Source organism: Amblyomma americanum, chromosome 9 (genome assembly GCF_052857255.1).
Source record: "Amblyomma americanum isolate KBUSLIRL-KWMA chromosome 9, ASM5285725v1, whole genome shotgun sequence".
In the NCBI taxonomy this organism is placed as follows: domain Eukaryota; kingdom Metazoa; phylum Arthropoda; class Arachnida; order Ixodida; family Ixodidae; genus Amblyomma; species Amblyomma americanum.
In genome coordinates this window covers 47,851,104-47,976,717 of record NC_135505.1, presented here as the reverse complement: position 1 = coordinate 47,976,717, position 125,614 = coordinate 47,851,104, and the positions used below count along the sequence as shown (strand labels likewise).

At 46.5% G+C, this 125,614-nt stretch overlaps 2 long non-coding RNA genes and 1 pseudogene across 2 annotated transcripts; all 3 read right to left on the bottom strand.

The window, feature by feature from the left end:
• Positions 1-62,952: 62,952 nt before the first annotated feature.
• Positions 62,953-83,732, bottom strand: LOC144104590 (uncharacterized). The gene is made up of 4 exons (XR_013308585.1): positions 83,679-83,732; positions 76,917-77,025; positions 73,103-73,267; positions 62,953-63,091 (listed from the first exon to the last, which is right to left on the bottom strand). It is a non-coding gene; the product is annotated as an uncharacterized LOC144104590 (long non-coding RNA).
• Positions 83,733-86,948: 3,216 nt separating this feature from the next.
• LOC144104766 (uncharacterized) lies at positions 86,949-102,822 on the bottom strand. Its single transcript, XR_013308629.1, has 4 exons — positions 102,737-102,822; positions 100,292-100,410; positions 91,533-91,610; positions 86,949-87,063 (listed from the first exon to the last, which is right to left on the bottom strand). It is a non-coding gene; the product is annotated as an uncharacterized LOC144104766 (long non-coding RNA).
• On the bottom strand, positions 87,805-89,004 carry LOC144105078 (uncharacterized; annotated as a pseudogene).
• Positions 102,823-125,614: the final 22,792 nt, after the last annotated feature.

Genomic DNA, 125,614 nt, shown 5'->3' with positions numbered 1-125,614 from the left:
CTTTTTCTATTGCTATTGAGTAATCAAAGCATTGTTGGCTATAATGTCTGGAATGACACATAGGTTATAAGAGACATAGCCGTAATTGGCTTCAGGATATTCCGGCATGCCTGAGATTCTTTTCCCCGCACTGACATCATAGAACCAAAGAAGGGCTTTATAAATTATATAAGAAGCCGCACTGTGATTAAAAAGTGTCGTGCGTGTGGCGGCATATTGTTCTAAACAGTTAAGACCTGCCACGGTAGGCAGGTGGCGAAACAGAGAGTCAGAGAGAAATGTATCTGTATTCTAGTTCGGGAGAGAACCAAAGGCCGGAATGTGAAGAAAAACTTGTCGGCTTTTAGAGGCGTAGCGCTGTGTGCACCTGCCACCGCCACAGCTGGTGCATGGAAGATCCACTTACTAGTCTCTACGAGAATAAATTAATTTCACAGAGAAGGCATAACGCTAACGCATTGTGACATTATAATGGTAACTAGGCGCTCCATCATATTTTATATTTCACCTCCTTAAAAATAACGCAACCACTGCCGAGGTTGACCCGTAGCCTAGCGATTTCGCAGCCGAACACCTAGTAATACACAATGAAGGACTAACTAGTGCATTGCTTCATAAAAAGACAAAGCGCTAAAGAGAAAACACACTAGGATGTAAGACGAGACATGCGCAGCCAAAACGCGACAGCCACTAAGCCATCTCTGCGGGATTTGTATTAGCGGTACTTGTAATATATCGGTTACTTTTAACAACATTATTCGCGTACACCAATTTGTCAGCATAAAGGTTCTTTAAGGTTTCAAAATAAATAAAAACAAACTGATTCCAAAAGAGCATCTTAAGCGCTTACCTATATAAACAGCCACCGGTGATTTAATTGTCCTTAAATTCTCGGCCTTTAACCGCTCTGTTTCTCCTTACTTGTTTCCAGCGTAATTTATAACGCAGCCTTACTTCCGGTCGTTTCTTTTATTTTCAACAGATATTTTGCCACTCACGGGACGATAAATAAAAATTCTCACCTCGTAATATTTCTAGCCCTGCTTAGTGCTAATCATACACCCCAATTTTTTCACATTAAATTATGAAGCAAAAAACAATAACGCGGCTACTAACAAGCCGTGAGGCTATGACAACTAGAGTATTTTCTTACTGCACAAGAGAGAATGCGATACTGAATTCTTTAGCAGTTGCTTCACTTACCTGCTCAAGTCCAGTTTTGGTAAGGGTTCTGTGACGGACAATGTACTGCATTCACTTCCTCCTACTGCAAGAGCAAGAAGAAAAGTGTCATTGCACGGCAGCGCGTACATGGCGCAGTGTTTGTACAGCCGGGTGATTCGTTGCTGGTATATCTTTGATATATTCTTTACAATATGCCTAATGAGCTTCAGATGCAGGAGCCACTGCATTTTTTTGTTTTCCCCTTTTGTGAAGAAATTTGACATCAAAACCAAGTTTGGTTCATTATTATTGTTCAAAACAGTACAAGGCACCGAAAGTTGAAGTTCTCTGCCTGCTCAGCGCGATCTTAACTAGCCATGGTTTCCAGAATGTAAACACAATCATGCATATCGGTTATCATCGGGAGTTGTGGCTAACCAAGGATTAAGCAAGACAATGGTGTGTGGCCTGAAATGGTTAAACGATTTCGGTAAAATTTATTTACCATATTTATTCATTTTTATTCACAGTTATGTACGATGTTATGAACTTATTTCGTTATGCTGCAAAAACGTTATTCCAGATTGCTTCATTGTGCAGCTCTTCACTTATTTGAATTAGAGTGCTTGTTTCGATCCAGAAGCAGCAATTTTTGAGTACATGGGCATCCGTGCAAGCAACGCTACCACTCTACATCTACATTAGCCTTTATACGACGGGTCGCACATTTCACTGACTGCATAAATTCGACCGCTACAACATAAGCCGCTATGAACGGTCCTTCTCTTTAAAAACACGCTTCAGATATTGCGCACGATAATGTATTGAGCGAAGCGGCTGTGTCGTGCTTCTGCGAGACCTGGATACCCGCGACTGAAGCTTTGGAAATCAGCGACTACACGTTTGCTTGTGGACAACACCGAAGCGAGGCCGACTGGCTAGGACGGCATATATGCACACAAGGGCACTTATGCTTTGTACGACGCAGCTCCGTAGAATCTTCAAGGTGATGTCGACATCGGCATTGGTGAAATGTGTACCATGCCTTTACTTGAAAGTACGGTACTTGTTTCTATTTTGTTCCTACTGCACCGATAAGCGATGCCATTTGGCATGTTTTTATGTCCCTGAAGCCGGATATAAAATATTCTGTTGTGCTTCTTGAAGATTTCAACATTCCTGTGTTGTGCACTGCATTCATCGAAGCCATGAAAAAATCTAGGCAGCTTTTGGCGTCAGATCCGTGACAGGCAACTACGAATGTCAGCTACACTATAGACTTCCAGATCCGTGACAGACATCAACGGATGGGAGCGTCTCTTTCACCTTGGTCTTCGAGATCAAGTCATTTTTCGTTTAGCACGTGACGTTGTTTCCAGGGACTACAACTGTCACAAAGCTCACTTACTCTGTCGCTTGAACAAATGAGCTTTTCAGAAAAACATTTGATGCTAAATGGCTAAGCCGAAGCTATAACATCCTTTGCTCACTACTACACTAACCGGATCACTTAACTCCACAGACTTTTTTTTTCCCCAATTTTTCCACGGCTCCTACTAAAATGACTTGTGACACGATGGAAAAATTAGCAGTGCATTAAGGCACTTTTCGCGGGCTTGAAAATTTAATTATCAGTCTATTAATGAGCAATTATTATTCGGAACATTTCATTGTTTTCCCTCAGCGAATTCGCTTAGCTGAAGAGGGAAAAAGATGTACTAGTAATTCAAAGCGTTCTTCTCTGACTTCAACAGTTTTTTGTTTGGATTATAATTTTCTTTCTGCGCTCCAAATTTCCAATGAAATATTGCTGCACGGTGGATTTGCACCAGCTATTCCTTTTTCTATAATTCTTACCTAAAGCACTTCTACATCTTGATTCCGCAATTGTTGTTTCACTTCTTTAGTTTTGATTGACTCAAATACATTCTTTTAATCTATAAAGACTAGATATAGGGTTGGTTACACTCTGCTCATTTCCCAATTACCTGAATGACGGCGTGAATGTGGTCTATTGCCGAACACGCTTTACCAAAGCCTGCCTGATCATAACCATGGTTCATGATTCTCCCCCACCTGAAGAAATAATCATTACGCATACATTGCAACCGCCTTTCAAATTCTAGCATCATACTTTCGCAGGAGTTCAGCACACCGGTATTTATTTGATGTCACGGTGGTTTGCTCTCAGAATCGGTGCTGAACTTCGCTCAGGTTCTCATGGAAAGCAAATAGGAACCATGTATTTTACCGATTCACTTCTAATTGGTCATCTGTCTAACGTCTCTGCGCCCAGGGAGGTATGCCGTGGCGGAGGTCACCACGCTTAAAAACACTCATGATTCACCCAGCTGTAGAACGCATCCTGCGCCCAAGTATCACTGGCGTCCAACGCGGATGCCGTCGAATAACGGAGCACTACAACGCGCTTACCATGGCACAGCAGATTTACCACTGCGAATATCTCCTAGCAAAATAAACAGGGCGGCGTTTTTGCGATGCACTTATTTAGAGGGCTCCGTGTGCCTGAAGTAAACGCGATTCCTCGGTAACAAGTTGGCTAGCAGCAGACCTGTAGGATCTGTCAGCGACTGGTTGCTTCACAGTTGCTGTTGTAGCACCCTCTCTTGGGCGGCGCCGACAACCCGGCTAGCGCGCGCCACCCTGCGAAGAGAATAAAGACGGCACCTGGTCGTGGCTCGTGCAGCCACGGCTGGCAGTTCTGTTCTGCTGTCGGCTCGTAGCAGTGGTCTCGTTTCCTTCGCTCCTGAGGCGTTAAGCCTGCATTGGTGACCAAGGACGAGCAATGACCGATCCCGCAACATCCACGCAGCAGGATTCGCGTACGCAGGACATCTCGTCGCTGCAGGTTCGCCTTCTACCTTTCTGGCCCCAGAACCCGCAAGTTTGGTTCCACCAGGTTGAGGCGCAATTTTGCCTAGCCCGCATCACGTCGGAGACGACGCGCTACTACCATGTTGCCTCAAGCCTGCCTCCTGACGTTGCCGGTTAGCTCTCCGACGTTCTCTCCGCCCCCATGGGTGCTACACCATATCAGCACCTGAAAACCAAGGTGCTGGAGAGATTTATGCCGTCGGACCGCACCCGCCTCCAGCTGCTCCTTACCGGGGAAGACCTTGGCGACCGGCGCCCCTCCCAGCTTCTGCGCCGCATGCAACAGCTTCTCGGGAAGCGCGACATACCCAACCACTCAGCGTTGCTTCGAGAGCTTTTCCCCCAACGCCTTCCGCAGCCCATCCGCCTCGTCCTTGCGGCGGCCGGTGACGTCACCCTCGACCGCCTGGCTGAGCTCGCAGATAACGTTCATGCGGCCACCTCCCCGTCCGTCACTGCTGTTTTGCCGCCAAGAGACCCAGCGATTTCGCGCCTTGAGGCCCGTCTCGAGGAGCTTACCGCCTCAGTCGCCGCACACCGGAGCCCACCTCTGGAGACCAGTCCGCCTCGTCTTGATCATCGCGCTCTTTTGCGCTCTCGTCAAGCTCGTAGTCCCAGCCCTACATCTCTCTGCTGGTACCACAGGCGTTTTCTCCACCGGGCCACGAAGTGTACACCGCCTTGTTCGTGGCCGGGAAACGCCCGCCGGGATCACTAACGGCGGCGTGTGGTTCCCCCAGTCATTCGAGCCGCCTGTTCATGGTCACTGACAAGTTCTCCGGCACCCGGTTTCGTATCGACACGGGAGCGGAAATCAGCGTGGTTCCCCCGACTAAGGCAGATCGTTCCAAGCCATCAGGACTGTCGCTCCGTGCTGCCAACGCCTCGTCTATACCTACGTATGGGCTACGATCTCTCACCCTAGACTTCGGCCTACGCCGCACTTTTCGATGGGTCTTCGTCATCGCAGACGTGGTTCGCCCGATCATCGGCTCGGACTTCCTCTCCTTCTTCGACTTAGACGTCAGCGTACGGCATCGTCGCCTTACCGACGGTCTTACTCATCTCTCCATCTCGGGAGTCTGGTCCGACCTTGCTCCCATGGGCATTCGCACGCTGATACCTTCCTCTCAGTTCGAAAAAGTGTTGGCGGATTTCCCGGAGCTTACTAAGCCATGCAACCTCACTCAGGCGCCTAAACATACTGTGACACACCACATCGTCACCCGGGGTCCACCCGCAGCTGCTCGACCGCGCCGCTTGTTTGGAAACCGTCTAGCTATCGCCAAACGTGATTTTAACCACATTCTGGAGCTCGGCATTATACGCCCGTCGTCCAGCGCGTGGGCGTCTCCGCTGCATCTAGTGCCCAAGCGTGATCCCGGTGACTGGCGTCCCTGCGGCGACTATCGGGCGTTGAATGCCAACACTGTCCCCGACAGCTATCCGCTGCCCCACATCCAGGACTTTACATCGCGCCTCACCAGCTGCGCCATTTTTAGCAAAGTTGACCTGGTTAAGGAGTATCACCAAATTCCCATTGAACCCGCCGACATACCTAAGACCGCCATCACGACGTCCTTTGGTTTGTTTGAGTACGTCCGGATGCCTTTGGACTACGAAATTCGGCTCAAACCTTCCAGCTGTTCATGGCTGAGGTGACGCGGGGCCTACCGAGTGTATTCGCGTACCTTGACGATGTCCTTGTCGCCAGCCCTACACCTCATGATCATGAGCAAGACCTACGTGCTTTGTTCAAGCGTCTACAGCACTACGGCCTGGTTGTGAATGCCTCCAAGTGTGTTTTCGGTGCTTCTGAGCTCGAGTTTTTGGATCATCACATATCCGCAGTGGGTATCCGCCCTCTCGCGTCCCACGTCCAGACCATCGAGAATGTTCCCCTGCCCACAACCCTGCGCCTCCTGCGACAATTCCTGGGGCTGGTGAACTTCTCCCGCCGCTTTATCCCGCACTGTGCAGAGCTACTTCGCCCGCTCACCGACCTCCACCGGTCAACCGCTGGCCCGTCCTCCGCAATCTCTTGGTCATCAGAAGCCCAGGCCGCCTTTACTGCCGCGAAGCAAGCAGTCGCTAACGCTGTGCTTCTAGTCCATCCGCGCAACGACGCCCCTACGAGATTGATGGTGGACGCCTCCAGTGTGGCCATCGGAGCCGTCTTACAGCAGTACATTAACTCCGAGTGGAGACCATTGTCTTTTTACTCTCGGAAGCTACTTCCTGCTGAGACCCGCTACAGCGTCTTCGGTCGAGGGCTCCTAGCCATCTACTTCGCTATCCAGCACTTTCGGCATTTTGTAGAAGGATGCAAGTTTCACGTGCTAACCGATCATAAACCGCTGGCATATGTGTTCCGGACCAACTCATCGAAGTACGTGTCACGTGAACTCCGTCAGCTCACTTATATCTCGGAGTTTACTACCGACATCCGGCATGTGAAAGGTGCAGCCAACACCGCCGCTGACGCCCTCTCGTATAGTCGCGGTAGACGCTCCATCTTCCACCGTCGACTGGGCCGCATTCTCTTCTGCTCAGCAGAATGACGATGAGCTCGCCGCTTTTCGAGCGAACCCTCATTCTCTCCGATTACGGCTTGTGCCCCATCCTTGCTCGCCTGAGCCCTTGTGCGATGTTTCAACGGACTTTCCTCGCCCTTTTGTTCCGGCTTCACTACGTCGCCCTATCTTCCATTCTCTCCATGACATATGCCATCCAGGCATTCGGGCTACTCAGCGCCTTCTCACCCAGCGCTATGTTTGGCCCGGAATCAACGCTGATATGCGTGCTTGGACGCGCCGGTGCCTACCCTGTCAGTCGACCAAGATCTGTCGACATAACAAGACACCTTCCCAAGCATTTCTACCCCCTGGCCGTCGTTTCGACCATGTTCATCTCGACATCGTGGGCCCTCTACCCATCTCTCGAGGCTACCGCTATATCTTGACCATAGTCGACCGCTTCACTCGATGGCCGGAGGCAGTCCCCATTCCTGAGATCACCGCAGAGACTGTTTCGCGCGCCTTCATTTCTGCGTGGGTATCTCGATTTGGTTGTCCTGGCACTGTGACAACCGACCGTGGACGCCATTTTGAGTCCTCCCTGTTTGTTTCCCTTAATAATATTCTCGGCGCCAGGCATTGCCGTACCACTGCATATCACCCGTGTGCTAACGGCATGGTGGAACGCCTTCACCGCCAATTGAAGGCCGCCCTCGCTGCCCGCCTCAATTGCGCCTCCTGGGTCGACTCCTTGCCCCTTGTGCTACTTGGTCTAAGAGCCGTCATCCGAGAAGACTTACAGTGCTCAGCTGCAGAGCTCGTGTATGGAAGTGCTTTGCGTCTTCCAGGCGACTTCTTTACATCCCAGCAGCTTCCAGCCCAGCCCCAAGAATTCCTCCAACGCCTGCTGGACTGCGTTAAAGACCTCCGGCCTACTCCCCCACGTCCGTCCCGCCACCATACCATTTTCGTACACCCCGATCTGGCCACTTCGACCCACGTTTTTGTGCGCCGCGACGCTGTCCGAGCTCCACACACACCGGCTTACGACGGACCTTTCCGCGTTCTCCGCCGCACCCCGAAAACCGCCACCATCCTCCAAAACGGCCGCGAAGAGACCGTCAGTCTAGACCGCCTTAAACCGGCTTACATGGAGACCGCCCTGGAACGACTCCCAGCACCGCCTTACCTAGTGCTCGAGTGCCATCGCCGGCCCTCCGTCCGTTTCGACTTCCAGTCTAGGCGGGGGGCCCTGTAGCACCCTCTCTTGGTCGGCGCCGACAACCCGGCTAGCGCGCGCCACCCTGCGAAGAGAATAAAGACGGCAACTGGTCGTGGCTCGTGCAGCCACGGCTGGCAGTTCTGTTCTGGTGTCGGCTCGTAGCAGTGGTATCGTTTCCTTCGCTCCTGAAGCGTTAAGCCTACATTGTTAATGTCAGCCCGATTCACATTACTGCCGAGCGAACCGAAAGGAAATGAAACAAAATAAGCATAGGCATATTCTTCGACAGACAGGAGCACTTTATTTGGAGAAGGATAGAGAGGTGATGCAAACATGAGAATCATACGCCGACTACATTCTGTTTAGATCCGTTGTCGCGATTTCATTTACACTCCACAAGTTCCAGGCGTGTTACTTTCCCTTGTCAGCCAACTAGCAAACGTGGTACAGAAACTGTAGCGAACTTAAAACCCCATAGGAAACCGAAAATGCTGCATAAACAATGTGAAACATCTGAACACTTTTCACGCTAATGGTTTTGAGCAGAAAAAATAGTTTACCCCGATACCGCCACGTGCGAAATTCAAACTGGAAGTGGTCAAAACAAATCAGTGTTGTAAACATGGAAGCGCAAAAAACCGGACGACGGACAGAGTATGGGAACACAAAAAACAGGTTCACGTTTCCAAGTTTACAACATGCATCACCAACTAGCCCTGCAGCTTGCTCTCCTGAAATCAGTGTTGATTCCCACTATCATAAATTATTGGGTCATTATCGGGTCATATCGCGCGATATAATCTAAGTCGCAGCTGCTTGCACTGTATTTGAAATTGAGCTATTTTTTATTTCTGATTCGTTCCGTACATAGATTACCAACTTGTCCGCACCCTTGCCCTAGTGAGAGCGACCATGGCGTCCACATTCATCCACATTAGAAGGAGCTAAAATAATTCTGAGTGGCGCCAGCGCTTTAATAACCTCAAGATTTTTTCTAGTGAAGACCTGGAAACGGGGTCATTGGCACAGATGAGAAAAAATAGGCGTTCTATTCGCAAAAAAGTTCTGTGTGCTGGTGGGACCTATTTTTATATGACAAGCCTCAGAATGTTTGCTCTCTGAGGCGAAATTTCCTTAATGTGTAGTGTAAACTTTAAGGTTTCCTATCCTGACACCAAATGCATACTTGTGCAAAATTACTTTCATGCACGTTTTGTTTTCATCTGAGTCCAGAAAAACGTGTAAGTCGCCTAGTGTAGATTTCAATTTTCAATTTCAATTTATTTCCCATATACACATGGTGAGGGTCGAGCGAAAAAAGCCAGAATTTGTGGCTTGACATGCCCCTCGGCCCCTACATTGCAGGGCAGCAGGCAACATACATCCACAAAAATCATCAGAAAAGACAATGAGGAAATGAAGCGTACACAAAAAATGATAACAAAGAAAGCAACAGAAAAATATACTGCACAGAAAAACATGCCCTTGATTTTTCAAATCAGGTCAACACTTTATGCAACGAAAGAGATAAGGAAGTAGTGAAAGCATAATGAAATCTAAAAAGTTGCACGTACATCCTGTATATTTTTGCGGCATGCTCGTGATACATCAACTTGTGCGGCATGAAACTTATTTAAAAGACGGGGCAGCGTGTTTGCTAGGCTATATGTACCATATATTGTGCGGCATGTTGGAATATGCCATAGTTCGCTTTGTCTGCCAGGGTAAACTTGTACATTTAGCGAAAAGTGTGCCGTGTCAGGCAAGTAATTCACATTTTGTCTTATGGCCTTGTATCTTTCAGCCAGCCTAACATTAAACATATCAGATACTTTTACGGCCTTGAACTGGCGGAATAAGTCGCATGTGTTTATATATGAACCGACGTTGAGTAGTGAACGTAGAGCCTAAAACGTAAATCTTATTTCATTGGTAACTGTAGTTGTTCCCCAAACTTAGTGCGCATAGTTTACTTGGGACATAAAGAGCGAATTATACAGGGGAAGTTTAACTTTGCATGGAAGTAAGTAATGATGCCGATTAATGATACCTGTGACACGAGAAAGCTTACTGATGACAGCGTTAAAGTGATTATCCCAGCTTAACTGGCTGCGGAAATATACCCCTAATATTTTAATATTGTCTACAATTTCTATCGTTTCCAGACCTAGCTTAAGATCGCATGGTAGAATAATGTTTTTTTTTATTTTTTCGTTTGAATATAATAGCCTTAGTTCTAGTTACATTAATTTTCAACTGGTTATTAAGGGACCATTGATGGAGTGCACTTAGTGTCCTGTTTGCCTCGTTTATATCTCCACATACGCTTGATGAGAACAGTGAGACGTCATCCGCATACATAACACACTTCGCATGCTGGCATTGATTAACGATATCATTTATATATAGGTTAAAAAGAAGCGGTCCAAGGATACTTCCCTGAGGTACGCCAGCAGTTACTTTTTGTACTGAAGACTGACAGCTATTATTACTTACCAACTGAAAGTGGTGTGCAAGATATGACGAAAGAAGCGCATTAACACGACCCCTAAATCCGTAGTCGAAAAGTTTTGCCAAAAGTATATTATAACTGACGTAGTCGGAAGCCTGCGAAAAATCTATGAAAACACCAAGGGCAAGTTTTCTTTCCTCGAAACACCGTAAGATATACTCTTTTTGGCTTAGTAATGCTGTCTCGGTAGATTTGTGTTTGATAAAACCAAACTGCGAATCTGTTATTATTTGGTGTTTGTCACAAAAGCATGACATTCGCGTGTGGATAATTTTTTCCAGTCCTTGGGCAGCACAGAAACTCGCCTTTAATTTGAAACACAAAGCTTATCTACTTTCTTATACAAAGCAGTCACTTTAGCAATTTGCATGCGCCGTGGAAACACTCCGCATTCAAAATTTAAATTAAATATATGTGCTAAAATTGGAGCTAGAATATCTAACACATGCTTCACAGGTCGTATCTGTAGATCATCCGCATCATGGCATCTGCTGTTCTTCATGCTAAAAAATGCAGTGAATACTTCAGAACATGTAGTTGGACTTAAATACATAGAATCGCTGCTTTGCCTGATTAGAGCATCATATGACATGCTTGACGAACTTTGGTATTCTCGGGTAACGAAATATTGATTGAACGCCTGTGCTAGTTCCTGCCTATTTACACTTCGACCTTGAATAAGTACTCCTTGAGGAGAGATAGGCTGCGGTGTAAGTAAAACAAGGTTGTTAATCTGGTTTCATAACTTTCGGGAATCACCGTCGCATGATTCGAATTTTCCGTAGTAATACAATGCCCTAGTACGCCTTAACTTTTTGTTTAGCTTATTTCTGAGGACTTTATATCTTGCTAATAGTTCGGGATCACGTGTTTTAATGAAGTCTTGGTACATTTTTGCTTTAGATTATATCTCTTTGAGCATTTGTGACGTCATTCACTCCTTGCGGCCTTTTCGAGGTGCTACGTGCGCCTTGTATGGAAAATGTTTGGTGTAAAGCACTTTAAATTTATCAAGAAAGCTATCATAAGCGGCGTCGACGTCTGCCATAGCGAGCACGTCAGACCAGGTTATATCTGAAACAGCCTGTCTGAAAGAAGCAAGGTTTTTCTCAGTTGTCGCTTGATGAAAGCAAGCACGTGCTGGTTTTTTCTTCATGCCTGATTTCACCCCTAGCTGTATTGGGAAATGGTCACTAATGTCATGATAAAAGGCAGCGGACACAATGCTCTTTTCATCAAAATTAGTAATAAAAAGTTCAATAAGTGGTTTTGTATGCATAGTAACTCTAGTAGGTGTATCAATTGTGTTAATGCAGGCATTTGCGGAAAGCAGCAGAATCAAATCTTTTGATGTGCTGCTATCGGAAAGCAGATTTACTATAAAATCGCCGCCTAGAATGACACTGAAGTTGTTAGAGTTCACAACACTCAAAAATATGTCAGCTAAAGAAAATAATTCTGCAAATCGGCCATCAGGAGGGCGGTAACAAACTGTAGTAATAGTGCGATCACAATTTAAGCAAACCATTTCGTAGTCACAAGGGACACAACAAAATCTTGATACTAGGTCACAATTTATACACTCTTTTACTAAAGCACAAACACCGCCACCACGATTTAACGATCTCTTCATGAAGAACGAGTTGTACCCGGGCATATTAATCACTTCTTCATCACAGGAGTGCCAGGTTTCCGTAATCATAAACAACTCAAATGTATCTAGTTTATTAAACCGGTACTCAAGATCAGCAGTTTTATTTACGGCAGACCGCGCATTCACACGGAGACAACGAAAAAAGTGTTAATATTTTATTACATTTTACTTCATTCATGATGATTTGATAAGGCTGCACACTTCTACATTGATGAATCTATGCGGCGCCCTGACCGAGGAAGGAAGGAAGGCCTCAGACGTTGCTGGCACATACCCACTACGGGGGAGTGGCCAAGACACAGGCGGTTAATTACTGGATACAGGAAAGTTTTGACGGGAAAAGGAGTGGCAATTGTATGTAGTCTGATAGATTGGAAGAGGGAAGGAAAGGGGTCCAGTCAAGTTGGAGATCGAAGACGGGACAATTGCTTAATGTGCGTAATAGTATACAGTGCCTGTAATGTTGCAATGTCGTACTGACTGAGCGCGGGAAAAAGAAATTAGAATGGGAGGCGCTGCGTTTCTTGAAGAAAATTTTGCACAGCAGAGCGCACACTCCTGTCGCTTCGTCCAAGCAAAGAAGCGCCAATGGAAACAACAACCGCGGAAGACACAGACAAGCCCAGTTGATGAAATGGAATTTGCAAAAGACGCTTCCTCAAATGAGAAAAGCGGCGGCAGAACAGCAGGAAGTGATCTATTGTCTCAGATTCGGAACAAAAAGGGCACAGTGGGGAAGCTGCCAGGCCAGATCTGTGAAGGTAGAAATTTAGAAGGGGAACCCGGCAACGCAAGCGCGTGAAAGAGACCTCTAGTCGGTGTGAGCGCCAGTCTTTGCTACTCCAAGGATGCAGAAGATGCTGATATTCGGGAGATGATGTAAGAGCCGAGGCAGCAAATTCCTGAAATATTGTGTAGCTGCGAAACCTCACCGCAGCTGTATATTGATACGGGAATAAAAGAAGAGGCGGAGAGCGAGCGCGAGCGGCGAGCGCGCGGCTCTAGCACGAGGGAGTTAGAACGAGAAAGCTTGGCCGCCGCCGGTCGTGCTTCGCCGGCTCTCCTCCGTACTGCTGCTATATTTCTCTGGGCGGGCCCGTGGCCACCCCGTGGCATCCCACACCGTAACATTTTGGTGGCAGCGGTGGGATCTTGCGTTTGTGCAGTCCTCAGGTCCGTCAAAGCCGTCACGGAACAAGGGTGGCGAGAAAGGAAATCGGCATCTTGATGGGCAGAGCCGCGCCGATGCACTATTGTGAAATTGTACTCTTGAAGTTGCAGGGACCAGCGTGCAATCTTGGCATTCAAATGTTTGGCGGACTGCAGCCAAGTGAGAGCGCTATTGTCCGTGACTATGGTGAAGTGACGGCCGTACAGGTAGGGACGGAACTTCTCGACGGCCCAGACAACGGCGAGGCACTCGAGTTCTGAAGAGTGGCGGCGGCGCTCAACGTCGGAAAGCTGGCGGCTGGCATAAGCTAGGACTTTGTGGTCACCAGACTCGTCTTCTTGCAGGAGGACAGCGCCGAGCCCATCTTGGCTGGCATCCGTGTGGAGGACGATGGGGGCCGATTCGTCGTAATGGGCCAATGTAGGAGGCTCGAGGAGGGCGTGCTTGACGTCAAGAAACGCGAGCTGTTGGGCCTGCGTCCAACTCCACGGTGCATTCTTCTTCAGCAGGGCGGTCAATGGAGCGCTGCGCTTGGCAAAGTCCGGAATGAAACGACAGAAATACGAAGCAAATCCAAGGAAACTTTTGAGCTCCTTGGCGGTGGTGGGAGCTTCGTAAGCTGTAAGCGCTTTTAGCTTTTCAGGGTCGGGACGGATGCCATGCCGGCTCACAACGTGACCCAAGTACGTCACCTCCGCGAAACCGAAGAAACATTTTTTTGGTTTTAAGCGAAGCCCAGCAGAGGTAAGGGCTTCAAGGACGAGTTTGAGGCGTCTCTGGTGTTCTTCAAATGTAGCCGCGTAGACAATTACGTCATCCAGGTAGACCAACGCCATAGTCCACTTCAAATGGCCTAAGACTCGGTCCATGAGACGCTGGAAGGTGGCTGGAGCGTTCGAGAGACCGAAGGGCATACGGTTGAACTGGTAAAGGCCGTCGGGAGTCACGAAAGCCGTCTTTTCCGCATCATCGGGGTGAACAGGCACCTGCCAGTAGCCCGAGAGCAGATCTAGCGTGGAAAAATAACGGGCCCCCTTCAGGCGGTCAAGCGCATCGTCGAGGCGAGGCAGCGGGTACACGTCGCAATTAGTAATAGCATTTAGCTTCCGATAGTCAACGCAGAAGCGGAGTGTTCCATCCTTCTTGCGCACAAGGACGACAGGGGAGGACCAAGGGCTACAAGAAGGGGCAATGATTCCCTGGTCAAGCATGTCGCACACGTGCTGCTGGATGACTCTCCGTTCGGCTGGCGCTACACGGCGAGGTTCGTGATGAACGGGCCCGCGGTTTTCGGTGTTGATCCGGTGTTGAGCCCAGGAAGTGCACCCGAGTTCACCGGCGCTGAGAGCAAGGCAACTGCGATGCTCGAGCAGCAAGGTCTTCAGAGAGGCGAGCTCCGCGCAGGTCAGGCTGGGTCCAAAGTTAAATTCTTCCCATGATAGGATCGCCGGCGCTGGAGGGTGGCGAGGCGGGGCTTCAGGTTGCAGAGACGCCACTGGTGACCCGGGGTCCAAAACTGAGGCTGCACCCAATTGCGTGCCGGGAGTCAGCGCGAGAGGTACGCTGCTGATGTTGAGTATAAATACGTGTGCCTCTCCTTTGAGCACAGGCAGAAGGCTTCGAGGGGAGGTCATCTGACGGGCTGGAGCTGAACACCGGATGGGTTCGAACAGCACGTCTGCTGTGACCGGACTGTCAAGCTTGGCATACACCCACGTTGCCGCACCCGGTGGCAGGGTCACGGCGGACGCCACAGTCACGGTAGTGACGTCGAACGGCTTGACTCGACACGGCCACTTCGTCGCGAGGTCACGCAGAGATGCTGAGGCACGCTTGGTCGCCGACACCAGGGACTGCCACAGGGCGACACCGAGGCTGGAAACCCGGCTAAGCCAGCCCGGCCCACAGAGAGTTCGGCTCGCCAGTGGTTTGGTTCTAGTAAAATTAAGGACGACTCCGGCTTGCTGGCACCACCCGCACCCGAGGACCACTGGCCAAATAGGGCTGTCTGCGACAACAAACTCGGTGGAGATGGTATTTCCGAGTGCTGTCAGGTTGACGACGACACGTCCGACTTGCTCCACAGGGGTGCCGTTAAAAGCTAAGAGCCGGGTTTTGGCGGCTGGCAGAAGCAGGTGGGGCGCGTTAGCAACAAACGATTTGTGCAGTACATTGACAGCCGCTCCAGTGTCAACCAAGGCCTTTACGTGCCGGTCAAGCAGGGCGACGTCGACGAGCACGTAAGGAGCATCAGTGGTAATCGGAGCCGACGAAAGGAGGGGACGCGGAGAACGAAGGAGTGCGGGGACGGAACTCCGGGGGCACCGTTCCGCCTAATCGTTTCCCGACGTTGGAGGGCGGCACAGTCCCTCGCGTAGTGTCCCCGCAGGCCGCAGCGGAAGCAGGTCATGCGGACGTCGTTACGCAGGCGTCGGATAGAGGCCGCAGTTGGGGCTGCGGACCGAGGAGCCTGCACCCGGACGCTGCGCTCGGCAGACGGTGGCGACCCCCGCGTGGCCAGCAAAGTCAATTCCGCCTCGATGGCGAGCGCCATGGCGGCGCGGACGGAATCAGGACGGCCAGAGCGGACCAAGCGCTGCACCTCGGGGAGTCGGATGGCGTCGACAAACGCCTCGGTGCCGACCAGGGCCACGGCGTTCTGAGGCGCTCCCAGCAGCGACAGCAGAGCCAGGCGCTCAATGGCGGCGGCGAGGTCCTGGTACGTCTCCCCGGGCTCTTGACGGCGGGCTCGCAGGCGGCGGTACTGCACACGGGGTTGACCTGAGGCACCATAGTGGTCGGCGAGGAGGCCCGCCAGAACAGTGTAAGAGCCCAGCTGGTCGGGCGGCACGTTCTGCAGCAGCTCGGTGGCGCGGCCCCTCAGTTTTGCAACGAGCATCCATGCCTTCATTTGCTCGTCCCAGCCTCTCGCCGCCGCAATACCGTCCAGCTGGATGCGGTAAGCATCCCACGAGATGGTGCCGTCAAATGTGGGCAATTCCACAACATCCAACGAACACTGCGGCGAGGACGCACCCGCGCCGAGCACGCCATTGGCGGCCATGACCGCAGGCCCAGCGACGGCAGAGCCGTAAACAGCGGCGGCGGGGACGCCCAAAGGCACCTGACCTGTGCTCGGCTCGGCTGGCACCAGTCGACGGAGTTCGCGCCGGAGAGCTTCCATCTCCCCAGCCAGGGCAGTCAGACGGGCCTCCCATGCGTCCATCCGTTGGGTGACTGTATCCAGGAGGCGCTCAACACCGGCGTCCGGCTGCTGCGAAGAGCCGAGCCTCTCCGAGCGCCTAGGTCTAGCGGCGCCGGCCGCCGCGTCGTCGGCGCTATCGGCTGGTGGTGGACTCCTGTCGTCTGGCACGTCGGGTGCTTGATTCTGGGAGCGGGTGAGCGGCATGATCCCACCGCTTCACACGATGGCAGGACAGCAACGATTGGGCCGCTGAGAGAGGCTCTTGCTAGGGAATCTGCAAGCTCAATTAAGTGAAAGCCCATGTGACCTGGTACCCAAAGCAACCTTACCGAATTTAGATGGAGCGGAATCAGAAACTTAAAGAGGCGTAATGGCCGAGAGTCAGTGGGTGAGGATAAGAAAGAGCAAATGGACAGAGAGTCTGTCATAACCACGACCTGGGATACGGTAGATTGTAATTTTAGTAAGGCTAAGATTACTGCTAATAATTCAGCCAGAAAAATTGGAGTGAAGTCAGGAAGACGGAGAGAAAAAGACCAATCCAGTGCACGCGAAAAAATTCCCACACCTGCCTTTTCGCGATCCTGCGAGGCATCGGTAGCAATAAGAACATGAGATGGAAAGGACCTTAGGTGGTCCTGCAATAGACCCTGAAGAAGCGGGAAGGGCTCCAGCTTTGCATTCGATGCGAAAATGTCATCGAATTCAATCTGGACAGATGAGGAGTTGTTATATATTTGGCGGAAATCTGTGAAATCAAGGAGGGACTGCACGTAACATATCTTCGGGGTATGAAATCGAGACCAGGCAGCACTAAAAATGGCAGAAGGTTGACTAAGAAATATTATACTGGAAGCGTGAAGAGGTGAGTCGCATAATTTTAAAAATTTTTCTACTGTTAAAAGGCGAAACCTAGCTGATAACGAAGGCATTCGTGCCTCAAGGTGCAGAACAGCATTGACGACATATTTTGGAAGCCTCAAAGGCACAACGCATCACGCTCCAAAAGCACAAGAGGGCGAAGTTTATACGCAAAAGCTCCTGAGAATAAAACACACCCGAACTCTAAAATTGGGCGGACGTACATTTTATAAATCACCAGAAGCGTACGCCTTCTCATGCCTGACCTAGCACTACAAAGCCTGCGCAGGATGCCAATGGCCCGAACTCCTTTTGCAGAAACTTGCTCAATGTGTGGCCCCCAGGAGAGAGTAGAGTCGTGTATTACACCGAGATACTTCACCGTCTGAACTTGAGGTATTATGTTATTTCTATAGACCAGGCAGATATTTACAGGAACAGAAACTGGAAATACTAACAATGCGCTTTTCTTCACATTAAGGGACAGATGAATTCTTCCTAGCCAGTTGTCAAGAACATTGAGGTTATTTTGCAGGGTTCGATAAAGAGTGTGAATGTCACCTGCTGATGCAAAAAATGCAATATCGTCGGCGTACACATAAGCTGTCACATATTGAATGCATGGAATTGAGCTTAAGAAAATGTTAAAAAGAACAGGTGAGAGAACTGATCCTTGCGGAACACCTCTTGTCTGTGGAAATCTCCTTGAGGAAACACCATTTTGGCAGCTGTAAAATTATCTATTTTCCAAAAAAACAGAAGTCCAGGCTACAAATTAGCTTGCGAAGTTGAGTTCCTGTAATCTTAGTAATAGAGTCGAGTGCTCCACGCTGTCGTATGCTTTACTGACATCCAACGTGACAAGCGCAGTAAACTTTTTTCTATTCCGAGCTAATTTAATACGACTCTCAAGGTCAGTATGAGCACACCAAATTGAACAACCCGGCCTGAAACCAATTTTACATGGATTCAATACAGCATTTTCTGAAATGAATGACATGACACGGCTGAGAAGGACGCTTTCCACTAATTTCACTATGTTCGATGTTAATGAAATTGGGCGTATATTGTCTAAAGTTAAGCCTTCCCCTTGCTTTTTAAGCAATGGAACTATTTCAGCAAGACGCCACTCATGAGGTATCCAAGGACGTTTAATAGAATGGTTAATTAAAGCCAACAGGTCTGCAGGAAATTCATTGAACAAAATTTTGATCATAGAATAAGTGACCTTATCGGGGCCAGGAGCCGCTGGGGATAAGCGCAGAACAATTTGCGACAGCTCAGGTATAGAGACCTCAGTGAAATCACTTGACGTGCATGTGAATATAGTAGGAGAAGGTAAAGCAGATGTAAAGCGAAGCTCTAGGCCACACACAATAACCTCTAAGGCCTTTGCGATGTGAGCAGGGAACTGAACGAGGGATTCAATGTTGGCAGCCGGAGGAATCACCTTGTTGCGCCTCATGAAATTAGACAAAGCTCGTTTATTTCCTGATTGGGAAAGGAAATCATAATTATTTGTATTATACTCCTCTTTTGCACGGGCGACAGTGCGCTTAAATTTTGCTGCAACATACTTATAATCCAGCCAATTTTTTGGGCATTGATTGATGAGAAGTTTCTTCCAAGCTGCTTTCCGTCGTCTATATGCACGCGTGCACTCAGCATTCCACCAATTGTTCGCGACTGTACCTTTGTTCTTTTAACCAAAAATTCACACTTTTGCCTTGCATGGTTCAGTACTGAACATAGATGTGCAGCCTTGCTTTCGGCACTTCTCTGAGCGCGAGTGTCTGAAGTGATTTGGAGGGCTGATTTTAGTGTGTCTTTAAAGCAATTGTAATTTATTAACGTGCTCTGATGTCGCCCAGGAAGAGTTAATTTACACGCAAACTTGAACCTAATCGGTAGATGATCATTGTTTGTTGCACAGTCAACAGGCGCCCAAGACATAACAGAGACTCCTGGGGAGGAAAAAGTTAAATCCAAGGCAGAGCGGCATTGACTGCGAACAAACGAAGGCAATCCGGAATTGTTGCAGATAAGGTTGTTGTCAGAAGCCCAATGAAATAGTCTAGAACCAAAGCTGTCTGTTTTAAACCCCCAAGTCACATGGTGTGAATTGAAGTCGCCAAGTAATAGAACCTGAGATCGGCTACTAGACATGAGTGAGTCAAGGGGCCGAGTGTCACGCACACCAGACGGGAAATATGCATTAGCTACCGTAAAGGGCTGTTGACCTGGGACACTGAGGTCAACCGCAAGGATTTCACGTTCATTGTCCGCATATTGAAAAGAAATGAATACCCTGTGGCAAAACTTTGTAGATATGAGCACTAACAACCCTCCCCCTCGTGATGACCGGCCAAGCCGGAACGGATGGTAATCCTTGATATGATAATTGAAATTTGAAGTTAGCCATGTTTCCTGTAAAGCAAATAAATCTGGTAGAAGCTGATTGCATGGGCAATTTAAATCTGTTGAAGCTGAGAATATAGATCGACAATTCCACTGGAGTACACTTAAGAACCCTATCTTGGCGGAAGTGCCGCAGCCGCGACTGCCTTTTCTAGAATCCTGGTCTTAGCGTTTTGACTGGCGTTACTTTTCTTTGTCATTGACTGGGGGCAAGATGGACCTGCAATATTCAGAGGAGACCCACTTCGTTTCTGGGCGCGGAGATCAGACTCCATATCCATACAATCCATAGAGGATGCGTCCACACTGTGCTCTACTTCGTTTTCTTCGTTTTTTGATCCTAGTTCAACGATGTCGCTGCTATCATTGCCCCAGGTGAAAAGACAACCATTTATTAAGACTTTATCATACGTCAGCCTCACTTTTTCTTTCCTGTCACGATTTTCTTTGGTTCGATTCCACAGCTTTTTCCTTACCTCTCGAACACTTTGTGAAAAATCTTTGCTGATTGAATAGGTGGACCCTTTAGGTTTAGAACACTGCTTTAAAATGTTCACTTTATCCCGGTAGTCTAGTAACCTAAAGATAACAGGTATATCTTTGCCTCCATTGTCTGCCTTTCGTCTATCGAGCCGATGTATCCTTTCAATACCTGAAATTGTCAAGTTAAGCTTATCTTCAATAATATCTTGTTATGATAGTATGAAGTTGTTTGTCTGACTCTTCTTCTTGTTCCACTATGCCAAAAACAATCAGGTTTGATCGTCGGCTTCTATTTTCTAAATCATCAATTTTTTTGTCATTAAGGACAGGTGTTGATCCAATTCAGTTACTTTTTTTCACATTCCATGACTCTTTCCTTAAGGCTTCCTATCTCTTCCAGCTTCTTTCCAATAACGTTGAGCTTCTGGTTCGTTACATTTTTCCTTTCTTTATTTCCTGTATGTCTGCTGCAATCAACTTCAATTGCTCCGAAATCGAATTGTCTGGTCCGGGGTTTGCCTTGATATCGCCCCCCAGGAACAACAAGAATCGCAGTGAAACACTTAAACTACACATCAAGTCAAGCACGGGCCGTGGGCATGGCAGCAAAAGAAGGCAAACATTGTTGCTACGAAAGAATTTTCCATAGCGTTTGCTCACCTGGGTAAAGAAGACAAAAGGGTTTGAATCCCTCATCCTGGTATTGCCGTCGCACCCACTGCCGCGTGCTTCGTGGCACCCCTCTTTTATACACTCCGGTGATGCTGCTGCCGATGCTTCTGCCGCTTCCGTCGACGAAGCAGTGGCGCCGCTGGGAAGGCTGTGGTAGAAATCTTGGATTACGGCCTCTTCTTGGAATCTTGAAATACTCGAAGTGATGACGGGATCGATGCAAGCAGCCGTACTGCCCGATAACGATGCGCAGTGTAACGTCGGTTGCTGCCCCACCAGTAGAGGAAGCAATCCGAGAAAAACCTGGGTAAAGAAGACAAAAGGGTTTGAAGCCCTCATCCTGGTATTGCTGCCGCGCCCACTGTAGGTCACATTCGCCATAGGTTTTCCACGTATAAACTTAACATTATTCCAATTTGCATATAGCTGAGCGGTCTAAATTACTTTCAACCACTTGGTTTCTTTTACCACAATCCCGTAACCAGAGCATGTAAACATTTCTTGTTTGGTCTCAATCCAAATTGGGCATTGCACCTGAACCAGATACAATTAACTCTTGCACAGCAGTAGAATTCCGCCGCTGCTGACTCACCTTGGAGGAGGCACATGATCAGCTGCCAACTGAAAATCGCTCATGAATGGCCTAAATTCAAAACATTGGCACAGCCTCCACAAAGCTTAAGATATCTTAATGTTGCGCAAGTTTATTTCTGTTCGTACTTGATTTTGAAGGCACAAATCAGAACAAAACACGAAAGTAGACAGCACGTGTTCCGTCCCTCTGTCTACCTTCGTGTTTGTTCCCGTTTTCGGGCGTTAACAACCAAGTATGAACCTTCATATAGATCCTGTTTAGCACTTTTAAGGATTATACGACGTTGTTCAGCTGTGTTAGATACCTTTAAACGGGCCGTGTCCAGTATTGTAACAAAGTATCAGAATGCTATCACGTGTTTCATAAAATTGCTTTAACATACATGTGCCTAAAGGTGAGCTTCTCTTTTCGGTCATGAATGATAGCGCCTATACATTGAACAATTTTTTGAGGATAACCCACCAGCTTACAGCAAAGTAGAGCCATTTAACCCATCGCGAATCGGAGTATTGTAGTTTTACGCCAAAGAAAGCAGCCAAAACAAGCGTAATAGCATTGAAAAATTTATATCAACATGACAGATAATTGCAACACAAAATGTTTCGCGATGACAGAGAGGTCGAGCCGCGGCGCGCATCAAGTGGTCGTCGACGCCTGCAAGATGCGCCTCCAGTCCTGGCTAATGGAAACGTGTTCGTCGCCATAACACCCAAAGGCGGCGGCGAAGTCGGGGCTCAGCTTCAAAAGTCTGTTCGCCAAGGGTCTCGAATTTTTATAAACACTGCACCTGACGTAGACGTAGCGCAGGTAGAAGAACTTTGCGTTGGATATCCTCTCGATGCTTCATGCAATTTTTGGTGCCTACCAAAAACACGCCAGTGCGCTAAGTTTAAAGGTTAATTTGGCATGCTAATTTGAAGGAAGCTACAGCTTACTATTTTCACTGCCACAATGAGTATTTGTTCTGTACAGCCGAAGCTTTCATAGGTATGTTAGAAGGATTAGAGCCTTTGATTATAACCGGTGTTATATCCATGCAATTAAACTCAAATATTTGCCAAGTGCACACAAAAAAATGGAGGAAAGGAATCGAGAAAGGTCTGGGAAGAACGAAAAACTGGTTTAAATAAAAAGAGGTATTTAAGTAGGGGTGCGACTTTTCGGTTTAGACCGATATAATAGCGCCGAACTCATTTTTTCAAATTCGGTTCTTACCAAAAATTGTCAGTATTTCTTGCATGCCTATCACAACTTACTGGCTATTCAGTACTAGTTACATTCCCAGAGCAGAAAATTAGAAAAAGTCTGGAAGCAGGAACGCGGTGAGAGAAAGGTTTTTAGGAATGCATTACATTGACTGTGAGTTATGATGCGTTAATCCATGAACTCAGACATACCGTTGACGACAGGAACTTCAGTAAAACACTCTCCGGGGCATGTTGGTTCATAGCTAACAAGAATAAAAGCGCAACAACACGACACAAAGAAGGAGGAAACCGACAGGATAGGCGCTAACTTGCAACACTTCACTGTCTTCATAAACCACCGCGTATATATCAACCACAGGGGGGGGGGGGGGGGGGGGGGGTAAAGACAGATAGGGGGGAACACAGTTGAAAGCACGTGCGTAGAAAACTCGAATGGCACAACAAGTACAGGAGATTCCGCAGAAGGCATGTGGAGCGAAACTTCTGGAAACAAGTGTAATCTGCAAAAGTAAAGACACGATCGCACGCGAATTGATAGAAGCGCACAGAATATGTAAGAGTGGGAGTGCATGTGTTAGCACCCCGTCGATCGTGATGTATAAAAAAGAATGTCAGTTTTTAGATATGGCATAGTATCTGCGGAATCTCCTGTACTTGTTGTGCCATTCGAGTTTTCTACGCACGTGCTTTCAACTGTGTTCCCCCTATCTGTCTTTACCCCCCCCCCTGTGGTTGATGTATACGCGGTGGTTTATGAAGACAGTAAAGTGTTGCAAGTTAGCGCCTGTCCTGTCGATTTCCTCCTTCTTTGTGTCGTGTTGTTGCGCTTTTATTCTTGTTAACGACAGGAACGCTCGACCAGTGGGCTAAGCGTTACTGGCTATCGTAGTGGCGTCTGCTCACACTTGTCGCAGACTTGGAACCGTAGCTTTAAGTGGATTCTCCCACTGCATGTAAGGGTCTTGAAAAGTTTTGGACCCGTGATAAACAACCGTCAATATCAGAGTATCCTTAAACGGCGCGAATCTATCGTGTTCCGACTTCAGCGGCGGTTAAGCAGCCGTTCCGTCACTACCTCAGCACGCGAAATAGAGCGCACGGGTCTTTGGTTTAACACATTATGCAGCCAGAATGTGATACCGCCCAATCATTTAACTTCGGCATACTTACTTTTTGATACGACTGCACGACTTTCCACTGCGACAGCTCTTCAGAAGACCATTTTATGTGGCATATGCCGCTGTATAAGCGGCTGGTTTAAAAAAAGGTTAATATAAATTCTATGTAACTTTTGCCAGCACAGGAACTTCATATATTTTACAAATAAAAACAATAACTTTCATATAAAAATAGTAGACGTTGCAAAAAAACGGGAAAAGGCGCTCTGAAATACAGACGAAAAAAATACGCTCAATTTTTGTGAAATAAAAAACTAAAATTCCGGCCCCTATATTTAGGGCTGGTGAGCGTGTAATATCAGTTGTTAGAATCAAAATTTCATATAACCTTCAAATCTCTCTCTCGCACATGGTGCATCAGCAATTAGCCCTTTTTTCACAATTGTTGTACGTAGGCATTGAAGCTCCAGCATACGCGGAAAACACTGGACAAGTAGCCGATGAGGGAAGAAAAGTTCCGTCGCCATTTGCTATTGTGGCAGCCAGGCCGTTCAGATTCTTTAATATTAATGTTTACTAACTCATCTGAGTAGCACTCTGGCTGTGATTAAAGAAGAAGCGAAGTATGCACACCACTGTTGCGAAATTCTGCCGCAATGTTGACAGCAACACGACAATCAAGATCATGCCTGGCAGTGTGAGTTGCGTTATTTATAGGGGAGCATCCCGTTCTGGAACGCGAGGCTTGTACTGAAGGTGTAAATTGGTGATGCACAGTCAACGCTATTTGCCCATGGTCGCAAGCCAGCCTCTTCAGATTGGTTCTTAGCTAGCTCTACCACCAATACTTATGGCGCGACTGTAGCAAGGTCTGCCGACCGCGATTGCTTTTTCTGCATGTATTGAGCGCAGAAAGACAAATATTGCGAAAGAGGGACGACATACGCGCTCGAAACCGGCTGAATCAGTACCATGGTGCAGCTATCCGTTTTACTGGAATTTTTATGGTGAAATTTTTGGTCAGCCTGCGGCCAGAGAACACAGCAGTTAATATAGAAATATAAAACTACTAAGAGTGAGCAAATTCATATTGAAGAGCTTCAGACTAAAGTGGCACACGGCGCCAGAGGACAGATTTGTGAGAAGTCGAACCCTGATTAAGAGTTTTGCTATCAAGGCACACTGGAAGAGCACGCAGCTTTGTCTGTAGTGTCAAATTTGCATGAACATACCAAACAGTTCTGGACAAAATCATGTTTGAGCGGGGAGAATTTATGGACGTAATTTTTTCATAAAATGTAAGATTTCACTATGACAACCAATATATCCGCAGATCACCTTACGGCAGTCTTGTATTTTTTTATATTGACGTTTTTGCGGTCATCAAAAGTGGTCCCCATTGGTCTTCTAAGCAGTCGTAACTCGATGGAAACACTTTACAAGAAAAATTCTGCTAAAGACCAGAAGAGCGAACCATTACCTTGGATATTTTTATGACAGTGTCTTACAATTTTCCGAATTTCAAAACCTCCGGCTGACAACGCAGCACATGTAAACCAGCAGGTCCGATGTGGCGAAACGCCCATAACAGCCTAATTTTTCCTGGAGCAGGTCTGCATAGTTTGCTTTATATACTAACTGAAAGGTTCATTTTACCTCCTTATTATCCGCTACTCCCTCAGAAGGGGACTCTTGCCAGTAGAATAGCAGTTGAATTACCTGTACATCTCGATGGCATGTTGCGTCTGGGGAGATCCAATATTTTGCCGGCAAGTAGGAGCAGCAATGCAGCTGCCATGCAGTTCTCGATTACGGTGGCATTGACCAGCATGAGATCTGTGCCTTTGGTGTCTACGGCGGCTAACGCAGCCGCTGGGATGTACAAGGCTGTCTCGTTTCTGAATCTCATCATATCCTTCTTTGTACCGATCATATGTTCTTCACTGAAGGGCAGGTCACGGCACGTGCTTAGTGTGGTCGCCTCGAACACGAAGCTGACTGCCCGGAAAAAGTTCCGCACAAAAACTTTGGCGTACAAGTTGGGTGCGGCACCGTCTCTAATAATGAGAACAGTGGGCAGCAGGAGAGTGTTGTTCCTGAAGAAAGCCTCGAACTTCGCTCTGTCGTTTCCAGCCTCCATGATTTTGTTAGGTGGTGCGTAGGCCAAAACTGCATACCACGTCGCTTCAAAAACGTTTCTCAGCTGGGCGTATTCTCCCGGCTAGTGAGCGCGGTGACATACGTTCTGCGCCACAGTTCTCTGAATCTCCGTGTGTGAAGGCTGCACAACCTAGAGGCATGCTGTGTGGCGGAGTCTAGCCCATTCACCAGCTGAACCTGGACGACGGCTTCAAGCGTGACACACATCATCATTTGAGACAGGGACAATGGCTGCCTTGAGTTGTTCCAAAAGTGATGAATTTTATTTAGGAGGAGCCGTTTGGACCGTGCGTGTAGAGGCTTTCCTTCATCTAAATATATGGAGTACTCTTGAAGGATTTCTTTCAGCTGCGAGGAATAGACGAAATTGAACTAGTCGTTCAGCTCATGAACTGTCACCTAAACATAGGTGCGAGTACCGGAACTCAATGGAAGGAGGCTCTCCCACTTGATTATCTCTTGAATAGTGCAGCTGGTTTAAAAAAAACCACTGATTCTCGAGAGAAAAATTGCATAAACAATTATCATTGCAGGAAGACCTGTAACGTTTAAGGCGTAGGGAATTCGTGGAGAATGTGACGCCCTTTACATGTTTGTGCAAGACAGTAAAGAAGATACAGTACGTCAATGGCAAATCGAAGGATGTCTGTGGAGCTCATGAGAGTTTTTTTGTTGGAGATTTCCAGCACTGCCGCCACCGCGTCTATGAGATCCAGTTCCGGCTGCCATATCTCCTTCAGGCATGATGTGTAGAAGAGGTGAAGGGCAGAAGCCGTGGCGCAGCATATAGGCCTGTGCCTCTGGCGATATCTCCCATTATACTCGTCTGTGGTGAAGAAAAATTTGGAAGACAGTCCGCATTAGCTGCAAAAACGTCGTCATTAAGCGCAGCTCTCCTGCATACCACAAGGTACCGGGAGTCGGTAGCTGTCAATTGGAAGCTATTTATAAAGAATATTTTCGCTTGTAAATTGTGAGATAAATATACAGTGAGCTAAAGTCCTTCGCTAACATGCTGGCAGTTAAGATCTCCTCTTCCTTGACTCTACGAGACCTCACTTGCAAAATTGCTAATGCGTTCTAGTTTTCAGACACAATTCATCAATGAAGCGTCTTTTTTCCCGTCAAAAACCCCTTCCAGCCAATTCCGTCGGTCGATAGCCACGAGTCTGCTCGCGTGATAATTCAATAAAGAGAGGAAGAAGAGAAAACATTTATAATTTCATCGTACTGATTTGGGAATGGGAAGTGGGGATGGTTGTTGTGCTAGGTGGCAATCCCTATTCCGGGACGCGATTGGCCGCCGCTACTGCCTGTGCTCTCTGGCCCGCTCCGCCTCCAGGTCAGAGCTAGACAGGGCCACCTCCCAGCTCTCCCTCGTTGGCTGACTTATAGCGGTTGTATGTGTATTGCACTGGCAGGCCCAAACAATGTGGTATAGGTCAGCATACTGCACACAGAATTTCCACCTGTCCGTGAATGTAGGGTTCACGGGTTTTAGTACGGCGGGATTTAAGAAAGACCCGGTTTGGAGCCGTCCAAGGTGGGACTCCTCGGTTCTGTCGACACCCTTGGCGGGTCCCGGAAGTGCCCTCCTTCAGAGGCGTAGATGATTTGTAATATCGGCGTAAGAGATTAGCGGAATTGGTGTGATTGCCGCGGCAGGACCGGAGAATTAAGTGGAACCCGGGGCAAGCAACTCTCGGGAAGCCGTTTGAGCGGCCTCGTTTCCCTGAACTCCCTGAGTGGCCGAATCCGAATTGGCATCACGGCCAATAGTATTCGATGGGCGAGTGGCGCTATTCTGCCCTGCACGTAATTTCTACAAGCCTGCTGAGTCCAACATTATGCACGCTGCGTCGGAGTGGGCGGCGGCCAGTGCAATCGCCACGTCCTCCAACTTTACAGTGTCGCTAGTTTTGACTGAGAGCCCGTTTACCTGTTTTCCCTCGTGGCACACCGCAATGTTGAAAGTGCCCTCCTCGGCTGGACCCGATACATCCCTTAGTATATGCCTGTCTTATTCCTTATTAATTTTGAATGAATTTTGCTCTCGCTTTACACCTCCCATGATTATACTCCGAATTCACATTTGTGGGGAGCAGCTTAACTACCACAGTATTTCTCTATGCCTCGAGGATGTCGACTGTGCGTTCGATGGTGAGGAGCAGCGCGAGATTGAGGTCCCGGAGGGCTCGTCTGCCGACGCTGGCCATCGACAGCCTCTCAAATTGGCTTGTTCTGTGGGCCTCAGTCAGCTCCTGCATCGAGTTGTGGACACCAAGTTGGAGCAGAGGCAAGGGCAGTTACCGACCATGGAAGGAGCGGACTATCCCCTTTCACCGGCCGCTCCCTGAATTGTCTCGCTAGCAGGCAGGTAGAAACGTTAGACGCCATTGGCTCCAGAAGGGGGTCGCTTTACGGGGAAACGGCGCTTTGTTCTTTAGTTGTATATGACTCTAGGAGCTTTAACGGCCTCACAAAATCATTTCTGCCTATAGTAGACCCAAAATTACCACTTAAAAAGTGAAAATTGATAAGAGTGACTTGCTAAGAGTTTCTGGATGGAAAATCTTAAAAAAGGTAGTGAACAAAAACTTACGGACGGCACTTGAGAATACTTATGTGATTTGAAGGCGAAAACAAATAATTTTTAACTTGTATTTTTCTACATTTCGATGGCACACTTACTCATTAACACACAGTCGCGCACAACGCATAGAGATGTTCAAATTTATTCCTCGAGAAGAAAATTGGCTTTTGAGAAAAGGAAATGGCGCAGTAACTGTCTCACATATCTTGGTAGACACCCAAGCCAAGCCGTAAGGGAAGGCAGGAAGGAGAAAATGAAGGAAGAAAGGAAAGGAAGAAAGAGGTGCCGTAGTAGCGCGACCATCTGGGTATCTATAACGTGCACTGACATCGTACCACACACGGGCGTCTTTTGTGTTTCGCCTCCATGGAAACGCGTCCGCCGAACCACGGCAGCCAAACCCGACCGCGGCGGCCGCGTTTGTATCGAGGAGAAACGTTATTTTTTTTATATTCAACATCAAAAGCACTCGGAAGTACTCGCACGAACAAAACGTTGTGTCCAGGAACGTTGGGGCCTAGAAACAGCAGCTCTTCATAGGCAAAATGGCACTTCTCTGCTTTTAAAGGTCAGAGTGGACAACTTTATTGCCTCTAGTACTGTTCGAAACCTTTTTAGGTGCTCTTCAAAGTTCGAGGCGAACACAACAACGTCATTTAATAGAGCAGAAAAATTTGTCACTTTAGGCCTACCAGCAGTGTATCCATTACTCGCTGAAAGGTCCCTGGTGTGGAACAGCGACCGAATGACATCACCTTAAACTCTAAGAGGCAATCTGGTGTAATCAGTGGTCTTCTCGCGATGTGCTTCACCGACCTCAATTTTCCAGTAGCCGCTCTTGAGGTCCATTGATGAGAAATACTTGACATTGCAGAGCCAGTTCAGTGTGTCGTATGTGCAGAGAAAGGGGTGTGCGTCCTTTTCCGTTATATTGTTCAAGCGGCGGCCACCCGCGCAGATTGAAGTGCACCGTCCTTGATCCTAACTAGAACAACTGGTACCGCCGAGGGGCTCTTCGATGGCTGGAGGACGTCGCAGCGAAGCATATCTTTAACTTTGTTCTGATTTGCTTGTCGTTCTCACTGAGACACACGTTAGGGCTTTGCCGTAGAGGTCCGGCGTGCTGATGGCTTATATGCAACGCTTGGCAATCCCCGTTTGTCGGAACTTCGGCGATCACGACAAGCACTCGCTGTAGGTTCGAAGAAGGTTGCGGACCTGGACACGTTTGCTTCGTGCAGGGCTGGGTTTATATTGAAAGACGTGCTTATGGTCTTCCTAAGGTGAATCTTCTGGGGCTCGATCGAAGAAGAGGAAGGCGTCGCGAACGTCGGATAGTTCGTCGAAGAAAGGAACCGTTGTTCCTTTATTAACGTGTCCGTATTCTTCGCTGAAGTTCGTCAGCAGCTCTTCAGCTCGGTCATTGCTGAAACGTTCAATGCCTCTTGCGATGCCAATTCTATTCTCTAGAAGCAACTCCATGTTCCCCTCGATGAGAGCTTGCATGTTTTTGGCATCCGTAGCACCTACGGTGACTATGATCCTTGATCTGAGTGGGACGCACATTTGTTCATCCGGGACACTTAGGGTGACATGCTGCTCCATGGATGCCATTGAAGGGATGGCTTCGTCCGTCGAATGCGTGATGAGCTCGAAAGAAACTCGATGATCACCTAATGTTCTTGTAGAAAATCCATGCCCAATAGGACGTGACGAGAACATTGCTGCAACACTACGTTGTTCGCAGGACAGGTATGATCCTTGGCAGTCAGTCGCGCTATGCATCATCCCGATGGCGTGCTGAGCTGGCTTCCTACGGTGCCAATTCTGGGGGCCTTGCCAAGCGGTCTTTACTTGCCTCAGCTGCGCACCAAATGTTCCATTAATCACAGAATGATTGGCTCCTGTGTTCACTACCGCGGTAACTTTCCCGCCATCGGTAACCAGTTCGAGGCAAGATTTCCTGGCTCTTGAATTGCACATCGTCGTCGGTGTCGAGTCGCGGCTTCATTGAGTTTGTGCATCGTGGGTAGGCCGCGTCCTCGGGGCTTTTCTGGGAGGCCGCGTCCTTCTGAAGTCTCGTCGCATAGTGGTCTGGCTGCTCTTTATATGAGGCATTGGCGTCGTGGTTGCTGCGCCTTCATGCAGCGTGGTCGCTGGAGGATCTTCGTCGATTCGTCGGGATCAAGCCTGACTTCCACAGGTCGCTTTCTTTAGTTTCCGCTGTTGGGGCTAGATTACCTTCCGTGAAGTGCCGCAGCGTATCTGCGGCCAGCGTATCAGCAAAACATGGCATGGACGCTGGTGGTGGCAGACATCCCGACGACTGCAATCGTCTCGGCGCAGTTACCTGTTGTTGTCTTAAGTTCGTTGAACGAGGTAGGGTACTGAGGCATGAATTTAAATGCCACGCAGTGTCATTCGTCTGTAGGGGCAGTGGCGTGGAATGCTGCCGGACTTGTCCTAATGGAAGAAGAGTGAAGGGGCTGATATCAGGTTCTCCATAAGTCGGCTTTTCTTGGCTGAGCTTGCAGTATACGTGGGCGGCCGGGCGATTGATGTGTTTGGGGCGCGCCACAGGGCTGCTTGCTCACTTTCTTGTTATGGGGTGGGAGGGGGCGGGGGAGGGGGGGGGGGGCTGGCCGCTGCTTTTACTATCTTCGAGGCTGTCTACTTAACCTTTAATTTAACTTCAATAGCTAACCATGAAACCTGCGAGGTCAAAATGGGTCTGCTACCAAAGGCTTTGGGCCAAGGCTCACACATTTCGGATCTAGCAACAATGGCATTCTTCAGGAGCGGCCATGCTCACTCTAGATAACCTTTATTTTACATGAGGCAATACGTAATTTTCTTGCAGGATGCACTTGGGTGGGCACCGCGGCAGCGTAGGGAATGTCCTGGGGGTCCTGTGGTTGTAGGAATTGGGGTTCTTCCCGTACCAATTCAATGAAGTCGCTGCTCGCAACTGTGGGGTGAATAGCAGCAGTCGCGGCTATTCACGGGTTCTGCCACGGATGAAGTCCCGTAGGCTGTTATTACTGGTCGCTGAGGTGTCCCACAGCTCATGCAGATGGCTGGTGGTGTCCGGTCATAATGCCGAGCCCAGATGTCGAGGGCCTTCTTGATTGAAGGCGCTTCGGTTGTGAACTCGGCAACGGTATTGAGTGGGTTTCGGATCAATCCGGCAAAAAATTATCTGATTCCCCGCATCAAATATAGCACCTTCTTCTCCTCTGTTATGTGATGGTCAGCGCGTCCGAATGTAGGGCACGTCTCTTTGGTGTACGCACGGACGGTCTCATTTGGAAGTTAGATGCACGTCTCAGGCAATAGTTCGGCTTTTTTTTCACCAGTACTTTCCTGAATTCCTTCTATGTTCTTATGGAAGTCTTTCAATTTCCATACTATGTTTAAGTTGGGCCATTCATGAAGAAAGCACGTCGTCCTATTTATCCTTCGTTCATCCATCCATCTCGTTCCATTCGTTGAATGTCGCCACAAGCTCAAATTGGTCCAGCTATTCCTCGGCATCTTGGGGTAGACGCCTAAATACGGGAGGATCACGTGGCTGCTGATGAATTATACGTGATGATGCAATGCTGCCCTCCATCTTCTGAGCACTGCAGGTTCAATGGTGCCCAACACTTCACCAGATATCAAGTATCTGTGACGGGAGTTCTAGGAGTGCCGAAGACAACCAGAATTTCTAAAAGAAGAATGCTAGACGAAGAAACTTGTTTATTGCGCTGACCTGCATCACAACGGGCTGAATGACTCGGCGATGGCGAAAGCAACAAAATTGCTCGGCAGTCGTTGAACAGAATGCCCGCCGCGTTCGGCAGTGCTCCATTTAAAACTCATAGCGAGCTTTCTAGATACGGCGTGCAAAGTTACCACAACAGTGAGGAACAATGTAGAATCGACTCCAGCATGATGCGATCAATCTAGATAAATCTAGATGAAATCGGGCCGATTCTTGCCTCACAAACAAAACGATAAAACCGCGTGCCGGCAGGCCTAAAGAATAACCAAACAGTACAAAAATTTGCGGTAATATTGGATGGAATGGTTCAGTTTTGCGATGTGTAGCAAAATCTTTCTTTAGATTGTTTCCGTTGCTCGTGTCGATCAGTTAAGATTACCTCAGAAACCCATTGGGTACGGCTTCTGACGACAGCGAAAAGATTAATCGTAAAAAATTTGAGCCTGTCAATGAGAGAGCTGCGTATGTATTGATTGTTATAGTGAAATTTTTCAATATATTGTCACGGAAGACAGAGCTGCAAAATTCACAGACAGAAGACAGGCAGAGCTCGGCAGCTAGCCAGCGCGATGCACTTCGTCGTCACTTTAGTCACTTTAGTCACTTTAGTTGTTTTTGGCTTACAGCGCCACCTGAAAACCCCAGGTGGCATTACTCCCCTTCCGTCGCAAAAAAAATATAACACAGGGGTGGGACACGAGTGATGGAATGGAAACAAAAAGATTAGCGCAAGAGCAGACAGACAGACAGAAAAACTTTATTCAGAAAGTGAGTTTTAGACCCAGCTGGGTCCCTGGGCCACTGCGCGGTCCCGCACTGCATCAAGTAGGTCATGCCGGGACATGACGTCGGCAGCCCGAGTCACCGCAGCAAGCTGCGATGTCGGGTCTGCAGACATAAGCAGGACCTCCCAGTCCTCCCAGCTCGAGATGGCGTGCTGTCCCCGCGGAGGAGGGTCAGCAGGGCAGCCGAAAAGGATATGGGAGAGTGTGGCGTGGGGGTTACCGCATAGGGAGCATGCAGGCGATGTGCCGCAATAGTGGAATAAAAGCTGAGGGGATGACAGAGAGCGGGTCTGGAGGCGTCTGAAGAGGATCTGTTGGGAGTGCGTAAGAGAGGGGTGGGGAGGAGGGTAAGTCCGACAGTCCAAACGGGATATTTGGTGAGCTCCGCAAAGGTGTGCGCCCGCTCCCTCGAGAATCCTGGATCGAGACTGTCCTGAGCCCGGCAAATCAGACCGCGGGCCAATTTATCGGCAGCCACGTTTCCAGGGTTGCCAGAGTGAGCCGGCACCCACTGAAGCTCTACCCTGCGCGGTAAATTTTGAGTAGGGGTGTTCAACAATTGCCAGGCAGGGGCGTGCATCCTGCCCCTGGCAAAGGTGGACAGAGCCGTTTTGGAGTCGCTGAAGATGTATTGAGCGTCCGAATGTGCAAGGGCTAGGGCGATGGCAGTCTCCTCTGCCTCCTCAGGCGTAGAGCCCGAGGGAAGACGGTGAGTTAGGGGGTGAGGTAGTGTTGGATTGTAGGCAACTGCTACCGCTTCATGCGCTGTACATGCGGCTTCTACCCAAAGGGCATCGTGTGCTTGCCCATAATACTTATGGAGGGCATTAGCGCGAGCTACGCGGCGAGGGATGTGATATTGGGGATAGACGTTTCGAGGAAGGGGTTTCACAACGAGAGGTGTATGGATGTGTCGAGGGATGGCTATAAGGGTTGACTGCAAAAGCAGAATGGTCAAGGGAGGCGGGAGAAGGTGTCCCACGCGACAATTAGACGAACGCAAAGCGTACTGCCCATTACCGCGTGAAGTACGGTTTGAAGCGGACTACGTGCAAGACCTCAGGGCAGGGTGGGTGACGCTGAGGCTGCACAGTCCCGTTGGGAATAACATCGTAGGTCACTTCCGGGACATGGCGCACAACTCTGTAAGGTCCGAAATAACGGCACACCAGTAGACGTCCTTTAGGGACGTTGTTTAGCTTTCGATGATCAACACAGCAGCGGAGGGTCTTATCCTTTTTCTTCACCAGCATGACAGGTGACGACCACGGGCTGCTCGAAGGTTGAATGATTCCATGAGAAAGGATCTCCTACCCCTGCGTTTGGATCGTGTCACATTAAGTCGGTGAGATATGGTGCGGCTGCTGGCGGATAGGGCAGGCATCGTCGGGAGTTATGATGCGGTGCTTAAGAAGATCGACAATTTAAGTGGTTGGGCGAGTTGGTTTGTATATTCTCTAACTACAGCGCAGTGAACGGGGCGTAGAAGGACTCAGCGCAACGCAGCGCTGACTCAAAATTGAAATCTTTATTAGCTGCCAGCCGCAATAATTACCCGATTGGCGGCCAGAACTGGAAGGCAATGCACACAGGTCACCAATATATATAAAAAACTCAAGACAATGCAGTCAATTTAACGGGTATCTTTTTCTGATAGCGATTAGGAGGGTGCGCTTATACAAACTTCTGCGAGCCTTGCTATCATGTGTGTTTCTAAAATTTCTCTTGTCAGCGAGTCGCGGTTTCTATCTATCACAACGCACTCGTTGTACAGTGGCTTGCAGCTATCGATGTCATCTTCCTCATCATCTACATCACTTTTGCAGTTTCTGCAGTGTTTGGCTATGTGGCCTACATGGGGCCACGTGAGAGATTATAGTCATGCTCCTTTAATTTTTCGTTGACACATCGGCCGGTTTGACACATCGACGTCCCCGGCTTGGGGCACACCACTGCACCGTCTTCCGCTGGGTGATCGCCGATTGTCGTTGCACGTTTCGGGGTTCGCAGAAAGCAGTGAGCTGTCATTGGACGAAAGGAACGGGGCCGAAGATGGCGCACGACGTCGCAAGCCTTCAGCATACGTTGGCCGATGGCACTCCGTGGTAAAGGACAGTGAGTCAGCGCACGAGGATGAAGGCCTAAGCGCTTGGACCTCTTCGCAGACGAGGCTAGCGAGAGAGCTTTTCGTCGGGTGGGGAGCACCGAAAAGCGTCTGGAGCTCTTCGCGCACAACGGAGCGGATCAGGTCGCGGAGAAGTTCAGGGTTAGCCCCGAAGGCTGGAAGCGGCACCGTAACCGAATCGGCGAGTACCGGCCTGTTGTAGCTCGTAGACCGCCGCAGAAGCACTATCTCTATTGTGACCGATTCCGTAAAAAACTCAGCAACAGTCCCTGGTGGACTGCGCAAGAGGCCAGAGAACAGTTGCTCTTTAATACCGCTCGTGAGGTGACGCACCTTTTTCTCTTCGGGCATGGCCGGATCAGCTCGCCGGAAGAGCTGGGTCATGCCCTGCACGTGCATCGTTACAGTATCGTTCTGCATCTGAACGCGAGGCTGGAAAGCTCGTTCAGCCCGTTGTCGACGATCAGTGCTGCAGGCATCGGCGGAACTCGTGCCATGATGTTAAGACGTCTTCTCGGTTCTCGTACTAGGTACGAGTGCCATCGTCCAGGCTGAAGAAGACGTCGCAAAGCTTCGCGGTGGCGTCCCGCTGGTTAAACGAGGCGAGGGAGTCTTCTACCAAGGCAGTCTTCTACGTCTTCTGACTGCCGTGGAATGGCTTGGGCAAGAGCGGATTCTGTAGAGTGTAGTAGGCCGCAGCTTGCATGACAGATCGATGTGTGTGGGCCTTGGTGAACGCCAAAGGCTTGTGCTCGGGAGGTAGGCCTTGGTTTCTCCAGCTAGCACGGTGCACCGGAGTGTCAACTAGCAAATAACTGGAGCCCAGGGTATCCGGAAGAGTATAGGACATATACAGAGATTTTTACCCAGCGCCTACACCAAAACATGTCACGGAAGTAAGAGCGGCAAAATTCATATACAGAAGACAGAGTTCGGCACCTAGCCAGCGTGATACACTTTGTCGCCGTCAGCTTCCAGCGCCACCTGAGAACACGAGGCGGGAATATGAAGAAACTGGGTTCGTAAACCCGTTGTCGTTCTAAAACGCTTTTGTTCAGAATTTTTGGATGTGATCGGATGCGACGCCAAATCTTGCAAGGACGTACGGGCCATTCCAATGTGGGAGCTCATCGTCAAATGTGTTCGAAGGTTTTTTTTTTTTCGTCGTCTTGAAACATGAACCACTGACAAGTGCATGGTATCATTTGGATTTTTTAGCTTCTGTGGATGAACAACAGAGTTTATCACAGCCAGATTTCACATACATTACCTCAACGCCTTAACCACCCCTTTGCGCAAATCAGAGTGTCTAAGCTCAATTTTGTCGTAATAGTTCTTACTAAGCTTCTCCAAGAATAAAAAAAGTGTACTTCGTGATGAAGCGAGAGGTAGTATTTTTACTTTTGTGTTTTCATTTGACAGAATTTATTAGAACTCGATTTTTCACGTGGTCTTCGAGAATATACGTATTGTACTCAATTTTTGTTTGGTTGATGATGGTTTAACGTCGCAAAGCGACTCAAAGCGAAATTCGACCTCCGCGTCCGGGATCAGGCCCGGGTCTTTCGGGTCAACAGCAGAGCGCCATAGCCACTGAACCACCGCGGCGGCCGTACTCATTTTTGCGGTAAAAATTATTAAATGATACCAAGATATTAAACGAAAAGCCGGTTTTCTATAGAGATAATAAGAAGTTCGTGAGCGTGAAAGAAGCAAGGTTTGATTTGTTTGAAGAGCCGGAAGGAGCTGATGTCATGAGCGGATGTTGCGTGTTAATGGCGCGACTAGACAGGGCTGAGGAATGAAAAGCCACACTGACGTAGCGTGTTCGTGCACTGGAAAGGAAGCGCCGTTTTCATAATGCGGGAAACTAAAACGTAGAGAAAGGTTGGCACAAATGCAGTGAATAAAGCTGCCATCCCCATTGTATGAAACAATGGCAGACACGCCAGCGCAGAAGATGTGGATGTTAACTGGATGTGCGTGGGCAAGATAGGAAAATAGGTCACAAAAGCCTGGATCTCGAGCAGCTGTGCAGGAGTGACTCCGAAAGACTGCAGGAATAGCAAGGAGACGCAGAATGAAAAGTCAAGAAAGGAAGTGAGTATGACCACCAGTACTAGGAAAGGACAATGCAGATAGTAGTGTTAACAGCAAGCACTTGAGAGCAAGCACAAGAGAGGGAGAGAGTACACACGCGACTATCGCTGCCGGGTAAAACATAAGAGGGAAGACGGAACTATGATGGAGCAGGTAAAGGAACAATGATGGAGAAGAAACAGGGAGGTTTTGTTATGCTGAAACAGCAAGGAATAAATTGCAAAGTATAAAATCAGTTGTCAAATGAACATGTCTGGATGTCACGACCAATTGTGGACAAGAGGACATTGCTAAGGGTATTAATGTTAGTTCTTGAGGTTCTAAGCTTGACGAGAAAGGCTAAGTGGAAGGTTGTTGGCGAGAAAAGGGGGACTGTACAGCCCTAACTGTCTCCTGTTATAAAGGTACCGCCGCGGCGAGGCAGCGCAAAGGAAGGGAAGTAAAAAAAAAATAGATGCCAGCAGATGGATCCGGCTGGAAAAGAGGTCGAGGTAGCAAAGTCACATCTCGCCTCAAAAACAAAACAAGAAAGTCGCGTGCCGGCGCCATCGATGTTAAACAAACGAACCCTGGAAAGATTGTGTGAAGTGTAAACATACTAATTTTTTTGGTATGATGCATCTTTGAGTATTTCCCGCCATCGTAAGTTTATGCTGTGTACATTTCTGTCGGGAAAGTAGATAATTGGGCAAATACTTTCATAGTCGAGGGCAATCAAAACATAACTTCGCTGAATTTTAGTAGTCGGTGTGTGTTTCTGGCGTTATGAATATTTTTCGCTTCATTGTCTTTTGCGGCATTGCACTTTCATCTTAAGCTTTGTATGTGCACAGTTACGCATGATTACAAATTGCGCTGATTTTATTACAGCCTCTTTTTTTACTTTGTTAATACTTTCTACCTAGCGGACATATATTTAAGTAAATGCCGGGAAGGAGAAAATGAAAAAACATTGGATTGAAAGGCAGGACTCGTGATTGTAGTGTGTACTATGTTTAGAGCATCACGAAGGAGGACAGTAATGGCAAAATATTTCATACTCCCCCTACGAATTGAAAAATGCACCGCCAATTTTTTTTCCCCTTTCTCTGTAAAGCTAGCCCAAAGACCGCGGGCTATCTTGGCGTAGTTTTTTGTGTTCGAAAAAACTTGCCGTAAAAAAAGCGGTCATGAACCGATTTTCAAAGACTAAAACGTGGGTGCACTCTCTCTCTCATGTGACAACGTCTCACACAGCCGAAAAGCGTCAATTTGGGGACACATTCTGTCTCTGAAAGGTCATTAGAAATGCGTTTGGAGCGGAACATAAATCTCCTAAAAGGTTTCTCATGTGACTACTTTTCGCGCGTTTAAACCGCTAATGCACAGTACATATCCAGATGCATCTCTTCTATATAAATCTTGATCCTTCGGTTGCGCCCAGCAGGAACCAAGAACGTAATCCACAGCAGCTGTTCATAAAACATGCGACACATGTTGTTTTTCATCGCGCTACTCTTCAGGATTTCAGCAAAAGTAAGCGACGCAATTTTCATTTACTCGGCAGACAATGCTATTTTGTTACCATTTTTTGTTGTATTAAAAGGCCTCTGCGCAATGAGCTGTGTCTTGTGAGCTAAGCCAAGAAACAGTTTCTCTCCACTTAAACGAACGTTCCACCGCTGTTTCCTTCAGAATTAAGCTCCGCTCAAATTATATTTATTACGTCTCTATCTTATGTCATTGTGATTACTTATGGTGGCCCCCCTTCCAACTACGAACAAAATAACCGCATCCGTTACAGGTTTCACACAAAACAAGAGATTGTATGTCCCTTTTAGCAGTCGATGTGAAGAGGATTGCATTAGTGCAATGAACTGCGCATACGAAGAAACGAAAAACACACCACACAATGCATACCGGACAAGCCGAGCACTGTACTCAGAATCAAAGCCTCCATGTGGCTTCAATTCATGTAGAGGTAATTATACCGTGTACCAAGTTTTCTCCCCTTAAATTTAAGCACCTTAATCGTACAACAATACTAATAGCAAGCTGTATTGATGTACATTAATCTGTAAAAATCGTGCCTTGTGTTCGGTATATATTGTACATAACGTATGTTCGCATAGATTGTATTTGAAGCCATGAATGAGTTTCAATGTTGAAAAAAAAATTGTCTCACTCAGGTGGACGCATGACAGGAGTGGAACATCAACCACGAATGTAAGTCCCTTCCGCGCCCACCCCTTACACTATGCGGGTCCAAGGACGCAATGTTTTTCTTCACATATCTTACAGGTGAAAACTGAGCTTATCGAACAAAAAGATGCCACGCTAAACGCATGCCACGTCACTCTTCGAATCGTTGGAGATCTCAGCCGAAAAAGATGCAGCTCCTTCTGATTGGAACCTCGAGTTAGGCACTGTTAAAACCGAACAATTGCCGCTGGGGCGCATAAAGCCCGAGAACACGCACACAGTACCGAAGACGCATTGTAGTTCCGGTTACTATACTATAGCTTCCTCGGAGGACTTAAAACGTGGTAAATCCGAAATTTTCAAAAGCCCTGAAATCAAAGGAAAAGGTGTAAATGCAGCAGAAGGAACTTGAAGGAAGTTCGGCCTTCAAAAAATATTCAGCACCACGCTTAATGACCAAAACTGGGGCTACACACAAATCGAGGGTGTGTCCCCGGGCTGCAGTGCTTAGCGCACTGCGATACGCACCCTCGTCTGCAAGTCTGTCTTCTAATCTGCCTATATTTTGGTTCAGTGACTCGTCTAGAGCGCTGAAGGCCCTAAAAACCAAATAAATTTCAATTCAGGTTTTGGTGAGAAGCAATGCGCTTGCACAACATACATAAAGATACCTTGTCGTAGATGACCGTTTAATTTCCAATGAGTAGAAATAAGCAAGGGAAGAGGTTTTCGTGATGAGACATGTTAGAAAACAGATCTTGTACTTCTTTCAGTACTTTCAATCAAGAACTTTCAAGCGTACGCAACTTAACATACCCAACAATATTGGACAAATAATTTTGTGCGGATACAGCTTACAAAAGAAATTTCTTTCAAATAATGTAAGAATTCACTATAACAGTCAATATATATGCAGACCACCTGATGGTGGTCTTGTATATTTTTTTGTATTAATGTTCTTGCATAACGTCGAAGCGTGCCCCCTGGATTTCTATGCCAGTCTTAATTGCTCGACACGATCGATGGAAACAGTTTAAAAGAAAGATTTTGCTAGATTTGAGTAGAATGGACCCCCATTCTCTTCAATGTCTGCTAAAAATTAAAATTGTTCAATTTTCAAAGTGTTTCTCACATTCGATTGTAAATGACATAATGCGTTCACAAGAAAATAAATTCATTCCTTCAAGCAGGTGCTATGTATTTTATCCGACCAAAAACATCACTCTGGAGTGTGCGTTGCCGTTCAATACGTTGGTAATCTATCTCGCCATCTACTTATTAATTAATGTCATTATGTGCCGAAGTTAATGTCCATCTCCGTTAATGTTCTTTTTAACACAAATATGCTTTCTTTATGAGGTATTATTGATGGAATAACTATCCTTATGTTATTAAGACCACCGCGAACTTTTTCTCATGGCCCACCCAAAATACATGCTACATGTATTTCGGCTGCGGCTTTTAAATTCTAGAAGATGTTCTTGTAAGGCAATGTATCTTTCCAGCAGCTTCCCGCACGGTAATCAGCCGTTTTACAAGTCCTCGCATTTATGAGAGAGTTTATTACTCCATGCTTAACTTTTTTTTCTATCTCCTTGGCTTTTTGCATGTCGCAAAATTTTGGGCTACTTGAGAATGGAGCTTAAAAGCGTGTTTATTTGGGCCTCTGTTTATCCCAGTCACTACTGTTGTTCGTCTAGCCTCATGTGTACTTACCGAATTTGTTTCGGGCCAAAATTAAATTTTTTCGTAACAAGTTTTTGTTAGAAGCGACGATAACTTACAACAACTGTGCATAACTGAAACGAATTTTAGCCCGCTCAGCCGCCTGCGAAGCTCCTCCGGTTTATGCTCCTCAATAGCATTTGCCTAAGTGTGTTGTTACCTGATAGTGCGAGTAAAGCAAGCAGTTTTCGTTTTGCATATTTGCAGTCTGTGGGTACAGGAGTACCGATCCTTCAGCCAGAATTATTAAGGGAGTTCAAGCGAACAGGACATCGATGTCACAGATTTTAGGCCTTTTCTTATGCGTTGTCAATGTTGTTTATTTTGTTATACAAGTTTATTGGTACTGAGGCCAATCAGCTGGGCATCGAAAAGGCCTTTTTAAAACATTTGATGCAGTAAAAACTTTACACAAAGCACACTGCCCACTTTGAACCGCTATACAGTCAACGATGTGGGTAGACGAGCTAAATATTACACCACAAAGTGTGTCTAGTTTATGAGAGTTCCACGTAACTGCCTAGACAATGCCTCCTCAATGCTAAGCTTTCATTTCAATAATATCTTTAAGTTGCTTGTCATTATTTTGAGCCTAAGCCGAAACGAACAGATGGTTAAGACAGCATACAAATGAACGGAATTATTGCAAGGTGGCGCCCTTTCATGCATAAAATTATTTTCCAGCCATTTCTTCACAACGTTCAGCCGTGCTTACGCGCTATTAACGTAGCTGTGCGAGGGACTTCATCTCAACTAAATGCGTTAAGCATATGGTTTGAAATAAAGCAATTCGATAATTCAATTCTAACCTATCAAGGCAGTGAGTAATTGTTAGTTGACCACAGCTTCCTTTGTGCAATTTTTTTCAAGCCAGCTCATCAAGAACGTTTTTGTCTGCCCCTTTAGCGCTACTCTCCTAGATAAAATCCAACGAGTTTATATGTAATATGTATCAATATGTGTACCACAGCTGCGAACATATTCGGTCTCTTTCCCACTGTTGCCGCTAAACCAAAGCCATGCACACGCCAACACTGCGATGAATTGTACAACCAGTCTTCATTCTGCGTACAAATGCTGCCGGACATACGTGACATTGTGCGAAACGGCGCCAATACTGATAGCTCTTTCTTTCTTGGATGCAGGTACAGCTCACTATAGAGGGCAAATATAAAAATCTGTTTTTTTTTGCAGCGAAAACATTATTACAAACCGTGTGATCATAACAGCTGCTCACTGCTTTAGAATGAGTTACCGAAACTTTCTCACCAAGCCAGAGCATTTATTTCTCTTTCTGCCTCTTTTCAATAAATATTTTACCCTGTGCTCTGAACTGGCTGTGACGATATTTTAGGGAAGAGATCCTTAGCCTCCATCCTCAGCCTTCTCAAGCAAGCAAGCTCCCAAAATTGTTCTGAAGGTCATGTCGAATCAAAAACAAATTCTTATCCCAAAGGAACACATACGCGAGATAAAGAAAGCATACTTAAATGCCCTGAGCGGAATTTGAACCAAACGCACGAATCATGCAGCTGGCTAAACCAGGGCCCTAAACCAATCGACCATGGCCTCAATGCTCACACTTACGATTGTAAAAGGTACTATCTACGGAGAAACCGCAAGTTGGTTTGTTTTATGGGGTTTAATGTCCCAAAGCGACATAGGCTATGGGGGGCGGCATAGTGAAGGGCTCCGGAAATTCCGACCAGCTGGGGTTCTTTAACGTGCACTGATATCTCACAACAGACCGGCCTCTATAATTTCGCCTCCATCAAAATTCGACCACCGCGGCCGGGATCGAACCAGCGGCTTTCGGGTCAACAACCAAGCACCATAACCAGTGCGCCACTGCGGCGGCTCAGGAACCGTAAGTGGCGGAGTTTGTGTGGCCGCACGAAATAGCGCTGCAATGAATGCCCTGCATCTGCGTCTCTTCTCCTTTTCCTAAGCTCTATTTTCCGTCGCGTTTAGAATTCACGAACCAGCCAGCCTCCCACTTAAGCGCTAAATTTTGAAGTAATTATAAGGCTCTCAAAATGTCGAACGGGTTACAGCCACGCCGGCCCTCTAGCGAGTAAATCGATAAAACAGAAACTCGCGACTAAACCGCTATATGGAATTTTGACGCTGCGCTTAAGCCTTGAATTGCAAGCAAATACTCAAAGAACAAACGAATTATGAGAAGGATGGAACTAAACTGAATATAAATGTAATTGGCATTCGTGTAAATGTGCGTCAAGTGGAAATAAACTAACAAGGGTGATCATAAGTGCTACAGGTAAAAAAATTTGGGGAGCACTTAAGCTCCGTTTCGAAGGGTATGACGCGACAGCTTTAATGCGTCCCGTCAGTGGCTCCGCTTCCCAAAGCACTCAAGGAAAATGTTTCTTCCTTCACAATAACCGAAATTATGCGAAACGCCACGTTACATACACATGCTTCAATGAAGCCGTACCAGCATGCCTGCGAGGCCTACCGGTGGCATGTCTGACTGGCACCCAAAAGGATTTCCTGACTAATTACCCCATATTCCTTTCCAATGATAATCAATTCTGTTATATACTTTCACGTCCTAATGACGTTTAATTCTGTTGGAGCCTTGTGGACACCAGTTTTTTAAACATTTTTAAAGTTTTATAATTTGTTCCTCCACGTGTGACGTAGCCCCCATTACGATCGAACCAGACTTTTGACTCGCAATAACTACCCTAACACCGCCTCCGGATTTTCTTCAGAACTAGAGAAAACAGAAACAGCGAAAAGCAAAACTTCGTAAAATTATTAGTCGCACGCCCCGCATTGCCTCCTGTGAAGATGTGATTTACATGGCTGTTCTAACGTGTGGCGCTAGATATATAAGCCAAAACGGCAGCTCCATCAGCGCCTGTCTCAAATCGCTGACATCGAAAATATGTATCCCACCTGCAACATACGACAACTCAACCCAACTCGCAAAAATGTACACCAAGAAATTGATTGTCAACTTGCTCTGTGCATGATGCCAATCCAGAAATCACATCTTCAATACAAGCAGAGAGATGTGCATATACACGAAAAAGTTTACAGGGAACAAAGAGTGCCGTAAGCAACAAAAACATTCCAGCGATTTTAAAGGTGAACTAAAGAAGATACTGAGCTCGTCTTATTACTGCGGGAACTCTATCTATACGGTCCAAGCATTCTTAGAAACATCGAATTGTTGTCCTCTGCAGTCGATCTACCAATTAAACTGAGTTAAATGTGCAGGCTCTACCTTACTTTTCAGCTCACCTACGAAAGTAGGAAAGTCAACCAACGTGTGGAGTGCCTCTCAGCGAGTCGTGCGGCGGCTTGCCGCCCTAAGATCAGCGCAGTGATACATAAAGCAAATAGTCCATACGTATTTTTATTTTTGAGGGCCTTATCTTCGGTTATGTCTACTGCGACTGGAACTGTTTATGCGGGAAAAGGTAAAAACAAAATAAAAGTGAAATCGACAGGCTGATATGCACTCCACGCGTTGGTTGACTCCTACCTCTTTCCTTGGCACTCTTGTTTTCGCATTACGGGCCCTGCCCAAGCCCATTTTCTCCTCTTCATTTCAACTAGGATGTCGTTAACCCGCGTTTCTTCCCTCACCCACTCTGCCCGCTTGCGGTCTCTTAACGTTACACATTTCATTTTTCTTTCCATAACTGGCTCCGTTGACCTTAACTTGAGCTGAACCTTTTTCGTTAGCCTGCACGTTTCTCCCCCGTAGGTGAGTAACGGTAACGTGCAGCTGTTCTACACTTTTATCAGGAGGGATATTGGCAAACTGTCATTCATGATCTGAGAGAACCTGCTATATGCGCTGCACCCCATTCTTATCCTTCTAGTTAATTCCCTCTCATGATCCGGATCAGCTGTCACTACCTGCCTTAAGCAAGCGTACTCTTATGCCACTTCCAGCACCTCGGTGCCTATTGGGCACTACTGTTCTCTTGCTAAAGTGTTGAACATAACTTTGGTTTTCTGCATGTTAATTTTCGACCAACTGTTCACGTCTGCCTGTTCAACTCACTGGTCATTCTTTGCAATTCATCTCCTGAATGACTGAGCAAGGCAATGTCATCAGCGAATCGCAAATTATTTAGGTATTCTCCGCTTACACTTATTCCCAACTGTTCTTAATTTAGGCCTCGGAATACCTCCTGTAAGTTGGCTGTGAATAGCATTGGCGAGATCATGTCTTCTTGCCTGACGCCCTTTCTTATTGAAATTTTATTGCTGACTTTATGGAAGACTATGGTAGCTGTGCACTTTCTAGATATCTATCTTCTAGTATTTTGATGTGAGGCTCCGCAATGCCTGTATGACTGCTGAGGTTATAGTGAGTCAAATGCTTTCTCGCAATCAATGAAGGCTATATGTAGGGGTTGGTTATATTCTGCGCATTTCTCTATCACCTGATTGATTGTGTGAAGATGATCTGTTGTGGAATATCGTTTATGAAAGCCTTCCTGGTCATCTGCCTGATTACAGTCTGAGGTTGCTCTGAATCTATTAGCGAATACCTCAGTGAATACCTTGAAGGCAACGGACAGTAGTCTAATCGGCCTGTAATATTTCAAGTCCTTGGCTTCTCCTTTCTTAAGAAATAAGGTAATATTTGCACTCTTCCAAGATTCTGGCACCGTCGAGGTCATAAGGCATTGCGTCTACAGGGCGGATAGTTTTTCTAGCACAATCTTGTCTCCGTTCTTCAACAGGTCTGCTGTTACCTGATCCTCACCAGCCGCTTTTTCTCTTTACACTGCTCCTAAGGCTTTCTTTGCATCCTCTTTCGCTACTGATTGAATGAGGCATTTATGTGCGCTACTGTCTCTCTCATTAACTTTCTGATTACATTGGCTACTGTGTAGACTTGTGTAGAAACTTAGGCTGCTTCAACTATCTTATCCATTATGCTAATGTCATTTCCCTCCTTGTCTCTTAACGCATACTCCTGGATTTTTACCTTTGCCTAGTTTCCTCTTCGCCGCTTTTATGCTGATTGCGTTCGTTGGAGCATGCTCGATTCTCTTCCTATTAATGTTCGTCATGTCAGCTACATTTCCCTTATTAACTTGGACAGTTCTCCTGGTTCTATTCCGTCTGTAGGGTTAGACGTTCTCATGATTTGGCGTTTCTCCTCTCCTGAGATAGCTTGCCGGTATCCTGTCGAACTATCCTACCACCGACTTTTACTGCGCACTCCGCAACAATAGATATCAGATTATCATTCATTGCATCAACATTAAGATCGTCTTCCTCAGTTAAAGCTGAATGTCTGTTCTGCAGCGATATCCTGAATTCCTCTATTTTCCCTCTTACCGCTAACTCGTTAACGGACTTCCTGTTCACTAGCTTCTTCCGCTCCCTCTTCAAGTCTAAGCTCATTCGAGATCTTACCATTTAGTCGTCGCTACAGCCGGCCTTTCCGAGGATGTGCACATCCTAAACGATACCACGCTGTGCGCATAGGGTGAAGTTAATTTCATTTTTAGCCTCACCATTAGGGCTCTTCTAGCTTCAATTCCTCTTCTCTCGTTTGCGGAAAAATGTATTCATGATGCGTAACTTATTTCTATCTGGGAACTCTACTAATAGGTCTTCCCTGCTATTCCTAGAACCTATCCCATAGTCGCCTACCGCCTGGTAGCCAGCCTACTTCTTGCCCACTTTCGCATTGAAGTCGCCCATCAGTACAGTGTACTGTGTTTTTATTGTGTTCATTGCCGATTTCAAGTCTTCATAGAAGCTTTCAACGATCTGGTCATCATGACTGAATTTAGGCGCGTAGGCCCGCACGACCTCCAGCTTGTACCTCCTACCGAGTCTCATTACGATAACTGCCATCCTCTCGTTGAAACTACAGAACTCTTCTTTTTTGTCAGCTATATCCTGATTAATGAGGAATCCCACGCCCAGTTTTCGTCTATCTGCTAATCTGCGATAGCACAGTAAGTGCCCGTCTTTTTGTGCTGTATACGCCTCACCGGCCCTTCTAACTTCATTAAGTCCTTTGACATCCCATTTAATGCCCGCTAGTTCCTCGAACAGCACTGCTAGGCTAGCCTCACAAGATGAGGTTCTAGCGTTAAACGTTGCCAGGTCCTGATTCCAATGGCGGTATGTCCGTAGCTATAGATTCTTAGCGCCCTCCGCGGCGTCACAGGTCTGACTGCCGCCTTGGTTTCTTGTTCCGCAGCCGCTGGGGACTGAGGGCCGAGGGTTTCATGGAAGGTTGCGGCCAAGTACTACACCAAGGGTGACAAAATTCTTTTTGGTGAAAGCGTGATTTGTCCGTTCTGGTCACCGAGATCAGGCCGCACCACAGGCCTTGTATTGCAATTCCATCGACACGCGAAGTACATTTTTAACCCAGTGGAGAATTTCTCGGTGACGGGATTCCATCTGCGGTCCTCTTGCCCGCAAGGGGGACGCTCTGCCTCTACGCGATCGCAGCGTCGGCAGGTTAGTGACCCTCATTTCTTCAAAACTGTGGCAGCGAGCATTAAACACTAAAGAAATAATGCTTCCTGACTTCGTTCTTTTAGCCGTAGATCTCACTTTATCGCAGTACGTCACTGTCACAGACGCTAATGTCTATTTTCCAGCAGGAGTATTCAGAATAGACAATCTAGACAGCTTACTTGCAGCTCTGATACGGTCATCATTGCAGGGTACTTCAATTCACATCACGTTGTCTGGGGGTACTACTGTGACTCATAAGGACAGAATTTATGGCATTGGATCTCGACAAATGATGTGCAGTGCTTCAATTCCCTGACCACAACCCTCATTCGTAGAAATTTGCATTCGGCAATCGATTTGTCTTTGGTAGCAGGAGGGCTAGGTAAAGGGGCACAGTCCACAGTTGACTGTTGTACGTCTAGTGGCCACATTCCAATTATGTTGACATCTTGGTGACCCCACTCTAAGATTATGATGCTGCCCAAAAAACTAGTGAATCTGGCAGCCTAAAAATCTTCTTTTCGCGTCTCCCTTAAATCTCATTCTTGTTAATGTGGGACTGGCAGGGCTCAGCGAGTGTTTTCTTCAGTTTTAAAGGCTACGGAGATTTCCCAGTTCACTGTGTGGTCTGCTGTTTGTAATCAATCACCATCCCCATGGTGAATCAACGCGTGCGATGCAGCCTTTTGCCGCAGTAGACTAGTTTGGCGGTGCCTTTCGGATAACCGGAGTTCGGCAAATTTGATCAACTATAATTTTTTCTCGGCCTCGTTTAAAAGAACTACAGCAAAGCCAAAGCATGGCTACAATCAATTCCAGGTGGTCGAAATTTCCGTAGCCCTTCACTATGGCTTGTTTCATAGCCTGAGTCGCTTTGGAAAGTTAAACCACCAGAAACTAAACTATGACTACGATCAAAATTTTAATGCATATTTTTTCGAACGCAAACAACAGGATGCCTTTGTAACGTTTTATGGAACGGAGTAGGAATTCCTCAGCCATGAAGTTAACAAGCTGGGCTGTGCTTTCTCTTCATGAGGCGAAAGATGAGTTAGAGCGAAACGCTTAAGGGATTGTATAAAGTTTTAAGGCGCAGCGTAGAGTCCCTTCTGGTCACCCTCTACCCCTGCTCATGCTGTTTCTGTTGACAAGTCAGAGCTACTAACTATAGTTTTCTCGATGCAATCCTCGGCTCCGGGTTGCAATGGTGTAACGGTCCGTATGCTTAAAAATCTTAGCTCAAGATTTCACTCAGGACCCCCTCGACCTGGTCAACGAATCATTGGAAACTACATGGATGGTGCACTCCTGGAAAGTGGCAAAAATATTATTGCTCTTAAAAACGCAAACAAAGGTCTTCATATTGATAATATTCAGCTGATAGCCCTTACATTCAATTTTGTGAAGCTAATAGAAAAAATTGTGCATACCCACCAATAAAGGCATGTTTCAGAAACCAACGCATTGACTCTACCCACATTGGCGGTCGCCGCGAATGTTCAATATGGTTTGCCCAAGTCGATTTGGAGAGCAGAACCCACCTTGCTATGCCCAACAACGTGGTACCAGCGTTAGTGGCGCTTGATATTGCTAAAGCAAAGGGTAGTGTTGAACATTCGATCGTTCTCCCGAATTGTCATTTCTACACCCGCGGTTCTAAATGTATGCGTGGATCTGTAAATGTTTCGCAGAATGGCTATTCTTTTTCACTGACGGCTTCTTCGCCTCGCACCTATGCCCAGACCAGAGGGTGTGCCGAAAACTTCTGTGCTTTCGGCACTTTTAAAAAGCAGTTGCAGTTTAAATTTTTTTTTTTTTTTTGGGGGGGGGGGAATGGCGCAGTATCAGTCTCAGATCTCGGCGGACACCTGAACGGCACCGCAAGGAAAATGATAAATGAGGAAATGAGAGAAGAAAGGAAAAAAGAGGTACCGTATTGTAGGGCTCCGGAATAATTTCGACCACCTGGGGATCTTTAACGTGCACTGACAGCGCAGAGCACAAAGGCGCCTTTGCTTTTCGCCTCCATCGAAACGCTGCCGCCACGTTATGTTCGACCCCGGGTACTCCGGGTACCCGAGCGCCCTAACCACTGCGTCACCGCGGCGGGTATCAATTGCTGAGTGAGTCTGTATTTCATGCTTTTATTCACACAGTGTGGAGATGAGCACGGACAAGAGGGGAACACCACTAAGCACATCAATATGCTGATTTGCGGCTTTCCCATACACCCTGACGGTAGTTTGTTTCCGCAGAAGACACAGCCTTCTTTGTCTATGCCAAAAGCATTCATGGCTTATATCGTTCACTCCAGGCTTACTTCAGTGCACTCGAGGTTTTGCCGGATGACATTAATTTGGTATTAAATGTGCACGAAAGCAGTGTGCTAGCTTTTCAATCACACATGCCAGTATGTTTTCGTTACACTATCGCTCCTACAACATAACATAGGTGGAATGTTTGAGGTAGCTAGAAATTATTTATGATGCTAGTATAGATTGGCGGCCCCACATCAAGACTAACGTTGAGAAATGTATGAGTGCACTCGGCAGGCCATTACGAATACGTAATAGGAAATTTTAAAATAGAAAATTTACTTCTTTACAAAGCCTATATGAGACCCGCGTTACACACATATATCTAGCGGAAGTTCTTAGGCTGGCTGATCTTAAAATTTTTTCCAAAGTTTCCCCGGTGATATTCCACTCAGATTGTCTCTGTTTTGTTGGTGCTGGAGTCCACAAGGGACGTGCTTTTCAGCCGCTCACTGATGTCTTTTTTTCCTGGATGAATGAAGCGCTTCGTTTAGATTCCAGGTGATTGCGGTATTTTTCAAAATGATTCAGCAGACTTCTTGACGAAATGAGCTCTTAATGCACTTGTCTTCTGCACGTGTAATGCACGTGCAATGATTCTTTGCTCTCTACCACTGGCAACCAACATCTCATGTACCCATAGAAGGCTCGTGCGCGTATATCCCTGCAGTCTGAGGTTGCGATGACTCTCAGGCAGTGAAGGATCCACCGCCTAACTCTTTACATATGTGGATGCAGGTTCAGTCGCTCAAAGTTTTGAGGCTCGTGGGGAAGTAGAAACATTTCAGCATTTCCTACCCTCTTGCCGGAGGTTTGCGCCACAGAGAAGGATGCATCTAGAAATTCCCATTACAAAGATTGGACTCACTTTGCCGGTCCCGCTTCTTCTCTCCTTCTATGCGAGCGCCAGAGCTTTTGCATTGCATCATGCTTGCGGATACTTCCACAATAACAGAATAGCTAGCGACAGATCTCCTTGCTGACTGTATCTAATATTTCCGCATTTAAAAAATCTTTCAGTAATTTTCATGTATTCAATTCTCTGGTCTTGTCTGCCGTGATTGTTATTTTTTCTTTCGTATTTAATTAATCTCTGACTTACTACCAAAGCATAACCATTCGCTTCGCACCAGTTTACCCTCTTCTCTTCGCCCTTCTCACTGGACCTTAGTTTATCCCCTTCGTGGGTATGTTCCATGTCACTATGGCAACAATAATAACAACAATGTATTGTGACCTTGACCAGGGCCGGACGGGACGCTGCCACCGCCGGTCTGCCGCTTATCTCCTTTCCGGCAGCCCTCTAAAATATATGTCCGCGGGTGTCCTCATAGGTAACCTCCATATTGTGGTCACCCGGCGAACCGGCCCTTATCGCAGTAGAACACGTTGTAGGGAAAGGTGGTGTATAGATCAAGAAGATGAAGCGCACAAAAGACAGCACAAAGAGAAAGAATAACACGAGACAGGCGCTAACCTTCTTCCACTACCCCTTCTTCCCCAGCGGCATTACAGTTTGGCAGGCTGGCAGGAACCAGGCATCGACCCGCCGCTTGCGGCGTTCCGGCCACAGAGCGTTGGTGGGTGCTTCGCTCAGTTCGAGGCTGCGCTGTACTAGAACGGCATCACCATCCAGCCGTTCAAAGACGCAGTACTCCGCGATATGCTCCCGATCTGCTGCGCCGACTCGCCTGCCATTACTTGGGCTGCCGGCCATACGACGGGCTGCGCGTGGCCGTCTTGGCAGACTTCGCCGCCTGCTATATCCCGCTGCCGCTCTACGACGCTGCAGACTCGCTTTCGCCACAGCCAGCATCTGGCCCAGCACCAGCCTCACTCTCGCCCACGCAGCCTTCGTCGGAACACTGACCCCCTCCCCGTCAGTCCTGCCCAACGCCTTCGGCCCGCGGCCGTCCCTCTCCATGATGCATCGGGTAGGCTGAACACAAGCTTTGCCGCACGTCCTTCTCCCACAACTATCCTCTGCGCGTCTTTAAACCTGCCGCCTTGCGCTTGTTCCTGTCCGCCAGCGTCTAACGATTCCCTTCCTACGCCTCATTTCAGTGGTTCCCGCCAACAGAGACATTCTGCCCAGCCCCCACCCCATCGCGCTTCACTCACGTTGTCGCCACCGCCTCCTGACGACAAGAGACTCTCTGCCGCAGCATGCCTCTCGCGATTTTCGGCATCCTCGTCGCAATTACGCGAATCTCCCAACCTGCAGCCCACCTAGCTCCCTTTGGTGTGCCATGTATGCGCCAGCTGTTGATTGCTGCAACAGAGACACCTGCGCTGGTTCCACCTAGCAGCCTACCCACACCACTCAGCTGCCATTACGCGTCTCTCGACGCCCTCCGAACGCTCGGCCGCAACGCCACAGCCAGGGTAGCCCGCCTGAGCCGCGCCTTCGGACCTCGGACGCCCTGCATGATTCTTTTGACAACTTGTCTACCAGTTTGTTCCCATTCCTTTGTGCGTCACTCCTGCACATACCAGCTCCACATACCAACTAATCTCGTCTAGGGGGGGGGGGGGATAGGGGGAGCCCTGTAGCGACCCGTGCGACCGACATTGGCGAAATGCCAAAGAGGACGAAGGGTCGCCGGCGCGCACTAGAAAATTCCCTGGGACCTCGTCCTTATCATTCATTTGAATTTCGTCCAGGAATTATTTACCTCAAACACTCTCTGTGCCCCCCAATTCTTGGCCATTCCACCTATGTGGGCATGTACCATAGTATGTGGACAACAACAAGAACAACCATGGCCAGGGCCGGACGCTGCCTCCGCTGCCTCGCCGTTTATCTCTTCTCCGGGGGTCCTCTAATAAATGTGGCCGCGGTTGCCTCCCAGGCGGCCTCTCTCTCTCTCTCTCTCTCTCTCTCTCTCTCTCTCTCTCTCTCTATATATATATATATATATATATATATATATATATATATATATATATATATATATATATATATATATATATATATATATATATATATATATATATATATACGCTGTCTGTGAAAAACCGCCTTCAAATCTAGCGAGGTATATAGTGAATGGCGTGGGTGTGAGCTTTTTCTTGACAAAAACGGTTATGGCTCTCGGCTGCTGACCCGAAAGACGAGGGTTTGATCCCGGCCGCGTCAGTCGAATTTCGATGGAGGCGATGGAGGCGCTGGAGACGAAACGTGCACGTTCAAGAACCCTAGTTGGTCAAAGTTTCCGGATTCCTTCTCTACGGTGTTCCTCACAGCCTGGGTCGCTTTGGGATGTTAAACAGCAATAAGCCAAACCAAACAATTTTGTTTCGACATCCTAATCAATTAACAATGGAGGTGTCAAAGGCGTATGATATCTGTAATTGCATTAGTGATCCATCAGATGCAATAGTGATCCATCAGTCGTCCTGTATGAAAAAGGTTTTTTCATATCTAGACGCACCTGAGTGATTTGTTCAGTTTTGTTGTTTTGTTAGCATGTATTTATTCCGTATTTTGTGAATAAACGATCAGTTGAGAGTCGGTAGTTGTGATGTCTGTTCTGTCTACGTCTTTCGTCTTTTGCGCTGTTTTTTCCAGGAGCCTTGGTAGGCATTATTTTTCCTTTATGTAGACATACATCTAGTTTCGTGTTTTCTCGTCATGCGTTTCGTGCTTTTACAAGTGCGCCAGGAAGCATAATTTTTTAGTTATGTTTTTATTCCTTTCTGACGCCATTGCTGCCTCATCCTGTTTGCTTCTTTAGACTCAATGGTCTAATAAATCTCCTTTATGCACTTTCTCTCCACCCTTTTCCTTTCTTTTTCTGAAATATGGTTGGTCTGATTTCTCGTAAGAAGAATGCCATTCCGTCGGCAATGCACGCGATGGTTTTAATGGTCTGGTGCTGTGGAGACAGCTTGAATGCTTTTGTCTGCTGCTGGATGAGTAACGCACATGCGGTCCAGACAGACCTGGAAAAGAAAAAAGATACACATTCTAATTAATCTATCTCATTCCAATATGATTTGTCATCTACAGCCGCGAGCTTTGATTCCAGAACAGAAACGTAACAACGCTCACCTGAATTTAGCATTTATTCCTTGCGGCTACCCGCTGCGGTGGCTCAGTGGTTAGATAATCCATACCAGCGCGACAGACGGGACAGAGAAGAGAGGACACAACACAGAGTGCTGACTCGCCCAACAAATGGTATTGTCAGTGGTTAGCGCGCTCGGCTACTGATCCGGAGTTTCCGGGTTCGAACCCGACCGCGGCGGCTGCTTTTTTATGGAGGCGAAACGCTAAGGCGCCCGTGTGCTGTGCGATGTCAGTGCATGTTAAAGGCCCCCAAGTGGTCGAAATGATTCCGGAGCCCTCCACAACGGCACCTCTTTCTTCCTTTCTTCTTTCACTCCCTCCTTTATCTCTTCGCTTACGACGCGGTTCCGGTGTCCAATGATATATGAGACAGATACTGCGCCATTTCCTTTACCCAAAACCAATTATAATTTTGATTCCTTGTGGCTATTTAAACTACATGGTTACAAAAGAATAACACTGTGACAAAATTCTAGCAATATGGCGAAGCCTTTTAGCCAATCTCGCCTCCTAAATGTTAAGCTTCGAGGTTACGTTTCGTTTGGAACGAATACATCGCTCAGGGCAAATAGTATTTTTGAATTTTTTTGCCATCTTTGCTTCAAATTACGTAATTCTTGGCCGTGAAAGTGTCCTATATTTGCGATGCTGGTTTGTTTCAGCACATGATCTTGAAGAAACTTCACAGACTTCAGCCGCTTTGCATTTGGTAATGATTATTTGCGAAAGCAGTTGTCAGATTTTTAACGTATACGAATATATGTCGCGGCAGTGAATGAGTCAAGAATTATGGACAATAATAAAACAGAAAACACGCGTAAGACGGCCACTCATTTCCAGTTGCCATCCTTGGTCGAGCGCCTGCACCCGCGGAAGCAGCTTTCCATTGTAAAGAACAGCCCCGCAACAAGTCTGAAATTATACTGCTCGGATATGGTCCAAATAACAGGATGGGATGAGTCCTATTTTGCGACACGTTTTCATTATTCAGAAAAGTTTTTATACATGCATCTTTACAACTGCAAAACGAAAACATTGCGAACTTCTCCTATTCAGCAAAAATATTAAGGGAATTCTTTCTACTTCGGCGCAGTAACACTGACTTGTCAGTGATAAGCAGAGTGATATTTTCCACACGCTCACGTGCTGCCCTATATTCAATCATCATCTTGTATTCATGCAGGCAATGGTTGCATGTGGCGCGAGCTTTACCCGAAGAGCATTGAATGTGGTTAGGTACATGGGTGTGATTTCGTTCTTAACCTTTTACTTTCCCAAGATCTACAATTGGAAGATACGAAACTAAATTTCTTATTTCCTTTCAAAATATGTCCTTCTTCAGAATTTCAGCTTTCTCATAGTGCATGGTGTCTGCAGAAAACATCGCAATATAGCGTTTATTCTAGACTGATTTATATTTAAATATTATGGATAAACGTGCATATTTTCAGTTGAGTGGTGAGCTGGGCGAGTCGGTACATGATTGCAGAAAGAAAACCAGGGCAAAATACGGAGACACAGAACAGGAACATATGTCGACGCTGGACTATTGACTGCATTTATTTCACAAACGATCACATTTATACCTTTCAGTATCAAACCACGCTTGCGCACACAGGACAGATTTACAAGAAAAGGTAGATTGCAGCATCACTGACAAATATCAGGACCGCAATCATTGTACGACACGTTACGCCAAGGAGTTCAAAAAACTAATTTCTTTATCTTATAGACTAACCACCATGTCACTTACACATCGATCTGCTTGTTTAGCAATATGGTATGCCTCTAGAGTTTCGCGTTGACTCCTAGTTTTACCCCATCAAAAATTGAAGCCTTCTTGAAGAGCGGAGTGCATTTGTGCTTCCTGCAATGTTTAGGCAAATTCGCCCCGCCATCTGTGGAAAGCGACCTTTCATGTTCTCTGAGCAGGATGTTAAGGCAGCGGTCAGTCTGTCCAATGTACATATTCCCGCAGGATAAATGTATGCAGTGCACTATCTGGGTGGCACAGGTGACGTATTTGAATTTATGATTGATTGTGCACTGTGAAATTTTACTTCTCCTATCGTCAATTTTTCTGCACAAACTGGCCAGTTTTCGCGGGGCTGAGAAGACTACATCGACACCGTGCCTGATCGCGACCTTCTTTATGTTGTGTGAAAGTCTGTGCAAGTAGGACATAACTTCACACTTTATTTTGTCCTTCCTTTCTTCCATCACCTTAGGTTTGGTTTTCATTTTTTTAGGAGCTTTTAAGACACACCTTTGATCACATGCTTAGGAAAGCCTGCTTCTGTTAGTCTTTGCTCTTGCTGCAGAAGGCTTTCATGTACAGTATGGAAGCAGATTTTTTCTAGCGCTTTACTGAGGCATAAGGTTGCAATAGCTCTCTTGGTAAGTTTGGAGTGGCAGGGGCTGTAAGGAAGCAAGACTTTCTTCGTTCGTGGGGCGTAGGTCCAGCAAAAGTGTTCAGTGCAGTGAAAAGTTAAAACGAGGTCTACAACCTAATATGATTGTTGTCGGGTAAATCATGGGTAAACGTCAATTAGCTAGAGCACGGAATAAAACAATCCAAAACACTAGCCGCCACATCCTGCAGATTGTCATTCGGTAAAGCTTTCAAAACTACTAAAAAATCATCAACTTAACGAAACACCTTTGCTACATAGTTCACGTCCAATTTTTCTTTCAGCAAGGTGTCAAACTTAGACAGGTAGATGTGTGTTAAGATTGGCGTCACACAACACCCAATACAAATTACTTTTTTCTGGACGTACACTGCCTCATTAAAGTCAATCATTGCAGAGAACAGGTAGGCCGTGAGAAGTAGTACTGCTTCTGGACGTCTATGGACACACCTGTATTGGCTCCGTGATCTCCTTGTTTGAGCATCGCTGTCAAATCCTGAGAACTCCCAACAGAGAATGGGTCAAGGGGCTCCAGAGTGGAAAGCTTGAATTTAAGGAACTGTCTGATCACTTTCTGCCACGATCCTCGTTCCGTGATTACAGTCTTCAGCGGGCAATCAATTTTCTGGGTTTTAGCAGTGAAAAAGACGTGCAGTCTATCACCTTTGCACGAATTCGCGGCTTTTTCAAGCCTCATATTTTGGGCTACATATTTTGGGCCTTTCGACAGCAGAGTGCTTGTGGAGGCCGTTAGTATGAAAAAAATATCAAAATCTATAACATCGAAGGAAGGCAGTGAGGAATAGTTGTTCATTTCAAGAAAGAAAGAAACAGCTGAAGCCTCTGCGTCTTTTACTGGAAGTGGTTTTTAGGCAAATGTTTTTGAACTGCAACATTGGCGTGTGAAAGTAGCAAAACTCAAAGCTGCAGATGTTCCCTCGCTTAGAATTCCGCGCTTTACGTTCGCTGGCGTAAACACTGTCCAATTATTTCTACAAAATGTGTGGACACAGATTTTCGGGCGCTATCTGGCAGCACGTCGATGGCCAGATCCTAAGCGAATGCTGCGTTTGTTTGACCAGCCGCATTTCCATTACCAGAGATTCAGGACAGCACCCAGCCATGGCCGTTAACCCCAGCAGCCTATCATATTGTGTTCTGCAGCTACAAGGTCATTGATTGTCTTTCTTGAGTCACGGATTATTTTAGGGCCACTTTTTTATGCCCAAAGCCTTGTGATACATGGTGGCAGGCAAGAGAACTAGAATCGCATCATTGTGTCTGCACTGCCACGACTTCCACCGGTTGAAGGTAAAGATAACACAAAGCGAAAAGTTGCGTGCACGTAACGTGTGGTCACTGTACCGAAATAATAGCAATAATTTTATATAATATTAATAATAAATCTATTATTGACGCAATCTCATACGGGGCTGCCCAAGCACACAGAGGATTTGAGGGGTAGTACCAGGCAACATGACTTAAGCTTAGGGCACTTTCAATTCACACCGCAAAACAAGTAAAGTAAAACTGAGGAATAGGCAGGCATAAAAAAGAGACGGAAGGAGGGAAAGGAAAAACAAAAAATTCTGCAGTTTTTTTTTAAATCAACTATAGGAGCATAAGATAAAAGACCACGTCTTTCCGGCTGCTTAAAAAGAAAACGACATTTGATTGTGCGTTCAACACACTTGGCACATAGAAAGCACGTACACGTTCACCATATATTGTCCATATACGAAATGGTCGAGAGGCTACATATGGGAGGCAGAATTTCTTACTCCTCAGATACTTAAGAATAACGGTTTCCTTAAACAACAACGTGAATAGAATGATACGCGAGCACGACAATAGACTGGAATGCTTGGCGACCGGCACACCATCCGTTTCCATCCAAAATTTTCTGCCTGTGCCCTCTTTAAGTGGTAAGTATGAAACGGCAGCAACTTCTTTTATCTTGTGAATAGTATCGCCAGCCCAGACGAAATGATGGAAGCGTTCGGATGACGTCCAAAAACTTAACCTGGCTGCCACTGGTACGGAATAGATCAATGGAAGAGAGACGCTTTTTATGAAAACGCTTCATATGTTAAACCTCACTCAGGCACTTTGCAAACAGAATCATGGAATGACGTTCTTAATTCTCATTGCGTAGGTGCGTAAGACATTGTTCGGTCATTCCGCGCTCGCGGCGAGTATATCCCACCTCGATGATCTGCTGTAAGTTGAAGTTAATATCTACACACTGCAAACACTTATGGTTTCGAAATTCGTCAGCGAAGCTGTGCCTCTTCGTTTAAAAACATATTTTTCATGAAACTGCGTGCGCTGAGTCGCGGTGTACTTTAAGGACCACAAAGTAATTATCCTTTCACCTAAACTCTAAAAAATGGCAAGACAACATACAGCTATCAAGTGATTACTTTAATCAGAAAACACGCATTTATAGAAACGTTAAGCCGAACAAACGTACAGAACACAGAGAAAAGGGAACGGTTAAAAGCCCTCCGCGTGCGCTGGCTGGTCACGCTCACGGTGATTGTAGCCAGCACCCCGCTAGTGCTACCAGCCAGTCAGGGGACGACAGCCGTTCAGGTCTTGTGGTCCAAACTCAGTTTAATCAGCTACACTTCCGGCGAGTGTACCCGCTGCCGTCCCGAATAGGCGTGCCATCCGCGTATCACTCCTCAGCAGGCCATTCCTACCAGTCTCGACGAGTGAGAGGACGAAAACGTGTGTAAAAAGTAAAACCAACTGCTTGCTTCTGGCAGTCACGGTATCTGCGCTTTGTCTGTTCGCACTCGCTCCCAGTGCGCCGTGGCTCCCCTACCCCGCCCAGTGCTTGCACACTTTCCCAGTGCACCGAGCCTCCCCTCCCCCCGCCCGGTGCTTGCACACACTCCCAATGCACTATGGCTAAACAAAAATGCTTCTGCTTTACTTGGGGCGTAGGGAGAACTACTTTTCGAGCCCTGACGTTGGCAGCGCGAACAGCCGGTGGCCGCCGGGTGCGGAAAACAGCTGCGTTTAAGCAACCACGTCAGTATTTGTGGAGTCTCGATGAAAAAAGCGCATTGTTCATTCTATAGTGGCGTGACAAGTGACACTGTAAGGCTTGTGTACCAAAACTGAGCACCGATATGAGCGCCGCGAGAAAAGTGTCTTAGCTGCTGCACTTCACTGCGTTCCTAACGCTTCTTGTTACGGGTAAACACGAGCGCCGCCATCAGAAATATTTACATAGGCAACATGACGGTGACCTTCGCGAAAACAGCTTCTCGGTGGAATAAGCTTCCGTATTCGCGGAATTATTTTAGAAATATTGTAGACGCGTCGGCAAGGCGGTCTGACGGTGGGAGTAACGTCCCAAGCGTGGGGGGTAACGCGGGATAGTGACGCTTGTTCTTAAGCACGTAGACAGTGGTGGTTACAAGGGTCATTACATATCAAGAACGAAGCAGCAAAAAGAACCCGCCGTCCAGCTACCGAATATGTTCGATGACAGCAATTGTCAAGTTTGCACCGCTCCTTTGCGTCAGTGCGTTTCATGCTTGCATATGCAGTCGACGTTGGGTTTGACAGCGTTTATTCGCGCAGTGTACCACACGTGGCATGGAAGATGAAGCTGAATCAGAATTTCTCGTTTTACTTGTTAGAGGTAATGTTTTTGGTAACCTATACTATCACTGGAACCACGAAAGGAGTTCTTCGATTTCTTTTTCAATATAGACGCTGCGCCACGAACTACTGGAGGAGCCGCGCGGCTGAAATCACCATGATGACCGCCATACGAGACCCGTTTTTGAGCACTGTAGCAAATTGCTTGCACATATTATATTAGGGGAGCAAAGTAAGTTTTACCGGTGCTTCTATTCAGTGTTTGGAGTGGTACTGTCATTGAGCGGTACTGTCATTGTGATGACGCGAGCTATTAATTGCTTGACCAGCAGTGTAAGATGCATTTGGAAAAAAAAAATAATGATGGTGGCTGTAGCAGACGGTTCAATAAACTTAACTGAACTGAAAAGGCAAGCCAGGGGTCAGAGGGATCATGGCATCCTATGATCGAGACTGATTTCACACAGATCATGCTTCGCTCTTTTAGCAGTCTTCCCACCTACCGACAAGCGTTGTCCAGCAGTTGGGGCAAGCAGAGTACGAACACCACTAACAGTCCACGGTCACCTTAAAGGCAAGACTAAACAGTTTCTGCTTTTTGTAAAATGATTTCTTAATAAAGTACTCTTCTGTTGACATCCGTGTATGGTTTATGGCTGGTCTTCCCCCAATTAACGCTTATTAGTACCTGCTCCTCAATAATTCCTGCGTCTGCATACAAAAATGGAAACAGGCAAATTCTCTTCTCACCTATGCAAGCTAAACCGATACACAACATTCCGAAATAATCAAAATTCAAAAGCTAACAGTAACTATAAGAACTCCCAGCTACTGAAATACATTAAAGGCGGAATGACTCATATCTGGTCTGAGATTATTCGATGCGTACCGCAAATAGCAACCTCTGATACTGGAGACGTAAAACAAAATATTGCAAAGTTAACTCCTTGGGCATATTAGAGTTTGAACGACAAAAAGCGCTTCGTCTTCAGCGATAATATTATACACCTAAGTAGTGAACACCTACAAAGAGATCCCTGCAAAAGCTATTAGTCAGTTCCTCCAAACGGCGCACACCAGAAAAGGCTTTGAATTTTGGGGGAAAACAAGACACTGCAATATGACATTGGTGAGTGGCTCTGCACAGAAATTTTGATATGTTGAAAGGAAAACCATTCTGTAATATCATATAGAGATATCGATGGGGTCTGCAGCTAATCTCGAGCGAGGAACTGCATCGTCGCCTGCGTATTCTATTATGTTCCATGCAAGAAGTGAGACAGTCGTTGAACTCCTTCATTAGTCGAAATGTAGCGCGAGATGCGTTGAGCTCTGCTGACCAGGCATCAGCTGGCAGAAGGAAGAATCCTAACCTCCTTAACTTTTAAGAAAGGCATATCTACATGCCTTTCCTTTCTTCTGTCCCTCTACCGTACTTCCTACCAGGTACAGTGGCCATCGTTTCGCAACCAAGTTAATCTTCACAGCCTCACCTTTGTCTTACCGCTTCCTGTCACACCGCAGCGTGTGTAATCTGGCGCAAGGTCAATATGATAGAGTGTTTGACCAGCAGTGTCAGTGGTCTTACAGAGCAAAATGCAGTGTTCGATATTCTGTTCTTCATTGTACTTCTGTAAAAATATTGAAGAATTTTTTATCCAAAGGCATTTAGAACTTCACTTCATTTTCTATGACCTCGTATGGAGGCGCAAACTAACAACATTGCTGAAAAGGCACTGAAAAGATTTTTCTTTCCTGAAGGACATCAGCGCCGCACGCCGCCTGTAAGAAATTTACTTGTTTAGTGAAGGCATATAAGACCATTACTATAAAGCGGTGATATTGTGTCTTTCGGTTATCGTTAAGAAGAGGAACAGTAGAAGCGATATAGCGTAAATCAGTGTGCGGTTTATTTTCTACAAACAGAGAAATGTCCCCACTTCAAAATTGCTAAGCGATGCCGAAATGATAAGACTACAAAACTAAGCTAAAGTAGTACGATTAAATTTTCCGTTTCGAATCATTAACAGCGAAGAAAGCGTTTACACTTCTCTATTTACCACTTTTTTATGCTCTTGTCATATACGCCATAAACATCAGTAAACCTTATGCAAGTTCTATAAAAACACCAGTTACTTCATGCGTTATTTTCCGCTGCCAACTACAGTGAAAAAAACACTATCCTTAAAACGCTAAAGTTCTATCAATAAGCGAATTCTTAAGGCTTGGAATAAATACATTACTCGCAATACAGTCCACTTAATGCTATGTTAACATCATTCCAGTACAGCATTGTGACTGTTTTCGGTTGATTGAGCTTCTCATTACAGGATGTTGAACTTTGCATTACCAGCTGTTCACAGCTAAAAAGCGTCAATTTTACGCAGTGGTTACTGTTCACGTATAATTTCTTTTCTTTTGTCTCTCTCTGAACTTATATTTCTTTGTTAGTAACTTCAATTTAAAGGTGATCTGTCCTGCCATGTGTCCTGATAGTTTCTATTACGCAGTATTTCTGTTCGTAATTTACAATCGTTTCAGTGTGAGGCTTAGTTGGTAATTTTATTGTTGTTTATCAGTTCTTCACAGTTTTACAAGTTGTGTAGTCGTACTCTTCTCTCAGCGTGAGCAGTTAATTTTTCCTGTTTTATCCTTTTGCTCACATTGTGTACTGAAATTTATCTTCCCTTCTTGCTGTAATCTCCCTAGACTGGCATTACTGTAGTACAAATTAGCAATCCTGATATGTACTTTAGTTTTATATAAGCTTTTAGACATCAGACCTCCCAGCTCCTGAATGGCTCCAAGAACTAAACACAGATTATACAAGCAAATAACTTTAACCCTTACAAGAAGAATTATTAGATCACAATATGCATAGCGATGGCAACTTCCTCTGACATATATAAGTTGGAAATGCTTACCTCGACAAATTCTACATCAGAAGCCGTTTTATGAAAAAATTTACAATACTTGCTGCCATGAAGAACTGCAGGCTTGATATTTTTCTCCGACAATGAAGTCTCATTTCTCAATTCTGAATTTAGCAGGCATTTGCCTTTCTCCGACCTAAAAGAGAGTTTCTTTTAAATTACATTCAAACGCAACTCAGTGCAATCACACAAAGCATTAAAAAATTCAGTTCAGCTTTCTCTTTGTTTTTTCCTTGAAAATTACGTTTTAGAGGCTGAGATTCTTTTTTTCTGAACTGTTTTTTATTTGTTTTCTATCATTTACAGCGTCGCAAGTTCTGGCCATCATATCTCCTTAGGCAAAGGCAGCTAATAAGATAAAACGAGCACTAAATAATTTTGGCCGCTATCGAAAAAACACCGCGTTTAAATCGCAAAGCAACCTATGCCCAAAACTGTAGCTTCCAAGAGCTAGACAACATAGAACAACGAAAGGTAGTTGCAATTACTGGCACATGTTGGACGTAAAGTGATGAGCATCGATACAGATTGCTTTCGCTTATACCAGAGGCTATGGTACACTGTCATTCATATCGAGGCGACGATTGAGGAGCCTGTCACGGTGTACATGTTAACACATTGAATCCGGCAGTGCGAAAATGTATCCAATCAATTCTTCCACTAGTAAATACGTCGTCTACTTCTGAGCATACGTAAACTTACAGAAAACATTAATGGGCTCATTTTTACTCACTAAAAAACAGAATGGGGTTTTCTACCAGTCTCTAATTATTATAGAGATCTGCTGGATGTAAACTAGCAAAATATATCTTTCCTCAAAACTTAAATATAAAGTGCAGTAGAAAGGACGATTAGATCCATTGTTGGGTCATACTCAAGACAACAGCGCAACGGCTCTAGGCCAACGAAGAACACATAGGGACGCGCGGAAAGGACTAACACAGCGCTGACTGAACAAGTGAGAAAAGGGTTCCTAATCTTGAGGCCATTCAAAACTTGTTGCAGGAATCTAATGAAACAACTCTGCCGCGTGCCTCTTGCACTCACAATTGTACGAAACGGAATGTCATGTTTATGTGTCTTAGCACTGAAAAAAACTTGCAGCCCACCACCTTCGCTATTTGTGATCTCTCTAGCAAGCCGTTGTAGATTTAGGGTCTTACAGCATTCAGAAAATTTTCCGTTAATACTTGCGTCACGTTGTTTCACAGCCACACTGTTCTTCCTCACTGCTTACATCGCTTTTTCATTAAGCAAAGCTGTAGGCAGTGCCATCAAGCCACCGACTTTATCTCCTTGCAATAGAATGAGTTCGTTATCGATAAAGAATTTCACTATGCCATCCAAACACCTTTTAGCTTTGTCGTGGCTAGTCGGCTCTACGTACTTCACCAGATAATCTATTCCTTCTAAGAGGCAGCACTCTTCATTTTCCGGAGATACCTTCTTCGCAATACGACGATTAAGGCCTAAAATTCATGAGGGGGTAGACATGGTTTCAGTCCACATTTATGTTTCTTGTCGAGGATGTTCAAAAGGTAAGTGGGGACAGAAGGTCCTCCGATCACAACTAGTCCACCACTGCGATCCTCCGGTTTCTTCGGTTCCGGAATGGCTAGCGGTAAAACGGTTCAGCTGCTTCAGAAGTGAATCTGCAAGGCTAACGGATCTATGGGGGAACCGCAACTTGAAATCGATTCTTGCTACAACGAGCAAACCAAAGAATCTGGTGGACCACAGTGGTTGACTAGTAGCGATCGGAGGAGCTTTTGTCCCTACCTACGTTTCGAACATCCTCCACTGCATTTTGTGTACCCCTTTATAGGCGAGATTGAATCGCACATTACAAAACACTTATCTAGTCCTGCACTATCGTCATCATTATCATCAGCATGACTACGCCTACTGCAAGACTAAAGACATCTCCCATATCTCTGTACTAAATGCTTTTCTGTGATAGCTACGGGTATCTTATCCTAGCAAACTTTTCCCGTCACCCACTTACCTATCTGCCCTCCCCCCCCACCCCCACACTCCTGCTACGCTTGCCACCGGCTTTCTTGCTTTCGCATTATTTGCCCTGTTCAAGCCCATTTCTTCTTGATTTGACTAGGATGTAATTTACTCACGTTTCTTCACAGACCCAATCGGTCCCCTTCCTGTTTCTTAATGTGAAGCATATCGTTTTCCTTTCCATACCTTGCCACGTTGTCCTCAGTTTAAGCTGAATACTTTTTGTTAGCATCCATGTTTCTGTCAATCATGACGGTACTGGTAAATTGTAGTGTTATATACTTCTCTCTTGAAGGATATTATGAAACTGCCATTCATGATCCGAGAGAATCGACGAAATGCTCTTCACCCCATTCTTATTCTTCAAGTTGTTTCATTCTCATGACCAGGATCTCCGGTCACTACCACTAGCTTTCTGTCGAAGTCATAAGGCATTGCAAACGCCATATGACCTCGATCAAGTCGCTCGGCATTCTTCACATTCCGCACTTCCTTCAGGAGGGGCTCCGCCACAGCCATTGGACAGAAGGTAGGGAAGCCTGCATCTAGCCGTCCTTCTACTTGAAACTGCAAACTTGCGATCATCTCACGTGGACATGACCTGGAAAGCGCGTTGCTGTACACCGCTTTCGCTATTCCAGACTTTGAGAACTTTAAATGTGCCATGTATTACGAGAGAAATTTCTTTATTTGAGCGTAGATCCTACTTCTACCTCACGTGGTTCGCGGAGAACCAGAGCTTCAAATCCAAGAAATGCAACGTCTTGTATGAAGGGAGCTATTTTGTCAAATAGAGGTCTTTGAGAACTCATTCAAATAAATCATCGATGGTTGAGGAGCATCTTCAACTGTCTTCTCCCTCGAACTCAAACAAGATAAAAACCTGATGATGGCTTAGCTCAGTCAGGCTAGTATATACGTAGTGAAAGCGCGGCGACATCTGGTTCGGAACAGTTGATATATGAAAGGCGCATTCACTACTTGCCCCTTATTCATAATTCAAACTTGAGCCTTGAGAGGAAGAGGAAGCCGTTCTGGACGGCTGTGTATTTAAAGGTATCTAGCTGGAAACAGCGCATCGGCCATTGGCCGAGGTCTCCCAACACCTGAAGTTTCCACGGACTGGTATCAAAGTTGTCCTCCCTCGACTACCTACCGCTAATATTGTCCTCAACACTGACTTTCTGCATGCTGACCTCAAGGGTCGCCCATACCGTGCTCCCGACTTCTGAGCCGTGCTTGCGCTGATTGTGGACCTCCGTGAGATTCTGTGTATCTTCCAGTAATAGATGAGCCACGTTTGAATGGCTACCTGCGAAAGCAGTTCCTCAAAACAGAAGCTTATTGACAAAGCTGAATCCCACGTCAAATGTCTAAAATGTATCGTGTTTGACCCAGACGTCAAAAATGTAAAGTTTAAGCTTCTTTGGCTCCCTCGATATATGGAGCACCGGAGGATTGTGGAAGCTTTGCAGCCTTTTGGAACTGTACAAACTATCAAGCGTGAGAAGTGGCGATGACCCGAATTTGAGCATATGGAAACAGCGCACGGTGAAATCTCGCTCACGCTTAAGGACTGAGTGTCAGTAAGTACAATTCCTCACACGTTCAACGCTTTCGGCGTACAAGCTTCAGTTGTGATCCCAGGCGGGCCTCCGCTGTCTTCGTTGTAACCGTGTGGGCCATGTACAGCGTCAGAGTCGTGCGCCTTTACGCACCCAGTGTCAACGCCTCGGGCACAGAGTAGACAAATGTGCTATGATTTATGCTGACAGGTTACGCCAAGGCAACTGGCACATGAGAATGAAGTGGTCTCAGAGCACATTACAGATCTGTCGGATGTTGCAGAAGCGTCGGGTGAACTGAGTCATGAGCTCCTAACAGAAAATGAACCAAAGGCTTCTGCACCGAATAACGACAAGGGTCCGCCTGCAAGTATGGACAAACAGGATTTCTCGTCTCCAGACCCAAAGCCACCGGACTCAGGTGCGCCCAGGTCTACTACTTTGAGTCCTGTGCTTGCTGCTCAGGAGCCACCTGTCACCCAAGGATCACAACAGCAGAACATCCCTTCTGTAGAATCAGTGGAGGCGCTACAGCCAGTGAATGTGCGACATGCCTTCTGCGCCGGCGATTCCCCTTCGTCGCCGGAGTGCAGCAGTGTGTCGCCTGAAGTGTCAGCTTCTAGTGTGTTCGGTGTCCCGTCGGGTGTGAACGTCGTTGCGAGCGACGTGGTCCACTCGGCTTCATGGGCCGAAGCCTTGGCTGAATCAGAAGAGGTGATGGACAACAGCGAACCTTTGAAGCGTCCTGCAGATGATGAGGTGTGTCGATGGCGATGAGCAAAAGGCATCTGATGTGGTGGCATCGGGAAGGGTCACCGCAAATCGAAGGGCGATGTCTGCCCTACAGGCCGCCGATTTGCAGGCCGGCCACCACAGTACAGGGGTGGCCTTCAATAACCCAAGCACAAAAAATGGCGGGCCTCACAGCATTTCAAATCGCTGGCCTTAACATTAGGGGTTTCGGTAATAGTCGAAGGCAACATAAGTTACAGCATCTTTTAAACATATGTGGTGTGAGTGTTGCAGCCATCCAAGAAACCAAGTTCTCCTCTTAAGGCGAGAATGAAGCTGCTGTCGAGCCTTTTTCGTCAGAATTCAATGTTACCGTTAGTCACTCGAGAAGCTTATCAGGTGGGTGCATGCCATTCGTGACCAACACACTGTGCATTACTGCCGTATCGTATAGCACAGATTATGACTGGCGACTTATCTGCCGTGACCTTGGAATTTCGGGTGAACAGTGGCGAATTGTTTGTGTTTATGCCCCTGTAAAGCAGCGTGATACAAGGCTATTTCTCCTGTCACTAGTGGACCATTTCTCCACGGAACGTAAAATTTTGTTGTTGGGTGATTTCAATTGTGTTTGTAGGGATGAAGACCGGTCAGTGTTAAGTAAGCGATATGACCCTAGTGCTGCTTCACTTATTCGTTTGGCATGCCAATACAACATGGTGGATGTTGGGCAAGATTAGGGACGCAACTTTTATTTCACTGATTTTCACTGCTCCTTAGTGCTCGGCTTGACAGGATTTGCGTTTCAGCAAACATGCTATCCAGCGTTTGTGGTTTCTAGGTGCGGCCAATATTCTTCACTGAACACTGCATGGTGTCTTTTCAGATAAGGAGGTACAGTCGGCGCTTACTCCATGCTAGATTGGAGCTGTGGAAGCTGTATAGCTGCCTGCCCTCAGGTAAAATCTTCAAATGTGCTGCATCTACTCGTTTAAAGGAACCGTGGTCACGCGGTGATCACTCATTTTTTGCAAAAATGGTACTTATTTAAACAAGAATAAAAAAAAACATTGCTATTGGAGCCTCAGCAAGAATCGCATTTTTGAAGAGACATCACATTTCAGACCTCGGCCGTGCCTTGGTTGAGCTACATGACTCAGAGAAAATTAGGCCAGGTGTCTTTGTAGATTTCACTGCCGTCAAAGCAGAGCTTCAGCAGCTTGAAACCGAAAGATACAAAGAGGCCTAGGTAAAATCTAGGACCCGTAGGTTTCTGGTTGAGCAACCATGTCGTCGAGCCCTGAGTGATGAAAGGCAGACTGCTGTAGCTAAAGAAATATTGGAAAAAGTATGGTTGTTGTACATACAACGATGATCATGATATCACTGAAGCTTTCTTTGACTATTATCAGAAGCTGTTTGGTGGTTTTGCGGGCACAAATGTGACATCAGATTACAGTCACTTACTCGAAGCCTTGCCCCGACTTGGCGATGAGCTGTGTGCTGTCGTGGAGGGCCATTTCACTTTGGACAAAGTTAAATCTGCCATTTCTGACCTGACGGCTCAGAAACCTCCTGGGCCAGATGTCATTAATAGCTAGTTCTATCAAACGTTTTGCACTTCCTTAGCGCCTGTCTTGATGGAAGTTTTCCAGGCTTCTTACGATGTTGGTTTTTTGCCCACCAGTTGCTATTCTGGGCATGCTGTATGAATTCCAAAAAGCACAGATTCAAATCGGTTGAAAACAGTTAAGGTATATCGTCCCATTTCCATCTGTAATGTAGATTGCAAACTTTGTGCAAAGGTTCTTTGCAATCGTCTGCAGCTAGTTGTCGCTCACTGAATAGACGCGCATCAGGTCTGCGGTATCAGAGGCCGCACCATCAAATCCCATATTCATATTGCACGTTCAGTAGTGGAGGCAGTATGAGATGATATCAGACAGGTAGCTCTAATTCAAATTGACCTTGCCAAGGCCTTTGATAACGTTCGTCATTATTTCTTGTTTGCGGTCTTAGAGCATAGAAATATAGAAGAAATTTTGTTTAGGGGCATAAGACCGTGCTATAGGAGTCATATACAAGGACAATTGTTAAACAACAGCTAACCAAAGCCATTCTATTTAAATGATCTGTTCGCCTAGGCTATCCATTATCGTTTTTGTTTGCCCTATATATTGAACTCCTTTGGCTCAATATTATTATCTGCACATCTTTCCGTGGTTTCTGCCTAGTGCAGTGTGAAATTAAGATTTTATTTCAGCTTATGCAGATGAAGTCGCCCTCTTTTGTTCTGACAAAAAGGGTGTGCTTGAGGCATTGCAATTGACTGAACAGTTTTGCGAGGTATCAGCTGCGGCTCTTAATCTAGATACACCCAAGGGGTTTGGCTTGGGTCATTGGGGTACAACGCCAAGTCATAATGGTGGCATGAGCTGGGACTGCGGGACCCTTCACTAGCTAGGGGTTCCTCTTCCCCAAATTCGCAACATTGGCGCCTACTGGGATTCACAAATAGTATCCATGAAGCCACAAACCCAGGCTTGGATGGGTAGGGAACTGTCAGTGTTTGCTCGGGCTCAAGTCTGCAACATTTTTTTTTTCCAAAACCTGCCTATGCGTTGTAGGTTCTCCACTGGGCGAGGAAGAAAGTGGAAGTGATGCACAGAATATTTCGTACATTCGTATGGCGTTCCCAATGTTAACACATGGGTCGCGATAACCTATTTCTTCCTCTAGAGTATGGTGGAATCGTCCTTGTTCTCTTATTCGTGCATCAACTTGTTTTGCGTTTTTTTGTTCCTTTTGAAAGTTTCAAATTACCCTTTTTTTAGTAGCTATGCTTATTAGGCGTCTCAGTGCTCATTTGCCTTTTCTATTCGAACCGACGGGATTCACTCGTGAGGGGCCTTTATGGAGATTCCTTAAGGAAGTTGCTGACCCCTTCAATTTCCTCATTGTGCACGTTTCTTTAGACTACCTGTACAGCCTCTCCAGAAGGCCGATGACTCAGGCACTTACGGAGTATTTATTTTCTGTACCGTTGTATTGGCAGCCTTTTCTGGAGTTCCTTGACACCAGTGTTTTAAAACGTGTTAGGCGAATGTGCGTGTCTTTTGCCGCAAAAACATTATTCCTTAAACTGCTCACATCCACGCTGCCTGTGAAGGCATGGTTTCATGCTAAGGAGATGCTTGCGCCATAAACGTTGAAGTGCCGCCTGCGCAATGCACCAGAGACAATTGCCCATCGTTTTATTGAGTGCATTGATGCTATGTTCTTCTGAAACCTATTACAAATAACAATTAAGAAGGACATTGAGGTGACACCCTACAGTATCCGTTTTTGCCTGTGAAAAAAAAACTGTGTTGTGCAATATGATCTATTTACTTTGCTGGGACATTTTAGTCTCTGGCAGAGCCGCTAATAGATCGCCACGCCGAATCACCACGGCCGTCGAAATCTTTGTTTCGTGAACAATGCGCTTTGGTGCGGGGAGTATGCGCTGCCCTGCAAGAGAAGCCAAGCTGGCTCGCCTATCTGGTAGCTTGTGTGCGCCTCCCAGACTTTTGATGTTTTCGAAGGAGGAGTCACGCAGGAGTAAGGTGGCCTGGTGTTTTGTGGAGTAAGCGTGATTAGACTTTTCTTTTCGGCACTATTTCATGCAATAAAGAGAAAAAAACGTCGTGGCGGAGTGGTAGTCAGTGAAGAAAAAAAAGTAGCGGAGTGGTAGCGTTTGTGACTCAAATGCCAAAGGCCCTTTTTCGATTCTCAGCTTCGACACTGTTTTATTTTTGTTCAGTGAGTATGCGGGGGTTTCATTCGCTCCCGCCACCGATCACGTGGTTCGTCACGCGGTTGGTCACGTGGCGAGTCACGTGGATGGTCACGTGGGGCGGTGCGACCCCAGTGGGACTGTGAGCATGGCGAAACTGCGAGTTCTTGGCCAATGTAGCTTTCGACACAGAATTATTAACATAGCGAAAAGCTCTGGAAGCACCGTGTGCCTGAATGTCTTTTTGTGGTTTTCTGTCGTCCCGTGTCAACAGAATATCACTCTAGATAAGTGCCAAACAAGATCCGATGCATATGCCTTCTTTCTGCACATAGCGCTCATTGCTGAATTCCACTATAAAGCAGCGAAGGTAGCCGCTGAGTGTGGCCAAAAAACTGCCCACGGTAACCGCACTCGTACTCTGGAAGCGCACGACCCCCTTTTTTTAATTCTCAAGAAGTACAAGAAACCAAAAAATGCGAGAGGAAGCCTGTACCAATAATCCAGAACTTATTGCAGGGAAAAGAATTGAAAATAAAAGAACAGGGGTCAACGCCCAAGAGGAAATTTAAAAAAAGTCATTTAGAAGAAAAAAGGCACAAATGACGGCCGGCAGAGGCGAGCTTTAAGGCAGGGGGGCCTCAAAAGGATTTATAATTAAGGAAAAGTAAAAGAAACAAGGCTGTGTCCAGCGTGCCCAATATTTTCAAACGTTCTCACAGGTGGCATGGAGAATGGCATGTGCGGGTGTCTGTACGAATGAAGTAAAACGAAAAGAAACGAGAAAAAAAGGAGATACTTCGCTCCCGAAAGCAGAAGGGGCATATAAAAAAAGCCCGAAAAACGAAAGTCAACCAAGATTGATTGAGAAAAACTTGAGACAGAAGAAAAGATAAAAAAGCCGGGAAATTATAAAGATAACTAAGTAGGTAAAAGGAACAAAAATGCCTAGAAGAAATTCAGAAAAAGAAAAAGAACACGAAATAAAACAATCAAAATAAATCAATAAATAAAAAAGTAAACAAAATAGCACAGAAAAAAATAAAACCTGCGGCTGCACGCTTGTCCAGCAAACAACGAAGCTCCCATGCTCAAAACCCTAAGTGTAATCGCTGACAGTTTCCGATACCACAGCATGCGGCAGAAGTACATGTACTTGATGTCAAACGAAACGGCACTCGCATGCTTCGGCCGCTGTTACAGCTCACTGAAGTATTCATATACTTCTTCAGGCCGCGTCGCCATAATGGGTCTGTAAGGTTCGGATTGGTTTATGGGGGATTTAACGTCCCAAAGCGACTCAGGCTATGAGGGACGCCGTAGTGAAGGGCTCCGGAAATTTCGACCGCCTGGGGTTCTTTTGCGTGCACTGACATCGCACAGCACACGGGCCCCTAGAATTTCACGTCCATCGAAATTCGACCGCCGCGGCCGGGATCGAACCCGCGTCTTTCGGGCCGGCAGCCGAGCGCCATAACCACTCAGCCACCGCGGCGGCTAAGGTTCGGATTGACCATGTTCATGTTTTTATTATACTGATATGGCAAATCTTAGGTTTCTGGGTAAATGAGCAAGCGCCTGAAAACGCTTCACCCCTTTTATTCTGCTTCTGCGTTTCAAGCTTTATCAGTGCCACGAATCCGTGTATCATTCGACACTTTGCATAGAATTATGCGAGAAAATCTCATGCCTCAGGGCAATAGGCTGTCTTAGATCGATGTTAACAATATTCTGAACCTTTTGGTCGATGTCCCTTCGACACAAGAATTTTTGGAATCCCAACCTTTTCTCAAAGATGTTCTTTAACAACGACTCATTTTCTTTAAGTCTTAATGTTGTTTCCACTGAAGTTAATATTTTTACAGACCTTGCCTGCTAGACAATTCAACAAAACTGGAGTTGCAGCACACATACAAAAATTTCACTTGAAATTTTGAAAATCTAGACAACTTTTTTCGGGTCACCTTTTCGTGAACCGAAATATTCTCTTGTCGAAGTCTCTAATATGTTGAATTCAATAAACATTCATATGACTTTATTTATAGAAGCAAAATAAACTCACTTCAAGAAGGCAATGACTTGATCTTGGGTGCATCGTGACAAAGGCAACATAGTTTTGTTCGCCCAGCTCGACAGTGCATGATTGGCGTCGTTCGAACAATTCAAGGCACCGGGGCTATGGGAAAGGTGTGGTGGTGCTTCCGTCCCATCATGCACTGCTCCCAATCTATGAAATAAAAAGTAAGATACAACTGGCTTGCGATCTTGGCTTTTTTATTGCCACAAAATATTTGTGTAAAGTTTGTATTTCGCACTGATAAGCACAGAGTGCACATTCCCTAAGCTTCTACCCTTCATAAAATTGAGAAGTTTGGTAGGGTTTCCTCGGATGACGACTGCTAATTAATGGGCTGCCCATATAATATCAAGGGCTGAGGTCGAGGCCATCAACCTGCCGAACGGTCCGTTGTTTTTGCCACATTCAATGTTAACATTGTTTTTACCGTGATATTCATTCGCGTAATCCGCGTTACCTACCTACACAGCTTCATTGGAATGTAAGGTATTCAGATATTTAATTATTGTGCGTGAACAACAGAATGCTTCGTTTTGCATAATTCCACTGCCACTACATATCAAACACAGTGAGCACTCCAAAGAATGGAACACACGGTAACATGGAAACTGAAAGCAGCCACTTGGCATCATGCTCCGCGAATTCTGATCATATAAGCTCAGGGAGGACGGCGGTGGGGGGGGGGGGGGGGTGCACACCTAGTGCACAATCTAGTTTATATAGTCATATATTGCATACAGGCAGCGAACATGGCTGTTTTTTCTTACAAGGCGAGGTGAAAGCACTGCTGCAAAAAAACTATGAGTGCCTAGGGCACGTGAACAGGAGCAAAACTTTAGCTGCTGTATAACTATTCCTGAACCTGGTTACAGAGTGAAACCTGTGGTGTATCGGGAATCTAGACGTGGCTTGGCATCTGTAACGATCAGTATGTTCCGCACACTGAATAGGCAGTGCGCCCACCGTGCCACCCTGGCAGGTGGCAGTTAACTTAATGGTTCATCGCGAGAAGTTGGTCACCCAATGAAAGCTGCGGCCTATTGTTGCAGTGCCGCGTGTCTGCCACAACCTTGTCATTGCTAATGCGTGCACCACAAGGGCGATTGAGGCGTCCACAGACCCATGGAGCCAGATATGCCCCCTTCCTTTCTTCAATATCATCGAAAGCTAGAACGCTGTCAAATTCAACGCCAATGAACGCAATGAACGCCTACGGCCTGTAGCTTGAAAATTGGAATTCGATTTTTGGGCAAGGAAAAGGCGCTGTATCTGTCTCACATATTGGCGGACACCTGAACCGCGTCGTAAGGGAAGGCATCAAGGACGGACTGAGAGAAGAAAGGAAGAAAGTGGTGCCGTTGTAGAGGGCTCCGGAATAATTTTGCCCACCTGGGGATCATTAAAGTGCTCTGACATCGCAGAGCACACGGACGCCTTCTGGGTTTCGCGTACATCGAAACGCGACCGCAGCGGTCGGGTTCGAACATGGGTACTCTTGATCAGTAGCCGAGCGCCCTAAGCACTCAGCCACCGCGGCGGTCAGTAACGCGTTTCTGGCACAACGTTGTGAATGCCAGCTCATGGAACGCAGATGTATCAGTACCGCCACGTAGCTTAAAGCGCGACTGAGATGTCCATTGTCCCAGGGGGCCAGTTATACGCCTTTCCTTTCCTTTCGAAGCTCCCGCGCTTTAAGGGTTTCGGCAGAGCTGCGGCTCGGCGATGTCAGGGGTTATGAAACACACGCCGAACAAAATACGGAAGGGACAAGCAGAGGCTTCGCTTAAAAAACCCAATGTAAGAAGACGCTCTTGCTTCTCTCCAACGGCCAGTGCCGATTGTGTTCAGCGATGTGACACAGGATTCAGTGCAGCCTTCGCATGAGCTACCGAAGACCTAACTCTAAGTCCGCTGAATTCGCTCCTGAAAGTGTCCGGATATGCAACGCGTAAATTAAGTATCGCATGAAAGTAGTCACTTTCGATTCGAATAATAATTCTTCAATCAGGACTATCAACACGGGTCCCTTAAAGGTCCTTCTGTTTAAACTCAGTTTTCTCATATTATCAAAGGATTCGATCCGTCAATCTCCGGCGTGAGAAGGTTGATTCTGTGTATTTTAATTGCATCAAGGATATTGGCCTGGTGGTTCATTGCATCTCTGCCGAAACTCAGTCGCCCTAAGGCATTTCGAAATCATATTGCAGCTCGTTGGCTAGCTAACTGCAAAACAGCATGAGCCTTGTCACCTGCTGCGCACGAAAATCTCGTCGTTTATGCGCCAGATCTGGGGATCGCAAGGCACCTCACTAGACGGAGTATTTCTTCGTTTTTTTTAGAATGCAATCGCAAATGGACAAGCGCGAACTATCATAAACGTGATGGCCCCCCGAAAGTGGTTACCTGTTTTAGGTACTATTGCAGTGCTGATCTGGGCGCCCTGAGACTAAATGACAGGACGGCAGACGCGTCAGCTCGTTTAACTCTATTCACTGACACAGTGACTTCATGCATGTGCCATTGAAGGGTAAGATTATTGTACCAGAACGGGGAGTATGCCGTACCTGTGTGTGCGACAACCTTCTGTGAAATCTGATCCCTGTTGTGGATATGAGTATTTTATACTCTCTGATGACATCCAAGTCTGATGCACTTGATCGTTACTTCGCGACTTTCAGCCAAAGAGTGCACAATAATTTAGGTAAGGACACTTTTTCATGCTTTCTAATTTATTATTTTTCACTTTCAAAGCTAGAGCATTAGGAAGGCCAGGATGGCGAAAACTCTCCGGCGTGTACGTCTGTGTGTAGCTTCCCCTTACCAATCATGGCAGGTGTAAAATGGGAGGTGGCGCTTAGGGGCAGTTTACGCTCTTAACCTACCGCCAGTCCACCTGCCATCAACTATACCACCGGCTGTAACGAAACTATAGCTATAACGACGCATCGGAAATATTGAAACACCGGCTCCTATGAAACAGCGGCGACAAAACTTGATAAGGAGACTTCATTGACAAATGATAGTTACTGAGTTCTTGTAATGAGCGACTTAATATAGTTACAAGTAGCTGTCGTGGTCGCAGTAGCACAGTTTATTTTCTGCGCTGCAGAATGATAGCGCAAGAAAGGGAAGATAGAATATGTAAAGCCGAAAGTTTGGCGGGTTCGTGAACATTCATGATGTAAAAACAAATTGCGCGCAAGAACACGACAAACGGACAGGGCTACGAAGGTAAATGCTAAAGCGCCTTTACGCTTATTTTTCTTTACCAAGCGATGAGTGACACGTGTTACATGCGGACCTTTTCAAACTTTGACTCTGCTTTCGACGGAACCTGTATTATTTTTCCGTTTTTCTTGTTTTTCATGGCGCCATGAATGAACTGTGTACATTCAGCAATAAACGCAAGTTTCGACTTAGCGCTTGCCTCAGCCATCTTATCGGTCCGTCGTGTTTCTTCACGCTGTTTTTTTTTCACAACATGAAACTAGCATATAATGCTCTCGCATTTCTATCGGATCAATCCGGCTGCTCGTTGCTGAATCCTTTTAGGGCAACGCAGTAATTCCATTCTATACTCCTCATCATGTGCGTCATTTCTCTAGGCGTTTTGGTGCTGACAAAAGCCTCAAAATAAATAAATGAATTTAATAAATAAATTAGTATTGTCAACTCGTCGAGAGGACAGGCAAACCTTCACCAGTCTTTTATTCGCCTGCCGAGATAGAGAAATTTATCAGTAAAAACTAGTCGCCTCTCGTGCCACTATTTTCCTATGGGCATTCAGTTTCGCACTCACAAGTGGAGAAGTTCATGTGCAGCTGTCGTTGCAGCTGCAGCGATGTCCAAGTCATCGTATATCAATGCACCACGTGATTTACTACAGGCTCCACCAACCGCTGCGGTGCCTGCATGAGAATGGTAACATATATTCTTGCGGGCAGTAATGCTTTCTTAAGCTTTATATTTCAGGAACAGTTGTTTACTAAATCTAACCCAGAATAAACTTCGGCAGAGCGAGGAAACGAAGCCTGAAAGATAATTTCGAGACATATCCGCACAAGCAAGCAGGGTGAGCTCATAAACAAGCAATGCGTAAATGTTTGCTGGATGGCTACATCCACGCACACATATCAGCAAGGAGCCCTTACAAGCGCACTGAAGGGTTTGTTTTTATTTGTTCATTATACTGCGTGTGATGTTTCAAGACTTACAGCGACAAAGCGTTGCAAAATTTTAAAAAAAAATCGATCATCCGTGCCGGATTGGTCTGACGCTTACCTTTCGTTCCTTGAGATGAGCAACTACCTGTCTGGATTTTCCGATCTTGCAACTGCCAATAAAGCCTGAATTTATTAGAAAGACGGTCTTTTATTAGCCTCGTTCATTACTCCATTTATTGGCCTCACATTATGTATCCTTTCTGAGCGGTCGCGCTCTGCTTACGCTGCCAAACGAACAAAGTAAGCACTGTTAATTACCACAATGTCCCCCTGGCGCAGCTGATGTCACAAACTGAGTGTTCAAAACGGATCGCACTAAAGAAGGGCAAATGACCCCTTTTGGTCACAAACCCGAAAATAGCAAGTTCAGGACATGCACCTGTCGTCCACACATTGTTGAAATGCATGAATCCGGTCAGCCATGGGGCCAGTGAGCTTTTGACTGCATGCCCGATGCTTTTCACAACATTTGCTTTAAACGCAGCCTATTGAATTAGCAGGTAATCTCACACAAGAGAGAAAAGAAATTAGACCTACACCGGAAATTACCCTTGCGGATATGCTGAAAACAAAAATCTGAGGCCTAGGCTTCCAGCACTTTTCTGAGGGCGCAAGTGATAGCTAAAGCAGCGCCGCAGTCTGCACTCCGCCCGTTTTATGAAGCACGTTTTGTGGAACGTCGCCTTCGGAATTCCTGACATTTGTGGCTACAACGTTTTACAATCTAACTTATACGGCGAAGTTCTTAACCAAGAAGAAAGCCGGCCTCCAGCTGCCCTTCTAGCAAGCAGTACATGAGGAGAGTGCATGTTTCTGGCCAGCACAACTAGCTCCGGAATCCGGATAACTTTTAGGACTTTTTTATTTCTCTCAGAGGCTTAGGTTTGACTTGAAAGGCTGTCCTTTTGGTTTTGTGTCTACGGTGGGTTCCTCTCAACGCGAGAATCTACGCATCCCTTATGTAGTCTATCTTAGAAAAAATTTAGTAAAATAACCTTTAGGTCTTTAGGTAAGGTGCCTAAATAAATATATAAACTAAAATAAAATACTGCCTTAATGATTACCGAAAACTGCTCGACTCGCCAGTCTCCTAAAGAGCCTTCCAGCTTGTGCACGGTGATTTTGGCAATGAATGGTTGTTTTCATTCAAAGAGAAATAAAGGCTTTCGTCGTATCTGACGTGAGAGCGGAAATGTGAAAATAGAGGCCAATTTGCAGAATGAGAGAACTGCGGAGTGATGGGGATCAAATTTTTCTGTTTAATGTTGGAGTTAGGTTTTTTAGGTCTCATACTATGATTGAATTTTCACTGAGCTAGTTAAGCCCGTTTTGGTTCATAACAGAGTAATGGTATTGGTCTGTAGGAAGATTAAGATTACTGGAAGGCATTGTTGCTCTAATGACATAGGAAAATATGTGATCGTGTGAAATGTCCAGATCTTCAGTCATGAAGAAAATGGGAAGCCCAGCTAATTTCATCGAACTCACAATACGCTAAAAGCAACAACGAACAAGTAAATGCCGCATATACTGCTAGAAATTCAGTTCATTTGAGTTTTCAACCCGACTGTTCTTAGGGCAGGGACGTCGCCTAGTTAACGAGTGCCGTAAATAGCGTTTCAACGAAGGAATGGTCTACAGTGCATCACATTCTAAATCTAAATGTCAAAGCGCCTGATCCACAAAAACACGAAACCATTGCTATTCACCTAAGGTAAATAGTACCTAAAGTAAAGTAAATTAATATATGATGAACTCCGAAAAAAACGCTGCGCGTTTAATAGCAATTAATATTTCAATTTGGTGTGCTAACCAGCAAGGATACATCGAAAATGGCAACGTTTAACTGGAGAATATCGCTTCACCTTCTGTTCTGCGACATTTTATGCTAAAATAAAATTACAGAGACCCCTGCTTTGATACCGCAGCGCTCAATTCAGGAGGCTTCGGTAAGATCTTTTCTTCCATATTTCCATGGCGCGTGCTGGACGGTTTTGTGTTTATTTTTGTCCTTGTCAAATACATTATAAATTATAATATGGCCAACTGATAGCACTCTTTTACCAGGAGGTAACGGCAAGAATGAACCGCTAGGGAATACAATAAATATAAACTAATACGAGGATTCAGGAAGAGTGCAGTGACTGCAATGGGGACAGTTGGAAACGCGAAGCTCACTTGCACTGATATGTGCCAGGGACTAGAAATTAAGAAGGCAGTGGTTGACAGATTAGGTCAAACTTCATGGAATGAAACGAAATGAAGCTCTACAGGCTGACACATGTTGGCGGGTTGCGCAACACAGGCGCACACAAAAGAGAACATGCCGCAATGGGTGCGAACTTATAGCTCGGGTTTACTGAAGGCGCATACCGTTTTACGTACATTGACCACACCCACGTGGAAGCCTCCAGGAAAGAAATAAGATTCAAAAAAGAAATAAATCACATTAGCATGGTTTCGAAAATACATTATTGACTGTTGTAAAGCCCGATAGACGTGTCGCTGGTCCGGTCTGCACCCTCCTTTCTGATATAATAGGGTTCGGGCCATTCGCAGTTTCGCCTTATTACGGATTGTACTCAGACATGAATGGCTTAAACTTTGAGACAAACATACAGCGATCTTAGTAACCATAACTGATTTTATGAGCCAGCGATGGCGTAGAGGTTGTGCGCCCGCTTCGCGTGTAAGAGGACCGCGGCTCGAATCCCGGTGCCGGGCAATTCTCCTCCGGGTTTCAAGAAAATAAAAAACTCCGCGTGTAGATGCAAATGCATAAGCAGGCCTGGGCTGCGGCCTGATCTCGGCAACCCAGAACCGACAACGCAATCTCTCAGCAGACCATGATTTAGCGACCCTGGTGTACTGCTTGGCCGCAGCATTCCATTTAGCCCCTGGTCCTCAGTCCCCTACGGATGCAGAGCAACTGACCAAGGCGGCGGTCAAACTTGTGACGCAGCAGAGGGTGCTAAGAATTTCTGGCTCCGGACAGGCCGCCATTGGAGTCTGAGCCTGGCAATGTTTAACCCCAGATCACTTATCTAGGGAGGCTAGAATTGTAGTGCTGTTCGTGGAACTACCGGGCAATAGATGGGACCGCATAGGACTTAGCGAAGTTAGGACAGGTGAGGCGCATACACTACTAAAGGATGGGCACATACTATTATCACGGATTGGTGGATAGACGAGAACTAGGTGTGGAATTCCTCATTAATCAGAATATAGCTGGCAACGTAGAGCAGCTCTATAGTATTAACGAGAGGGCAGCAGCTATAGTAATTAGGCTGAATAGGAGGTACAAGCTGAAATTAGTGCATGTCTACGCGCCTACAGCCAGCCATGATGACCAGACCGATTAAATCTTCTGTGAAGACGTAGAATCAGCAATAAATAAAGCATAATAGCAGTATGCTATACTGATGGGCGACATCAAAGCGAAGGTGCGCAAGAAGCAGGCTGGCGTCCAGGCGGTAGGAGACTATGGGATAGGCTCCAGGTATAGCGGGCAGAGCTATTAGTAGAGTTCTCAGAATTAAATAATTTACGAATCATAAATACATTCTTTCATAAACGTGAGATGAGGAAGTGCACCTGGAATAGCCCCAATGGTGACACTAAAAACGAAATCGTCTTCATACTATGCGCTCAACATGGCATCGTTCAGGAAGTAGACATCCTCAGAAAGGTGAGTTGTAGCGACCACAGAACGGTAATTTCTCTAATTAGCTTAGACTTGAAGAGGGAACGGAAGAAGCTAATGAAGAGGAAGTCCATTAACGAGTTAGCGGTAGGAGGGAAAATAAAGGAATTCAGGATATCGCTAGAGAACAGGCATTCAGCTTTAAATGAGAAAATGATCATAATGTTCATAAAGTGGACAATAATCGGACAGCCATCATTACAGAGTGCGCCGTAGAAGTAGGCGGTAGGGCGGTTCGACAGGACGCCGGCAAGCTATCTCAGGAGACTAAAGATCTGATTGAGAAATGTCACAGCTTGAGGGTGTCTCCCTCTACAGACAAATTCTAACTACCTCAAATATCGATGTTGATAAATAACCGCAAGTTAGCCGATATAAGGAAGTTCAATATGGAGAGAATAGAACATACTCTAAAGAACGGAGGCAGCCTAAGAGCGGTGAAGAGGAAACTAGGCATAGGTAAAAACCAGGTGTATGCGTTGAGACAAGGAGGGCAATGTCATTAGCAATATGAATAAAGCAATTAAAGTAGCCGAAGAGTTCTACCTAAATCTGTAAAAGAGCCAATGTAATCAGAGCGTTAAAGATAGAGACACTAGCACACAGCAATCCGTTATCCGGCCCATAACGAAACATGAAGTAAAAAAAGCCTTAGGAGCAATGCAAAGGGGAAAAGCAGCAGGTGAACATGAGGTAACAGCAGACCTGTTGAAGAACGTAGACAAGATTCTGCTAGAAAAACTAGCTGCCCTGTAGACGCAATGCCTTATGACCTCGACGGTACCAGAAACTTGGAAGAACACAAACATTATCTTAACTCAAACGAAAGGAGACGCCAAGGACTTCAAAAATTACAGACCGATCAGCTTACTGTCCGTTGCCTACAAGGTACTTACTAAGGTAATCGCTAATATAGTGAGGACAACCTGAGACGGTAATCAACCAAATGATCAGGCAACCTCTCGTAAAGGATATCCCCCAATGGATCATACTCACACTATAAATCAGATAATAGAGAAATGCGCAGAATATAACCAACCCCTATATACAGCCTTCAATGATTATGAGAAATCATTTGACTCAGTGGAGAGCACAGCAGTCATACAGGCATTGCGGAATCAGGGTCTAGAAGAGCCTTATGTCTAAATACTGGAAGGTATATATAAGAACTGCAAACCTGCCATAGTCCTCCATCAAGTCAGCAATAAAATTCCAATAAGGAAAGGCGTCCGGCAAGAGGACACGATCTCGCCATTGCTATTCACCGTCGGCTTACAGGAGGTATTTCGAAGCCTGAATTGGGAACAGTTGGGGTAAGAGTTAATGGAGAATACCTAAATATTCTGCGATTCGCTGGTGACATTCCCTTGCCCAGTCACTCAGGATATTAACTGCATTTCTTCAACAATGAGTTAGACAGACAGATCAGTACGGTTGGTCTAAAAATTAACATGCAGAAAACCAAAGTAATGTTCAACAGTCTAGCAAGGGCACAGCAGTTCACAATTGACAATGTGGTGCTGGAAGTGGTAAAGGAATTTGCCTACTTAGGCCAGGTAGTGACAGTTGAACCGGATCATGAGAGGGAAATAACTAGAACGATAAGAATGGGGGTGGAGCGCTTATGGCAGGTTCTGTCAGATCATGAACGGCAGTTTACCAATATCCCTCAGAGAAAAGTGTAGAACAGCTGCACCTTACCGGTACTCACCTATGAGGCAGAAACGTGGAGGCTAAAAAAAAAAGGGTTCAGCTTAAGTTAAGGACATAACAGCGAGCCATGGAAAGGAAAATGATAGATGTGACGTAAGAGACCGGAAGCGGGCAGAGTGTGTGAGAGAACAAATGCGTGTTAATGCCATCCTAATTGAAATCAAGAGGAAGAAATGGGCTTGGGCAGGGCATGTGCTGTGAAGGCAAGATAACCGCTGTCCTTAAGGGTAACGGAGTGGATTCCACGAGAAAACAAGCGTAGCAGGGGGCGGCAGAAGGTTAGGTGGGCGGATGAGATTAGGAAGTTTGCATGCATAAGGTGGGCGCAGCTGGCAAAGGACAGGGTTAATTGGAGCAACATGGTAGAGGCCTTTGCCCTGCAGTGGATGTAGTCGGGCTGACGATGGTGATGATGATGATGATGATGAGCTCGAACAAATTTGACTAATCAGAAAATTAAAAACAAAGCTTAACTGCGACGTTGGAAGCAGTCAATTTGGCGTTATAATCTTGCTCATTAAAACCAAGAATAAAACTTTTATTAGCTAATTTAACCCAAGTTAAGATCATACAGATGTCTTGGAGTTTTTGAAATTAAGAGCTCTAACTGTTTAAAGAGATCACCATACCAGAAATGACGTTACTGGGCTAACATCGGAGCCAGAGCAGAGGTCCATAGCAAAGAATTCCCAAGCGAAAAATCTGTAGCTCAATAGCACTCTGCATGCTCGTTCCATCAGATGCAATAGAGAGATAACTTGCAAGGTGACACAAATGATGTTATACCTGCACGCATGGCAATTGGTGTTTTGTCAAACCCATATTTATCGATGCCCAGCATGTCTTATTCGACTGCTACATCTTTATTGGAAGGCATAGAAAAACTAGATAATCTTGCTTAATTAAAAAAACCATGACTTACCCCTCAGTATTGGGAAACCAACTCCAAATACATGTTGTGCGATTTCCTGTCTGCATACACCACCAAGAACAGAAATGTTGTAGAGAGGTAGCAATAAATCAACAGACAAGCGATTGACAACATGGATATGGACAACGCACACAATAAGCAATGGCAATCAATAACTATTCTATTCCTTATTCTGGCAGAAGCAAAGGCAACAAATGTATCGCGGCTTTTGCGAGAATGCGCGACCTCAAAACGGAGATAGAAGGCAGATAAACCATTGCCACTGCTACAAATCAACTAAGCACGATGACTTAGTAACTCCTGTACAGAGTAGCATGGGTTGCCTTTGTTATGTTAAATTAATAATAATAATTGGTTTTTGGTGGAAAGGAAATGGCGCCGTATCTAAATTCATTCTGCATTTCAAAACACAGTATTAAAACGGCTAAAGCATCAGTTTCTTGAGTACGTGTGCAGCAGTGGTACATTTCTCTCCATTTGGGTAAATGTCCGCTAAAGGTGTGTTTACTCAGGTGACCTTAAGAAGCTGCGTCTATGATTTAGTGAATAAGGTCGACTAGCGGTAGCACGATTTCGGCATGTGCAGTCCTTATTGCATTTTACCACGAACCAAAACTGCACAAAAAAGGGCTTATAAACTTCTGGCTTTTGAATCTTTAACCTTTTCAACGCTGCAAACTGAAGCATTGTTTAAAAGGCAAAAATTCCTGCTGGCAAAACGCGTATGCATTCTGAAATGGCCGTGAAAAATGTGCCCCACTTGCGGAGACAATCCGTGTTTTTTTTTTGCAATTTTCATTCATGGAACATTGCCGTTTCCCATAAACAGAATCATAATGTCATCAAAAATAACTTCTCGGGCTTGTGCGGTGCAAATTTATGCTTGATATCTGAAGCATTTTCTTCGTCCATTGTAGAGATCAAGTTATGTGGAAAAGAATTAAGCTTGAGCAATGGTTTCTTTCACCGTGCGAGCTGTTTACCACTCAGTACTTCAGATTCCATAGTTTTCGCACTATAAACATGAATTGTCATATATATGGGGGTAAAAACGGATTAAGCCGTTCTCTAACGCTTTTCATTTTAGAGGCATGGTATTCTTCCGAAGCTCTGAGGTAGGCTTCCTTCGCTGAAAATAGGTAGAGCACACTACTGGTAACGGAAACACATTTCCGCTCAAAACATGCGAAGTTCTCCTAGTGGCAAAGATTTTTATTGACGTTTCATTCTCCTTCTTTGCTAACCTTAGGAAATGTGGTGCCTCGTTCGAAAGTATACTCCCATTTTGGGAACTGCTTTAGGTTGGTACGCTTTCCGGCAGGAATATGCCTCCGTTGCCAAGGCTAAGCATTCCGTATGATTAGTGGTCGAAATTTACACCGGAACTTGGGCAGCATTCCCTGCGTCTAAAAGGGAGTGCGCCGAGGATAGTGCATTTCTTTTTTCCTCCTATATGAGGTTAATTCATTTTTAGAGGGCAGGAAAGCATTTCTTGAGGAATGACGTTGGCAGCATACCTATGATACGCAAGTCCCGCAGCGACTTAGGGATGGCTCCATTACACGCTTACGCGACCACCCTGTTCTTGAAACTCGCACTGTCTTCGTTGCCTTCAAGAGGGGTGCGCGCTGCAGAAGCAAGGAAAAGGGGCGTGGCGGAGGTGCGTCACCATATTCTGCATGCAGGCCGCATCTCACTTCGTGTAGCCATTGCAGTCGTTGGATGAAACTCGTGGTCGTGAGGCGCTCCAAAGGCTTTGAAGCGCCTATCAGACTCCGAATGTAGAGGGAAGTTGAGAATCCAGACATGCGGCTAGTCCAGCCTACGTAGCATGGGCTTGGCATGCTGCCCGCAAGCGTGCCGCCCGATAACATCCGCGAATCGAAACCCACGCGTTTGATGGATATAATGGAGGAACGGTTATGCCAGGAGTCGCAATTCGGAAGGCGCTAAGATAGCAGCATCGCCTGTCTTTGAATTTTGCGTATGCAGAACGCGAATGCTTAAAAGAAGAAATATCTGAATAAAACTCACCTCTAGTGAAAGACACTGGGGCTTTAGTTCTTTATTTTTCTCGAACTCACCAACTATTTGCCGTTCACTTGTGTTGTTTTCTCGATTTCATCTTTTTGTTTTGTGAAGGGGCTCTACAAACTCAAGGCTTGACGATTCCCAAGATGCGTTCGTGTAATATTAAAGAGTCTTAGCCGAGAAAAATATGATTGCTTAAATATTTTCAGAAGCATCATACTATATGCCAAAGCAAAAATTGCAAAGAAGGGTATATCTAGACAGGAAACAAAAATTTGAGTTTTTGAAATTCTAATTTTATGACATTGGCCAGTAGAACTTTAAAGAAGATAAGTGTACAGCCAGATTTTACTTTAATGCAACGACACCAATCAAATGTGGCCTCAAGGTTTATGACATCTTTGCAAAACTTACCTTTTCACATTATTTTCTTTATCCCACGAGTAAACTAATGCCATATATTCGAATAATTTTTGTTTTTAAACAGGCTAAATTATATTTATTTATTATTTCAACAAAAAACTAGTCTGCATAAAAAGTCTCAAAAAGAGAAATTTTTAATTTCAGGTGATTTTGGTGGCCTGATGATCCCAGTGTCTTTTATAGAGGAATATTTAGAGGCAGATCTTTGAGTTACCCTCAATTTGGCTGAGTTTAGTAAGTGGGATATGTTTGTGTGCTCCAAGTACTTTAGAGATATACATATATATGTCTTCAAATTTCCCGGTTATTAGCGCAGTTAGATGTTAACAAATTAGAATGCTTGCGAGTGAACTCTGATGTGATTAAATGTAAAACTTTTAATTCGATGAAAACAATTTCTTCGCCTAGGTCAATATAGAGAAAATACTTATAAATCTTTTTTATTCGAGTTCTCTCTTGAACACCCAAGGGCTCTTAAAAAGCATAGTAATTGTTTGACGACTCAAGCACGAGCGTTATTGCTATACTGATCAAGCTCCCAGGTGCAAGCATTTAAGGCAACCCCTTATTTCTGCCACTAATCGCTGTGTGCCCTGGCACTAAGTGACTGGGATTACTTCTGTCACGTCAGTCATAGCGGCGAACAGCCCAGTGCTTATTTCGATAGTGGCGAATCTAGTATTTTATATTTACTCCTCACGATATTTTAAAGCTGTGATATAGTTGTTCCAGCCTGTCTTAAGCAAATGATGTAGTTCAGCACTAGTAAAAATTAATATTTTAATAAATACCTGCTGAGGTACACCACAGCGTCGTCATTGTCAAAAATGTGGTTTTCTTCAATAAACATTTTTAAGAGTCCCAGTGTGCTTGCCATAATTCTTCCGTCATAGCGTCGATATACCACTATTTCCGTCCACTCCTGTAAACAAAAATTAATCTGTAAGCACTAACCCGATGGGTGCCAACTCCGAGCAAAATCGCTGTCGCCTTGTTTCTTCGCAGCTGACCTAGCACGAGCGCTCCGTGCCACGGCACTAGCTGCCCGCTCCACGTCGTCTTTTAGGTGGCACTAATTTTGTGGTTCTGACCAGAGTAAAGTCGTCTGTTGCTGTCCGCAGCTGGCCCAGCTAGCGCTCCGTCCCGCTGCACCAGCAGCTCATGGTCGCCTTCTATGTAGCAGAAATCCGTTCTTTCGCACTCATTCCAAAGTGTTCAACATTCTCAGCAATGTTTTATACAGCCATGTTTAGCATAAGAACGGGGTGTGAATAAAAAGGGAACCTTGATGTGGGTCCTATTCTTGAGCTATTTGAAATTCACCGAGACGAGGAATATATCCCAAGTAATGTGAATTGACGCCGATTAAAGCCAAAGGACCCGGGACTTGCTGTTCCTGAATTTTATGGGGTGACAATTTTTTTTTTGCGCTACACTAATTTCTCACTTCCTTGTATGCCTTAAATATTGTTCGCTGAAAAGCTTGCCGACGATTACGTAACTTTTTAATGCCAAATTTGAGCGCAGCTCATTAGCTGTTTCAGCTTTTCGATAGATTGAGGCAAAGAATTCGAGCAAGATATGTATGTACAATTACAGACAACTTGTTCTTTTTCACACATATTCTTTCTTCAAGAAACACTCCAGTAAGAGTTCTTGATTGTCATGAGGAAAATCTGCAGTCGGAGAAGTAGATGGATATATGCTCGACTTCCCGCACCAATGCTCTTCTCTCAAAGAAGAGGTCCATACAAGTATTCCGCGAGGTAGTCACAGCCAGGGGAGGCGTTACAAGCGAGAGGAACGGGATGTTCTCCCGCATAAGTGGTAAGAAATTCCTGTTTTTCTTCATATCTACATTAAATACCCCTACTAGTAACATTGGCGTGGGTCGATGGGCGGTTAATGAGAGTCGGAGGAAGTGCACGACGTCTTTGGAGAGCGCGGTAGGGGAGAAGTAGACAGCCACTACCAGCAAGCCGTTGGCCAACTTTGCGCCACACAGTTCACCAACTTCATCTGACGTCCAAAACATTTCGATGGGTATTGCGAAGAGACCCGTGCGCCAGTAGATAGCCACTCACGCCGCTCTGTTGCGGTCTCTGCGAGTGCCACAGCAGCATTGAAAATCCATGTTTTCGAGAGGGTCTTCCGGATCCATCCAGGTTTCCGCAGGGCAAAGTACAGCGGCATGCCGCAGAATGTGATCGTGATGCACGCCCTCGGCATGTGCGGCAAGAGAGCGTACGTTAAGAGCGGAGATCAACAAGTAGTGCGGCCGCTCAGTAATGGCGAGGCACTTGGCGGTGATAGTGTGAAGTTTGTGGGACTGCAACCGAAAAAATTCATGGCTAGTTTCTGTCCGGATTTGCTCTTCCGTAGTAGAGTGTAAAGTCGTTGTCAGCATTGGTCAGGTTGAGTCCGTTGACGTCTGTAGCGCAACTCAATGCAACGTAGGCCAACTTCTGTAGATGATTATTGGCGTAGGAGTATAGGACTTCACTGTATGTGCCACAGTGAGATTTATAAATGGGGATGGCACTCTCTTGCACAACGGGAAGCTTGCATCTTCTCACCGATACCTTCGTATTCTTACCGATAACGCAGGTGACCGTACGCCTTTCAATCGGTATCCAGCTCGGTCGAACGTCTCTGTTGACCTTCCGTAACTGGCGGCATTTTGCGGCCACCGCGGTACCGATAGCAACTTTGGAGCCAAGCTCCCCGAACTGCTATCACATGCGTTGCGGTTTTCCATGGTGTCATTTTCGATATATTGCAGTGTTCCCACCGATCCATTAACAAGGCCATCAGAAAGATCCACTTTCGAGATGATCATGTAAGGCTTGCCAACACACAGCATTATGTTTGCTAGCCAATTTCCTAGTTCGGCCTCGGGTAGCGTTTCGACCTTGCGCGTTGCCTCTTCATTCTCTTGCAAAGACCGAACCCAACGATTGTATCCTGTGACGTGCATGCTACCGCATTATTCTCGGCTCCTGTGGCCTTTGTTGTGCCGTAGTAATCGGACTCCTTGTTAGAGCAGAACAAGCGTTTTCCACCAGGACAAGAAGCTTCTGCTTCCTGCTGCGGGATGAACCCACTCTCGATTAGTGCGATTTCCTCGGCGTCTGATTCGACACCATCTCCTATTTTCCTCAGCAACGTGGAGAACCTGAGATTGTTTTGTCGTACCACATTCACGAGTGGAAAGTACGCGAGATGGTGCGATGCGATTTCTGTGCTTAACACATCACCTGTTTTGGGGCGCTTGACCACCTCAGCTGCACGAACGGGGTGAAGCTGACCCAGGTCACCGGAGAGAATGACGTCCAACCCTCCGAAGGGCTGCAGTTATTAGCAGGTGATGGAGCGGAGCCCCAGTTCATTCTGTGAAGTATATCAGCAGACACCATGCAAACTGCGTCGACAATCACGCATTTACCACTCCTGAAAGCATAGCGGAAGGTGTTCAACTCGTTGTTCCTGAGCCCGCCGTCTGTCTTGAGGCTAAGCTTAAACTTAGCGTGCACAGTTACTCCGAGCCGCCTAGTGCCACCGCCGCCTTTCCTGTTGTAGCGCAGCCCACATATGCGTTTAAATTGTATGAGCCAGCAGGGTTACAGCACCTGTTGTAGACGTCCATGATGAGGCGCAGTACCAATTTTTTGCCGCATTCAGCCACTCTCATAAAGAATATTTGTAGTGGTGGAGAGTCCGGAGTTGTTTTTTGGTATAGGACATCTCGGACGATCTCGTACTGCTCTTTGTCTTTCGCATGGTGTTCAGGTACCGATCTCTGCTTATGACATCTTGGCGCTGCACGCGGCGGGGCATTGCTTAAACACGGCATTGGACTCGACTGCACCAATGTCAACGAGATCAGAGTTGTTGTTCGCTATGGCGGCCTGGTGCACTCAAACATCATAAATCTCAAAAGCCGTCCCCCGATCCTCGTTATTGGCTCGTTTCATGGTATTAAACACCTCAAAGAGTTCCTCATTATTTAAATCACTCTGGTGGCGTGCTCGGTGCTCCTCAATGACGCCAATGTTTTCCTCGAAGAGCCGCTCTACCTACTTACGAAACGGAAAGAAGAGTAGGACATGTTCTCTTTTGAAGTTAACTGGATTGCCGATGGAGTAACCGCGGTAGCAAAGTATCACTCTCTGAAATTTCTTCTTGCACGTGTAGATGTTGTAGTCTGTAGCGAACCCTGCCACAGTGACGGCTTCCACTTCAGGTGCGCGTTCTTTGTAGCGCTCGATCATGGTCATTTTTTAAACGTCGGTGCTAGATTCGGCCAAGCATTCCTCCTCCATTTAAGCGTTAGAATTCCGCGTGCGCGTCCTTTCCTCAGGCCAGGCAGTGTTTACAAACACAATTTTACAAATCGCCTCCGACATGCCCTGCTTGAGCATACACCAGGCGGCCTCCAGTGCTGAGAGCTCGATCGCACTGAGCATCTTGAGCATCTTCAGCATCGCATTGAGCACTGAGTGGAGAACGATGGCGGCTATGCCTTTCGGCTTGGGCGTGCGGGAGAAATGACGCCAGGAGCGCGCGCTGCTTCGACTCTGGAGCTGGTAACTAGGGACAACGGCGACGTCGCGAAACGCAGGAACGTGCGCCAAAGAGCTGCGCTCTAAAATAAGGCTGACACAGCCGCTATCACAAAACCTGGCTTGGAATGTTTTTCCAGTTTTTCACAAACACTGAATTCGTTTAATACGTGTTCATTTCACCCGTCAATCATCTCACAGATGACGAGATTGAGCAGCGAAAGAAGGACATGTCTAGGTTCTCCCTGGAGATGCAGTTTCAAAGAACTCGAAACGTGCCTTAAAATGCGGTACTGAGCGAAAGCACATTCAATAAATAGGCGGTGTTTTGAACAACCTAGCATTGTTTAGCTCTCTGAAGCTCAGTAATGAGGTCATAAGATCATTTTAGTTTTACAATAAGTTCGCATATACCGGAGACATTACTCTAACGCACTTAGATGTTAATATCTTAGCACGGCTTTCTTCTCTAACATCAAATACCTGTTGCAAATATGTGATATAATAATTACAAGAATTAACGAAGTATTCACGCTTGGCCCTAAATTTCGAAGTGCATTTGTTGTTCTTCCGAGTTTTTAAATGCAGAACTAACGTAAATTTAACATAGAAACACGGGCCCCTATGCCGCAAGTCGCAACGGATTGTACGAAAAAATGCATGCCTGCAAAACCGTCCAGCAATGTCGTGAAGAGAAATTCTGGAAACAAACATGGAAACGTGTTTCAATCTTGAAAGCACACAAGGAAACAAGAATCCTTACAATCCAGCGTTCTTTGTCTCCGGAACTTCTGGCGTTCTAAAACTAATAAACATGCGCAAACCTTACCTCCAATATCACTAGGTTGGTAACGGCAACTCGCAAGTCCAGAGCGCTCCGGTCAGTTTTCATGAAAATCTCGTTAACCTTATTAGAAACAAAACATAACAAGATACTCTTACAACGGGTGCATTTTCTAATGCTGGTACCAGTAAAAAAAAAGTAAAAAGTTCATAACAGCCGCAACAAGTTCTGCAATCTCAGACCTGGCAAAGCAAACACTTTACCCCACTGCCACAACAAAATCTCCCGCACGTAACTGCAGATTGCTAATACTTTCTTTAGATAGTCGACAGCCAAGAGAAAAAATTCAATGAAATAAACTTGGCGGGCGCATCGCTTATTCAGTATAAAGAGTCAGAAGACAACAAAAAATTGCATGGCAGAAAGAAAAGTGAAAAAGTAATGATAATCTATTATAGCGCCAGCTATCGAGGAAAGACCAGGCTCAAATGCGTCCACAGAATTCTTAGACTTGCAAAGCAATGCAGAAAGAAACACACACTCTCCGAATTGGTTTGGAAAAAGGAAATATGACGCTTCGGGGCCCGTACGGATCCCTTGATCACATAGAGCGCCGCATGTAATGACGGCAGCGTAAGTACGATGAAAACTGCATAGTGCCCGATTGTAGATCTCTGCAAGATTTCCATATGTCCTTTTAAGACCATGCTTCGCGTTATGTATGCGAAAAGTTTCTAAAAGAAGGCGTGATGAATAGTTTTTTCTCTGTGTCAATGACTGATGCTTCGTCCCAATCGATATTGTGTCCCGTTGCTACGCTGTGCTCCGCCAAACATTAAATTTGTGGCGGCCGTTCGTGAAGACATTCTGATGCTCTTTTAGCCTGCCTCTGAAGTTTTTTGTTTCGCCAACGTAAGCAGCGTCACAACCTTGGCGCGTTGTATTGTACATCACTCCCGGTTACCTTGGGAGATCTAGACGGTCTTTTATCCGGTACAGCCGTTATTTCAACTTACTGGCAGGCACATGAGAAACATACACGTCATAACCTTTCGAAATGCGTGAAAGTGCCCACCTAAGAAGCATACAGAATGCTCGCTCGCTTGCCTTCTGCGTTTTTCTTTTCTTGGCTACGTCGGGGGGCGTGAGCTGAGCGTTCTTGGCTTTTCACCAACCTCGCATTAGAAGCCATTGAGAGAGCAGCCATTTCCACGTTCCAACCGACACCGAAGTTATTCCTACGCTACATGGACACTGTTTCAGCATTATGCATCACGACTATGCGCAGCCTCTTCTACTTCATCTAAATTCAATTCAGCAATCAGTACAAATTACCGTGGAAGAAGAAGCCAAATGAAAAATCCCTTTGCTTGATGCCCTCGTACAGAAAAAACAAGCATGCTTGAAACATAAGGTATATCCAAAACCGGCGCACACCGGAAATTACCTTATCTTAGTCAGCACATCCAATTTTACACAAGCGTTAAGTCGCCAAACTGCTTTTTAATCGTGCTTTCACCCTATGCTCGAGCAAAAAAAAACGCCGCTGCGAAATCGACAAAGTTAAGCAAGACTTGCAAAACAATGGATATATATCATCAGCAGCTAATGAAAAGCCAAGAGCGCTCCGCTCACGCCTCTCGATTTGGCCAACAGCATAAAAATGCAGAAGCCAAGCGAGCGAGTGTTTCATATGCTCCCCAGGTAAGCCCTTTCACGCATTTTCAAAAGTTATGACGTGCCCATTTCTCATGTGCCTATACCAGCAAGTTGAAACAACAGCTGTTCCGGGTAAAAGACCGTCTAGATCTCTCAAGGTGCGCAGGCGTGGTGTACAGGATACCGTGTGTTGGATATGTGGGGCTCGGAGTCGCGCTCTGACGGGACCACGGTCTGGACGACGCCCACTGCCACTGCCACCACCAGGAGGACAGCACTGTCGACGAGTTGAAGGGGTTGGATGATGGGAGGAAGATTACGAGTGGGTTTATTAACATTTTTACAAGCGTAAGGATGAAAACAGGGATTTCTCTCACTGCACTGGCTGTCGAGTTTTATATCGTTCTTCCTTCCTAAATTCCACAGGTTGAGGACGCCCTTGCCGAGGTGGGAGTGCCCTCAAACTTTCACTCACGTGCACAAACGCACACCACTGCACATAAGGACCAGCCCCCGTCACATTTTGAGTCCGGGAAAAAGAAGGATGTCGTCGGGGTCACGCCGAATGCGGTAGATGGTGTCATCTGGCCAGCCGGAGGTTCCGCCGTGCTGCTGACACCTGTTCATTAGATGAAACCGAAGCGCAAGGCCGGAACACAAGGTCGGAAAGAGAAGCCGAAAGGGGTCTTTGGTCCTTATAGATGCTTTCGATGGCTGGGGACGATGACCGCCAGACCTCCACAGGGCTAGCATGCCGAACAGCCACCGGAAACGAGGTTCTTGTGTTTCCGAAATAGTAGCGGCAATTTGGGAAGATTACGTGAGCTTGTCGCCGCAGCGGCATTCGGCACAAGAGGATTCTTTTGAAAAGAGGCTCCGGTTGTGCTCAAACCGCAGCCATCCGCATTCTCTGTTCCCATACTCCGATCGGGCAAAGCTCAATAATTGGAACCAGCTGACACCTGGGTCCTCTCTGTGTCGTCCTTGACGGCCGGCCTGGCAACGATCATCCTCGAGTTGCTCGGAGCCACCCAGCAGAAACAGATGCCAATAGGCGAGACTTGCTGTCGCCGTTGCTAATTGCTAGACTTGCTGTCGCCGTTCTTAACACGTGTCAAGACTTTGACGTGGCTCACAATGGAAAAACCGGAAACTTCAGATGCAGGCTCAAACAGCATCAGAATGTCGTCGCGGACGGCCGCTCCGCATCTAATGCTTTCGTGGAATACGGTGTATCAACGTGACACATCACCGATATTGAGGAAGCATCTGTCACTGCCACAGAGAAAAACTTACCGCGCCTTCTTTTAGAATCATTTCATTTACTTAACACAAAGCATGCTCTTAATAGGACACATTGAAATAGCCCAGAGATCTACAGTCGGACACTACGCCATATCTACTGTACTTAAACAGCCGTCGTTCTATGCTGCGCTCTATGTGGTCAAGGGACCCGTACGGGCCCCGAAACGTGGTGTTTCCTTTTTCAAAATATTTTCGCGGGCTTATCTTTATTTTTGCAACGTTCGCTCCTCGCCAGACGGTGTTCCGTCAAATTCTGGACTATCTCACAAATCCAGTGGCTTCAGGGCTTGGTGCTCCCAGGTGGTGTCCCTCGGAAGTACTGACTGAGCCCAACGCTCCTTAACTTCAGTGATAGAGCGAGAGCCGATAATTTCAGATGCTATTGTTAATGCCATGCGGTCGCGATTCGTGTCCTTGTGAAAAGAAGACGCTTGTTTCCAAGTCCATCGTTGCCATCGACGGCAAGCACATTCTAAACCGCCGCGCCGATGGATGCTAGGGTTTGCAAGCCCTACAGCAAGCCATGCAGCGGCCTTCATGTAGACCTCTATTCGATGGACAGGTACCACGAGTCTTATTGGGGTTTTTTGAGGGGCACATTCTTGAACAATGCACCTGCAACTTGTCACTGGGTTCTCCGGTCACTTGTTCTTGAGTTGGCGCCGAGCGGGAACAAATAGGTCTGCTCCCTCGCAGAATCGGGAAACCATAAAGGCACTTCTGTGCACAAAGATGAGCTGTTTATACCGCGGCAAAGCGTAATCTATGCCACTCTGCTGTCTTCCAAAATGTAGTTCTGCCAGTGCCTGATGTGTGAACGCCAGTGTTGACTCAGTGTACTCCGAGTCAATAAAAAATTTACCACAGAATTTAAAGGCATAAATACTAATAGAGTTTCCTTGCCAGTGTGTGTCTATTGGGCACGCAATTAAACAAAGAAACACTTGTAGTATGGCGTGTTGGTGCATATTCAGGAAAGGCACAGTAGCGCAAAAGGTGAACACAAACGTAGTGAGGGAACACGACGAGCGCTTTACTTGCAACAGGGTTTATTTGACAAAGGTCGCTTATATAACTTCATTTCTACCCATTCACTGAAGCACCAGCCCCAAACAGCCTTGTGCGCACAAATATAAATCAAGGAGAGTGACCATTACACGCGTTTACACATAAAGGACAAGCAACGCCATTTCACTCTCGCGAAGCACAACACAGGTATCAATAATACATTTGTGACCACGTTTTTTGGCGTAAAACGGTATTTAGAGCTGTTGTTCTGTTCCCTCACTACTTCCGTGTTCACCTTTTGAGCTACTCTCTTTATCCTGTAATGCCAGTGTAACACTTGAGGTAATAAGTCTAGAATTATAAATAATTCTCATTCTTCCTTTCAGAACTCCATAAAAGTCAAAGTTTATTGTATAAATTCCACGTCTAAACAGATTAATCAAGCAAAGCTTCAAATTTCACCTGCCAGAGATGCAAGATAAGTTATGAAATATTTATTCATGTGAAACAAAATTCTAACGCCAATGGAAACCTGTCCTTGTAATGCTGAATTGGTAGATGGCGGGATTTTTAGATCTAGCCCGCGATTCAGCATAGGCGCCTTCCTATACGTCTGCAGTTATATCGCCCGAAGGTTTTCATGAATCTTGCAAATTAGGCAAGTTTAATTATTATCCAGCAGTCTTTTCTTTATAAACCTTAGTTATATCGCCCGAAGGCTTTCATGAAACTTGCAAATTAGGCAAGTTTAATTATTATCCAGCAGCCTTTTCTTTATAAACCTCATTGGTTTTTATACTGGCATTAAAGGAATAGTAATTAACGATGTTTATACAGGCATTCTATTTTTAATTGTCTCGTTTATTTATAGCAGTTCCACTGGACTCGTGATTCCTGGTAGCAATATCAGTGGCAAAAATTTATTAGTTAAAAAATTAGCAGCTTAACGTATTTGCCGGATAAGATGCTTTTCTCATGCTTATTGGTAGGGAAGTAATTTTTTTTTTGCTTTTGGCTAGATCCGTCCCCAATTAATATGCAAAGCAAAAAGACAAACCTGGTTTTCTGCCACAATAACGCTTGCCCCCAAGACATACTGAAATGCGCCAGGCTTGCATTGATTGATTTCAGTGCCATTGCGAAAAAAGAAGAAATAAAAGCTAAATAATACCAATATTCATAAATATTCTTTCTTTCTCATAGTTTACTACTTTTCTGTTGCACATAATGCACGTGTAATAAACCACATAAACGCAACAAAGAACGAATGTCTTCGACCCTTATTACATTGTTTTTGCCAAGTGCAACCATATTTTGGGCCCACAGTGAGTCTCCCAATCATAAACCTCGAAAATTTGTTTCATATTCGGTTTTAATAATGCCCGCAGCAGTGAACTTTTTTAACAAAGTAAAAAGGAATGCCTTAACTCAATTTAGATATTTCAGACCCTTTTTTAAGAGAAACCATTAATCCCTTTGAATTTCTCGCGCTCTCTGACTTAAAACTCCATGGCGACTAAACAACGAGCAATCAATGAACCAAGCACGTCTAAAAACTGTCGCATGATCATCCTTAGACCAATCAAGTGGCTCGTGCTCCTATCGTTTGCAGTGAACTGGAGACACAAGGGTAGCGGTAACGACGAATCTGCTCTGAGGCGAGCGGACCCCGCCTCGCCGGACGTCATGATGTTGCCCCAACTCAATGAAACTTGGTACTATTTCAGAAAAATGGCTTGCGCCAAAGTTCAAACCAAAATACAAAGCGTGACTTGGGCATTGTGCTTCCACATTGCCATGACTCAAACCTGTTTGAGCCGCCTATTATAAAAATTTACACTCCACAAATAATAATTCGACTCGGTCCCAAATAACCCACAGCCATCCTCTACGGCATATCCTTCCGCCTTCTGTTACTCCCTGCTTTCTACTGTCCTCAGTGCGGGATTCAAGTGCCCTCCTAGAGCGGGACAGCCAATCAGCCTTTTCTTTCCGCAGAAGCGAATACTACTTTATTACTTGCTCCGGGTCACAGGATTGTACAATCGACAGTGAGCTTTAAGAAAATTTTCCAATTATTTGGCTCTCTTTCCCAACGAAGTTCCAGAAGAATGGAAGCTTGGGCGAGTTGGTCACGGTTCCCTTGCCACACAGCGCTAAACCGACACGGACGCAGGGAGACAAACAGCGCCCGTCCTGTTTGACTCCCTGTCTCCGTGTCTGTTGACGGCTATGTGGCAAGTCTTCCTGAACAGTTTTTTTTATTTTGTCATTTTTTTTAACTGGCACCACACCAATTCCTCCAGAATTTTTTTTTTCAGGGAGAGTTTTTTCGGAGGCACTTCTTGGGACTTGGAACTTCAACACCTAATCTTGACGAATAAGTGATGCCCTTGGTTTTTTCTGCTCTTTGCGAATAAAATATTTGGCTTAAATTTCGCAGGCTCTCAAAACCATGCCTACCACGTGTGTGTGCCCACATTCAGATCCGTTACACAGACTGCACAAATATACCAGTGAAAAAATGGCGTCTGTGTTGAACGCCCTTGAATTTCTTGTAGCCAAAAAGGCAAGTGTTCGTCATATTCATGGAGAGTTGCATGCTGCCTATTGAGCCGCTGCACTGGGTCAAGCGACTCAATGCTTCAGAAAGCACCGAAACAGATCTGCACGATCTGCCAAGGTGACCTCACTTTGAAACTAGTCCCGAGGCAGTTGAGCTCTTTGACATCATCATCCGTGCAGGCCAAGGCATTATGAATCGTAAATTGGCTAAAGAGCGGTCCGTGAGCAAAGAAAATTCAGCGAAATCATCGACACTCTGGTGTACTCCAAGGTATGCGCTATGCGATTTCAACGAAGTCTTGCAGTTTGAGCACAGAGAGCAGAAAAAACATTTTTTTTTCTAGTTGCTGAAGAGTATGGAGGCGTAATACGAGGACATATAGTCTCTGAAACTGGCCTGTGATGGAATCTGGCATAATCACTTTGAGCCGCAAAGAAAAAAATAAAAACCACAGAATGGCGCCAACTAAGGTCCCCAAGAACAAGAAAGTTCAAGGCGACTGAGTAGGCTGGAAAATTCACGATAACAGTTTTTTGGGAAAGTCATGGAACTATCTTTGTAGGTGCGCTACCTAAGAGAAAGACAGTGAATTCGAACACTTATATCAAATCTCTACATAGACTAAACCAGTGCTGCCAGTGCATCCGAATTAACAACTGTGCGAAGAAGATTCTTCAGTCTGATTTTGACCTTTTCGTGCTGCTAAACAATGCGCTTCATGGATCCATATTTCAGGACGACAAGAGCATCACTCGCACATTGAGGACATGGCTGCACCGGAAGAAAAATATCGTACAAAGCAGGCATGCATGCCCTTGTTGGCCAGTGGCACAAAGGTGACGGAGATAACATTTAAATGAAGTATAGATCCGGCTGTCATGCAGCTTTTTTTGTATATTTCATAAATTTTTTGTAAAATACATTTCGAGAACAAAAATGACAGCAATTACTTTTTGTACAACTTTAGTACTTCCAGTTTACAACAGTGATAAAGCGCAGGTCTTGGTAGAAAGCACTGAATGGAAAACAGGAAGAAGCTTTACGCTGCACCTACGAACGTTGCCTTTGTATCGAAAAGATCAACAAAAAAACCATTATACTCCTGCCGCTGGCAATGCGCCCAATACGCGCATGTTCAGGTATCTATATTTCTTATCTTGCATGCACGCAAGTACCTGTTCTTTCAAATAAAATCCGGCACGGGCACAGTGAGAGGTAAGATGCGCACCACAATCTAACATCAAAGATGCTGCTTGCTTGTGCAAATGATCTGTTAAAGAATGCTTCGTCTGGACTACATTGAACGTAACTCTACTGAAGGGAACCTTTTACAGGATGCAAAGCAGGTTGCGTCCTCCGCAATTTCTGCAATGCTATTCCACAATCATTTTATCCTAGATCAGACGTTAATCTCAGAAGACAAAGAATGAAATGCTGTCTATAAAGTATTATTCTCACATTGGAGGGTGGTAAATTACTTCTGAATAGGCTCGCGTTTTTTGCCGTAAAGCGAACGTGGTCTTGTATTGTTGTACACCTTACCATATTATGAACAGATGGCATCAGATGCTACACAAAAAGCACAGGCAGAAGTTAAGAAAAACACAAAATACCATGTCTTAATTGAACAGCAGACCTACTTCGTGGCACAGGTTCCGACTAATCGCAGCGAAGATAGCGTAATCCTTTAGGTGCAGCAATCCATTACGCAGGACCACATCGCTCCATGTAATAAGGGAGTAATTATTCATTGACACCCACCCGAGCCCAGCCGTACGGCTGGGGGATTCACCTAAAACATTTGGCCAACACTGTTCCCACTTAGAGTTATTGATCAATTTGTTCTCGCTCTATCTTAAGCTTGGCGTCCCGGTTAGCTCAGTTTGTAGAGCGTATGCTCTGGTGAAGCGGTGGTCCCGGGTTCGAGCAGGACGAATTTTTGTTTAACTCGAAGTTTCTGAGAAAGCTGTATAACATTCCTTTGTAGCCGTATCAATGCGATCGGGTGAATGTCAATGATTGATTACTCCCTTGTTACAAATATACTCCACCTTAGGGGCTTCGTGTAAAACATTTGACCATGGCTCCATGTCATAATGCAACATCGCCGAGGAAGTAACGATTACTGTGATTTAAGAAAACACAACTGAAGCTTATCCGAAACATGGCGTTTGTTATCGAGGATGAATTCAGGAGATGAGCACTGCTTGAAATTCACGATCGGAGTTATTGGAAGAACTGCCATAAAATAAAGGTGTAAACTTACTCCAGCAAAAAGCAGGCGCAAATGGTCCAGTAGGGTTTTGTGAGCTGTATCGTTTGGGAACGAAGATACAAGTTCATGGCTAACCACGACGCCTGTTTCAATAGTGCCTTGCATAGGAGCTGCGCAAAAAGAAACGTCATACACGAAGCCATATTAAACCTAATGTTTGACTGAGAAAATAAAGCTTGATCGAATAATGACCCATGACTAAACCGTTCGAAAGTTTCCGTGACTGAATTTTTTGTGGTACCTAACAGCATAAAGAAGAGTATTTTAAACATGCAGTAAAAACACCCCGATTTCAAGGCAGAAAAAACCGGAGCTATAAAATCTTCGCATGAAGAAGAGGCGCGGCTAGTATTCGGAAAGTTCTGTTCCATTTCCGGCTATCCAGTGAACAGAAAAATAGCTGTGCCTAGTTTGCGCTAACTGTACTCTCTCCCTTTAACGTAAACAATAGCTAAGAGAGAGTGGAAATCTCCGCTTTTGGAATACCAGAACTCAAAAGCCTTGCAGGTTTTCTGTAGTGTCCGAGACCCGCAAAAAATATTTGCATTGAAACAGTTAAGTTACTAATTCTTTCATGGATAAAATTACCAAAACAAAGCATATTGAGGTTTTCAGCACACTTCGGGGCAAAGTGACAGCATACCAATCTTTCATCCTTATAACGATGTTTTCTGTAATGCCTCTCTTCCCCTCTAAATGTATGATCTATTTTCTAGATGAAATTCTCTCCGGTTAAACCGTAAACTCATAGCAGAGACTTCAAAGCATAAAAAACCGGTGGTATAAAATCAACTCCGTCAACATTAAGGAGAACTCCTGAAGAGTTGCAGATAATTTCTCAATTCAATCAACAATTAAACCAACCAACCACAGCTTATGATAATTATTTAAACAGCGCATTAGCCAGCATCGGAATGCTACGAATTGGGCATAGCATTATGTTTGCTTGTGCTGACTGAAGGCGAGAATGGTGGGTCGAAATAATACTGCGCTGTGGTTCTCTGCAGTAAGCGAATGTCTGTGTTTAGTACTAAACTTTTATGCCTTTCATAAATTTCCACCAAAATAACGTTTGTTGTTTCGCTCATATCGAAAATAGCAGACCATTTCTTAGATGCATGTGACATGAAAACCGTAGTTTTAACAACGAAACCGCATTGCTCAGCCAACCTTTCCGATACTTTTCTGCGTATTCATGCTGGCCTGGTTGATCACCAGCCCAAATTTTGGAAGACAGCTATAAGTCCTCTTGCCGAAACGTTGGCTAAGCACCCTAAGGCTCTCAGCACCCTTCTTCAACGTGTTGTGAAGAAACCAATGTGCCTGTTGTGTCTCTCTGCAATCTTTTTGTTTCAGGTAATTTTGACAATACTTACGGAGAGCGCGTATTCCACTGTTCTATAGACTCTTGTGAACCACGTTTATCTGGACGATGTCAGTTTTGACTCACCGCTATGGAGCGAAAATGGCACTGGCGTGCTTTAGCGTCATTAAAGTCATTCATTATGCGATAACGCAGTAGCGAAAAAATACTTTGGGCTGAGGCGTATTAAAACTGAAATGGGCTAACAGTTTTTATTTGGCAAATTGCTTCTTGCTGCCGTTATGAACTGAGCGAAGGACACAGCAACGAAATCACCGTCGGAGGAACGGCGCTTACCACGAAACGGAGTTTCTATATAAGCAGCAAGCTTTCTTTTTTCGCATTTGAAGAACAATCTGTTCCACCATATTTTAATCAAGAACAATAATACTGATGTGCAGTTGGTGTCACACGGACTAATTATGGCTTTTAGGATATCTATCCAAGAAAACAACTTCAACATTGCAATTCAAGAAACAACCAAAGCATAGGAATGAAATACTGGCATTAGTATTGTTTCCAAGGGCCCGTCTTCTCAGCTCTCCTAACGCCACATCTCCCCCTTCCTTTCTTTTCCGAAGGAATAGATGGAACAATTTATTGCTCCATTTAGCATGAAATGATGATGCCGAAGATTGAATGTCGGGGCTCATAAGAATTGCTTGGCTTCCAAATGAAGATGCAGCTTGGATTTTAGCACATCACTCCGGCGTCTTCTATCGCACTGTTTTGTTTAGCACGGCTGGTTATTTGGATATAATAAAACACGCATATATAACATGTTTCCCCAACAGCACAGCTATTCTGCGGCTGGAAAAAGCAATCTGTGGTTTGAAGGAAAAGGAAGCGCTTCAGTGCTACTAACACAGCCCATTTCACATTCCTAAAATGAGACAGAGAACACATACGTGCATGTTATTTTGAACGTAACAAGAATAGATCATGTGAATAACTTTTCAAACAATATCATCATTTGGATATAAGAATACCCATACAGAAGCACAACTCAATACTTTTCAACTGCTCAAGTACATTTTGACTTAGGCGACCGGTAACATTTCGGGAGTACTCACCACCACCAGAATTCCGCAACGCTCGCTCACTAAACTCGGGATCACTCAATGAAAAATTTCTTTCCGGTTCATGCTCGCCAGAGATGTAATCTGAAAGGCGGAGAAGTATCCTTGGTGCAAATTTATTTTTATTACTATTGGCGTGCAATCAAGGCATCGACATAAAATTTTCCTTGCTCAGCTAGGAAGAAAAGTAACCGGAATTGAAATCCCCACCTCCCCATCGCTTCACCGTACCACCTGTGTTGACAACGATACAAGTAAAAATTACTGCCGTTGTCAACATAAAATCACTACTAATGATCAGTATTCATCATATCTGTTTCGTTTTTATTTGTAAAACGAGCCTTCCCCTGTTCCTTAAGTGGAGATCAATCTTTAGGCTTTCTGGCGCATCACAGTAAATCAATTTTATCTTTGATCTCGCGCAACAACGCCCCCAACATTCGTCTCGAGGCTATTCATGTGTCACGACCTACTACGCCAAATCTTCAACGCTGCTCGGTGATCGAAGATTCCAACCAGTGTGACAGTGAATTTGCATGATATGTATTGCGAAGTCGAAGTTGAAATAAGACTCTCCCTAGACGGAAGAACGGCCTGTTCGAGCGCGCTCATAAACCTGAGTTACCTAGAGAGAGAATTTTGGAAGCTCAGTCGTTTCATGTAACCTTAAAAGTCGTCTATTACGACGCTGTTTTAGAAAACGCTTGATAAATTAAGCGGCCACTGAAAGATCCAATCAAATTATGCGAACATTGCAGACAGCAAACGAATAAGCAAGCAAAAGATACAAATCTGAGTTCGCTGTTATGCTGAAGTGGGTGGCGTGGATTGGGTGCACTAAAACAAAAATATGAACTCTCCTATGTCCGTTGACGCCACCAATTTTGGATATCGACACATGCCATTAACGGGAATCAGGGCAACGAAACAGTACTCACACTTTGTTTCCCAGACTTTCCACTCCGCAGACTAAGCAGATCGAAACAAACGGAGCTGTCAAACGGTAGTTGCAGTGGAAAACGCTGATCTGGCTTATGTGCATGCAGTCAGTCGAATACTACATGATCAATACATGTACCACGGAAGAATAAGAGTATACAACAGAAGTGTAAGCTGCAATGCAGCCGAAAGAACTGTCGACGACTCAGACGCCGCAAACATCACCTCCCAGGTGAAAATTTTCAGATTACTCCTCTTAAAAATTCCCTCCAACGATTGATCATGGAAACAAGTTTTGAGACCTCATGTCAAGTACGAACAAATAGTCTTTTATTCTACCAATTACCCTTCCTAGTGCCCGAAATTCCTACCTCAGGCTTTCGTGAACACCCAAGGGACATTTACGAAGACTTCTTTGCCCGTGAGTAGGCTATATTTTGCACAAGCAACTTACGAAGACCTCCGAGGCGGAGTCGCCGCACTAAGCCTAATCCCCCTCGGTGGCGCGCGGCGGAGCGGCGCACCACGGCAACGCATCATATGTCTCACGCCGCTGTCTTCCCATCCAGCCACAGCGGGTCGTGCTCGCTGTCCACGGAATTGCTTCGAAATTGCCACTGAATTCCACGAAATTGCCGACATGGAAACTCAGTACTCCACACCTGGAATTTCTACCACCCACATATCGGAGGGGGCCTACCGCACGGGACGCCGCAGGAGGACCCGTACTCCAACTCGTATTCAAACTGCACTACACGAGGCATGATTGAAGCCGGCCCGAAGGCCACGCTATATTTCCGGATGATTGACGTACGAAAAAATTGGAACCAGTATTGTGGGCAGAAGCACACACACCTTCGGAACGATCACGACCCGCACGCCCCGTCAAATTACCGAGGCTGCCACATGATGATTACAAGATCGTAATACGTCTACTCTGTGGGGTGACGCTGCATAACAAATCCGGCAAGTCACTACTTGCTGCTTTGCAATTCAACCTCAGCCGCCAATTAACCCATGATGCCAGAGTGAGAGTCAAGCCGGAGCAAAACATCGCTATTCTGGGCACCCCGGATCCCGACCTCACAGAACAGCTATACAACCTCCAGGCAATCAATCTAAGAGGAATATACAACGAATGCTTATGCAGCCCAAACAGACAACTTATGTAGAGGCATCATTACCGCCGCCATACCGACACCAACAGAAGAGGAATTGCTAAACTGTACGGAAACATATTCCCAACAAATAAACATCATTCAAGCAAGGCCTTTGGGCAGAAATGGAGCATGTCTATATACATTTGAAGGCAAAGCAGCACTACGGTTTGTCTACCTCAGCAGCATAGAATACAGGTGCAAACCATTCCGACCAGTGACGGAGGTTTGCGGATGCTGCCTGAAAACAGGACACCGTGCTGACATTTGCCCCACTCCGCAGGAGAAAAGATGTTACAATTGCGGAATACGCAATCCTGCACCAGGGCATGGCGATTGCAAAATGTCCCGCGTCGTCTGCGACACATCCAACAACTCCCCCATTGACACGAACTGTCCAGCAGAACAGAAGAATTACACCAAAGAAGGAAAACAGACAGGCAAAACTGTTGAAGCGGCAATCCGACGACGCCATCTTTATGCAGACATTTCTGCACAGAGCACTCTTCTAAATGCGCGTGAGAAGCAAAAGACTGAGCAGATGCACTGCAGCAGAAGACTGAGCATCGACCTAGGAGTGAGCATCGGGCCAAATTTAATAAAACCCAAGTCGACCGGCCGGGAGGGCCGCAAAAATATAGCAACAGCACAACACTGCCAACGAAAGTGAATCAGACTGTAGCGGCACTATCATCATCACGAGTGCTGCGCCGCCTCGACTCGTGACATGCGCTCACGCTGGCTGCTGGGGCCAAGTGCGGCGTAGAATAACTGCAGTTGTTTCCTGGTTCCCGGCCTGTTCGCTTCCTCCGCGTCCATCACGTCCGGGTTCACCGAACTGTAGAGGTATCCGAACTGTAAAGAGACTTAGTATTCTACAAAGTAACGGAGCGCGACGCGGATGAAACGAACAGGCCGGGAACCAGGAATCAACTGCATTTATTCTACGCCGCACGTGGCCCCATGTGGCCAGCGTAAGCGCATGTCACGAGCCGAGGCGGCGCAGCACTGCTGATGATGATAGTGCTGCTAAAAGACCAACAGTCCAAACAAGGCACTCGCCGTCCATCCAAAGAAACCTTTGCACCGAAGCACAGAAGAATGGCCACCTCTCATACCGTCGAGCAAGGAGAACCCAGTGGTCACCACGGCGGAGCACATTCGGAGCATGCCATGAAGACTGAGAACCCAGAACCGTCGCACAAACAAGATAACAAAAACCACACAGAGAAGCACAGTTTGGACATCGTGAACGCCAGGCATAAAGCTTTGAAGCCCAGTGGTACCAAGACGGACGCCACCGAGCCACGGACCTCTACCTCGAAAGCCAGTGAATCCGTAGCCCGCATCCGGGAGACCCAGGAGACGAAGTCACTCTGGAACGCTACACCCGAGAAGAAGCCGGCCCTGCTAAAAAGGGTGAGTGGTCCGTCCAGACATCCTCCACTAGTATCTCTTATCCAACCCCTGACCCTCCTATTACACCTCAAGAGGCAGTAAAGCAATAGTTATGTTCCGCTCAATTTCGCTCAAAAATCACTAACATAATCAACACCATAGCTGCTGAACAACTCGCAGCGATGCAGCAGCAGCTCATACAAGCCCAGACGCAACTGATACAGTCCATGACGGACAGGATAGAAGCTACAATCGACACACGCTTGGAAAAACATGAAGCGGGCATCAACAAATTTTTAGACTTGTACCTAATCACGAATTGCCTCACAAGCAGCGCGCAGTTAAACCCGCAGCCTGTCCTCATCCAGTATCTCCAGACCAGCAACATTGCACAGAAAAATAGGACGCGAAACGCTCGGCGGCGACGCCAGTCCACTACACCAACAGAAACAATTATATGACAATAGAACTGTCGCAGGATTCGCCGAAAACTAGCACAACTAGCGGTATATAGTATCGCAAACTCCCCTAATCCCCCTATAACATCGCTCTGCAAGACACGGAAACAAATAGCATTCATATCCACGGTTAGCACACGGCCGCCCTTACGCCACGTACGGCAATCCTGAGACTGGCATCCATGCCGGTGCTAGACCGCACACCGACAAACACTCCTGGCAGCAAGAAAACTCAGTATACCGCGATAGAGCACAGCTCACCAGGGCAGACATATGGCCTCACTATACATAACATGTGCAGCAATGCCAAAGATAAAGGCAGAGTTATACCGGTCATCCTGTGCTCTTTTCGCTCCTCAAAACTCCTTGGGGTGCGTGATTTTAATGCTCGTCACACGCACTGTGGATACACCTCGGAGACCCTAAAAGGTAACCTCATTTCTACCGCAATGGCTGATTACAACCTTGGCGTGATCACAAACCCCACCGTACCCGCTCGCATTGGCACAATTATCGCCCGCGACAGCACACCCGATTTCACATGGGCCACGCCGAACATAATCATTAAATCTCGCATGGTGCTCCTATACAGCCTTGGGAGTGATCACTTTCCAGTCTCCACTACTATTGCTTAAGATTCCAAGAATTTCAACCCTCGTTCACAGCTTCTCACTGACTGGGATAAACTGCGCTCATACTTGGCAGCTGGTTCTACCGAACCCCGTACTGTCATCGACTGGACAGACCGTCTGGTGGAAGCTACCCAGGCGAACAGCAAACGCTTTAAAAACACCACTACGGCACCGCAGGTTGATCCGCATCTTGCTCATCTATGGGAGGCCCGACTGGGACTTCTCAAGCGCTGGCGTCATCAACGACACGATCGTAAATTGAGACTCCGCACAGATGGTCTCACTCGTGAGGCAGAACAATCCGCGAACGCGCTATCCCGCGCAAACTAGGCAACCTAGGCAATGACGTCAAGGTTACATTACGCGCTAACCCAAGCAGTACAGGTAATTTGCCCAACATTGAAACGAACCGTATTGCAAAGGCCGGCTCTATAAATGCCCAGGATGGAACCATCCTGTTTCAATATTGGGCCGATTACCTGTGTTGCTTGGGACGCACGTGGTTCCTCTTACGCGCTCTCTTAGATCCAAAAACTACTAAGTCTCAGACACATGTAAACACAAGACGTCTAATACAACTAGGGCTCCAAAGGGGCACAGACGTAATTGGCTAACTACGGGACACTTATATACCCACATCTCTTCAGTCAGCAGATCCACCCAATTTACCTCCATCTAACCCGGAACTTGATGCCGGCATCACCTTAAGAGAAGTCCGCCCAGCACTCTTCAGTATTCACTGCTCTACGGCGCCAGAGCCGGATGAAATAACGTACAAGGCACTACTCAATCTGGACGAAGTCTCCCTCCAAGAACTCGCGGAGCTCTTTAATAACGACTGGCACCCTGGGAAGCTCCTAAAGCCGGGACGCATGCCAGCATGCGATTTATACCCAAATAGGCCAAACCCCTCACCCTTCAAAATTTGCGCCCCATTTTCTTAACGGGCTGTGTCGGCAAGCTATTCGAGCATGTCATTCCCAATCGCCTGCACCCGTTCCTAGAAACAACAGGCTTTCTCTCAAACGTTTAGTTTGGCTTCCCTCCAAACATATCGGCGCCAAGAGTTACTTCTCGCTCTTAAAGAGTCTCTTTTACAATAGGTGCCGTACACCCGCTAGGTGAGCCATACTGGCCCTGGATATTCATAAGGCTTTCGACACAATAAGCCATGACCATATCCTGACGACATTACCCATCACAGGCTGCGGCACCCACATATGGCAATATGTTCGGGCCTTCCTTCAGGGACGCACGACCAAACTCCACCTTGGGGATGTCGCCTCCCAACCTCTCCCCTTGCCTAACCAGGGAACCCCACAAGGGGCGGTCCTATCACCTTTACTTTTCAACATTGCCCTAGCGCCACTGGGAAAGGCCATTGCTGCAATCCCAGTGCTCCACACAGCCATATACGCAGACGATATAACACTCTTGACAACGAGAGGATACCTTGGAATAGCTCAGGATATCCTGCAATCTGCCATATACATCACCACCACTCATTTAGCACACACGGGCCTCCGTTGCTCTCTAAATGAATCGGAACTCTTGCAGCTGAAACCCCTCCCCAGTGACCCCCCTCCCCCATTGAACTGCACATGTACGTTAATCCAGTGCCCATTGTGTCTCAGATGAAGATTCTCGGCCTTCTCGTTAACAACACACTCGATGCAACCGCCACCCTTCAGCTGTTGCAAAGACACACCAAACAGGTCGCTGCACTACTCAGGTGCATGGCAGCACGCCATCACGGGTTGTCAGAACGCGAGACGCTCAATATGACCAATGCATTAATCATTAGCCGCAGTACATACCACCTCACATGCCACATACTCACTCTGCGCCAAACACAACAGGCATACATCCTAATACGCACGGCTGTCACCTCCGCCCTACGTCTTCCATGGACGGTTAGAACGAAACGCCTCCTGGCCACTGGTACCCGAAATGGCGTGACCGAATTAATAGAGGCTAAACGCACCAACCAATTAGTCCGCCTGAGTCGCACGTAAACAGGACAACGCCTACTGCGACAGCTTTGTCTCAATCCGCCCATACCCACCTCAACAAATTCTACACCTTACATGATTTCTCTGCGCACGCAGGATCACATATATCAGAAGCCCCTACCACGCTATATGAGCGCTAGCCTCCATCAGGGTAGCCGGCAGGCTCGAGAGAGCTATTACACCAAAACATACAGCAACCGCTCCGATATATCCTTTATGTCGACGCGGCAGAAAATTCAAAAGCAGGATTTTTCACGGCAGTCGCAGCCTCTGAAGACGGCACAGTGGGGGCCGCCGCCACTATCCGAACTAATTCACCTGCAGAGGTGGAAGGAGCCACCATCGCACTTGCGCTGGCCCACTCCACCATTGACAAAAACATAACCGAAATTTGCACAGATTCCCGGGCCGCATACCGCCACTACCTAAAGGGCGTGGTGACGCCGGCCGCACACCGTATTCTTGCCACAGCCACCTCTCTCGACCGAACGGTTACTCTGTTGTGGATGCCTGGGCATGCCTCGATCCCCGGTAATGAGCGCGTTCATGCGCTGGCCCGAGAACTCTCCTCCCGGACCCCGGACGATTAGGCACCCAACCCTGCGCAAGAGGCCCCATCGGTCCTTTATATATATCATCAAATCACCACATTCTACAAACATAGCCTCATGACATTGCCACCACCCCACAGTAGTACCTCGTCGCCCTTATCCAGCGACACATGGCGACAATTACAGACAGGCTGCATTATTTCACTTTACCGTCTTTCATGCTTTCACCGCACCTTTCCTCCTCAATCTAACACCTGTGGCGTGCCCAGATTCACACTTTACCACTTCGTTTTGGAATGTCCTTCCCCACACGCAGTGCCCCTCATCCCCAATCCTACTCATTCTTACTGGGAGGCTGCTTTACAAACCGCTCAGCCGATCAAGCCTAAATATTACTTCCAACACCAGGCAGCGGACCTGGGGTTTTCGCTTAGCGAACAGAAAAGTGTAAAATTTCTTTCTAAGTTCTCAATCTCGCGTTTCTGTTCCGTGATGAGTCTGAAAACGTGATTGTAAAATTGTGAGTTTTATTTCATCAAAAAAGTTGCCTGGAATCCAGACGCGTTCAGACAGCGGAGGGTTCGGGAGACTAGCGCAGTGGGCCTTGTGGTTGTCGAAGCGTAATTGGAAACGAGTTTCGGTTTTTCTTATCGCGTACAGAGAGAGCACTTCCGCAGAAGAACCATGTTAGAAGTTCACAAAAACTGTCAATAATTTTGATCTCAAGAAAACTCACTGGCCTCTAATGATGAAAATTAAAAATGAATAGGTAGCTGCTTCTCCCAATCGAAAGAGAATTCTGTATGATATCCATGCATCGTGCTTGATTTTTTTGTTACCTCCAATCATTCACAGTTACGTCGTTTATACTACAGGCTATATACGCCTTATTTTAGCTCCGCTGATCGCTTCTTAGCTTCTTTTGTTGTCACTCCTGTGTTATCTGCATGACCGTGTGAGTGACAGTGCCGTAAAGCTGACCACTGAATTATGAATTGTATGGTATAACATGGGGTACACCGCAGTGAAAGGTTCCGGATTATTTTGCAGCTAAAATGTTTAGGGACCCTATCAGTGACGGCTCTGAAAGTTTAGCACCTGAATGTCAAGTTCTGGCCCTTCTGTGCGTATTGCGTGCCGAATAGCCAAGTGTGAACAAGGTGGGGAGGACATCATTAAATAGCAGCGGTGGTAGCATCGGCGAGAGCGGCATGCCTTTATGTCTACGTTTCGTGAGAATCCTCCCACTCTGCCTTCGCGCAAGTCTCGCATGTTTTCGTGTCTTTGCTTTAGTGCACTATCCCGTGCTCCCCTGCACAGCACCAATGGAATGGCGAATTCGGGAGGAAAAGGCAGCTTCAGCTAGCAGCAGAAACATGGCATGCTGTTCTGCGGCTGCAACTGGACCATATCTGCTGTTGACTTGTCGACGCCGTTATCGGTCTGCTTTAAAGAAGACATTCTTGGAACCTCCTGCCCAGGACGGTGCGCGTTGGGACGCAACAGCATCTGACTACGCTAACTGCGCCTGCTCATTTGGGCGCCAAAATTTGCGCGGTTACGTTTTCAACGCTGTGCTGTTTCTAGCGATGGTATTGTAGTGGTAGTGTTGCAGCTGCTCTGTCTCGCTCTATTGAAGACAACAACTCGTCGTTTAAACTCAACGCACTGAATTTCTTATGTTCAACTGCAGTTCTTCACTCATCCCCGAATATCTCATATGTGAAGTAGGCAGCGGCTCCCAGCCTATTCTTGGAATCCGCAGCTGTTACGCAAGCGTCTGCTACTGTTCCCTGCAGGCCGCTGCCAGATCGGGTGATACCGTATCCCGGCATGAAGCGCTCCCCAGCGGCGCATTTTCAGCTTCTACGGCTGGCCGCCTCATCAGCAGCAGCTAGCTCATCAACCTCTCCCGGCCATTGCATACACAGTCCTGCGGCACAGTACCAGCCGCTGCTCTACCTCATGCACATAATATGGACACCTCTACAGGCAGTGATCCTTCCTTTCACTCTAGGTTGGCCGCTGCTCTTGGCCGTGTTGTAGGCGTTGGTCTGCCGAGCCCCGCAACACCGCCGCGTTCTGTAGTCTTTCGTCCGTATGCGGTGATGATCTATTTTCGCGCACAACTTGGTACAATACCACGGATTCGTGGCGGAGGCGAGTCTGTTGGTCTAGCGCGAGGCGCCTGGTAATAAATGTGTGCAACAGCTGCATGCAGCATCTTCATCATGGCAGACGTTGGACCGTCGGGCCAACTGCAGTCACCGCCTTAGATTCAGCGTGATTGTGTGCATCAGAAAAAGTGTCATCGACTACTAAACTTAGCCGTAGGCGAAGTAGAACGTGAAGCCAAGATTCTTCATCATCAAACCTAGTCAGTCCAGAGCTGCTAGCAAACGCAAGGAGACTTCCGACCCAACTGCACCCTCATCTTTGACGCAGCCACCGCTTGCCCAAGACAGGGTCCGAAAACAGAAGCGTGCTGGTGAGACAGTGCGACATCTGGTAAAGCTCGAAGATTCCTATGTATTCGCCTTGGCAACCACCTTCACGAGACCTGCATCTGAGGGAACTTACCAAAAAAATTGTTCATGTTTTCGTCAGACACAATGTTCTCATCAATTTGGCCTGATAGAGTCAGTTGGTGCGGAATGAAGCCGTCGGTATTTGGCATAGCATCATCGCTGTATGTTATCCGCATATATTTTCCTAACAGTCCTTTCTGAAAATAAAAATAGTTATTGTGTTGCGTCGTTATAGAGCTTTAATATATTATTCTGCAATTTTTGTTATCATCATCATTCTCACCAGCCTTCTGACTTCCACTCAAGACCAGAGGCCTTTTCCATACTCATCTAATAACCAGGTCCAGGGTCAGCTGCCACCAACGGTTCCCTGCAAACTTCCTGCTTTCATGCACTTTACTCACTGACGCACCACGGTACTCTCGCCTTATCTTATAATCCACCCCACTACATCAACAAACACTCGGTTATCATGCAAACACTTTGCACGCCCTGTTCATTCCCATTTTTTCTTGATTTCAACTACACCGTCACAAGCTAGAGTCTGCTCCTTTACTGTCTCTCTTGTCGTCGTGTCTCAGCGTTACTCTATTCATTTTCCTTCTCTTAGCCTTCGGCACAGTACTGAATTTTGGTTCAATCCTTGCCTTAGCCCCTAGTTTTGGTTGCATATATTAACGCGGGCAAGATTGAGGTGTTAATCACTCTCTTCTAAAGGGATGCTGGTTATCTGCTGTCATTGTCTAGAAAGTGCTTCACGAATGCACTGCAGCCCAGCTTTTGTTGCATGAGTTCTGTATGCCTGAAGTCACGGCTCGGTAGAACCCTGACGAGAGCTTAAAGATAAAAACGGTTCATTGGTCAATCGGAAGGAGTCCCTGCGCGTTTTCAGCTTCCTTCTATTCTGGCCTTGCGCTCGTAGACCCAGTTGTCATCTTTGGTGTCTTCCTGCATGCGGCATTTCCCCCCTCCTCCAGCAGCATCGTCTCGATGGTTACAAAAGGAAGCAGGAGGTCAAGATTGGTCCGAGTAGTACGGCTTCATACGCACAACATGGACGACGTCGACTTATTGCTGGCGTGGCTTGGATGTCGATAATCCGCCTGGCACCACCTCATACGTTACATCGGTTTATCGTCTCAGAACACCATAGGGCCCGAAGTATCGCCGTAATATTTTTTTGGAGAGTCCACGGCGGCAAATGGGCTTCCAGGCCGACACTTTGGCGCCAGGTTCGTACATTACACGTCTGTGGCGAAGATCATAGCGCCCTGCATCATACTCCTGCTGAGTTCTTATGCGCACACGCGCTAGTTGGCGAGCTTCCTCTGCGCGCTGTGCGAATTCCTCGGCGTCCTGACCGACATCGTCGCCGTCAGCATTCGGGAACATGGCATCCAGCATAGTTGTCATTGGTCGCCCATGAAGAAGGCTGAAAGGTGTCATGCGAGTGGTGTCTTGTGCCGTATTTTAAGCGAACGTGACGTAGGGAAGAATTTCGTCCCAATTCCTGTGGTCCACGTCGACATACAGACAGAGCATGTCTGCGATGGTCTTATTCAGGCGATCCGTCAATCCATTGGTTTGAGGGTGATAGGCCGCCGTTTTACGGTGACTGGTAGCGCTGAGGCAGAAAACGGTTTCAAAAGCTCGGCCGTAAAGGCAGTTCCTCGGTCATATATAATGAGTTCCGAAGCGCCATGCCTGAGGACAATGTTCTCAACGATTAACCGAGCTGCTTCGGCGGGGGCACTCCAGGGCAGAGCCTTTTTCTCCGCTTAGCGAGTTAGATAATCGCTGGCGACAATTATCCATTTATTCGCGGCAGTAGACGTCTGGAACGGTCCTAGGAGGTCTATGTAAATTTGATTAACATGTGTCTTTGGCACTTCAAGAGGGTGGAGTAGGTCGGCTGGTTCTTCAGGGGGTGATTTACGACGTTGGCAGTCTACGCACGTCCGTGCATAGTGCTTCACTGTCGCCGGCAGCCAGTAGTATCCGCACAGTACTCTAGCCAACGTGCGGGTGCAGACTAGGTGGCCGGCGGTTGGCTCGTCGTAGCACGTTTGCAAGACTTCCGTGCGGAAAGCTGTTGGGACGAAGAGTAGGTGACTGTTCCCCCCAGGATGGAAGTTCTTGTAAATTACGTCGTTGCGAAAATCTTAGGCAAAGCCGTAGTTCGCTTCTCCAAGATATCAATAATAAGAGGGAGCAATTCCTGGTGTCTTTCTCTGCTGTTGGGAAAGAGTTGCGTCATCTATGACTCTAAAAAGCAGTGTCTTCATCGGTCGTGGTAGACAGTTCGAGTGGTGCTCGCGAAAGGCAGTCAGCATCTCGCATGCTTCTTTCCGGATTTGTACATAACCGTCATGCAGAACTCTTGTAACCGATGGCTCCAATGCGCGAGTCTCCCAGAAGAGTCCTTTAGGTTCGTCAGCCAAAAAAGAGAGTGATTGTCGCTAACGAGTTCAAAGGGGCGAGCGTACAAGGGCGGAATTTCATCACCGCCCATACCACTTCAAAACATTCTTTTTCTGTTGCCGAGTAGTTCGCTTCTGTTTTAGAGGGAATCCGGCTGGTATAAGCAATGGCTTTTTCCGCAGCATCCTGGCGCTGCGGTAATACAGCACCTAAACTCGCATTGATCGCGTCGGTATGAAGCAGGGTAGGGGCGTCGTCATCGAAGTGCGCCAGGACAGGTGACGTCTGTAGACGTCTCCGGAGCTCATTAAAAGCTTGGTGCTCTTGCTCAACCCAGCGAAAGAACATGTTGTCGAGTATCAGTGAAGTTAATGGCCAGGCAATTCCTGGGAATCCAACAATAAATCGCCGGTAATAGGCGCAAAGCCCCAGGAAGCGCCGCAACGTCTTTTGGTCCGTGGGTGTCGGGAACTTGGCGACTGCGGAGAGCTTTTCTAGATCAGGCTGGGCAACTTCTTGGCTAACGACGTGTCCTAAGAATTGCAGCTCCTCGTAACCGAAGTGGCACTTCTCGGGTTTCAGCGTGAGGCCCGCAGATCGTATGGCCTGAAAGGCAGCTAGCAAACGGCGTAGATGCTCCTCGAAGGTGGCCGAAAACACGATCACGTCATCAAGGTACACCAGGCATGTTTGCCACTTGAGTCCCGAGAGCACAGTTTCCATCAGCCTCTGAAATGTTGCTAGTTCTGCGCGTCAACCAAATGGAAGAACCCTAAACTTATTCAATCAGTCGGGAGTGACGAATACTGTCTTCTCCCGATTCCTCTCATCGACTTCAATTTGGCAATATCCGCTTTTCAAATCCATTGATGCGAAGTAACGTGCATTTCGTAGCCGATCAAGGGAATCATCGATGCAAGGGAGAGGGTACACGTCTTTTTGGTCACTTGGCGGAGCTCGCGGTAGTCAATGCAAAATCGTAAGCTGCCGTCCTTTTTTTTTAGCAAGTACCACGGGGCAAGTCCAAGGACTGTGACGGCTAGATAACGCCGTCTCTAAGCATTTCGGCCATCTAGCGCTGAATGGCTTCGTGTTCTTTCGAAGCTACGCAGTAAGGATTTTGTCGAATCAGGAGAATCGCGGGATTCGTGATAGTTCGATGTTTGGTCAAAGGCGTTTGCCGATCCGCGATTCTGAAGCAAAACAGTCTCGAAAGTGATATATGAGATTCAAAAGGCGTTCCCGTTCTGAAGATGCCAAGTTTGGGCTTACATCAAGGATGGCTGCGGGCGGCTTGCTCACTGATAATCGCTGTTGCAGCACAAAACAGTCCTGCGCACTTGGGATGCTGTCGAAAAAGGCCACAGTTGTGCCTTTCCGAATTTGCTGACGCCCGTCACTGAAGTTTGTCAGCAGCACTTGGGTGTGCTCATTGGCTAAACTGACTAGCCATCGAGCTACAGAAACACCTCGACTGAGTTTCGAGACATCCTTGCACGTATGCGCCACGTCGCACTTCAACAAGAGAGCATGGTTGCGGAGGCAATTTCATCGTCTCATTGGCGACACGTAAGGGCATCAGTAGTACTTCCGCATAGCCAAGGTCTCTATGACCTTTTGGTGAAGGAAAAGACGTTGTCCAGAAAGCTGATAACAGCCCCATGAAGGCGTAGAAAGTCCATGCCCAAGATGAGGTCATTGCAACAATCAGAGAGAATAACGAAGCTGCCAACGAACACTGAGTTTCCTATTCCTATCCGGGCAGTGCACTTCCCAAACGGTGCCACTAGCTGACCCCCAGCACTTCTTATTACTGGCACAGTCAATTCGGCTTTTACTTCGTGCAGCTATTCAGCCAATTTTTGGATAATAATTGAATATACGCCCCGGTATCCACCAGAGCGTGTATTTCCAGCCCAACAATGCAAACGGCGAGCTCAGCACTAACAACGTCGACTCGGTTCCTCGTCTCTTTCGGCATTTGCGGCAGAAGTGCGGCGAGGTCGGTGCTTTCAGTTTTTTCGTCGGGCTGCGCATCTGCTGCGGCATGTTCAGTGGTAATGTAGGCGGTATTTTCGGTGGTAGTGCGGCAGGGTCAATGGGAACAGCGGCGTCAGAATCACGGGTTGCGGTCGGCAGTTGCGGCGGTACTAAGGGTTCTGAAACTTTTCGACTGGTTGCAGCCTCCCCTCTGGAGGTTTCGGCTGTTAGTTCCCCCCGCGAGGGCTCAGGGTCCGCCGTCCGCGAACAAAAGCACCGCTACGACGCGTCGGCGAAGAATAACGCTTTCGAGATGGGGAGCGGCGGCGGAAGCCCGGTGACTCTGCTTCCCTGCTGAGCGGCGGGTCCTCGACTAGGGCAGAACCTGCGTCGAAATGGCGGTGGGCAGAAGCAGGCGGAAAGGCCTGCCCCTCTTGACGGTAGCGGCAGTACCGATACACATGGCCCGGTTGCCCGCAGAAAAAGCAGAGTGGGAGGCTCTCATAAGAGCGCCACATGTCAGTTTGCGCGGTTGAGAGCGGCCGGGAGGTGCCCACTGAGGCCCCTGGAAGAACCGCGTCTGCAGACGGCTCAGTGAGCTCGGTGGGGCGTGTTCCGACGGCGGGCGACCAAGGACTGCCGCATAGCTCGCGGGTTGCGGCTCGTAGTATGGTTCACAAATGGCTGCCGCGTTGTCAACTCGGTGAGACTCGCGGTATGGTGCAGACGGTGACAGGGCGTACCGGTGCTCTTTCCTAACTGCTGCGACGGCCTCTGGAGACTGAACGCTCGTAGCAGTAATTCGCTGCAGCTTCTCAAGGATAATTTCTCTAATGAGTTCTCGAAGAGGGGTCCTATTGGTTGCAGTGAGAACCGCCGCAGTCGTTGGAACACCGTTGAAGGGTCTGTCGTACTGGCAGCACCGTTCTTGGAGGGCTCGCTCTATAGCTGTAGCGTCCTTGACGAACTCACTGACGGTTTAACGTGGGTTGCGCACCGAGCTGGCAAACACTTCCTCTTTGACGCCACACATGAGATGCCGTATCTTTATTTGCTCACTCATATCGGGGTCGGCACTGCTAAAAAGGCGAGCCATGTCTTTCGCAAACATAGTTACGTTTTCATTCGGCTTCTGGACGCGCACTTCAAGCAGGCGCAGCGCATTCTCTCGTCAACCAGGACTGGCAAAAGTGTCCACCAACTGGCGGCGGAAGTCATTCCATGTGGACAAGCTGGCTTCGTCGTTTCCAATCCAAGTTGTAGCATTATCTTGAAGGGCAAAGTAAACGTTTCAAAGCTTCTGGTCCACGCTCCACTGGTTGAACTTGGCTGCTCGTTCAAACTGGTCGAGCCAGTCTTCCACATCTTCAAATTCCCACGGAAGCACTCTGGAACCTAGGTGTTGTGAAGAGTCACCGTCATAGGGGTGGAAGGTACCATATCTTGAGAGACCTGGCGAACTTTGACGTTTGAAGAGTCGCCCGCCAGATGGTTGTACACCGGAGCAAGGCCCAGACGGCGGCGGCCAGCACGATGGACCGGCGTTTCGATGTCCGGGACCCGGTGTGGACTGCCGGAAGGAGTCATGTGGATACCCAGCACGCTCCAGTAGCGTCACTACTCGGTAGAACCTCGAGGAGAGCTTAAATATAAAAACGGTTTACTTGTCAACCAGAGTGAGTGCGTGAAAACATTTATTGATTTCCAAAGGGATTCGCGGATCGAAGGCTCCGTCGTCTTCGTGCTTGCGCCGGCGACTAGAGTCTTCTTTCAGCAAGGGTGGGCCCCTATTCCAAGGCTCCACTGAGTCGTGCTGCACCGGTCGCGCGCTCTATAAAAGCCCTCGGGGCCGGGAGCTCGCTGCTGGTGAGACGGCTCTCCCATTGCTCCGCACTCGGGTGTTTGTGTTTGTGAAATGCCTCGTTACGTTCGCATTCCCATGTGATGTGGTAGAGTGTGGGTATGGCTCCGCACCACGGACAGGTGTCCCTGTATTGCGATGGGTACATTTTGCTTAGTATATATAAATTGAGGAAGGAGTTCGTTTGCAATCTGCGCCAAGCAGTGGCCTCCTCCTTTGTCAGAGCTTTGTGTGGTGGCGGGTATCTAATCCTGACGCCTTTGCCTAGGTTTAAACAGTTCTGTGTATCCCCCCTGCACGTTTTCAGCTTCCTTCTCTTCCAGCCTCGCGCTGGTAGACCCAGTCGTCGTCTTTGGCGTCTTCTTGCATGCGGCAATATGAGGACGAAGAAGAAGAATATTCTCTTACCGCTTTTAATGCTTTGCTGCATATTCTACCTGCTCTTACTTTTTGCAAATGTTGAAGATTAGTTTAGAACTCTTCATATTCATTTTCAAACCCACTGCTGTGCTGTGCCTGTCTAGGCTATCAAACAAGCTTGGAGTTAGTACCTTGGCTTAGTTAGCAAGACAATGTTGTCAGGCAATCGACGATTACTGTGGTTTTATTCTGCACTATTCCGTTTTATCTCTCTTGAATCCTCACTTAAAACGCGCCGCAGACATGAGCTAAAAAATGCACAGCCTAGTGGGAATGATGTAAAAGCAAGAGCTTGACAATCTGAGAATAACATAGGAAAAGCTCGTGGCTTGTTAGCCAGAACACAGATTGGGCTTAATGGCTTTTCATCCTCAAGTAGCAGAAAGAACGTAGACGAGAAAGCGACACGACGAGCGCTCGTTGTGTCGCCTTCTCTCTTCATGCTCCCGTCTGCATTCTGCGCTGCTACTTGAGGGTCCCTTATTGCGTGTTTCTACGTAGGATGCTAGATTGTCCGTTTCCGTTCTTAAAGATGCTGTTATTGCACCATTATAGTACGTCAAAATAGAAATCTATACTCTAAAGGTATGTCAGTAGTAAGCACAGCTTTTCAATACTTGCCATCTTAGGAGCACTCTTTCTTTAGTTTACCTTTCCTGGGTAAAATAGTACTCTGGTCTCTTTTAAGCAGCTGCTTTGAAGGGCGGTATGGACAAGCCGGGGCATGCGCAGGGAGTAAAGTTATGGCACGTAGTGCCTACTTCGTTAATGTGAGCTTCACTTACCACCCGCACACCATTGTCCTGAGAAATGACTACAACTGCGTCCTTTTCTGGGTCGACGTATGTTTTCCCCCTCAGTTTACTGGTATCCATCTAGAATTAATCGTGTGAACAGTACGCTTCTGGTTACGGAGTGTAGCGTGCAAGAGGAGGAGAAGGAGGAAAGGCAGGGAGGTTAACCGGCAGAATAACCGGTTTCCTACCCTGCACTGGGGAAAGGGGTCAGGGGATAAAAAGATGAAGGTTCCAAGGGGGGTAGCGTGCAAAGTTTAACAATATATCTGAACAATAACGAGTCACAGTGTTATGACATCAGGGTATAAGAACGTGGCCTGGTATTTTCGAAACAAAATAAATAAAAATATTTCAAACGCTTACCTCGCAGAGGTGCATGGACTCACTAGTTTGGCCGCTGAATGTTGGCCAGTTTTTTTTTCTTCAGCTGTTCATCAGCCTGACTACGCCCACAGCAGGGAAAAGGCCTCTCCCATGTCTCTCCAGCTCACCCCGTCCCTTGCCTGCTGCGGGCACCATATCTCCGCAAACTTTTTAACCTAACTGCTTAACGTTCTTTTGGCCCCTGCTACACTTGCCTTACTCCGTCACCAGCGGTTATCTTGCCTTCGCTTTACCTGCCCTCCCCAAGCCCATTCCTTCCTCTTGATTTCGACTGGAGTGTCATTGACCCGCGTTTGCTCCCTCACCCTCTCTGCCTGCTTCCGGTCTCCTAAGGTTACACCTATGACATTTCTTTTGAAAAAAATAAAAGACGCCGACCAGTGAAAAAAGTTTCGTTCTTGACGTTTCGATTTCCACACGGAAACCATGTTCACAATGAATTCATCACCAAACAAGGGTCGTTTAAATATGATTGAGTAATCGGCGCAAGGAGCGTGCGTATATTGGTTGTAGATTACCGTCGTTCCGGTTTAACGTGTGCGACGTAGTTTGTATGATTAGGGATTCCAGATGAAGTCGTGAATCTTCTACTTTTTCGGTTGCGATGATTCTTGCCTTGTCACAGTCAATTTTGTGGCCATTCACGACGGTGTACTCCGCTAAGACGTCGTTGCGAGTGTTTTCATTTTTTACGTCCCGAGCGTGCTGCTGTAATCGCTTCCGGTAGTTCCCAGTTTCCCCGATATACACACCGTTGCAGTCTGCGCAGGGGATTTCGTAGACAACTCCGGGGAATCTTTCCTTTTGCAGTGTGTCCTTCACCTTTACAAGGTGACGGCGCATCTTTCTCGTCGAGACATGTGCCACCTGCATGTCATATTCCCGTAGGACACGTGCCAGGCATTCACTTGTACCCGGGACATACGGCACAGAAGTCCGTTTCTTGAACGGAGGGCGGGCGTCCGGTTGTCCTTGTTTTGACAACTGACGTTCTATCGCATCGATGAAGCACCTACGGTATCCACAGCTTCTGAGGTCATCCCGAGGATGCGACCTTGGACGCGAAAAAGGCACGGGATGACGTCAGAAGCTGTGGATACCCTAGGCTCTTCATCGACGCGGTAGAACGTCAGTTGTCAAAACAAGGACAACCGGACGCCCGCCCTCCGCTCAAGAAACGGGCTTCTGTGCCGTATGTCCCGGGTACAAGTGAATGCCTGGCACGTGTCCTACGGGAATATGACGTACAGGTGGCACATATCCCGACCAGAAAGATGCGCCAACAGCCTTTAAAGTGAAGGACACACTGCCAAAGGAAAGATTCACCGGAGTTGTCTACGAAATCCCCTACGCAGATATATCGGGGAAACTGGGAACTACCGAAAGCGATTACAGCAGCACGCTCGGGACGTAAAAAATGAAAACACTCGCAACAATGCCTTAGCGGAGCTCGCCGTCGTGAATGGTCCCAAAATTGACTGTGACAAGGCAAGGATCATTGCAACCGAAAAAGTAGCAGCATCACTTCGTCTGGAATCCCTAATCATACAAACTACGCCACACATGTTAAACCGGAACAACGTAATCGACATCCGATATACGCACGCTCCTTGCGCCGATTATTCAATCATATTTAAACGACCCTTGTTTGGTGATGAATTCATTGTGAACAAGGCTTCCGTGTGGAAGCCGAAACGTCAAGAGCGAACCTTTTCTCACTGGTCGGCGTCTCTTATTTTTTCAAATGTACGCTCCCGGCCAGACGGGATTCCGTCACACGCTCAACCTCATGACATTTCTTTCTGCGGCTCGTTGCGTTGTCCTTAAATTAAGCTGATCCCTTTTCGTTAGCCTCCACGCTTCTGCCTCATAGGTGAGTACCGATAAGATAAATCTGTTGTACACTTACCTCTTCAGGGATACTGATGTGTGGCAATAAACAGTCCGCAGCAAATTTAATATTATATGGAAGTGCACATGACTTTTGTATGGTTTCTGGACGGTGCTCATATCGTTGCATATAAACAGTTTCCACGTGCTTTTTTAGTTGTGCATATGACTTCATTCCAGTCCGCATGCTTCTAAAATGTTCCATGGGTTGTCGCTTTATTTAGCAGACTGCATTCAGCCATATCGCTACTACATGGTTTCCACGTTAAACTACAAAATAACGAAAACCGTCAAAGCAAGCGTTTCAAGGGGTCAGGCCTCTGAATTTACGCAACCCATCATGGTGAGGGAGTAGTTGTACAGATATGCAACCTTAATTTTAGAGTATTGAGTATCAACCTCATGCCTCTCAAAAAAATTTAGTAAGTGCTGATGTGCCAATAATTTGGCAGTTAACAACGTTAGCGGCATACCAACTCTACATTCCGGTCCAGCGCAGCAGACACTGCCCACAGCCGCTTCATTTTAAAATTCAAGTACGCTCAGAAGTCTTGTTAGCAGATATGTAATTTTCGATGGAAGTAAAAGCCCAACTCTCAAACATCTACTTTTGAACGCCGTATCGCACAATGCGTTGGACGTATTTCTAGTATGCGAGATAGCTGTAATGAAAACGTGCACCAGGCCAATTTCTAATTTGTCCGAATGCAAGAACATAAAATTGTGTTTCTCTCATTTTGCAACATTTGAATATAACAACGGCTTGATCCTACGATTTATCTCAGACGCCACTTGTTTAGCTGGGAAATGACAATTGGCATACACTCTTTATAGACACTTGCGTGATGTCATGACCATACGCCTACCGAAAGGATTTTGGGGAACTAATTTGGTGCACAGGCTAAGCAGAGAAGATGGTGGGCACTTCCCAAAATTTAAGCGAGAATTAAAAATGTCCAAGACATGAAAATAGGTAATCACACCTCGAACAGTTCTTCATCCGGCCTTGCTTCTCCGTGGCCTTGTGGCTCCGCTGCCGGCACTGTTTTTCTGTTTGCAGTTCGAGCTTTCTTACGTACAAAGGGAAAAAACGTAAAGTACGATGGCTCGCACTTTCCTTCTCTTCTAATCCATGGCTTTGCAACAGAGGTAGTCACGAGTTCACCAAGTAACATAACCTGAGCAAAAGTTCAGGGATCGCCTTTCTTCCTGAAATACAGGATAATCCAGGAAGAGAGTAGAACCGGGGCTGAGGAGAGTTATGTTCAGCGTTTCATCCTTTTTTACGGCGATAAAAGGCAAGATTCTTTCCGTGCGTGCTCCTCAAGTTGGGGTTAATTTGGCGTTTAGCGCTTCAAGGCTGCGGAACTACAGTCTATCAAAGGTCACTTTTGAGGCGCTACTTACGGTTTCATTCTTTCGATTTAGTCCAAGCATCTGTTTGCGGCCCTCTGTGCGTGTTAGCAGAAATTATTCCCGCATCTGTGAAGTCCCTCAGCGCTGATGGTGGTCATCTTGTACACTTATTAACTGCACCAAAAAGTCCCGTTGGTAATGCGCTTGAACTCAGCTAAAATGGTCGTTTTTTACAAACATTAACCCGCTTTTAAGAGTACGCGTCTTTTTCAGAAACGCGAGGTTATGACCAAATACTTTTTTTTTTCAAAACGATTCCTTTGTCACATGCTGTGCTCAAATAGTGTTTCCAAATGGCTCGCTTAGTCGTTATTAATTGGATTCCTTTTTGGTCCGTATATGATGTTTTGTTAAGCATACAGAGAGCCATATTTCTGCCCGTTGAAAAGTCGTCTGTACGAAGCGATGGTGTGATATTCTGCTGAGCGCCAAGCCATACCCAAGCCGGTCGCCGCTGATTGGATGCATCCTTAAATACTGCCATGAGAAGAATATTTTTGTTACCACTTCCTTCAAATGTATCTAAGGATGTGAGTTTCTGTTTATTAATTTGAAAATATTTTCATTTTATTGCCTACTATTGTATATTTTAGCCGCTTTATAAAGCATATAAACACTCGCTGCCGCTTGCATACTATGGAGACTTTATAAGAGTTTGTTAAAGCGGCAGCGATTAGGTGCCACTTGGGAGGTTTAAGAAAAATTGTTCGCGATATTAAAACTGCGCTCTTTAAAGGGACCCAGAATGAGAGTCTCAATAAAGTTGCGATATGTCTGGGATGTTAAAAGATTCCGCTTCTTATTTGTCCTCCAGCAAGAATTATTTACTGAGTTTTGTTGAAGCTGAGTTATATACAGACAAAATTTGAACTTCCGCTTCTTCGCGCCTTTCTCTCTCCTTTCGCACGCTAAAACGGCGGCGCTTCTCCCCCGGCCCAACCTATTCAGCCCCTCCCCTACCTCCGTCGGATGTGGCCCACGCGGAGTGGCCACGGCCGCCGTAGCGAGTGACGTCAGAAAGGATTTGGCACTGTGAACCAGTGATAACCCCGGCTGCTGACGCCACTTGCACGACGTGACATTGTATGTCAGGTTTTCGCACGAAGTCGCCGCGAGGTGCAAAAGCGGGAATTTTTAAAAATGTATTGTCAATTTCCCGCTCGCTTTTGAGGTCTCGTACGCGGCATGAACGCTCGGTGGCCTGTACTTTACATAGTGCAAGCATTTTAAAACCAAGCACAAACAACCCTTTCTGTGGCCCTTTAACGCTGAAACAATTGCAACTACGTTGATTTAGATTAAGAGAGCGACCATACATATTTGGGTTTAGGGTTAGCACTAAAACTTTTTGGTCGTTGCAGCTTGGTGTGCGATTGTTAAGATGAAGTTTTAAAAACTTCTGTTTTTTTATTAAGGCAGCTTTCTAAATCAAGCTTTCTTACTCAGTGCAGGAGCGGAATGCATTGTGCCACAACACTGTTTTCTTCCTTCGAGCCCAGGTAGGTCTTACCTCTTTCAATACCCTATCGCCTTTAGAGTAGACGGCGACTGTTATTATTTGAGAAAAAGCCGACTTTTCTTGCAGCCTGTAGGTCCTCTTCTCGCCAATGAAGAGTGTCAAAATGCCTTCAGAGACGCCGTCTTGCATGAGTTTAGGGAAGACTGTGGCACCTGCGAAATCCAAGAAATTCATCACCGTCAACCTAGCTGCGCCCAAGCAGGATAAAGGCCTCTCTCATATCTCTTCAATTAACCCCGTAATGTGCCTGCTGCGGCCACCCTACCCCCGTAAACTTCACCTACTTTGTGACTGCCCTCGGTTTCAGTGTGAGAGTGTCATCTTCGCTGCAACACTCCGCCAAATGAATCCTTGGCCGCTTAGTGAAGCCAAGATTCTGGGTCTTTGGAATAAGCCTTCATCGCAGAGGACAGCTGTGAATGCACTTTTCAAGTTCTTGAAGGAATCCGGTCTGAGTGCAAGATTCTGAACTATCAGTGTGCGCCCTTGCACCCTGTAAGTAATGGTCA